At 32.5% G+C, this 144,179-nt stretch overlaps 1 protein-coding gene across 2 annotated transcripts; it reads left to right on the top strand.

Annotated features, from left to right (window-relative positions):
* Positions 1-63,802: 63,802 nt before the first annotated feature.
* On the top strand, positions 63,803-138,929 carry LOC124368506. 2 transcript variants are annotated; one of them, XM_046825753.1, is made up of 8 exons: positions 63,803-63,962; positions 95,416-95,478; positions 124,069-124,180; positions 125,245-125,376; positions 129,341-129,447; positions 137,416-137,570; positions 137,949-137,990; positions 138,814-138,929. In XM_046825753.1, exons 1-6 carry the CDS (start codon positions 63,818-63,820, stop codon positions 137,556-137,558), a joined length of 702 nt encoding a protein of 233 aa, XP_046681709.1. In that variant the 5' UTR covers positions 63,803-63,817; the 3' UTR covers positions 137,559-137,570; positions 137,949-137,990; positions 138,814-138,929. The 2 variants fall into 2 exon arrangements, with proteins under 2 accessions (XP_046681709.1, XP_046681708.1); XM_046825752.1 differs by having other exon boundaries at positions 124,066-124,180.
* The last annotated feature ends 5,250 nt before the right edge of the window (positions 138,930-144,179 follow it).

The raw sequence follows: 144,179 nt of genomic DNA, 5'->3' as shown, positions 1-144,179 counted from the left end.
AACCCAAAGTGGGACGTACGAAATCATACTTTATTTTTGTCCAAGACATTCATGAGAATATCGATAGTTTTTTAAATACATTTATAAACGGTAAATGGTTAATATGATACATTTACAGACATCTAGTTAAAGATATCTTATCTTTGGAAAGGTTTTCAACCCTTAAAATTAGTCCACTATTTCATCATTGTTATGAAAACAATCCATGCGTTTAAGTAAAACCCTCAACACTGCAATTGTGCGCCTCAAAACGATATCTTCCAAAGAAAACACTTCCAAAATAGTTTATGTAAAGTTTTTGTGATGGTGGAATAAGCCAAAAGTATAATAAGCTTCTAAAATGGCCCGTATTAAGTTTTCTTTAATCTGTAAAAAAACCTTTAGTTCTAACAATTCTTGATAAACTGTGTTAAAAATGTGGTTTGTTAAAATAATTAAATGCATTCTATTCTATACATATTATATATATATTAGAAAATGAATTTATCATATTTTAAAAATTTATGATTAAATTAATGTAACGATATAATTATAGTTAACAGGTTAAATACATGACAAAACATTGTTACAATAGTTTCCAAGATTGTTATTTGCTTTGAGAACTTTGGACAAAACTTGGAAATAGATTACTCTACAATACTTTACTTGGACAATACCTTAAAATTACTTTTATTTCACATAGAATCAAAGTTTATTTTAATATATTTCATAAGTAAATAAGTATAATAATTTTGTTTACCTATGAATCATGGTAGGACCATTATCGTTCGAAACTGACACGGGTGTTTTAAATAATATTTATTACTTATGTGGGTCTAAATTGTTATTAAATTTTGACTTTGGGGAATCAGTGACGTAATTTAATCCCATCAGCTAATGAGAATGTAAATCAAAACAGAGAGTAAAAGCATTATTATACGTAATTAAGTGAAATGTTATAGCAATATTTTTTAATTGTCCGTTCATGTATCTGTGTTATGAAATACTTTACTTAAATTTAACTGCCACTTAAAACTACCATACGAGTCACAAAGTATCTCATCTGTTACACGGTCAGTTTATTTGTCAAAACTACCCGAATCAAATAGGAATCTAAGAGTACTTCTGGGAACACCAGATGTCTCAGTAGCTCTTTTGACTGTTATGTTACCATAAAAATAGCTATTGTTTGTTTGACTTCACTCTGTAATTTCCTCAAGATTTTAAATCTTGTTTTTCTAAAACATAACTATAAAGTTTAAATACTTATACTGGCAAAAACTATACTTAAAAGTGTAAATAAAGCACATTAAAAACTTAAATTGTTCAGTTTATTCTCAAATAAACAACATAGACAATTATTATGAATAAAACATATGTTAACATATTAGATCAATCTAAACATTTGTTTAAATACACATCACACTTGAACAGTTTAAATATTTCGCTATAATCCATGAGGTGATTGGTTTAGTTTTCCTCCTTCTTCTTTTCACTATCATGGTCTGGTGCACCTGTATTTCTACACTTCCCTGTTATTACAGGATAAATTTTGAAACATTTTACTTTTTGAGATTAAAAATGTATAAACTGAAAAGAAACTAAGAGAACTGATATACTTTGTATTCACAGGTATGACTATAAACTTAAACATAACTAGCGTTAATTATTTTTTTAATTAGAAAGAATGTAATTTCTGTTAGTATAACGGAAGAAGCGCTTTGAAATTCTTATTATTTCAAAGATTATTATATATTATTCATCTACATTATTTGGCAATTCTACATATTGCAGTATTACATAAAAATTAACATTTCATATTTATTATCAAATGTTGTGTTGAATTTTAGTAACATTTCTTTTCTTTACAAAAATAACTTTATCTATTCATCGAGCTTTTTACGTTATAATGATAGTAGATAGTGCATCATTAAAGTATTCCTAGATAATCGTTTATTATTGTCAGACTAGGTACAGAGCACCAAATAAATAAATATAACTCGATTCCGGAAGAAAGAGGTCTTACGTGTTTTAAACTTATCCAATACTGAAATATAAAACTCCTTCTTTTATAATTATTACTTCTTGCTTATAATTCAGTTTTAATATATGTGTATGAACAAACTACAGCCAAACTATAAAATATTTATTTCTTACAGTATTTAAATCATTTTAACAGCACTAATATTAGTATGGAATTCAATTTTACAAATTAAATATCCACAAAAGTAATTTTGATAAATTCATGCAGTGAAAACATAATTGATGTAAGTAAGTGTAATGCTATTAACTGTATATAAAATAGGTTATGACAGTTGCAGTAGATTATTTTCATCTGGGAGCACTAAATATTTATTATCCATTCGGTCCACTAATCTAATCTAATCTACCAGAATATGACCTTAGTAGCATACAACAAAGTATCTACAGGCAATATAGTATTATAGGATGCACTATAACATGGAAATGAAATTGCAATATTTCCATGCAATTTCCTCCCCCCTCACAATTCAATTTGGTAATAAGACATGGATTCTCAGGATGCTTCCGGGCAATTATTACGTTCATGTAAGACTATTAGAGCGATGCGTAACGAGGATTGAAATCTATTCTCTTCGTCAGACCTCAAAAGCTTAACACGAAGTTAAATATTCACAAACATTGATCACTAAGAAATATGAGGGTGTGAATGAAAGTGCCCAATTCAACACTTATTCTGTTTTTGATTATGACTTGGGCAACTCTGGTTGGAGAAATAAAACGTGAAAACATTTAATTGCGTTGAAAACAGAAAGATATGAGCAATAATTATAAGGTAGTACAATTATTCTTTGGTTGTATTTGTCTTATTTTAAGGAAATTTTGGTCACAGTGCTTTAAGATACCATTTACAAACAGGAAAAACAAACAAAAATATCTTGACTATTCCGCAAGGAGTGGTAGAAATTCGAAGCTGAATTTCGGGATACTTTATTTAATTTTGAAACATGAATTTACCTCATTTAACACACTGACAAAAATTAATGCAATGTTTATACTAGACATCCATTAACACAGAACAATAAATTAATACATTTTTAACCACAATAAGTTTTAGATGAGACATTTTAAGAAAATGCATCTATTCTTTACGATAGCATTTATTAAGATATAATCTGCATTATCTGTTATACACTAACTGTATTACTTTTTTATTTCAAACGTATTTTTTGTGTTTGTAAATAACACTACGTTTTGTATAAAGCAAGTGTAAAAACAATATTTCTTTTAGTAATTACGTTATAAATACGGATTGTTGAAACGTTTACGTCTCGACGATTTAGAACGTGTTTTATTACAAATCACGTCACAATTAGCCCTGTGGGACTAAGCTGCATACGCTCGTCTAGAAGAACAATAGAGGGCACAGCAACAGGCTGTTTGGCAGAGCAATGTGCAGCTCTGAAACCCATTGTTCTGCAGAGATCCCAGGGGTGAGGCGCTCTAAATATGTGCAGTGTTGCTTTTTCATATTTGCTGCGAACAACGTATTAAAAATTTAACTTAGAAACCCTTACCCGCTAACTTTTCCTTCACCAAATTAGTGGTTTTAGTATTATAACTGTCATTTTTAACTATTACACTTTATTGAATAGTTGTTGAAAATATTGAAAGTTGTTTCGTTTAATTTAAAAAATGAATAAATACAGATGTGTACATTCCATCGTTTAGGAACAAAAAATTACCTTCTACAGTTTCAAACACACTAGGTAAAAGGAATATCGATATCCTATATATTCATATTATTTTTACATTACTAAATAACCGATGTGTTCCAGTAATTTAAACTACTAAATACTATAATTTTTTTTTTATGTGCACACATTTATGCACGATTTTTCCCTGGTAAATCAATTATATCTATTATGTGTTAGCGGTTGACGGACATCGAAATAAGATTTTAGTGCTTTAATAATTTTTCACGTTTATCAGCTTACACCTAACCCATAAACGGTCCAAGAAATTGTTTAAAACTGCTCTAACGACTGTAATCCGGTTTAAAGTATTTTTAGATTATATTCTTGACCTCCTAGGTCACCTGATCTAAATTGTGTGGACATCATCCCAACTGATTATTTCCTCTAGGGACCCTAAGTGCCTAACTACTTGTAAAGAGACAATGTATACTTCCCTCAGTACCCATAAATATAGATTATTTACCGCAGTTTTGTAATGGCTAGAGCTAGAAAAGAACGTTACACGTAAGAGTTCTCCAGTTGTATTTAGTGGAAGTCCTCCTATATTATTTAACATTTTTGGTATGGGTTCGTGTCACAGGGATAGCACTAAGTATCAAATATATATTTTTTCTACATTTTGGACCGCCATGTTTAAACGCATAGAGATACACATAACACAGCTATGGTAGAGAGGGTTGATTCAATGCCCATGTTGAGATCTGACACTGTCACAGACTGATTCCTGGAATGTGAGACCACGCCCGCCTGAAGGAATACTGCAAGACCGAAACAGTAGAGTACCTTGGCAATACTACTTAGTACTTGATTTCAGTATTGAAAACGTGTTCTCGGCAAAACGATGAGTTCTTATTTTCGTGTTGCATTGTTTCGATATCAGATCCACCTAGGCTACAAAAGAGTCCTATCTCATTTACCCAGCAGATATCTAGAGTAATCTAAACGAAGGGGTGTTCTTATTGTCTCATCAGTTGCACAAATAAGTGCACTACTAAGTGCTCCGCTATTTTAGTCACGATCCCAAAGCACGGTGAAGCAACCAAGTTTTATACAACTCAACAAAATCATATTAAAAAATATTTCCTGTGTTATTTAAAAGTGGTGCAATCAATCTTTGTTGGAAGTATGTTTTAAATCATAACCCTTTAAAGTTACTTCACTTAACACAGACAAAGAAGCCGGATTTTTTTATCGCTCTACTTGAAATTATAGTCGCTTAAGTGTCACTTCATTCACCTAGAAAATTAGGTAATTTTTTCAGGCACGAATAAAACCGTCCAAAGATAAGATAAGATTATTAAACAAAAAATTAAAGAAATTACATGTTTTTATAACATCTTTCTTAAGGAAATCAATTTTGTTTATAACAAAAACTACGTAAATTCATTCAACAATAATTCATATACATACTGTAAAAATATTATATAATTATCTTCAACTGATTATCATTGCGCCTGATCACAAGATGCTCTTTTATTCTGCTTTTTACCTTCAAGTTCTGTGACTAAAATTGTAAAAGTAATAACAAAAATTGAACTCTTTGAAAGCTGATATATTTCACTCTATTGAGTTCTAACATTTACCACTTTTTAATATTTACCACTAATTACAAATCCAATTCCTGAATAATTAATTTTTTCAACACACTGTATTTACGCTATATAATGCAATTGCAGCCGAATTGTTTTTAATACTGCTAACTTTGGTTTTAAACGAATAATAAAAATGTAAGAATTCTATATATATATATATGTATATATATATATATATGTATATATATATATATGTATATATATATATGTATATATATATATATATGTATATATATATATATATATATATATATATATATATATATATATATATATATATATATATATATATATTGTAATGCATTGTTTAAAAACAGGGCAGAAGAAGTAAAAAGTGTATTCATGACATATCGAATTTTACTTATCGTTAAATTCTAGTCGAGTACTTAGAGATTTGTAATCCAGATGTACTTCAGAAAAGTATTTTTGCTTGAAACACAAACAGGCGATCTTGGCAAAGCATCCTTAAGCAACTCTAAGGCGATTTGCAAATGTACGGGACATGAAATTCTCGAGTAAACATGGAGACCCAAGAGTCTCGAGTTTCTTGTGCTTTATATTTGTATCAGAAGTTATGAAAAAAAGTCGTATAAAACTTCTGATTGAAGTTGAATCAGTTTGGTCGTATAAGTTAAACGTACCTTTATGATTGATTTAAATAGGTTTAAATACGTTAGGAAATAAAACTATAATTATTAGTCAGAATAAGCACAAGTATTTAGTACATATAGTTTATACATAGTGTTTTTAATATTAGGAACTCTCCAAGGTAAATATCTAAGATTCACATTTTGCAACAATTTATCAGACGAAAAAGAACCAAGACCAACATCATCATCGGTTCTTTTGATGTCTGGGCGTTCTTTCTGTAACGTACCAGACAACTGAAGAATCGGAAACAAGAGAGCTGGGGTTAATGAGGGATACTGCTATTTGGCCACGTGTATATTTCATCAAACAACTTAGGTCCGGGTTTCGGCAGGCCCCGAGAAGAAACCACCCCGGCACCCGTGCCTCCAGGGACTTTGCGCTTGAAACACGTGATAAATATTATACATACAAATAAGACAGTAAAAATCAATTAAGTATCAAACCCAACTTATAATAATTGAGATAAAACGTTGACGTATGCTATGGGTCGTCATATATAATCCTAGGAAAATTTCTATTAACTGTAATATATAAAATAAAAATGTGTGGTAATTTGAATTAGTTCAGGTACTAACGGACAGTCTAATGATTTATTAAAAAAAAAAAAAATCATTTTCAATTTTGACATCACTATATGGTGCAATCCATTTATCAGTACATTTCTAAATATCCCTTGTAATAATACATTTGTTTTTAAATTATTCTCTTTAAAATTCCAAGGTTAGGAATACATGAAAATTACTATGTATTAATATTTCCATCAAAAATAATTTAAGTAGGAAAAAGAATTCTATAAAACACGGTTTTTGTTTGTTTTTTTTAAAAAAAGGAGAAACCGGTCCTCTTTTAAGCCTTACTCTGCCCGTCCTCATGGGCCAGTCGATACAGTACAAGGTCGATGGTACTGATAAAAAGTGCAACGGTCACAGACAGGATTCGAACCTGCGCTATCTCTAACGCAGACTCGAAGTCCAACGTCTTAGACCGCTCGGCTATTGGCACTCCCTTAAGTTTACAGTATTCAGTACCCTTAAGTTTACACTACATGAATAATTCAGAGTTCAATAATATATTGAAAGAAGGAACAACAAAACTCTTCATACTTGAAAATTTACCTAGAGTACAATATTGAAATATAAATTTAAGAAACGTCTTAAATCAAATTATACCTTTCTTCTTTTTGTCCTAAATTTATAAACAACATTGGAAATTTCTGCTATACGTTGAAATTTAAAAATCAACTTCGTTTAGTGTTTGTGGAGACGTTTCAAGAAAAAAATTGCCACAATAAAAAAAAAAGTATATTTATTAAGAACCAATTCAGCAAGAATTATTCAAAAATTATAAATACGTAAAGTATTGTAAATTTCATTAAAACAAGCGAATAAACTAGGAATAATAATAACTTCCTTGTAATTTGAAATCCTAGTCTTTATGGTAGAAGAATTCCATTTTCAGGATACTTAACAGTTAAAGGTGTCACGCAATTAAGTTAGAGCGCTAATCGGTAAAAGTTGAAATTTGTTTGTGACAAGGGTTACTTTACTATGTACCGTAAAGCTTAATTCATGAAACTAGCATTTCAGCATATTAAATTTATTCTATAAGTAGCAGTGTTTAGCTTGATTTTGGCCGTCCCCACGAGCAACAAAGATATGTGAAGATCGCATCAAACACAATACAAAGTTTTTTTATTACATTAAAACTAAGTAAAATTTTACTTTTGTGATGTGTCTGACGAAGATAGCCTTGCTATCGAAAGGCCTCAAAAAAATAAAAGTATTAAATATTGGTTTAATGTGTTTTAATGTAACAAGTTAACAGTAGCCAATATAAGCTCCATCTTCAACAATACAAAGTACACAGAATTGAAAAAAAAAACGTTTCTTTAGTTATAGCGATAACGAATTCAATGAACTAAAAACCAAAATCTAAAGTATCAAACCTTGTGGACAGTGGCTTTCCCACCAGTTAGCATTCTAAACAAATAATACATTTGGACAAGTAACATCTAAGGTTTCAGGATCAAACCGCGTCGAAAAGTTGCTCACACAAATAAGTTCTTGAAATATTTCGGCCTCGCCAAGGAGGGCAATATTCAGTCAACAGATTTTAAAACGAAACTGCTAATAATACGCAACTGTCTATACAGTCAAGTTGAAAGAGACGGAGCTTTATAGTGGTTGGCTGAAGCTTAACCAATCAGCTGCCAATATGTCAAACAGAAATCAATATTGTTTCTTTATCGCAGGTAACAAGCATTTTACAATGTGACGTTATCGTATTTGTTGTAGTTACTGTCTTCTTTGATTATTTCTAAGGATTAAATATAACAGTATACGAAATACGTGCAGAGAAACGGTTTTGTAGTGCACGTTTGGTTATGGAACCGTGTTCCTCTACGGCATTTTACTGTGTCATGGTTTTTCTGCTGTCTAATGTATTTACTAACTCGTGTACATATCAAACATTTTGCTTAAACAATTTGGACTATACCAAAACTGCGTGAGTTTCATAATTACCAGATGTACACAATGAAATCGTTTCCTTTACTGTTCTTAAATAATTCTTCAAGTTTCGATATTCTATCTCGTAATATCTTCCCTATTTATCAGTCATTCCTTGAATGTAAGGACGATTAGACAGTTTTAGACCTTCTTCACTTTCATTTTCATTTGAAATGTGGCACATTAAAACACCTGTTTCGTAATTTGTTATTTAAAGTCTCTATCAATCTGTATTATATTGTACCCTTGCTCCCGTAATCCCTTGTATAGTATTTTCTTCTCTGCATTCCAGCTTTCTTAATACTATCATAAATGGCACTATTAATAATGTATTTAATACTCAAAACTTGTGAGCTTGATAATGGTGAGATTTAACGTGTTACTGGTGTATGTAGGTTTTATGTGCAAAAATGGTTTCAGATGACACGCCGAGATATGATAGAAAATAAAAATATTAATTTTCTATTTATTTTTCGCTTTCGCTTGTTTGGGTGTGACGTGTTGTTTGTGCTCTCGAATTCTGTGCAGTGACAATTCCTGAATTCATTTTTTCTCTTTGAACTTAAAAACTGTTGTCAGGAATGATACAATTTTGAATTACAGTCCATTACCGCACGTTCTATATTCCAAACATGTATGTTATGTACATGTTTATGTATTAAGTTTTACACCTGAGGAAGAGGTGGATTTCAATCAAAACGTGGTGTTATAAATATTATAAAATTTACCGATCGCAAATGTTCAAAATAATATTATCCTTTCAATCGCTTGTTGTATTTTACTTCTATGGTAGTCTTGATATTAGGATGTATGGCATTTATATACTGTAGGAATTCATCTATGCGGTATTCGCCATGAAGCGCATACACCATTTAGACGCCTTATTGTAATTATACATACATCTTTACCATTTTGAAATTAGTACCTTTTACCTATAGAAACAAGTGACAGACTATAATTTTATAGTCCGTACTATAAAATTACATTACAGGAAATGGTGTGACGGTGAAAGCGATCTAATCACTCCTTCTTTTAGTGGCCCACGAAAGAAGCTCCATGTGATCAAAACCGTTTAATGGTAATTATCCATTAAGATATTATCATTCAGAAACTATTTAAACGTAGGTCAAGATTTATGTGACATTATTTGAACTATATGTAAGTTAAATTATATAGTGTATTGGCAGAAGTTTACAGATTAGCAATTTCCTTAACAGGGTTTAAGACATTCGGCGAATACAGACTGAGGTAGAGGATGGAAGGAAGAACAATTGGCGAGGTCATGATAATTCTCTATCAAATATTTAGTTATTAAGGATGCAGATAATGTATTTTTAATTCAGGATGGGCTCTTACTTTCATTTGTTATATTTAATGAAATGTGTTCTGACTGCTCAAGAACAATACTTATATAATTAAAATTAATGAAACCTTCAACTACACTAGAAAACTCCGCTCGTACTAAAAATTTGAGTAATTTAATTGCATTTCTTAAGAAAAAAAAGAAAAGACGCTACGCCAAGATTTGAAAATTAAGTGAAGAAAGATATATTTTTAACAAGTACAGATTCTCATACTTTTGATGGCCTTGAGATATCAAATTTTCACAATATACAGACGTATAAAACTTTATTCTTATTAATTCCCTTCACAGTTAAAGGTGCTATATTGAAATACAAATCATTCTATGGTTGTTTAAATAAATAATAGACGTTGAAAAGTTTACTGAAAGAATAGTCCTTAATTACATACATTTCATTGTTGGCAATTCTAATTAACTTGTATTTTTAACAATCGTTACTAGCAAATTGTATTAAACTTAATATTATATGACCTTGTACATGTAATAGGCATGAAGTATAATAACGAATTCTTAGGTGTACTTCGGAGAGGAGGCGATATACTTCGGAAGCGTTATTTTATTTAGTTTAAAATCACCTGTTACAACACTGTTGCATGTGTTATTACTTATAAGTTATTACTTAGACTAGGATAAGCGGTATAGTCACGATATCATTTATATCGACCTCATGATTAGAATCTGTTACATTACAGTTATATTTTAGTCCCGTTTTTCTTTCATCAAACGATGACAAAACAGAAATGCCCGACTCACTGATCAGAGGGTTCCTTCCCATTAATAATTAATAGTTTTACCTTATACTCCCATTAGAGACATGCATTTGTAATGACGAGGGGAAATATTAAACTTAGTATTCAACTCCGTCTCGCAACCACCAAGTCTTCGATAAGTACTCATAGTTCTTCGTATACTAATCTATGCATAGGCTCTGTGTATAACATCTGCTTCTAGACTGTATAGTTGACCCTATACAAAGAAAATTTATAAGGTGTATATCTTGTATAAGCTAGTTTTTTAATTTTATTTCAATACTGAACTTGTAATGTTCTATATCATATAGGTGATTAAACATTTAATATTACTTTTATATGTGAGTAAATTATATGATGGACGTGTGAAAGCTTTATGAACATATTTTATTGTAACTCAATTAATGGTCAGTATAGAGTTCGTCCAGGTAGTAAATATAGTTCGTATCAGGCAGACTTTGGAAGATATATTTTTAAAGATAATAATATTTATAATAATTATTAATGGATAAGTATTACTATAAGAAGTACACAGACAGATGATTTCCCCATTAAATTTTGGTTACAGGGGCTGCAAGAGATGTAATGTTTTTATCATCAATTGTTATACAGAGTGTCCCAGACCACCCATCCACCAACAAAAAGAACGTTATTAAAGAAGAACGAAATTAGCTTTAACCGCCAAATATATTGAAAATCCACTACATATACTGTCGGTTATCTGATAAAATTAGTTTTCACTGTTTCAATTTACTGGGTGTTTCTGAAAAAATATCATTGGTTCGAATCTAAAAAAGGTCATATATAAGCATAGGTCTATTTATAACATCATTTTAAAGGACATTTGAAATTCTACTTCTGTGCTTACTACAGTTACTAAGTTCCTGGTTCAGATCACATCGAAACATTGATTAGACAACGTATTATATTCTTTAAATATTTCGGCCATCTTCAGCCAGTTTCCATTTTTATCGCGGATAACGATAAACACGTAAAAGAAAGTTTAAAAAATATTTTCCTTAAAGCGAGCTTTAAATGTTGTATCATTGTACCTGTTATAAACACAGTAATGATTTGTTGACATTATGTGGTAACAATTTAAAAATATTTTCCTCAAAACAACATTTAAAACTATGTATTACTTGAACTATATTTATATACGAACTTTTCGAGTTTCGAACCAATCGTCCATTAGTTCAAGAAACACGCTGTACACTGAAACAGAGAAACAAATTTTATTAGCCTTTTCAGAGGGTTTGAAATTTATTTGGTGGTTATAGCTCGTATTAGCTCGTACTAAATAAGTAGTGTTCAGATCGTTAGGACCATCCTGTATATCGGTAACAATATAATAATAAAATAAACCTCCATAGACAACTATAGTAAAATATTTGCCATTTGAACTCATCTTTGAGTCAAGTTTTCGTATGGAAAGAAAGTGGCAAGACTAAAAGTAAAAACTCTATACAATAGGAAAATTTTGTTTAGTAAATAAATTTAGGTCAACGAGACCAGCTTAAGAGCACGCCCTCATTACTATACGACACAAGAGGTGTCATTAACCTCTCTCGTAGTGCGTAACCCCTGTGCGTACAATAGTTTATTGATGAACATAAAATTTACAACCGTTTGTGACGTCGTACAACTAAAACACTCGTCGTGTGGTAGGCCTACAGTGAGGGAGTGAGTGACACCGCCAACACAAGACTATGAGGACAGTGATTAAGGGCAGCTTCCAAGTGAGTAGTTCCTTTTCAGCTTTCCGGATACGTTTCTAGACTCCTTTTTAGCTGCATCTCCTTTGGAACAACCTTTGCGCTGCTGTTTTACAGTAACCTTAATTACTATGTAAATTACAACCTCATGTAATTAAGATACTAAGTACACATTTAAAGATTGTGAGCAATATTTTTTAAACGTTTCTACCAAAATTCGTTTATTGTTTTATTAACTTATAAATGTTGCTAACTTCTTATTCAAAGGTTTGTTAGAAAGTTACATTAACACTATTTATTATTTTAAAAGTGTTATACACTATTTTTATAGAACTGCGAAACGTTTTTACAAGCAAAGGTGTGAAAAAACAGAGAATGTTATGAGGTTTCATATCAAACAAGATTGGAAAACAAAGGTCCCAAAAATACCTGACCTGTACTGAGCCTCCAAGTGAACATTTATGTATAACAAATTTGGAATTACTTTTATGGTTGTCAGCCTAATTAATGCTAACAGCTGAATTTTGCTATATAAACCGTAGAATCTTTTAGCAAGTACAATGCTAACAGTTTCAACCCTTAAAACCTATATTTTTTTCAGAGTTGTAAATTACTTTTTCCAAAAATTACTAGATTATGTAGCCTTAAAATTAATTTGGCCAAGTAACGAATACCGCATTTCACGTTAAAAGAAAAGATGCAATAAAGTATAGAACAACACTGTTTGTTTAAGATTGTGATAAGAAAACAGAATGGAGGGTTGTTTTTAAAAATAGACAAAATTACGTAAGGACATACATATTACAACGTAATAGGGCCATTTTTCTATTAAAATTTACTTGTGTCTTATCTCTGACATATCTTTTAACAATATCTTTACTTTTTGTACGCTTAACCCTATGGTTTAGGACTTAAAATCTGTCGAAGAGAGTAAATATCGCTTCTCGAAACGTCGTTTTTCAGTTCTTGTAATACATTATGAACATAATTTCCATTGTGATCATAATTGCCCAAACATTTAAAACGTTCCATTATTGAAAGTAATGATACAAAATCAGTGATGAACTTTAAATAATGAATGATTCTATCCATGAAAGCCCAGAGATTTCCGCCTTTATTCTTTTGCAAGACCGTATACTTTTCATTACGAGTTGTGTAAGAGTAAATAACGAACAAGATTATACTCCATGAGTCAGCAGTTATTATATTATTGTTTTATTTTATTTCTCTCTCTAAATATGGTAGTATTTGAAAAAGTCTTATGAAATTATTTCCAAATCCAATACAGAGATTATTATTCGTTATCGATATTATTATTCTAAGTGCAGGGGTTGAGTTTTCAAAATAAAAAGGTGCATTTAATTTAATATTCACACTAACCGTTTTTATGCAAACAAACCTAAACACTTTCAGGGTTTTTAATTATATTGAATTCTCTATGAATCGTGTAGCTTTATAATGATACGAATGAGTACCGTAAGGACAAATATATTAATTCAAGTTTATTCAAACATTGATCCATATCTTCCATTGTCTTATTTACATTTAACAAATTGCATGATATACATAAGCATGAGTGTAACTTAAGTATAATGGGAACGGTTAATTCAATGTGAAATTTGAATGTAGCTTCATTTTCATTCACCGTTTTTCGATTTATAGTGAAGTTCATTACAATGTTTTATCACCTCTCAATGTTATAAAGGTTTTCATAAAAATGTCATAGTTTTTGCGGGTTAACATGAATAACTGGTATATTTTCAAAAAAAAGTTCTTAGAGGACACATAAGAAGTAAGAAGAACTTCTGTACAAAATTTCAAGTAAATTCTTTCTGTAGTTTTCTATTAATGAGTCTGTAACAGTCAGTAACAGTAACTGTTGAACCAAATTTATTATTAATTTCCTGTAAATTCAAAATGAAATATTTCTTATTTTTTTCTATCGGTTTAATTTTTTTTCTTTAATTATTAAAATTACATAGTGAAACTGTATGTGTTATTTTGCAATTCGCATAAGAAAGGCATTAATCACAAATAAATTATTCATCTCGTAAACTAATCATTAAAAATGTTAAACCCTTCACCAGCTGTAAGAGAAATTCAGTAACTTCTGACTAAAGTATCGAAGAAAAGATGCAATGAGCAATGTTCTGAACAAACTTTGATCCTACGAGATTCTAAATAACCTAAGTGTTAATCACTGCGTAACACACTGAAGAAATAAAGTATTTATTGATTTCCTGTAGATATGACGAATATTATAGTGAATCATCATACTCGTAGTAAGATTTATAATGTACTTATAATCTCTAGCTGTAATAAGAGATAAAATCACTGCATTGATCTCTAATATTAAGTACCTTTGAATATACGGTAAACGTTATCTTGTGTGCCCAAATAATTTACTCGTGCTTTATCGAAAAAGTAGTCGTTGCCCATTTTAGAAGTCGATACTGTTGCTGTTAGATACCTTCGACATTCTGTCTTTGTATGGAGTTTTGTTTTATTATTATGCATCGTTTTAAATAATAATAAAAGTTATATGAGTTAAAGATGGCAAATCTTTAAGTTCCAGCCGTATTAGTCGCTCTTAACGGTTGTCTGTAAAGTCGAATAATGACTTCCCCATACAGCTTTAGTAGCACAAAGATCCTCAAATGGAATGTACACGGGAATTTAGAAGATAAGAAAATACTAATTAGGTTATATTTAAATAGGTTTAAGGAATTGAATGATTCCGTTTCTGACTGCACCAACCAAGACGTCACAAAGTATTGCAAATCTAGTTAATATTAGTTATAATAAGACTTGAAGGAACTAAAAAATGGACTCTGATTCCAACTTTACAGTACCTCCTTAACTGCACAAGTGTTGAAAGTCCAGTTAATATTATTTATAATGAGGCTTTAAGGAACTGAAAAATGGACTCTGAGTCCCACTTGACAGTGCATCCTTAACTCCAACAGGTATTGCAAAGCCAGTTAATATTATATATAATAACACTTTAAGGAACTGAAACATGGACTCTTATTCCAACTTTAAAATACGTCCACAACTGCACAATTATTGCAAAGCCCTTTCCTGCGCGTGTATCTCAAAACCAGTGACTTAATATTAGTTGGTATAAGGAAAATACGTACACACATACAGAGGGTAAATGGTCCCGGACGGAGCTGTCGGAAACGTTGCTTGCTCGGCTTTGAAGGCGCTTTAGAGTGAGCTAAATGTTGAAAACGACACTGGTCTACAACACTGCATTATACGTGTCTTTAAACCGAGAAATGTAACAGGTGCCTTATATTTCTCAAAAGATGTATTATAATAAATTGACGATTAAGCATTAAAATAGAAATAGTGTGACGTTAGATGCTATAAATACGTATAATAATTGAAATTCTGTATTGGTTACAATATAATAACAATTAATTTTCAATTAATTTTATATATATATATATATATATATATATATATATATATATTAGTTTCAGTATGTGACATATAATTTTTATGCGCCCAAATATGTATGAGTAGCTTTTTAATATAAATAAATCACTTACGCTTTTTCCGTTGTTTTCACCAAAGCTTTATTGAATTACGTTTTATTAAATACCAATAAGCTAACAAGATAACGTGAAAACATTTAAAGTATTTTCCTACGATAATTACAGATTTTTACAATATTCTGTTATTTAAATGCCAATGAAATATAAATTCCTTAGATTGCAACTTTTTACTGACTTTTTAATTATTTATCAATAAATTAATTTATGTGAATTTCGTTAATATAAGAAAAAGCTAATTATACCGAACATAGTTCAATTTTTAAGGTATGACTTTATTCGTTCAAAAAAAGAAAAAAGTTCTTGCTTAATTTTGTTTGTTACTATAATATAACAATATAAATAAATCTACGTTTCAGATCGTAGAGGGAAGTTGTTCATGGAATGGCGTAAGGGGAGTAGAAATGCACTGTATTAATATAACATCTACTTACTTGCCTCAATAATTCTCTGATTGCTTGATTACATTTGTTAAAACTATTCCTCCTACTACCCACTGAGGCGCAAATCGTTATGCTTCTTGAACTTTATATTCAGAATAATATTATTAACTTCCATTTAAAATATACAATTTTATCATCGAATTAATTTAAGTAATAAAGAAAAATCATTCTATATTATGCAATCACCTCGTAGATAGAAATATGATTATTTATCTTAAATATCTAGTTAAAACTAAAACGTCACATTTACATTTAATTTTTTAAAGTGACCACAATAATTGTTGATTGTTTTATTAATAGTCTATTAAATATTGATTAGACATTATTGTCTACAATATGTTTTTAACATTTTAATCGGAAAATAAAGGTGGAGGACTGGATGTCAGGAGAGTAAAACAATTATTGACGGTATCAGTTGAAAGCCAATGTTATCAGACATGAGTTCACTGCTAGACCCAAACCACGTATTTACTACCTGATTTACGATCGCCCGTACAGAACACACAAACGTTTCTAAGAGTAATGAAACAGGGAGTAACAGCTGATTTGAGGTAGACTAAACGTTAAATAGACTACATTTACAACGCATTCAATAATAACGCAATCAAAATAATGAAGAAAATCTTATGTACAGGTCTATATCAGCTAATTTCTAAGCTTATTAAATTCTACTCTTTAAGGAGTTGAGCTTTATAATCAGCTGCAATTGTAAGCGATTTGTTTATACAGACAATTTCAAAGCATTCCTTTTGATAGTATTTGTTCAAAACCAGTTTTTATGGTGTGTGATAGCTAACAAATAACATCTGCCGTGATGACGAGTTCATGGTTAACATGTTGGAGTTGTACTGGGATAACTAATTGGTATTGGCTTATAATCAGCCAAATTTCTTTATCTAGAGTACCTAATTAAATGATTGTGCGTGTGTATGATAAGTAAGTATTAATGTATGTAGCCAATATGTTAGAGTTTTTAAACCTGTCATTAAAAATCAATATTATTGACAAAATGAAAAAAAAAACTATTATTACCATAAATCTCAACTGTCAATGTAAAAGGAACGCGTTGTTTTATTTACACGGCATTGTAAAGCGTTATTTGAACGATGAAAGGAGCCAAATATACTTGTTTGTAAACTGTTGTTGTTATTTAATAATTGTTTTACTATCTTTACAAATTCAATAACGATATATAAAAATTTTATTATTCAGGATTATGTAAAATGAAATTATGTTCGTTGTAATAACAGAATTGCTTTTCAATGTTTACTTAGGAAGAGAAGTAGTCTTTGGCTTATTTACTAAATTAATGCATTATGATCCTGAAAATCGAACTGCTAGAGTTTTTTAAAGCGGTATTATATTATAAACTCATATAAACAGTCGAAATAATTTTTGTGTAACCATTATATGACATCTATGCTACCTACGTAAGGTATGTTTTTACAGTTTCATACGGCTAAACATTTTTGTCATTAAAATTATATACAGATTTGTTGTTTGAAACTAGCTTGGTATAAAAATTACTAAAATATAACACAGAATGTTCTAACTCTCACACTCATTACCTGAGTGATACAGTAATGTTTACTAGGCTATAAATATAACATTTGGAACATACGTGTCTTGGAGTAAGGGCACTGAAACAATTTAAACATCACTCAAGTTTTTGATTTCAGATCATTTTTGGGAGCTAAAGGGTTTTAATGGAAACAACTGAAACAGTAATATTTCAATCTTACGCATGTAAAATTTATAAACGACTACTAAATTTTGGAACCCATAATGGTTATCAACTTAGAAATTTGTTATGGAAAGACGTATTTTTCTGGCGGATTTGGGTTTTACATACAACTCTCAGACTGTTTTCTATATTCATGATAATTTCAAATACTTAACCGTTTAGACGCTAGGAGCGCATAAAGTTTTTAGAAACTCCTTTTCAATTTCAAATCTCTCCTTCCTTCCTTCCTTTTCAAATCTTATATTTCCAATCAATTTTGTGAAAATCTCACGATTAGGTGTTACCCTATCTTAGTAACTTTTAGCAAATAGTTTTTCTGCCAAGTAACTTTAAAAATAGAAAATAAACTTCCGATACGACCTTTGGTTCAAAGTTAGTAAACTCCATGTTTGCCTCATAAAAAGTGAAACAAAGAAGAGGTTTCAATAAACCGGGTTTTCAAAGGAACGAATACACACACATATTTAAAAGTAGACAGCACTACTAGTACAATAAAACAAAACAATAATAAACGATACAAAAACTGTCATTCAACACTACAAAAGACACTAGTTAACAAGACCAAAGGCGGTAACAAAGCTATTACTGTATTAGACGATGTAAAATTAAAAGATAAAATTTGTAAGAATGGATCAGATCGTTATTGCTTTGCTACATAAATTGTGTGTAATGTTATACTGTAACGAGCTGTACTTGTTCTTACATTTTTTTTTACATTTAGCTGTACAATTAAGACTGCAAGAATGTGGTGTAGTATAGTGGATTGTTTTTATTTTGTTTCCATGGCCTCCTAAAGTTCCATGGCATCCTGTGCATCACGGCATCAAGTGTGTAAAATCTTCATCAGTATCTCTTAGGTATAAAATACAATCTAAAAGTCGACTATAAGCCAAGCTTAGCTGTGGACGTTAAGTCAGCTGTATATCTTGACACAACCAATTAAACAAGCACTCCACCGGAAGAGTTCGCACACTTCTGCCCATCTACACACTACAATAATAATGCAGCATGAGAGCCGATTCCTGTGAGAGTGTGAGAGTCTCGTTAGATATTTATAATTACTGACCTCCAACTGTCATCACAACTCAAATATGTAAAGTACGTTTTCATGCTTCAGAATTGTAATTAATAACAATCAAACAACGCAGCACTCTTTAGTACTACACAGGAGGGTTCACCTCTGATTGGTTTATAACTGCTTGTTGACCTACCCAGTGTATAGCAAAAACTGTGCATCTTACTTCTGGGCAACTAAAGGATTTCCAGGTGAGGCTCATCCCTAACTGCAAATAAAGGGTCAACAATGTTAATTAATAGGTCTAGTTCACTGTGGCGTATCACTGTTGGAATTGGTGAGGGTTCCTTTGTGTTATTTAGTCAGTATAAGACTTTAATTTTAAACGTACAAAAAGACCATATTCCACCCAGCTTTGATTGAAAAAGGGTGGAACAGAGCGTCCTCCTTTTCCGTATGTGACATGACTGAGATTGTAACCGTTATCTTTCTATGTATCATGTGAGGTGGTCCCTACCTCCAAGACTTTAATTTTTAAAAGTGCAAAAAGACCATATTCCACCCAGCTTTGATTGAAAAAGGGTGGAACAGAGCGTCCTCCTTTTCCGTATGTGACATGGCTGAGATTGTAACCGTTATCTTTCTATGTATCAAGTGAGGTGGTCCCTACCTCCAAGACTATAATTTAAAAAAGTGCAAAAATACCATATTCCCAGCCAGCTTTGATTGAAAAAGGGTGGAACATGACTGAGATTGTAACCGTTATCTTTCTGTGTATCATGTGAGGCGGCCCCTACCTCCAACCTTATCCATTCTTGAATATGCTGTCACTCCGGAAGCAGCACACTAAGTGCAATGAGAGGTTTCTAAGCTTTTCGTAAGTTAGCTTACGAAAAGCTAACTTAGATAAATCAAGCACTCACAAGCGTTCAATACTTTCCATCTTAGTTTCAATTCTAATTTAAGAATTTGTTCCGAAAACGAACGTTTTACATTATAAAATTTAGAACTGTTTAAATATTTCACTAATCATGCTGCTATCCAGCTGACTAAATGAAATATTTGATTGGCAGAAGGTAAAAATTTATTCTATAATATACAAAATAATTATTACAATTCATCCATGATACGAATAATACATCGCTAGCATTTAACAAACTTACAATATAATCCGACAAGTACTACACTATGCACACGAGTGATTCAAGTGTATATTCCAGGGAAATCGCTGTTGACTTTCTGTGTCTCCTGTTCTTCACTTCTGTAGTGGTTATACTTGTATATAATAAGTTTAGTTTTCATACAGTATTTTGAAATGATCGCTAGCCATTTAAAATTACATTTAAACTTGTCGATAATAAATGCGTAATAACATAGTAGGTTCAAATAAATAATTATAGATCCGATCACTGAAACAAAAGAATATGATTACATTGATAATCAGATTTCAAGTACATTAAAATACAACGAGTTCCCATATCTGAATCATAAAAAGAATATAATCCTTCCTGGATCCAGGAAAATAAAAATTAAAGTTCAAACGTTTTTTTATTCATGAATAACAAGTAGTTTACAATGCAGTTATTTTATATCCCCTCTAGCCAAGGTTATTTGAGAGGAAAATCTAAGGAAAAACCATATAAACAATTTTAATTTTAATTCCAAATGCATTGAATCATTATAAATTAATAAACAACCTGATAACAAACTTGATAAACAACCAAAACAAACATTATATACACCAAAAAATATTAAAATATTTCTTTTATATTTATTAAATGTTAAATAAATTGATTATATGTGCAACAACCACTTCAATGTGTTTGATCATATTTCCAAATTGGAAAAGTAATCGGTTAAAAACTTTTTATTTTACACTTCAAGCTTCATTTATGAGTTTTCGGGATTTTTAAGTGCCGCCATTTTACAGGATATTGACACTAGTTTTTAATTAAAATGGTATTTTATGAGAATTCTAAGTAATTTCACGCGGTTAGATAAGGTTGCATATTATTTTTAACGTTGAACGCGCGCCATCTTTACGCTTTCAAAATATAGAAAAATTGTGTGACCGTACCATTTATATATATATATATATATATATATATATATATATATATATATATATATATATAGTAAATTACTTTTAAAGTTCGCTTAGAACTGCTATCACAGTTATAACTTATTCGTCAATATAAATGGCTAGTGTAGATTATATTTTTGGTTATAATGGTCCATTATTTATATTGTGGTTCAATTTAAGGTAAACCTATTCCGAGGTACAATATCATCGTGACTTTTGTATCAGTTTTAGGTCTATTGTTTATGGAGGAAGTGATAATAAAGATTTCAAAATTATATAAACTCACATCCTGTCTCAGTTTAAGTAATACATCTTAAAATCACATTTTAATATATATATATATATATATATATATATATATATATATATATATATATATATATATATATATATATATATATATATATATATATATAAACAATATATATATATATATATATATATATATATATATATATATAATCTTACAAGTGATGCTTGTTCCGTAACTCAATGATATGCTAATAAAATTATGGTGCAAAAATAAGATTAATTTATTTTAAGAGGAAGAATCACAAAATCAAGAATAAACCATAAACAGTTTGGTAACTCATTTTAATGTACATTACAACTAATTATGTTAAAAATCCACAGCTATACAAGATATCCTGTGTTTTTTTATTGCACTGCTTGTGTTATGCCCTGCTTGAGACGTGGAAGTAATGTAAAAATACTTAAGCTCACACCCCTTGTTGCGTGTCGGGCGAAGCTATTATAATATTGATTGAATTTTCTTAGGAAAGCTGCTTTTCTAAGTTACCAGTGACAGGCCAGCTTAGAGGGGCATCTAAGCATAATGTAAACTCGTTGATAAATATTTCGTAATATAGTTTAGTTACTAATCGCAAATTGATGTAAGAGCAACTAGAATAAGTTATAATTAATATGTCTGCCTTCATTTCAGTTTGGAAAAACTACGTATTAATTTAGTTTGTAATTAGGTTATTATAATTTATTTAAACTATATAATATTTGCCATGTTAACACCTCCACACCTAAATTATCTTATTTTACAATACTTATCGACTGGGAGAACTTGCATCCACTGCTCTCCCAATACGACTGCCTCGTTGACATCGACCTTCAATTATCACGGCACACTTTTGAATTATCATTCCACCGACCGCTTATCATAACAACTGATTCATCATAAGCGAACCAGTATAGACTCCTCTCCTTAAAAGAAAAAGGGTCCAGGAACTGACTGTTATTTTATTGGACACGGAAGTGGTAAGGTGTTTATTTTTCCAAATCAGATAGCAAAACGGAACGCTTAACAAACAGGGTGACGGACCCGCAGGGTGCGCGCGCGCGGGGGCGCCTTAGCGTCTCCTGTCGACTGATCGCGATGGATGACAGGCGCGACGCAGACACTCGCGATAGTTGGACTAAAAGTGTTGTTGGATGTTGCACTGTTCGTATCAAAATTATCTCGCTGGATGGAAATAGTTAGGGGCTATGATGTTCTGCTTTAATATTGTGAAAATTAATTGGTGTTGCAATGATGTTTATTTAGGATAGATAAAAAATATATAGGTTACGTGAGTGAATTCTACTAACTAGGTGAAAGTTCATTGTTCCATTCCTTGGAATAACTAAAAGGTCCATATATTACTTGTATATGATAATATGCAGTTTGGTATGATATATTCTTTCTCTGGACCTAACACCAAGGGAGGTTTTCACCCATAGCATTGCTTAAGCTTAACCTTATATAAACAGTTGAGCTGAAGTTGCAATTTATTGGTTTTCTGGAATGAATCCGTTATTGATAGATATAGTTTAATTCTTATTTCCAATTGCTATTCTACATTTAATAAATTATTTGTTGAGTTTACTTGTAACTATACCGAGCGTGCTTTTTACTTTCACACTAGAATTAACTCGCAAGATTACGCAGTTAGTTCTAATTATCAAATTTGTCCTGCAATTATAAAGTTCAGTATAAAATAAAAGGCTCTTTAAATAGCCCGTTACACCCCTGTGGTATGCGGTCATGAACCTATTAGTTTCTCTTTAATTGTTCATGTAATTTATTGCCTATATTTGGTTTAATTACGAAGCTAAAGTTACTTTAAAGGATTGAGTGTGCGTGTGTGTTTTTTTTTTTTTTTTTTTTTTTTTTTTTGCAATGAATAGGAATAATTCCCACCAACAAGGGCATGCATTATAAGACTGTTGAAATATATTTTGTCTATATTCACATCATTTTACCTGTCAAATCGGCCTTCTGGTACTTCCTAGATCAATAGATTAAGTAGGAACCAAGACATCGAACAAACGTATACTTGGAATTTACATACGGCATAACAAAGCTAACATTAAAGAACTGTATTAAACAAGCAGATGGCCAGAATATATCGGTTGTATATAAAGATGCATGAATTAATGAATGTGGATTATTTTAAGTGTACACAGTAGGAAGCACTCTATAGACACATCAAACACCCACTGCGAAGCGTGTGGCTCTCTTCCAAGTTTGTTGGAGGCTATCATAGAGGAAGTCGAACGCACAAGTCAATCGATTCCCAAGACGGATAAATCTCGGTAGAGGGTCATTGAGGTCGAAGTTTGTAGTGTGGTGTTTGTAGGAATTTTAAAATCAATATTAGTTAAGAGTTCTGGGCTCTGCACATGAGAATGTAGAACTTCAATAGCATGCTTCCATAGCATGCTTCCATAGCATGCTTCCATAGCATGCTTCCATAGCATGCTTCCATAGCATGCTTCCATAGCATGCTTCCTTAGCATGAGTACATCTGCCACAATGCGATAGCTGGAAGATTTAGTTTTTCAGATAGTGCCTCCACAGGAACTTCCAGATAACCGTTTCCAATGCGTATCCCAACCAAACGAAAGAAACACAGCTGCAGGACCTTCAAACGAGCCTTGACACCAGATGAATAAAGGAGACCATAATTTCTGAAGCACAAACCACATTTTCTACATTTAGGTACGTTTAAGTATATAAGAATTAGTCAAGTAAACAACCAAGATAAGCATAACATTATCAGACCAAACTTATAAACATGACCTTTACATTATTTCAGCAATCAGCTGTTTTAATTCGTGCAAGTAATAGTACCAACACTGTTGGTATTTCAAGTACGCTGAATGTTTACACCATTCTTCAATAAAGCCTTCATATTTGCAGAGTAATTAACGTAACTCATATCGAACACTTTTAGTGCATATTAAAATCTCTGTATATATTTTAATATTTGTTAATATAAAACTGTTTTATGCAATTTTTACGAGTTACTATTCGTCTACTGATAAATTAACCTTACTTTTGCAGTATTTTTTTAATAACCCTGTATTTAGCGCAAAGTAGAATGAACAAAAATACGTACCTTTAAATTAAAGAAAATCTTCAAAAAACCTGTGAAGAAGTTAACATTCCAGATTTTAAAACCCAATTATTGGCATATCAGTAAGGTAAGTTAAATTAAAGAGTAGCTCGTATTTTCACAAATTCAAGTTTGACTTTTCTAAGCAACTGCAATTTGTGTCAGAAAGCACTGATACAATATTATAGTGCCTTTAAATTGAGTCTAATCTCTCCTTATGGAGTTTCTTACGCTTTTCTGTCGTCTATCATTATGGATGGAGATAACAGAAAGCACGAATGGTTTCTTGAAGGTGTAGATGGCGAGATCTAGTCCTCTGTGTTCAAATAGAACCAAGTCCATCAAGTTCCTCGCTCAAACACTTCTCATAAAAAATGTATGAAGAAACTTCGTACAGTGGCTTAAGTTACAACATATTAACTCCTGCTCCTCCCTCCCTCCCTCCCCCCCTACCCCGGACGAATGTAATTAGATCAAACACTTTTCTATTTCAAAAGTCAATAAGTATAACAAACATAATGCCCATTGAACATAAATAGCACAATGAATACCATGTTAAATAATACTTCTAATAAGTTGAAATTAAATTACAGGAACGCATTTTTGCCCAGAGGCACGACCTTATATCACTTCTCAGACCTGTTGATTTACCGATATATGATCTCACTATTCAGCCAAGTGGGGCACAGAAACAGTTTTAACTACTACCCGAACGGCTAAAAACGACTGAGTCGTTGCACCGTCATCGATAGTAACTGCTGAGAGAACCATCCCGTACCTAGTGAATATATCTTCAGAAATTTTACTGATGGATGGTATTAATTTTTTTCGTCGTTATTTATCATATAGGTGTTGTCAATAAGTTGTATGTTATACCAGCGTCGTTTGTAATATATCGAAATAGCATTATCGTTTATTCGGATCTCAGAGTAAATGTACTCCGGACTGCTTCGTAATTCGTGGTGGGCAACGACCGTATCAGTGTATTTACCGCGCCGGTGACTGATAGACCGATTACTTTACCGTCTCGCTCCAGAGGCGAGGTCAAATCTTGGTACTTAACAGGCCTGAGAAGGGATGCCTATTAAAATGCGATTTTTGTTATATAATTTTAGCTTATGCCAAATGATATGCATCGTTTTTTGTTGTTTATTTAGAGCAAAGAAGCTGAGAATCCTCTCATAGCACTTAAATTTAACCATCCTGACTATCCCCATTCATCCAAATTTTCGGATATGGCCCATATTCTATCAAGATCCAATAAGGAGCTATAGTCGTGTCTATTTGATAGAAGGGAAGGCCAGCTCTCTTGCACTCTCCAGTAGAAACGGACATGGAGTACTGCAGTTTATTTTAAGCCAGGCACAGTCAGTTGGTAAGAAGCCTTCTCTAAAATTTGAACTAAAAGACAAGACTTAAAGATACATTCTCAATCAGGATCAACGACCTAGTAGGCAGACTGCTTGCTAAGGATGGGATTGCTCCTCGCTCGGTCACCCATCCAAGGAGCAGACACGCTTGATTCGGTTATCTTGTTATACCACTAGAGAAACTAGAGAGAGTAGAGAAGGAAGAGCCGCAAATGTGAGTAATAACGCAGTATTTTGTACTAAATTATAAAATAAATATAATGTTAAATAACATAAATATCCTTAATTTTATCTGTTTCATTAAGTAAAGTAATGTTATAGGCATCACAGTATGGTAGATACGATAAAAGTTTGCATCTAGCAAATATAAATAGTTACCACAATCGTGATTGTCGTATAAATGAGGTATCTCTTATATAATACTGTAATAAATACTGATTATAAATCTCTTATTTAAGGAAATAATTTGTTAATGGAAATTATGAAAGAATGTTTACTTAATTCGTTTTCAAGCGAGGACATATAGACTTGAATGTAGAAATTACTCCACTTTGATTTTGAAAAACGTAGCAATGGTGGGAAGGTTTGATTCGTTGCAAATGTTGAGTTCAGCTCCATTTCACCTCCCGCTTGGTGCAGCAGCTTCTGATGTGGACGCTGCCATATATTTCACTCCAGCAATTTGTAGTCCACATCAACTCAACATTTGCAATTATTTGGAATGTTTCTAATATAATTTTTAGAACCCTATAAAATTAAAAAAAAACTATATACACTGCCACTGTTCAATATATTTTCCAAATATAATCAGATTTAATTGAGCTATACGACTGTCTGAATTCATGTTTCTTTAGGTCAATGACTCTTATCGTTTCTTCAGCTACTGAAACGATGGACAGTGAAAAAGTCAGACAAGTTTACCTATAAATTTATTTAATTGGTACTATATTCCAGTTTGCACGTCGTATTGTAGACAATCTTATTATAAAACGACTAATTAGAGGTAACCCATCAGAAACCAGAGAATAAATAAACAATTGGTTTGTCTTCATTAAAAATATAAAATAAAAACGAGTTACAATTATAAACACAAACTAGACAACTAGAATTAAAAGATAGTTGCTTCCTTAGATACTTTCATGCTACTTAATAATTTTCAATCTGATATGAAATTGTCGTTTATAGGCAACAATGAAAGAGTTATGCAATATGCTGCCGCCGCCTAAATGCCCCAGGATGATTTTATAGTTACGCAATTTCAATCTAAGGGAAAGTCCGTACCGTAAACTGACAATTAAAAGCCGACGGAACAGTGTTGGAACCAACCTATTGTTGGCAAAAATTGGTCCAGACGGGAAAGTGTGCGCGAAATTCTTAGAGCCCCAGTGAATGAACATAATGAAGGTATACTGGCTGCAGACCACGAGCACCCGGATAGCGACACCACTGTCTCTCCGGTAGCCACAAGGTTGAGCGTCTCTAAATGAACACAATGAAGATGTTCTAACTGCAGCTCCTGAGCTCTCGGATATTTACACACCTATCACTCCGACAGGCACTAGTTTGAGCGTCTCTGAATGAACACAATAAATATTCTAATTACGTACACAGATATTGACACACCTATCACTCCGACAGGCACTAGTTTGAGCGTCTCTGAATGAACACAATAAATATTCTAATTATGTACACAGATATTGACACACCTATCACTCCGACAGGCACTAGTTTCAGCGTCTCTGAATGAACACAACAAATATTCTAATAACATACACAGATATTGACACACCTATCACTTCGACAGGCACTAGTTTGAGCGTCCCTGAATGAACACAATAAATATTCTAATAACATACACAGATATTGACACACCTATCACTTCAACAGGCACTAGTTTGAGCGTCTCTGAATGAACACAATAAATATTCTAATAACATACACAGATATTGACACACCTATCACTCCGACAGGCACTAGTTTGAGCGTCCCTGAATGAACACAATAAATATTCTAATAACATACACAGATATTGACACACCTATCACTCCGACAGGCACTAGTTTGAGCGTCCCTGAATGAACACAATAAATATTCTAATAACATACACAGATATTGACACACCTGTCACTCCGACAGGTACTAGTTTGAGCGTCCCTGAATGAACATAATAAATATTCTAATTACGTACACAGATATTGACACACCTATCACTCCGACAGGCACTAGTTTGAGCGTCCCTGAATGAACACAATAAATATTCTAATTACATACACAGATATTGACACACCTATCACTCCAACAGGTACAAGTTTGAGCGTCTCTGAATGAACACAATAAATATTCTAATTACGTACACAGATATTGACACACCTATCACTTCGACAGGCACTAGTTTGAGCGTCCCTGAATGATCACAATAAATATTCTAATTACGTACACAGATATTGACACACCTATCACTCCGACAGGCACTAGTTTAAGCGTCCCTGAATGAACACAATAAATATTCTAATTACGTACACAGATATTGACACACCTATCACTCCGACAGGTACAAGTTTGAGCGTCTCTGAATGAACTTTCATTGCCGGTAAACAGCCATGATAAAGATTCACTTTCTTCGTAATCCACCAAACTCCCGGTTAAGCAACATCCATGACTCTACAACAGGCAGAACTGTGAACGTCCCAGAATGAAAATAATGCAGGCATACTGGTTGCAGAAGACACCAAGCTCCCGGGTAGCGACATCACCATCTCTCTGACAGGCAGTACTTTACAGTTTATCAGTAATCCATCAGTCAGTAATGAACATTTGAAGTACTAACTAACAGCCAGCTATAACCAATTACACATTAAACTAGAGTCCTAAAAGTAGATGTTTGCATATATTTTAGCAGTGACTCACTGTTAAGATGAATTTTAACTGTTGTAGTTTACAGAAGGGAGAACTTAGATCCGTGAGATTGTTTAGTTTAGTGTTGTTAATCTAAATAATAACCGCTGTGTAGAATTAGTCTCAATTATATTATATGAGGGACAATACATATTTCAAATATGCCATTTCAGATTATTTCTTGAAACATACCATAATAACAATAACGCAGACTCCCAGTGACAGTATAATGAGTACAGCGGTTATTTCAAGATAACCGAGTCAAGCAACGTCGGGCGTAAAATGTATAACACTGGGGGATAAAACCGTTAGCCCTAAATTATCATTTTAAATGTTGTGATCCTGCGTTACTCTAGGAAAAGAAGTCGACCTCAATACGATAGTCTGAAAGAGAAAGAAATCTGAAGTCCGTTCGCACTTATACACCAGCTAGCTCTAGACCATTCACAAAAGGGATATCCTCAATATTTACTCAATTACTATATGTGTGATCTTGGTTCCTATTGCAAAAAAAGTGGCCAAAAGAAATAGTACTAAATATTATAGCAGAAAAACGTGTTAAAAAGCATGTTGTCCTTAATTCTAAACCATTATATTGATAAACCATTAGCCATAGTACCATTACCATAGTACATGCTCGTTTCTTTAGTTGTCCCTACTTAAGCTAACAATTTATCTGGGAAATTTACCGATGTTTCCTAACTGTAGTGGACCATGCATGAAAGAGGTTCACGACGCGAGTCCTTAGTCAATATTTACACTTACGTATTCAGGGACACCTTTTGAAGATTTCAGCTTCGCTCTAAATGCCACCAACAGCAGAGTTAATGAAGTATCTTCAAGAGGAAGGGCCGCTTTCAAGCTATGTCGCTACGTACAGTTTTGACTGAATCTCAAACTTGATGAATCAGAAAGACTAATCTTCAGGTCTGCGTACCCTTAGCAAGTCTTTTTACATAGGACCGTGTTGTTATATTCCCTATGAAAGATTGGAGGATATTATTCATGCTCCCATCAACGTTTTCTGAAAACACGAGATAATTTGAGGGCTGGCATCTTTCGAAAGTGCTATGTTTTCAGCTAGATTAAAGATCGAGTTCTAGAAATGGAATAAAAATTAATCATTCCTAGACATTAGGTGCTTAGAACACTAACTGTAGACTATTCGATCTCTATGAATCTTCGGAATCGATCTCTATCAATCGCCAAAAGTAATGCACTTAAGAATCATTTTACAACATTTACTTCTATATCGCTATCACGCACAGTTAAACTCAGCGAATCAGCTAAAAGTTCGTTTAAACTCATACTGCAGAAAATAAAAAATGGGACAAATAAAAAATAGTAAATGAGGAGAAAAACTATCATCCACAGTCATATAAATTTACAGGATATCATCATTGTCCATAAGCAAGAAATGGGCATATATCTTTCTTAAAGTACGGTCTAAACACTCAAACAAGGAAGGCACAAAAATCACTCAGCTGTCTATCCTTTTTAAAACAACACTGCAAGGTCAAGCCGAATCACCAGGTTCATTAAAGTGTCTTAAAACTTTTGGAAGTCAGAACTCAAAAATCATGAGCTAAATAATCATCACCACATGAGCACGTCCTAATCGTTAAGATTAAAATTAAAGAATATATTTTAAAATCAACCCTTACTCATTCAACCAAGTTGTTAGTTAGATAACCTGTTAAAAGCATTGAAATATGTTTTGGAATTTGGAATAAACTATTGTTAACTGTTGATAAATCATAAAAATCAGAACACATATAATTATTATGTAAAGTGTTCTGATTTTTATGTATGAAATAAAAAACCCAACGTGAAGTTATTTTAATTCATCTACATGTTGTTTAGTTACTATATACATTAAACTAATGTGGGAAAAAATACATTAATAACTTATTGATAAACTTAGATCAGTAATGTGAAAAACCGAAACATCACATTCTGTTATTGGCTGGTAAAATACAAAACCATAACAAATTATCTACGCTAGTTGAGCACCAATTGTAACACTGGCTGGATTTATGTAATACGAGGCTTATCACATCTGTAAACTTCCGGTAAGTACTTCCACGTCCGGTCCAGCTCGGCAATAGGTCTGACATAATACAGCCAATATCCGATTGTAGATGAGGTGATTTGTGTACTTTCCTCCTTGATACGGTGTCAGTAACCGTCCAATCTGCAGCACTTCACCATAGCGTTCCCGTCATATCTATTGTGCACCTCTTATGTAAGCTATAGTAGCTTCTTCCTCAGTTTTTGGAGCCATATTTCTTTATCATTCAGAGGAGCATGTAGTAGAACCAGTTAACATTTAAAGACCATATCTTAGATATTTACAATTTGTATAAGACCTTTGAGTTAATGCATGGTTTCTCCTAACTTATTAGAATTTCGGAAGTCAATAAGTAACTTCAATTTATAAATGTATTTTCGTGGTGCTTTTGCCAAAAAAAGAAAATAAATACACAAATAATAAGCCACTAACACAGGATCCGATCCTAACCCTTTATTTTTTACCATAAAGTCAATAGAGCTTTTCCCTGGACCAACAATAAAATTTTAGGAAGACCTAAGTCGTAACCCTTAAATATAATAGCTCTTAACAAAAATAAACTATTTTTAAAGAGACCTGTTGTTTTATAAATTATTACAACAGTAAATCTAATTTAGATTTCCTTTATTTCTTAAAAAAATATAAAATTGTTCCTTTCATATGCCCGTTGCCATGGCCTAACGTGATTTCATAAATATAAGGATAAGGGGATGTCGGCAGTGTTTACAAGGTCAACAATATTGATAAACACTGCACAGATTGGATATGAATCTGCCCTGTATGTAAGTGAGAAGGATTAACTTAAAAGGGCTCTGGTATTAAACTACTAGATGTAACAATAAGAGGAAAACTGTTTTCTTAACTAAGAATGATAAGAATACAGTGCTCAACAAAGAAAATTGATAAACTGAATTGTGTGGTATATGGGAATATACAGCATATTCAAAAAAAAGGGAACTATAATCATTATTCTACCAGTTAGAAAGCACGCAGTTTTGTTTATTATTTTTAAAATGAAATGAAATGAAAAATACCTTTATAAAAGAGACGGAGTTAGGGCTAACAAGCCCTCTCTACCACCAATTAGTGGTATTATTTTTGCGGTTGCTGTCATACTATTCACAGCCCATCCCTGACAATGATAATCGTTATGTATTAAGTCCAATGAATCTACTATAAACAAACTGGTCCTGACTTTTACAAAAGCCCTGCTTGTATTGAAAATTAGCTGATAGAATTGAAAAATTTGAATGAAACGTTCCACCTTCAACCGCGAATCGCTACATAAAAGCTCTTCGAAGCGTAATTAATTGTATGCAAGACTTGGTTTGACTATAACCAAGAAGCCGAACTTCAGTGTGACTATCGACTTCATGCTCTGCTGAAAGAGTTACACTAGTTCTTCAAATTGAATTTTGCTTGCCAAATATGCACCATTGGTTAAAAAAAACTTGGTTTTACATATTTTACATATGAGTAGGCCTATAACACGCATCTAAAATCATACCAAACCAAATATAAAACAATAAAAATATATTTTATTTTAAATTTTATCCTTATTCTCACTAATCCTAACACCTGAAATAGAAAATGTCATTGTTTCACGTTTCACTTTTCTTAGAAGAGTTAGTTCATGCATCATGTTAACACTTCTCACACATTACCAACAAATTAATTTTATACTATCAGCTTGAATAAGTAATTTTATAGTATTGCCTTTGTTATAAAATGACCAAGTTATTCTTAAGTCTTATATCGAATTAGAACCATTTATGTTAACGTCTGAATATTCTTTCTATATGACCTAATCTACAAACAACGACATATCTACCTAGATACACCATCCGAATTTTGGTAACTCTATTTCGGTACACTTCTTTACATTTTAACTAACAACACAGTTGAGAACTGTACTTTACCTACAAAGGGGTGGGGTGTTTCCTGTGCACATTTACACTAAAGCTAAGTGAATGCGGATAAGATACCCTGGAAGATTAATCTAATACTATTTATTTCTAAACATTTAACTAACAACATATTTGAGAATTGAACTTTACCTACAGAGGGGTGGGGTGTTTCCTGTGCACATTTACACTAAAGCTAAGTGAATGCGGATAAGATACCCTGGAAGATTAATCTAATACTATTTATTTCTAAACATTTAACTGACAACACAGTTGAGAATTGAACTTTACCCACAGAAGGGGTGGGGTGTATCCTGTGCACATTTACACTTTTGAAACCACATGAATTGCTACAGCTATATTCATGGGAACTTGTAACCACAAGGAAGAGTTGTAATTTGAAAGCACGCTAATTATATTATCCTCCATCTTTATTTTCCGGCAATCTCAATTATTGATTACTAACAAGCATGTGAAGGAAGTGTTTTATTTCATAGTTCCAAAGATAAATCTCTGCACTTCTATTTAAATCACAATATTTTATAATATAGCATAATTAAACCTTCTTTACATAAAGATAGTATAATTTAAACATCTTGTTTTATTTATTGCAACAATTTATAGATAAATCCGTAAGGAATCACCAAATAATGGATTCATGTAAGGTTATATTAGTGTGTTGGGTATTTAAAGCATATAGTATAAATTGTTGCTAATATAAACTACCACTAAATCGTAAACCATTTGATTTGGAAAATCCAGCTTAGTAGTTCTTACACCCTCGAACAATAAATATCACACATAGCATAGAAAGCTAAACAAAAAATCAATATAAATAATATAAGTTATGGTTTAATATACATACAGTTATTCCGTCTAAACTAAGTGATACTTATATGACTATTTTAATGTTTAATTAAGGATGTTTTTAATACCCATATATATATATATATATATATATATATATATATATATATATATGTGTGTGTGTGTGTGTGTGTGTGTGTGTGTGTGTGTGTGTGTGTGTGTGTGTGTGTGTGTGTGTGTGTGTGTGTGTGTGTGTGTGTGTGTGTGTGTGTGTGTGTGTGTGTGTGTGCGCGCGCGCGCGCGATTTTGATTTATTGTTGTATTTTAACAATAAAAACTAATATATAAAGTTACACAATCCAATATCAAACTGACCACGATAGTTTTTGGTAGCCTTTTAGTAGTTTACGAATGTTCTCAAATAAAACACTATACTGTTATAATGCAATAACAGAAATATTGTAAAACATGTTAAGACTGCTATCTTATCTGCAGTGAGCTATATACGATGGAGTAACTAATATAGTTTTAACATTCCCTTTATGTTTCGTTTATTTGATTAGTAAACAATCAAATGTACAATAGTCAATTAAATTATTTACATTTATATAGTAAAAACTGTATTGATAAAAATATTATGTTTATTTGTTCAATATGAAATACATGGCCTTTTAGTAGTTTACGAATGTTCTCAAATTAAACACTATACTGTTATAATGCAATAATAGAATTATTGTAAAACATGTTAAGATTGCTATCTTATCTGCAGTGAGCAATATACGATGGATTAACTAATCTAATTTTAAAATTCCCTTTATATTTCGTTTATTTATTTAGTAAACAACAAATGTACAATAGTCAATTAAATTATTTACATTAATTTTTTTTGTAAAAACTCATTTAAAAATGTACTAATAAAAATATTATGTTTATTTGTTTAATATTTCTATTGAAACTTTAAGTAGTTTTATAATTAATTATTAAATTAGAAAATAAGACCATATTAGTTAAAGCAAAATCAGAACCAATAAGGTTTTTACATTTATAAAATATTTACATTTAATACTAAGTAATAACAAGTTCCACTATCTAAATTTAAAAACTCATTTGAAACAAAATATTTACCAGTGCATTCCATAGGGGAAAAGAATAGATCAAATAGTAATTAATAGTAACTATTACCTGATTTTCTATATTTTATAAACAACATATCAAACAAAGCATGTGTATATAAAGAGCGAGCAAGCACTAGCTATATTTTTATTTAGGGATTGCTTACCGAACTCAAACGTTTCGTGCAACGGAAGCCATATAGTTCCATAATATTTGAAATATAAAGTTAAGTATTAATTCATTATTTTACTGAGACGACAATACTAAAATTGTTTTTAGCTCTATAAATATCATTGTTTCTAGACACTGGACCCAATAACAAAAGATATATTATTAATATTTTTGACAAACTCTAATCTCTAAAGTTATAATACAAAACTTACAATTTAATACTTCGAAGCATAATTGAGAGTGATTTCAAATTAGAGGCATTCATTTACTGAAAAATTCACCAGTTGGGTGCAGCCTGGTCGAAAATAAAAATTATTTAATAGATTTATTAGCTTCATATTTTTGGCTCTCTGCATACTCAAATGGGGTAACAAAATACTTTTTTTGGAAATATACCCTACTTAGAATAAAATATGTCACATTTATAAAGAAACATACTCCTAATTAAATTTATAGAAAAACACTCGAGTGTGACAATAAAGAGTTCTGAAACCTTTTACGCTTTGAATTGGTAGACTAATAGTTTCAATATTTTTGTATTAGAATTCAGAAAAGAAACTCCAGGAATCAAAAAAGTTTACAGCACTTTTTTACTGTTCCAATATTACGTCTGGATTTTGTGGAAGCAAAAATATCCAACCTTCATCAATAACAAAAGATGTACTGAACAACTATTACTAATTTATACATTTTCACATACCCGAGTCATATCATACCAAAAATCTTCTTTTGTCAACTCAGGTTTATTATTTTACATTAAATTATGAAACCACCATTCAAGTAATGCCTTACTAATTAAATTTAAATTCCATGCAAAGCGATATTCCGTGCAAGCGGTACGGGCTATTCCTATTTTAAAGAATAATGTTCAAGGAAGCTAACCAACAGAGCATTATAACAGTTTGCGATTCCGCAAGCCAAATATATGAGACCGTACATGAACGTACTTGGAAAAAAATGAACTAAGTGCCAGTTCTTATGAAAAGTTATAATTTTAAAGAAATTTTGAATTCGGTATCAAGTTAAAGAGACTTATTTTCTAAATGTAAAAGTATATTTTTAAAGAAAATAAAAATGATTATTAACGACACCCTCATTTTCCACAGATAAAATGAGAAGATCAATCTTCTGCAACAACAAACCTTTATGCTTTGATAACACTCCTGGATGCAAAGGCAATCACTCAATTCTCGAGGCCGAGGTCAGAGAAAGTATGATCACAGAGAGCTGTGGTTAGCCCATGTTAAGTTCAGAATGTTTCTCACAAATTCCTTATGAACATATAAATAATAATATATCTATCGCATTTCCTCATAATTGATCGCAATTTTAAATAGTAATTAGTGAATGTAGTGATTCAATGAGTAATAATTGAGTAATAGTGAATTAGTGAACCCAAATCTGCACATACCGGCGCACAGTCTAACTTACATTATATGCAATCACTCCTACAATATCCACACTGACCTGATCCAGGATCATTCAAAAATCTCAGCGGCGCATTATAAAGTCATCAACCATAAAAAATGCTGTAAACACATAAAGACGTTGGTGAAAAATTTTGAACTAATTATGATTATTGGGATCGTTTACGCTTCCAGGAAACCTTTGACAAATCTTTCTTTTGCGGCAGATGTTATAGTAAAAGGTTGCGATGAGGTGTTCAAACTTTCCACTGCCCTTGGTTTTATAATGATGAACATTCCTTTCGTGAACCAAAGTACATCTTGATCGGCTGTACAGGGACACTCAAAAAACAGGACAGGGCAGATTTTACCAAAACCCCACTCCTTAATAGATCCCTTGCACAACTCTATATATTTTAACTTGCCAATGATTCTCACAGCCTTTTTCTGAAGCCTGAAAACGCTCTTCCATTTTGTTTTAGTAGAATTTTCCCATACTACTCCATGCGCAAAATGTGAGTGTATTAGCCACAATAAGCCGTTTTCAAGGATCCTGTGGAACAAACAAAACTTTGCTAAATGACATAGAAATTTTACGGCAGATGTAACTCAAGCATAGATGTTATCAATATGAACATTCCGGTCCAGTCCTCTATCAAGAGATATCCCAAGTACTTTGTGGAATTTTTCTTTTAAAAAGGACATAAGCCACAAAGGCAGTAGACCTCTGTACGTTATCATGCAGTCGAAAGCATTGATGACATTAGGTTTTGACTGATTTGATTTCAGATTCATTTAAGCGAAATATTAATGCATTTCAAGAATTTTACTTGCTTTTACAACAAAGAGTTTATCATCTGCATATTTAAATGTTCTTCCAGGGTGGGTAACTGAATTAACTCAGCATGCGTATTAATCATAAGAAAAGAAAGTTTCAGGATAGAACCCTTAGAGACACCATAGGCCATTTTCTTTGTTATTAACAATATATATATATATATTGTATATATATATATATATATATATATATATGTATATATATATATATATAATTGTTAACTATATAGAAAAGTTCATAATTGGGGGTATGATAATATTCAATTAGATTCAAAAGTATTATTTGTCTTACAAAAGCAATAATATTTTATATATCCTTATGTTTTATCAATCTTTAGCAGATTTAAAAGATTTTGCCAAAATTACTAGTTAGTAACCTGGCTACTGGCAGGTTGAGTCATACTCAGTGTAGGGTATTGTATTTTTGGATATTCTTTAGTAACAAATGTATTAAAATTGATTGTCCTACTCACAATTTTATGTGTTCTTGATTCTAAGTTGCAACGAAAATGTTTTCTTAAGTTAAATGTAATGTGAATAACTGTGTGAATAAAGAAAGTGTGTGAATTTTTTAACTATCACCACCGCGTTTGAGGTCGCATTCGCCAATTACACCCGTCAGGATTTACTTTTATGAAATTCCTCATGTTGTCACGAGTCTCTTGTGACACAATTTACTGTGGTTAACACGGGGAAATGGATAAGCGGCCAAATTTAATTTTTACTTTCTTCCAGAAGTCTGTAGGTCAGGAGAAAGTGTTCCGGCATTCCGCGCGCTCTCATGAGATCCTGCACTTCTATAATTTTAAATAAAAGGATATATCATGTCTTTTGATATTTCAAATATCCGTAATATATCAACAATTAAAAAAAAATTGTGTTGCGGAATTCAATGCGCGAGCATAAATTCTAGAAGTATTGTATACACAACTGGGGAGCTGTTTGTTTGTTTATGAATTAAAACTAAATTAAAATGGGTGGTTGTATTAACTGAAAAATCAGGTAATTGTATGTACATGTTTGTGCGACGGATAAGTGGGTGGTTATCACAACTATACTATCTACCGCTTGATAAATTATTCTACTGGAGAGAGGATATATGACTGTTTTTATTTCTTTTTCTTTTTTAACTAATACCTACATTAAGAATTTACATCCCCATTCATTCATATATGAAACAATAATCATAATAAAACGTGGTTTCTTTTTCTTATCTGTTTATTGATAATTTATTGTTTTTCACGTCTTCAATGTAACAAGTCATCGTTAAATGGAATTAACTTTCTGATAGTTGAACAAAATACATTCTGCTAATAGTTGATGTTACAAGTCAAAACAACTCATCTACAACCGTTGTAGCTCTCAAAGTGACAGTTGAAAGCAGGCATGCATGTTTAGTGTATCATACATGTTTTTTACAGGGACCTGTAAATAGGTATGGCGCTTGAAAATCTTTATGTTTTGAACAAACGTTTTTCTTCTTGATTGGTGGGAGTGCACACGGAAAAAAGTATAATACAATTAAAATACAATAAAGCTAAATGTTCTAAATTATATTTAGTTTCAGAACATATACTACATACAGTTATAAATAATACTACATACATTTGCTGAATAAATAAATGAATAATGTAATTATAATGTATAACACGTGCCTACGTACGTACGTGTGTGTATGTGGAACTTGCTTTGTATCAAACATTTGTTATTAGTTTGAAACCGTAAATTTACCTTAAATATCTTTACAAAATAGTTTAAAAATACACCCCTGTAGTACCTGCCTCTACTCTCATAGTGGTGAACACTCTGTAGCCTCTTCCTCTGGTCTTATAGTTATGGACACTCTGTAGATCTTACCTCTAGTTATCATAATGGTGAATACTCTGCAGTACCTATTTCTATTCTCATAGTGGTGAACACTCTGTAGTCCCTGCCTCTATTCTCATAGTGGTGAACACTCTGCAGTACCTATTTCTATTCTCAGAGTGGTGAACACTCTGTAGTCCCTGCCTCTGGTCTAATAGTTATGGACACTCTGTAGATCTTACCTCTAGTTATCATAATGGTGAATACTCTGCAGTACCTATTTCTATTCTCATAGTGGTGAACACTCTGTAGTCCCTGCCTCTATTCTCATAGTGGTGAACACTCTGCAGTACCTATTTCTATTCTCATAGTGGTGAACACTCTGCAGTACGTATTTCTATTCTCAGAGTGGTGAACACTCTGTAGTCCCTGCCTCTGGTCTAATAGTTATGGACACTCTGTAGATCTTACCTCTAGTTATCATAATGGTGAATACTCTGCAGTACCTATTTCTATTCTCATAGTGGTGAACACTCTGTAGTCCCTGCCTCTATTCTCATAGTGGTGAACACTCTGCAGTACCTATTTCTATTCTCATAGTGGTGAACACTCTGCAGTACCTATTTCTATTCTCATAGTGGTGAACACTCTGTAGTCCCTGCCTCTATTCTCATAGTGGTGAACACTCTGCAGTACCTATTTCTATTCTCATAGTGGTGAACACTCTGCAGTACCTATTTCTATTCTCATAGTGGTGAACACTCTGTAGTCCCTGCCTCTATTCTCATAGTGGTGAACACTCTGCAGTACCTATTTCTATTCTCTTAGTGGTGAACACTCTGCAGTACGTATTTCTATTCTCAGAGTGGTGAACACTCTGTAGTCCCTGCCTCTGGTCTAATAGTTATGGACACACTGTAGTACCTGCCTCTATTCTCATAGTGGTGAACACTCTGTAGTTCCTGCCTTTAGTTAAAAATTGGAATACTATGTATGTTCTTGCTCTTTTGGACTTTAACATTCAACATATAGTTCTCCCATAGATTTAGAGTTGACTAATATTACAAATTAGAGGTCTAAAATATATTTCAAATGTCTGTGAAATTAAACTTTGAAAAGTTTCCAGAAGCCTGAAACAGGTTTAATTTTGTGTTAGGCATACCACTATCACTCAAAACCGTAAGTATGAACGTATTGTGTTAGGGTAGACCACTTTCATGCTTTACGAAATGAGAATATTGATAGATGACAACACATCTCACAGTGGTAAGCCAGAACGGAGATGTGGTATGAACTGAAAGTACTTACACATTATATTCAGGAAATAAATACCACGAGTGTGTAGAATTGTAGTCATGAATATTATAAGGATTACCGTAAAACAAGCTGAAAAAGGAGAGAAACAGTCACCATTTCAATTAAGTAGTTTGTATTATATGTAAGTAGAATATGTATAAATAGATTCAATGTTGTCTAAATCACCCAGGTGTGCCGAAGGATGCGTTTTAACGGTTATAATTCACTCAGGTTTGAATTTATTTGATTGGTTCAATATTAAGCAGGTTCAGAGGAGCGTATATCATAAACATGTTAATATGAAGGATTAAAGGTTTATAAACGTGACAAACTTTTCTATGTTACGTAACAACCATGGCCACAATTTTATTATTACTCCGGTATTAAACTAGGAGAATGTAAATAAGTTTAAATACAAACGTATCAAGGGCGTAGCCATTGAGTGAGTCGAAGGGGTCCACCAAACCCTCCCCAAATTTTAAATATTTCAAATTAATTTTTTAGTAGATTATTATTATTATTTAAATAATTCAGTATTACTGTCATGTACTGCTGAAATATAATTCTCAACAAAGAAATGGATCCAGAACTGTTTAAGGAAAAAATGGGGCCTTACTCTCTGTCCACTACGGGAAAATATCAGTTGTCTGGACTCCTCCCCAAATACTTTTTCTGGCTACGTTCTTGAAACGTAGATCTATTATGTTTTCAAATATAAATAACAATAAACCTGACTCATGTGTAAAATAATAGAATAATAAATCCATACATTTGTAAATTAAGTTGTATAGTTTTACGTGGTCAGATATACGTCTAATTTGCAGCGCTATCTAATAAATGTAAGTCTAAAGATCAGGGAGCACATATTAGAAAGTTTCCTTTATAATTTAGGGAGAGATATTCAAACAACGCCTCACAGGACGGCAACACAATGAAAGAGAGTTCGATGGCCACGATTTTCACGCCATTTTCCAATCAGTTTTCACGGCTTTCCCGTGGTGCGCAGTTGCGAAGTCTCACACATTCACACTCTGTTTCTGCCACTGTTTCCGAAACTGTGTGAACCAATGGCGAGCATAATCAATCAGCCAGTTATTCGGCGTGTAATATCAGCTGACGAAAGTGACAGGACCAGATTGAGGCTTCCAGCCCTTGAATAGATCGGCAACATTATAAGTAAACATAATAAGTAAACAAATGAACGAAGGAAGAGTAAATTTGATAATATTTTACTTGACAAGCAGCTAGTCTTAAAAGGACCTTTGACCTTTGTGATTGCTTCCAGAGTGACAAGATATTCATGATGCGTAAGGTTGGTGGTAAGGGCCATCTCCTGTCGAGATATCTTGCGGAATAGTAGTGGACTCTTTATCTCAGTCATGTCACTTTGGAACATGTTCTATTCCAGCCTATTCCAGTGGAAGTTGGTAATAGGCAGTACTCCCTCATGTTTAGAATAGCAGCAGCCTTTTAACACTAATGGAGGTCCACCCGCTCCAACAGTCATTCTCCGCAGTAAACCAGACCTATCGATCCACCATTTTAGCCCAAAATGTCAATGTTTGCGGATAATAATATTCCAATACTGGACATTCACCAGGTAGCCCAGATGTAAATTAAATATCGGGTTTTTTATAAAAGACCCCAGTTGTAACTTCCAGTTGAACTTTCATAGAAACTAGAAATTATTAATTCTTGGCAAGCAAAACGTGCCTCTTGAGAATTACACAAGTTTTAGGATAAAATAAAACACTGCAACACTTGTGCTTGAACGATTTTTTTCTTTTCGATGTATTTATAGACAAAAGCAATTAAACTAATACAATTATGGATACTTTTTCCACTTGAATATATTTATGAATATCCGTCAGTACTTTGATTTACTTTAGAGACATGTTTAAATTGTTATTGTTATTGTTATTTGTTATTACTTCGAAAACGTCATAATAAATGTATTTTGACTTTTTAAAATTTTTAAAAACTATATTAAAAATATTATTATTATAATAATAATATTAATAATATTATTACAGCCTAAATTGTTTGGACACTTTTCCTTAATACCACGAGGATACTCAGAATACTCTCTTTAAGCGATGATGTATACCGGTTTTTAATTACGCATTATTGATCAAATCCTTTATAAAAACGTACATTTAATGAATAATTCTTCTATTCTACTCGTATTGTTTATATAGTATAAATACAGGGAATGTTTATTAAACAAACACAATCATTTGTAGGTATGACACCTTCAAACGTTTGCTCTAGGTAAGATTATAAAAGTTAATCATAAGGTTAGATTATGGAAAACAAAGAGCACCCAATAAAATTTGATTAGTTTTGTTCTAAAATATTTACGTATATTGTTAATTTAGTTTAAAAGAACGTATCAATAGTTCCATAACAGACCACGTTGCATAATTTTCTAAGAAAGTTTCATTCTGTCTCGTCGTTTGTCTTGATAGTTAATTATAACAGACTATTGTCCTGCTATTGTTCAAAACTAAGGATACTGAAAGGACAGGATAAAATGGTTATTGACGTTTATGTTTGCTAGCCTTGAAACAACCATCATTTATATGTATTTTTATCAAACAGTTTAAAGATAACCTTTTTTATTTTTAGACTGAATGGGAGATGCTTAAAAATATTTTATTTCCACTAGTGATTTTAGTTTTTAAAGAATAAAAATGAAAATATTTTATTTATTCTTATGCCAATTGTGTGGTTTTAATATCTAAAATGTGAATAGACCGACTTTGACCTAAACGTTTAAGGTAAGAATGTGTGAACTTTCTACAGTTTATTGCGAGGAGAAAACATGCAATCTACGACGTTCCCTCAGGTTTCGGAAGATCCGCGTCACGTGCACGGATGATGATGGGATGAAGGTCGGCCGGCCGTGGATCATTCAGACATCGACGATTGGGGGCCCTGTATTATGAGGATTGTGTTTGATGACTAAAGTAATACTTGCTTACTTATTTTGCTTACATATCCCTATATGAGTTTATGATGAGGTAGTGGTGAAGGAAAATATATGAAAAATTGTGAGTTATAGGTGAAAATATCAGACTATGTGTGCTGATCCAAAACCGTTCTGGCCGTATTTATAATTAATTATAAATATTAAAATATTCTTCAGTAAAGATATTTTATAAAAACCTATGAAAAAATGGATAATGGTTTCAGTACCAACTTGATTAAAAAAGTTCAGACTAGCAGGAGATGGAAAAGGAAATGGAACAATCTAATAAGGTTCGTTTAATAGGCTAATTCGTAATCTTATTTTGGAAATCACAAATAAGTGGTGGCTCAATTCTTCTTTAATTTTTTATAGGACTTTGTCGACAAAACAATTACGATAAGTATATTCTGGATCGTTTCAGAGTATTATTTCTTACCTGTTACGTCGACCGCTTTCTAGTATACTGATATAATATCTAAATTTTGCCTGCTATCTTAGTACGTTGGAATATTTTATGACTTGTCCATGAAATTAATTCATAAGTCTAGATACAAGTATCAGGAAGGTACATACGATCAGTCCAAACTACGTTCCAGGTTAAGCCCTCGCATGTGTATATTGTAATATGGAGGCTAGTCTCTACTTTATCCTTACATTTGGCCTTGTAGGCCAATGGCCTGTGCGGGGATCTTATAAAACAGGACTTGGAAGAGGCTGGGTACAGTAATAGGTTGACAGTACTCATAAAAAGTGCTATGTTCCACAAAAAGGCTTGTCTCTAAAGTCTCAAATATACTATCAAACTCGGTCCTAAGAACCAGACCGTACTAGGTTAGTTGGAAAGCATAAATATTCTTCAGCGATTCTCCAAACTGTATTGAACCTGTTCGGCCGCACAAGGCCCTAGGGTGCGTACGCGGTTTGCCAAGATGGTACTAGAGATGCGGTGTGGTTCTCTCGTCACCACATACAATTAAACCCCAGCCCAACCCACTCTGCCATCCGACCATGTTGGGTGAAGCAAAGAAACAAGTCGAATAGTATATGGGAAGTTAAACTCCTTAACCCGTGCAGCCACGGACTCTACACATAATTTAACACATTAACTACGATTCGAACTTAAAACAGAGGTTAGACACTCTGATTAGTAATATTTAGAGAGATTTAAATTTTATTAATAGAAGCACAAGATCTAGATATTAATTAAATTCCCAGCAGAACATAATGAAAGGCAAGGTCTCTAGCAGGATTATACTAATAGAATACGGTCAGAAAAGTTTCAAGAAGGACTTCTCGAGTCCTTAATAAGTGCATAATAAGATAAAAAGAAAATATGTAAAACTTTAAAACACCTACTGTAAAAATAGGAGCGCTTTTTTGTCACTTAATAGAAGAAATAATTCAAAATACAAGATTAATATCTACGTTGAACTTAAAACATTATAATACTTATAATATAGGATAAATATGTGTGTGTGTGTGTGTGTGTGTGTGTGTGTGTGTGTGTGTGTGTGTGTGTGTGTGTGTGTAAAATATAATAAATATATAAATAAAAATAGTAAAATCACTAACACAAAGACACAAAGGAGTATCAAAGGATCTGACAGAACGTAACGAAAGAGTTATCGAACACATTGATAAGTACTTCACTTTGACTTTGTGACCCGAAAATCAAATCAGTTATTTCTGGGCTAAGAGAAACCTATTCAACAATTTTAAAGTCTCTATGACCTTTCTATCAAAAGTTATAGCACATACAGCCATACATAAACACACAGACGGACAGCACCTGGACTTTTGATTCCAAAATCAATAGTGCTGTTCCTTGGACCAAGAGGAACCTAGGTACCAAGTTCCAAGTCCCTAGGATGTTTTGTTCAGAGTTATCGCATAGACGGACCGATGGACGGGCAGACGTAATTTCCTGAAGGGCCCTTACGTAATGAATAAATTCATCAGATAACTAACATAGCCGATCGTTTAACCAATTTCACTTAAAATAACTACTTCATTTCAATTATGGCAGTCTTGAATATTGCACCATGTTTTCCAATGAGTTAGAGTGGCATTATAGTTTCTTCCTATTAAATAGAAACGGATAGTATGTTTTATGTTGTTATTTTTCACTAAGAGATATCACATTGAGTTTATGTGATAGGGAAATAAAATAGATTGAATCAGAAAGACGATAGGTAATAAAATTACTTGGTTAGTAAAAAACGAAACCCTTTTGAGGAATACAATTTTCAAGTAAATCAGCATAACACGTATAATTGCGAAATTGTCGTCCGCCTTGTTTGATGGAGAATATTGGCCAGTCTGAATACACTTTCGGAGTTGTTAAAAGTATTGAAATGGCCGTTGTATTTTGTAAGCGAGTTTTTTCCTCCGCACTGAAGCTCTATTCAAGGGGGGGATAACCCACCCCGCACTAGTCTTCTGTATCGGGAATTTTCCCATACTACTCCATGCGCAAAAGGTGAGTGTATTAGCCACAATAAGCCGTTTTCAAGGATCATGTGGAACAAACAAAACTTTGCTAAATGACATAGAAATTTTACGGCAGATGTAACTCAAGCATATATGTTATCAATATGAACATTCCGGTCCAGTCCTCTATCAAGAAACATCCCAAGTACTTTGTGGAATTTTTCTTTTAAAAGGACATAAGCCACAAAGGCAGTAGACCTCTGTACGTTATCATGCAGTCGAAAGCATTGATGACATTAGGTTTTGACTGATTTGATTTCAGATTCATTCTAAGCGAAATATTAATGCATTTCAAGAATTTTACTTGCTTTTACAAACAAAGAGTTTATCATCTGCATATTTAAATGTTCTTCCAGGGTGGGTAACTGAATTAACTCAGCATGCGTATTAATCATAAGAAAAGAAAAGTTTCAGGATAGAACCCTTAGAGACACCATAGGCCATTTTATTTGTTATTAACAATATATATTTATATAATTGTTAATTATATAGAAAAGTTCATAATTGGGGGTATATGATAATATTCAATTAGATTCAAAAGTATTATTTGTCTTACAAAAGCAATAATATTTTATAGATCCTTATGTTTTATCCATCTTTACCAGATTTATAAAATATTAAAAGAGGCTAAGAGAAACCTATTCAACAATTTTAAAGTCTCTATGACCTTTCTATCAAAAGTTATAGCACATACAGCCATACATAAACACACAGACGGACAGCACCTGGACTTTTGATTCCAAAATCAATAGTGCTGTTCCTTGGACCAAGAGGAACCTAGGTACCAAGTTCCAAGTCCCTAGGATGTTTTGTTCAGAGTTATCGCATAGACGGACCGATGGACGGGCAGACGTAATTTCCTGAAGGGCCTTACGTAATGAATAATAAATTCATCAGATAACTAACATAGCCGATCGTTTAACCAATTTCACTTAAAATAACTACTTCATTTCAATATGGCAGTCTTGAATATTGCACCATGTTTTCCAATGAGTAGAGTGGCATTATAGTTTCTTCTATTAAATAGAAACGATAGTATGTTTTATGTTGTTATTTTTCACTAAGAGATATCACATTGAGTTTATGTGATAGGGAAATAAAATAGATTGAATCAGAAAGACGATAGGTAATAAAATTACTTGGTTAGTAAAAAAACGAAACCCTTTTGAGGAATACAATTTTCAAGTAAATCAGCATAACACGTATAATTGCGAAATTGTCGTCCGCCAACTTGTTTGATGGAGAATATTGGCCAGTCTGAATACCACTTTCGGAGTTAAAAGTATTGAATGGCCGTTGTATTTTGTAAGCGAGTTTTTCCTCCCGCACTGAAGCTCTATTCAAAGGGGGGGGGATAACCCACCCCGCACTAGTCTTCTGTATCGGGAATTTTCCCATACTACTCCATGCGCAAAAGGTGAGTGTATTAGCCACAATAAGCCGTTTTCAAGGATCCTGTGGAACAAACAAAACTTTGCTAAATGACATAGAAATTTTACGGCAGATGTAAACTCAAGCATATATGTTCTATCAATATAAACATTCCGGTCCAGTCCTCTATCAAGAAACATCCCAAGTACTTTGTGGAATTTTTCTTTTAAAAGGACATAAGCCACAAAGGCAGTAGACCTCTGTACGTTATCATGCAGTCGAAAAGCATTGATGACATTAGGTTTTGACTGATTTGATTTCAGATTCATCTAAGCAAATATTAATGCATTTCAAGAATTTTACTTGCTTTTACAACAAAGAGTTTATCAATCTGCATATTTAAATGTTCTTCCAGGGTGGGTAACTGAATTAACTCAGCATGCGTATTAATCATAAGAAAAGAAAGTTTCAGGATAGAAAACCCTTAGAGACACCATAGGCCATTTTATTTGTTATTAACAAATATATATATATATATATATATATATATTTATTATATATATATATAATTGTTAATTATATAGAAAAGTTCATAATGGGGGTATGATAATATTCAATTAGATTCAAAAGTATAATTTGTCTTACAAAAGCAATAAATATTTTATATATCTCCTTATGTTTTATCCATCTTTACCAGATTTAAAATATTAAAAGAGGCTAAGAGAAACCTATTCAACAATTTTAAAGTCTCTATGACCTTTCTATCAAAAGTTATAGCACATACAGCCATAACATAAAAACACAGACGGACAGCACCTGGACTTTTGATTTCCAAATCAATTAGTGCTGTTCCTTGGACCAAGAGGAACCTAGGTACCAAGTTCCAAGTCCCTAGGATGTTTTGTTCAGAGTTATCGCATAGACGGACCGATGGACGGGCAGACGTAATTTCCTGAAGGCCCTTACGTAATGAATAAATTCATCAGATAACTAACATAGCCGATCGTTTAACCAATTTCACTTAAAATAACTACTTCATTTCAATATGGCAGTCTTGAATATTGCACCATGTTTTCCAATGAGTAGAGTGGCATTATAGTTTCTTCCTATTAAATAGAAACGATAGTATGTTTTATGTTGTTATTTTTCACTAAGAGATATCACATTGAGTTTATGTGATAGGGAAATAAAATAGATTGAATCAGAAAGACGATAGGTAATAAAATTACTTGGTTAGTAAAAAACGAAACCCCCCACTTTTGAGGAATACAATTTTCAAGTAAATCAGCATAACACGTATAATTGCGAAAATTGTCGTCCGCCTTGTTTGATGGAGAATATTATTGGCCAGTCTGAATACACTTTCGGAGTTAAAAGTATTGAATGGCCGTTGTATTTTGTAAGCGAGTTTTTCCTCCCGCACTGAAGCTCTATTCAAGGGGGGGGATAACCCACCCCGCACTAGTCTTCTGTATCGGGAATTTTCCCATTACTACTCCATGCGCAAAAGGTGAGTGTGTATTAGCCACAATAAGCCGTTTTCAAGGATCCTGTGGAACAAACAAAACTTTGCTAAATGACATAGAAATTTTACGGCAGATGTAACTCAAGCATATATGTTATCAATATGAACATTCCGGTCCAGTCCTCTATCAAGAAACATTTCCCAAGTATTTGTATATTATATATATTCTTTGTGGAATTTTTCTTTTTAAAAGGACATAAGCCACAAAGGCAGTAGACCTCTGTACGTTATCATGCAGTCGAAAGCATGATGACATTAGGTTTTGACTGATTTGATTTCAGATTCATCTAAGGCAAATATTAATGCATTTCAAGAATTTTACTTGCTTTTACAACAAAGAGTTTATCATCTGCATATTTAAATGTTCTTCCAGGGTGGGTAACTGAATTAACTCAGCATGCGTATTAATCAATAAGAAAAGAAAAGTTTCAGGATAGAACCCTTAGAGACACCAATAGGGCCATTTTATTTGTTATTAACAATATATATAGATTATATATATATATATATATATATATATATATATATAATTGTTAATTATATAGAAAAGTTCATAATTGGGGGTATGATAATATTCAATTAGATTCAAAAGTATTAATTTGTCTTACAAAAGCAATAATATTTTATATATCCTTATGTTTTATCCATCTTTACCAGATTTTAAAATATTAAAAGAGGCTAATGAGAAACCTATTCAACAATTTTAAAGTCTCTATGACCTTTCTATCAAAAGTTTATAGCACATACAGCCATACATAAAAACACACAGACGGACAGCACCTGGACTTTTTGATTCCAAAAATTCAATAGTGCTGTTCCTTGGACCAAGAGGAACCTAGGTACCAAGTTTCCAAGTCCCTAGGATGTTTTGTTCAGGAGTTATCGCATAGACGGACCGATGGACGGGGCAGACGTAATTTTCCTGAAGGGCCCTTACGTAATGAATAAATTCATCAGATAACTAACATAGCCGATCGTTTAAAACCAATTTCACTTAAATAACTACTTCATTTCAATATGGCAGTCTTGAATATTGCACCATGTTTTCCAATGAGTAGAGTGGCATTATAGTTTCTTCCTATTAAATAGAAACGATAGTATGTTTTATGTTGTTATTTTTCACTAAGAGATATCACATTGAGTTTATGTGATAGGGAAATTAAAATAGATTGAATCAGAAAGACGATAGGTAATAAAATTACTTGGTTAGTAAAAAAAACGAAAACCCTTTTGAGGAATACAATTTTCAAAGTAAATCAGCATAACACGTATAATTGCGAAATTGTCGTCCGCCTTGTTTTGATGGAGAATATTGGCCAGTCTGAATACACTTTCGGAGTTAAAAGTATTGAATGGCGTTGTATTTTGTAAGCGAGTTTTTCCTCCCGCACTGAAGCTCTATTCAAGAGGGGGGGATAACCCACCCCGCACTAGTCTTCTGTATCGGGAATTTTCCCATACTACTCCATGCGCAAAAGGTGAGTGTATTAGCCACAATTAAGCCGTTTTCAAGGATCCTGTGAACAAACAAAACTTTGCTAAATGACATAGAAATTTTACGGCAGATGTAACTCAAGCATATTTGTTATCAATATGAACATTCCGGTCCAGTCCTCTATCAAGAAAACATCCCAAGTACTTTGTGGAATTTTTCTTTTAAAAGGACATAAGCCACAAAGGCAGTAGACCTCTGTACGTTATCATGCAGTCGAAAGCATTGATGACATTAGGTTTTGACTGATTTGATTTCAGATTCATCTAAGCGAAATATTAATGCATTTCAAGAATTTTACTTGCTTTTACAACAAAGAGTTTATCATCTGCATATTTAAATGTTCTTTCCAGGGTGGGTAACTGAATTAACTCAGCATGCGTATTTAATCATAAGAAAAGAAAGTTTCAGGATAGAACCCTTAGAGACACCATAGGCCATTTTATTTGTTATTAACAATATATATATATATTTATAATTGTTAATTATATAGAAAAGTTCATAATTGGGGGTATGATAATATTCAATTAGATTCAAAAAGTATTATTTGTCTTACAAAAAGCAATAATATTTTATATATCCTTATGGTTTATCCATCTTTACCAGATTTAAAATATTAAAAGAGGCTAAGAGAAACCTATTCAACAATTTTAAAGTCTCTATGACCTTTCTATCAAAAGTTTATAGCAATACAGCCATACATAAACTCACAGACGGACAGCACCTGGACTTTTGATTCCCAAAATCAATAGTGCTGTTCCTTGGACCAAGAGGAACCTAGGTACCAAAGTTCCAAGTCCCTAGGATGTTTTGTTCAGAGTTATCGCATAGACGGACCGATGGACGGGCAGACGTAATTTCCTGAAGGGCCCTTACGTAATGAATAAATTCATCAGATAACTAACATAGCCGATCGTTTAAACCAATTTCACTTAAAATAACTACTTCATTTCAATATGGCAGTCTTGAATATTGCACCATGTTTTCCAATGAGTAGAGTGGCATTATAGTTTCTTCCTATTAAATAGAAACGATAGTATGTTTTATGTTGTTATTTTTCACTAAGAGATATCACATTGAGTTTATGTGATAGGGAAATAAAATAGATTGAATCAGGAAAGACGATAGGTAATAAAATTACTTGGTTAGTAAAAAACGAAACCCTTTTGAGGAATACAATTTTCAAGTAAATCAGCATAACACGTATAATTGCGAAATTGTCGTCCGCCTTGTTTGATTGGAGAATATTGGCCAGTCTGAATACACTTTCGGAGTTAAAAGTATTGAATGGCCGTTGTATTTTGTAAGCGAGTTTTTCCTCCCGCACTGAAGCTCTATTCAAGGGGGGGGATAACCCACCCCGCACTAGTCTTCTGTATCGGGAATTTTCCCATACTACTCCATGCGCAAAAGGTGAGTGTATTAGCACAATAAGCCGTTTGCAAGGATCCTGTGGAACAAACAAAAACTTTGCTAAATGACATAGAAATTTTACGGCAGATGTAACTCACAGCATATATGTTATCAATATGAACATTCGGTCCAGTCCTCTATCAAGAAACATCCCAAGTACTTTGTGGAATTTTTCTTTTAAAAGGACATAAGCCACAAAGGCAGTAGACATCTGTACGTTATCATGCAGTCGAAAGCATTGATGACATTAGGTTTTGACTGATTTGATTTCAGATTCATCTAAGCGAAAATATTTAATGCATTTCAAGAATTTTACTTGCTTTTACAACAAAGAGTTTATCATCTGCATATTTAAATGTTCTTCCAGGGTGGGTAAACTGAATTAACTCAGCATGCGTATTAATCATAAGAAAAGAAAGTTTCAGGATAGAACCCTTAGAGACACCATAGGCCATTTTATTTGTTATTAACAATATATTATATATAATTGTTAATTATATAGAAAAGTTCATAATTGGGGTATGATAATATTCAATTAGATTCAAAAGTATTATTTGTCTTACAAAAGCAATAATATTTATAGATCCTTATGTTTTATCCATCTTTACCAGATTTAAAATATTTTTTAAGAGGCTAAGAGAAACCTATTCAAACAATTTTAAAGTCTCTATGACCTTTCTATCAAAAGTTATTAGCACATACAGCCATACATAAACACACAGACGGACAGCACCTGGACTTTTGATTCCAAAATCAATAGTGCTGTTCCTTGGACCAAGAGGAACCTAGGTACCAAGTTCCAAGTCCCTAGGATGTTTTGTTCAGAGTTATCGCATAGACGGACCGATGGACGGGCAGACGTAATTTCCTGAAGGGCCCTTACGTAATGAATAAATTCATCAGATAACTAAACATAGCCGATCGTTTAACCAATTTCACTTAAAAATAACTACTTCATTTCAATATGGCAGTCTTGAATATTGCACCATGTTTTCCAATGAGTAGAGTGGCATTATAGTTTCTTCCTATTAAATAGAAACGATAGTATGTTTTATGTTGTTATTTTTCACTAAGAGATATCACATTGAGTTTATGTGATAGGGAAATAAAATAGATTGAATCAGAAAGGCCAGTATTGGCCAGTCTGAATACACTTTCGGAGTTAAAAGTATTGAAGGGCCGTTGTATTTTGTAAGCGAGTTTTTCCTCCCGCACTGAAGCTCTATTCAAGGGGGGGATAACCCACCCCGCACTAGTCTTCTGTATCGGGATTCTATCCTGGGTCACTAAAGTACAATGTGAAATGTGCTTAAAATCAAACGCAGGGTTCTGTAATAAGTATCATTACCACCTGTGTGCAGTGTATAAACGTGAGCTTTATTTTCTTAATAATAATATTTACAACTTGTTATTCCATTGAGAACTCCCGCACTGACCTGGAATTGGATGTCCGAGCTGGGTATCGAACCACGATCTCGTCGGGTGCAGTTCTGGGACCGATTGGTAGACCCGGTATGCTACTTACCAGTTACCGTTAAAGTGCTCTAGATAAAGTAGCAGGCTTCGAAGATTGGCATAGCTAACATGAGTGTATGTTCCCCACTGTATATGTTCCCTTAGCTCGATGTACTCACGACTGGCTGGCAGACCATCATCTCCAGAATCATGACTCGTACGAGTACCTCTGATCAGGTAGCGATAATGCATCAGAATGAGTCTGAAACACATAAAATATATTTATATGTGTAAGACAACACATGTTACTGACAACACCGTTGGCTCGATTCGCCCGTCCGGTGTCCCGCGGGCTGAACACGCCATTGCGGAGGTGTCGGGGACTCAAACTCCCGTTCAACAAGGTATCGGTACTGGTCAAGCCGTTTGGGCCCGACTGCCTTGCCAGCTTCATGCCAGTTGCTTATCATATAAAAAGGGGAAGGGGAGGTCTGCATGTGTGTGGATTGCAAGCTGTAGGACAAATTTTGTCTAGTTAATCAATAATTATATAGCCCTATTTGGCTGTAGTATAGTGTATTTTAAAATAGTTAGTCGGTTTCCTAAACATTCGTTTCACCGTACCAGCATTCAAGGACCTCAATCACTTAATAACAATTTTTCTTAAATTGCCGATTCTTCAATTAGTCCCTCAAAACTACCACCAGGTATACGGTTTGTTCAAGCGATTTGAGCATTCACTATCCGCGCAAAATTGAATGAGTTCTTCACGTCTAACGTCACAGGCAGCACCAATGGACTTGCCGCATGACGACATGCCTGCTCTTCTAATCGCCTCTACCTTCTCCGTGATATCGCTCATGGCGGAGTAGCCCTCGCAGGAGCTATGTTGATGTTCCGAGAGGTTCCCGGAGGCACGGATGATGCTTTGAAGGCCTGGTTTTAGCAGATCCTTAACAGTCATGTCCAACATGCACAGCGGCCTGAAGGGCAAGGTATCATGTGAAGGGCTCCTGCCTTTATTTAGCTGTGCCAACCGTGCCCTATTGGAATAAATTTTTCAGGTAAATGTTATGCATGGCCAGAAAGAGCCTCGAACGGCATCATGTGAATACTTTCATGCCTCCCTAAGACACCGTCAGCTCGAGTCTTCTTGATTTTCAGAAATCGATGACTCTCTTCAATTATTCTGTGGTGAACAATAAGCTCTCTACATCCACCAGGATGGATGGTCCCCTCCTCAGGGATGAGTGGGAAAGGGACCGTTCACTATGTTAAACTGTCTGCGTCCATCAGTGGTGGGAAACGGCCGGGTGCGAGTTTTTTCAAGATCAGTTTTAACCCTTGCCCAAGAGTCTATGTCCTTAGATAGCAACCGCCAAAAACGAAATTTTGGGTATGTAACTTACTATGCCCTTTTTGGCAGCTTTGTGAAGGTCGGACCATATCACGGTGTCCGGTCTTGTTTGCAATCCTTGATTTTGAACCATTTACTCCTATTGGCTTTAAATGTGGTCGAATTGAGGCGACCAAGGAATACTCTGTTATTGATCTGACACATTTTCATACCGTCTGATACCAACTCTTTAAGTCCGATTACTAAAGCTGGAGCTTTGTCACTGATAAAAAAAACAAAACATGAACGTTCTTATTTATCTAGATATGAATCATTCCTCAACTTATTTCAACAAGTGTTGGAGAGTTACGCAATGCTGTTCAATATAAGTTTTCACTCCATTGTTAAGCTCATTTGTCACGAATGCAGGATATTTTCTCACTCATACATTCCAGGGAGAAGATTTCTCTGTAGCCTCCACAGAGACGTTTTCGCTGAGACGACCGCTCGCTATTATGTGATGGAAAGTGATGAGCAGCGCCTGCAGGCGAGCGGCGAGGTGGGCGCCGTGTCCCGAGCGGCGAATGACCCGGTATTATGCCGATTGCGTGGCACGGGCGACCACCTGTCTTGACCCTGGCCTTCACTTTCGTCCGCACTGCACAGTAGCTCACCGCCGATCTCAATCACTCGCGCTTCGATATGCTTTCGTTCTAGAATAGAACATCGGACTAGAAAACTTGTATTATGAAATCCATCCAATTTCCTCTTCTCCTTCCAACAACAACTCCAAACAAACTGGTTTCAAAAGACATTTGTTTACAGTAACATTTCTCTACGTAAATACAGATTATTGTATTAAATTGGCTCAGAATAATTATACTACAACAATGCAATCTCGTACGATTATTTATTTATTTATCCTACAACAAATTATTTGTTTCGCCTTGTTTCAAAGTTTGAACAAAATACATGAGACCTTGAACAATTCATCCTTACGTAAATATTATAATTAATGAATATATGAAATTCAATCTGAATTTTTCGCCGATTCTCCAGCTTTCAGTGTTAATATAGTCAATCGGTAATATATTTCGAGATCTGTAACCTCTCTGTGGATTCCTACACAAGTGAACAAACCTAAAACGTTACGAAAATCTAAATTAAACTAAACAAATCAAACCAAAGCGTTGTGACACGCATGATCATGTGGTGAGATTTTCTTTATTTTATATTAGATTGTAGTTGTGTGTTAAGTTAGTTATCAAACTGAGGAAGAGATCAGATTGAAAATCTCGAAACGTAGTGTTCTGGTTTATTGTATCACGGAACGGTGGCAAATTCCCAAAAGAAAATACTGTAACCTAAACAATCCTGGTATGGTTAAAAACGAACAGAGCAAATAAATCAAACGAAATTACATAATTAAGTATAAAGAATTACCTATTATTAAAGATTACTATTACGTACTCAATCAATTAAAAATAATGTATTGAACATTTGATATAAACTGCATTGAACCATTGTGCTTCAAGAATCAATTGAAATAATTTTCTGTCAGTGAATAAAAACAAAGCAGTAATTTGAAAACATTTCATTTCGCCCAAGCTCGTCTGTTTCAAGATAATTGGGGGTTTCTCAATCCAGTTAATATTTCCTTTATTGCCAACCGTTGGTTAACTCCCATTGCCTACGGGTTTCTCCGATGACACAACAAATAATGGGCAAGCTGCATCTTTACCTCTAATTTAGATCCTTTATACAGGCTATTTATAAAACGATTCTTTTAAAATAGCTATCAAAATTCCAAACAGTTAAAACAAATATCATAGTTTAATTTCTGTACCAACTAGTCAATTGGTTACATGTTGTTATGTCCATTATCTACTAACAAGATTTAAGATGGGGTAATATTGATAGGTATTGTGTTATTTTCGTTAGATCTGCTATTTGATTTTATGGAAAAGTATAGTGTATACGGAAAAAGTATAAGTACTTGACATATATGTGCATAGACATTTATGTAGAACAGGATGAGCTCAAAACGTCATATGTCTTACCTAGTCTAGGAACGCTTTAGTCTTTTACATTAAAGGTTTTACTTGGGTATTAGGTGAAATGGAAAAAGTGGAAGTAATATGTATAAATATAAAACAATTATATATATCAAATATTTATTGGGTGTATATACTTAATAAAAACTTTGATTTTAGAAAATAAAATATTTAATAAAAAATGTTGCTTCGCGTATTTTAGTATTTAGTACACCCTACATGTACAGAGCGTAGTGATGGGGAATCCAGAATTTTCAAATCTCGAATGTAATTCCGAATCTCGATAACCGATTCCCAATTCTCAAATATCGAATCCTAATAGCTTTTTTCACCCAAGCATGATTGAAAAAAGGTCACCAAAATACAATTCCTATCATTATTTAAACTTTGTAGACTGTCTGATAATGTGGAAAGTAATTTTAATACCACTCTATTGTTAAGGGGAAAGACAAAGGTTCAGAGAAATAGCTATATTTTTGAAACAAAGTCTTATCCTATGCCTTTTACTTTATTTTTGATTTATTATAGTGTGGTTATTTGATAGATTGTTATATGGGCTTCCAGAATATATTCTCTTATTCTGTAGAAGTAAAGCATAGATTTGTACCACTTAATACGTTTAGTATTTTAAACTTAAAATTGTTTGAAAAATCTCAAACTAACCCTAGTCATGATTAAATTAAAATATAAACATAATATATATTATTGGAAATATGCATTCAAATACAAAAATTATCTGCTGACACCCGCGTATATATGCAGCAGACGCTTGGTATTGCAAAGACATAAACATCGTAAATAGTAACTACAGTCGAAATATTATTTACAAAAGCACAAAAATCTGTTGATTTGGTTATCTAGCTACGGTTTTTTATCAAAAAAATACAACTAATACACATTTTAGCAATTGGTAATTTTTGTACTACGGATCAGCGTTTGTCCGTAAATAAACGCAGAAAATTGCGGCAATGCACAAAAATAAAAATAAAATTACCAACTGCAGGAAAACATTATTTACAACATGATAATTTGTTAATTATGTTATCTATTTACCGGTTTTAAAACACAAACTACGATAAAAACCCGTTTTCACGATCGTCAATTTGCGTAATGCCGATCAGCTGTCGTCCGTGTATAAAAGAAGCAACCTCGCGGACGCTGGTCGAGCATAAACATTGAAAATAATAATTACAAGCAAAATAGTATATGTATTATAAAACGCGTTTTAGTGGTCAGTAATTTGTGTACTGCCGATTAGTCGACAGCTAATGACGCGGCAGATCTCCGCAGATTCGAATGTCGAATGCCAAGTGAACCTCGAGTCCGAATCTTTGTTGAAGATTCGGTGGATTCGAGATTAAGGAATCGCCGTCAACCCATCACTATTACAAAGTTCCTGTTTTAAAGAACTCTTCTTGAAGTTAGTCTTTTACTTCTTTGTTCTGATTAAGTTTCATTTATTCGTTTATTTCTCAGACAAATGTTTAAGTCTAAATGTTAAGTGCCCGTCTTCATGGGACACTGGCCTGTGCGATGATCTTATCAAACAGAATATGGGGGAGAGTAAATACAGTAAAAGGTCGATGGTACTGATAAAAAATTCTAAGGTCACAGATAGAATTTGAATCTGTTTTATTTCTAACTCAAATCCGAAGTAAGATCCCCCAAATACTCAAATATATATTGTTAATACGCTTTAAAGCGGTTTATTTTTCTACTTTTTGCGACTGGATCTTCAGAATAAAACTCAAATCCTTATTTTGAGTTTTATCCTTCAAATGTTAATTAATAGCATACTTTTTTTAAGAAAACCTAAATTGATTTTGCATGCTTTAAAATGAGTCATCACCCGTAATGTACGTCAAAAAATAAGGGTATAAATAAATGTACTATTGCAATTATTGTGTAAAAATCAGGATCGCCTCAAAGGAGCCAGTTGATTAAATTTCTGCTATACATTTGTAACAGCTAGCTCTGAGATCGAAAGGCTGAGGCTCGTTGTGAAGACAACTTGTAGGCAAGAGGGAGAACGTGGATAGTATCCTTAAACTACCACTGTAGGTTTTTGGTACTTCGAAGCAGTTTCAGTTATACCTTCAGAACAACAAATGCATGTTTTCCAATCCAATAATCCTGCAAACACAAACTGCAGGTTTGAACTTATATATAATCTTTGGAACATAGATATGACGGAATAACACATCAATATGCGGTAATCTGGCAACACCCTCATGAGTCGTAGCGGCGGCTGTGACTTTGACACAGTAATCTTTGTAACGGAATCAGAACAGATCTATTTGCGAATACGTGGCCGAAATAAACATGAGGCGAAAAGGGATTGCAAAATGCTAAGAGATCATGCCTTCCCTCCTCTCCGCTGAGCCAGTTTACAATGATTGCTAATAAGGTATTCGGTAGAACTTGATGAAAGAAACATTATTTAAAGAAAGCAAAGCCAGTATTCCAATACTGGTTCGGGCTATTTAAAAACATTTAACAGTATGGAGCGTTTAGATTTAAAAAAAAATTACAGTGCATTAATATATTTATTAAATAACAAATATCTAAATGTAATTAATTACTAAGATATTCTCTTCAAAATTGGCTAACTGCAAATTTATATATACCAAATTACAAGCAGCAATCGTAATAAACATTTCAACCATTCTTACGTGTTATACAGTGAACAAATATTTCCAAATCCTTATTCAGAAGTAATAAAAAACTAACAGAATATTAGTTTATACGTACATTAATGTTAACCTATTTTAAACCATGGCGTAGGACATATATTTTTAAATAGAATACACCTGAGAAATCACATAAAACAAACAACCACATTGTCAGCGTCTACCTACTTACGTTCGATGTGAAACAAAATGTATAGACATGCGTTTAAATTTTGTTTTTATGTATATTCATTCATTTTAAATTATCTTTGAGTAATACTCTCGATTAGACAAAACTAAGAATTCAGACCCTGTGTGGTTGGTAATAAATGGATAAAAATGCGGAATCAGAATCAAAATATATTTTCAGTATTTAAAAACTTACCTTTCATTACTATTACAGCTTTTAAAGCCTTTATCACTCAACAATTTCTACATCTATCTCCAGCTCTACAAACTAGAGGCAGAATTAAGATCAAATTCTAGAAACTTATTAATGCCTTTATTATTACTAATAATTAATAACATACATGTATAATACAGTATACAGTAAAAAATACTGCCTTTATCTGATAGCTTCATATTTTATGTTAAGACATGGATTCTTAATTATAATTTTTTAAGCAGTTCATTAATATTAAATCATTTTAACTATGACATTACTACTTGTATTATTAATTACAAAATAAATGGGACCTACAAACTTATTATATCATTTTATAACTGACGTGAATCACCTTAATTTAGAATTTCGTTGAGGCTGAGGTGGTAGTTTTTTGCTTGTAATTTTCTTTAACAAGTTTATATTGATGTGGCATTGTATTTTCAAAGTTTTAACTACACCTAGATGGGGATATTCAAGGAAATTTTAACATTTTTAACATCTTTTGTTAACATATTGTTGTTAAAATACCGATAAATAAAATCGGTGCGTTTATAGATTATACTTTTAAATAGATCATGACATTGGACGACCGTAAACACATTGAGGGTGGCATATATCTCACTTTATAATTGATTTAACATACTATTGCTTTTTCCAAACTTGCAAAAGTATATTTTTCCTTTTTTATGTAAAAGAAGCGTTAAGGCGATGCAATTTATTTTATGTTTAAAAAATACTTTTGTATGTTGAGTTCATAGCTGTTTAAGATCCATACAGAAAAATCCTTATTTTTATTACCCTTATAAATTTAATTTCTCCACGTGAAATTACAGCCATTTAAAGCATGAAATGTAGGCGTTTTGTATTCAAGCCCACATAAAAACGGCTGAAAATACAGATCTGAAATTCGTATAGTATGTACAAGAGATGTTATTCATTACTGACATAAGGAAAAATATTTTTTTAATCAAATATAATTTAAGGAAGTTATCTGTTTTAAATATTTGTATATCGACTAAATTAATGTTCTTAATAAGGGAGTCACTCTTTGAAGCTTTTGTAATAGCTGTAAGGATTTCACATTTTTTATCTTCAACCATTTTTATTTAAGTCAGGATACAAAATTCCTGAATTTCCATATAAATGCTTTTAATTTCATTTAGATTCATAAAAGAATATTTCTCTTTATTTTGAATTCAGTGAAGTTATCTCAACGAGCAATTATTTTGACGTAAATGTGTTTCTAAGCCCAAAATCGATTGCTTCACCTTAAGGAGAGTCTTAAACTCACATTCTCATTTTGTAACTTTTAATTGTACACTTAATATAGCACGTTTTAGTGGTTTAATTTGTAATTCGGTTAAGTAGGCTGCACTTTAATGGCTGAAGACAGTGAATACTGATGTAATTTCTCTCCTCCATTAGCGAAACATTAAGTTGTTCCCGACCATGAAATCGCGCGATGATTTGATCTTTGTTACTCTTAATTAATAGAGTAAAATGAAATATTCAGTTAGAACGTATAAGTCTTTCTCTTATTTATTTTATTCCAACATTTAGTACTTTTTTACTGTAACAATACATAAACGGACCAAAGCTTTTAGTTTTTTACGACTGGCCTTCATCGCCATTGAATAGTAGCATTTGAACTACACGAAGTAATGAGACTAAACTACAGCGTTCACTGACTAACCACTCAAATTATGGACTTAAATAACTCAACTAATTAATTGATAATTAAAATCTAGACGAATTCCTAAAACTTCACTCTGGGCTTCTTCGTTCTATGATTTAAAAATACTGGAGAGTATGTGAACAAAACTTAGCAAAGTTAACACGAACTGAACTGATATAACCAAAGCTATTGTTTCAAAGCTTACTTTTGATATGCATAGGTCTACATATTGCCACAACAAATACGTTGATATATAGAAGTTATATTTTATATGTGTAATCTAGAAGATGAACAGGAACAATGACGGGTTGCAAGAGAGAGAGAGAGAGAACATAACATTGGATTATTTGTAAATCTCATTGCCAAAGCCTGCCTGTTTCGTCCTCGTGGAAACTCTGCCAAAACTTTATATTTTCTTATTAAATATTATTTTTAATAAGAAAATAACACACGGAGTCGTATCAATAGTTTATGTTACAGAACATGGGAAATAAGACTAATTTCCGAGTTTAAATTTATAGGTTTTAAGGAAAATTTATGTTTTTTTTTATTTAAATATAGTTTCCAGACAATAAAGAATTATTTGAATAAGGAAATAAAAAGATTGGAATATTTTTTTACTGATACGAACGAGCTTATCTCAGACAGGGGTAACCTAAAGAAGACACATATTTCGAGTATAAAATAAAATGTCAAACTTTATAAATGCATAAAATAATAATTACTATCGCAAAATTCTATAACATCAACCACAACACGTTTTACGGGTTTATTAGATTTGCATTATACATAGGAGGATAGGATTACATTATATGATAGGAGGAACTCCACCCAAAAACGTGTTACTTGATTTCTTCAGGAAAAATCTTTTATTGTTACTCCTCGAAAGGTCTTGAAAATTAAAACTATTGATACCACATCTGTTCAACTTCACATTGAGACGTGATGGGTTTATTGAAGAAAGCATAGGATGCGGGAAGTTGAAACTAAAGTTCTATTATCGATAGACCTATACTCTTTTTAAATTCTATAATTGTTTCTAAAAACTGTAGCATGGGCTTAAAAACCTTGTATATAAAAATATTTGGAACAAATTTAATTTGTACAATACTTTTTATTTAATATAATAATGTTTGAAATCATTCTAAGGGTATTATTTTAATCCCTGCTACAGTGTGAAAATAATTCTAAAAGGCTTCAAAAAAAAGGCTCTACAACAAAACTTGATTTATCACACTTTGCAATGGATTAAACATTAAAACCCACAATTATTGCTAAACGGTCTCCAAAGAACTACTTTATTAAACATATCATGCATAACTTATTTTATTTGTAAATAGATTACCATATAACATGTTATTTACTTTATGTATAATATATCAAAATGTCAGGGAGAGCTAAGGGACAAATTTAGACAAAAAATACAAGATTTTATAATATGTTGACGATGACCAATCAGGACTTTTTATATGTAGACGCAGCTTCATATATATATATATATATATATATATATATATATATATATATATGATTATTTTTGTTAATTTTGTATAAGAAGTAACTCTAGTATCATTTTTTTCTTTCATAGAGGTATCGGTCTCCTCGCATTTGGTACAAGCACGCTGGGATAGATTTTTATTTGCTTGATAACTGGGTGTTAAGACTGTTCTTACTCCAGTATATTGGTCTTCAAACTCAGAGCGAATAGTTTCCCGAGAAATGAAAGTTTTCTACAGAAAATATATGCTGACTACAGAAATACCAGGAAGCTCTTTTAACTCACTTTTCGTGTTTGATACCTTTTAAATCGTAAATATGCAAAAACCAAACATTAAATTTCCTTTCAGCTTATCCACCGAATCCCTCTTGTATTCTTTTCGTTGCTACTGTCTCTTCAATTTTACTATTGGAATTAGTGCAATAATTTACTTGTTTTATTTCTGTTTTCTATTGATATAATGTAAGTTGCCACCAAACTGTTTTATTTTAGTTATTTCGTAAGTAATCCGCATTGCTTTTCCAACACATCCACAGGTTTGCCACCCCCAATAGATTAACTACAAATCATAAAATTGAATATTGAAGCTACGAACATGAGGATTGTCTTTTCCCATCACTTTCAAGTCTGATTAATCATCGCTATGTTAAGAATAATTTTTCAGTTTACGAATCCAATGAGACTAATCTGGTTAAATACGTTTTAAGCCTACAAGACATACATATTCATTTTAAATTATTCATCTTTAACCCCGTTCATTATACTTCAAGTTAATCTGAAAGCCCTACATTGCGTATAAGGAAATCTTAACAATATAAAAATAGCAAATTTGGCAAATAAATCAATTAAATAAGATTACAGAAAATACTCTGTGAAACTTTCCGAATTAGCTATCTTTATGCTGACGCTTAGCTATGAAGAACAGTGAATGTGCAGAGAACTCGTGCAGCAGGCGAGGAACATCCCGCAGTTACCTTTCCTTATTTGGAGGTGTCCACGTGACCTGTCAACTCCATGAATTAATGTAACTTTATGACTATAATCTGTTACTACAGTTTTCCCATAACCTCGGTATACAAAAGTAGTGTAAGGCCTGTGTACATATAACCTTTGGGGGCCTAGTCGCAGTTAAAAATAAAGAAGTTATGATGATTTGCGGGTACGCGACCCTGACACCCCCAAGCTCTCTGACCGTGGGCGCTCTGTTATCACTTTCCCTGCGGCCAGAGACTCGCCACAGCGGCAGTGGGATGCCAGTTGTGTGACCGTAGTAGTCAGTCATGGGCCGCGAGGTGGTAGTGGTCGCTCTCTCTTGGATACTGCTTCTTGCATCTCCGACGTCTCCGGGGACTCCTGCAGCTGTGGATCGACGTCGCCATGGGGACTCCACCGTGGAGGACATCAACAATACCATCGATGTAATCGGTTAGTCGTTCCGTCTCAATCATTTACTGGGTTTTTACCTCTAGAGGATTAATTTTTCATTCTGCTGGGCTAAATGCAAAACCCCTCTGAGTTTCTGGAATCTTTAATGGTCAAATACAAATAATATTCAGAAGCATAAATAATAATAAAACATCGTATTGCTGAAAAGGTAATAATAACGTCGTATCAAAACATTTCCTATAATATGTTATTTAACAACACGAAGTTATATTGCGGGTACAAGTTCGCGTATTTGAACCGATCTGTTGAGTTAGTGTTTGACTTGAATTGAGGGCTGCAATGTGGACTGTGGACCATGTACATCGAGACCACAGACCACAACTTCTACTACGGCCGCTGGTAAACCAAAACTGTCTAACTAGGAAATTTCGCACATTACTGAGCCTTAAACCCCAAATAGAGACAATTTTGAGGCATTATATATTTACAGATTGATGTAACTTTCTCTTCATTCAGACTTTCAGAAATACAATTGTATTCTTAACTGTTAGCACTTTAAATGTGATATTAAATGTCCTACAACTATGACTTATTTATTTATTTGGGAATTAAACTATGGTTGCATTAAACTTGTTTCTTTTCTAAGTACATATAACAGATTAAATTCATGGAAACACATTTTGTCGTTGCTTCAATTTTGCATTCGGACAGTATAATTTTATAAATAAAAATCCCTATCTCTGTATATCAGTTTGACGAATATCAGAAAATGTAAATATATTTGCATCGTGAGATTTTCTTTTTCCCCATGATAATTGCTTCTTATTGCATTCTTAAATATTTCACAGAATGAGAATTTAATTACTGTAGACTTGTTACTAGGATATGACATATTGTGGGACTTAAAACTTCGTCGAGTTCAGAAACAATCTTGGTAATCTTTTATGAAAATTTTAACCATGAAATTAACCATTCTTGATTCTTGATCTCTTTGAAAATCATGGTTAGTGTTCATAACAATTTTAAAACAGTGAAATTAGTGTAGCTCTTTAACACAATTATTAAATCTCCAATTAATTTACACTAACTAAAATTTCAGTTTTAAAAAGTACAGAAAAATGCAAACAGTTGTATTTAGTCTCAGTTTAAATTGTGACGCTACCGTTTACATAATTATTTAAAATGAACGCCAAAACATGAAATGGCTGTTTGTAACAAAACAACACTTGTCATGAGAATGAAATATCTAATATTTTAACAAATGATTGGCTAATTATCTAATGAGTCAATTAAACAAATGAGTCAAAATGAATATTGATTTACGGCAAGTAATTGAAGTATAACCCCAATACCAGCTCTCATGATAAGAGCCGGCTGTACTTACGCCTATCTTGATTGTTGTCTTTGTTGTCTTGATTTTTGCTCTATACGAAAAATGTAGTACAAAGATATTTTGTCCTATTTTTGATCGTCATAACTTTGCAAGAAAAACTAAAACACGTTTGATAGATGTGTTTAAAATGAGACAACTCCCATAATTCTATTGTCAAAATTGTTTGAGGTTTAATACTGTGGTGTAAAAAAATTTCACTACATAACGTTTCATAACTTGTATCTTTGATTTTAAAAGAGAATAAAAGTTACCAATATGGGTATACTAAATCGTTTGATTCCATTTAGTTCTGTGGGGATCAAATAATTTTTATGAGTAAAACTGAATATTTAGGGTATTTTTTATTATCAGTACTCAGTATGACATGTTTAGAACTTTTCTTTAGTACATCTGTAAGTAGTGTTTTTTTCTTTTGTCTCTACACAGTGTGCAACCAAATCGTGTCAAATGCCAAGAGATTTTATCAAGTTTTATACTTAAGATTTTATACTTAGCTGAATAATGTGATCTATATTTGATAATGGTTTTCCGAAGTTTTCAAACATCTTCTAATCTTAGATTAGAGATACGACTGATTACTGATTATTATCATTAGATATATTACAAGTTAGTGATTGTAGTGGTTTATTTTTCCATCAGGTGTTTTATATTTAGCTTTTTTCTGTAAACCTGGATTAAGTTTGAGAAACATTTGCAATTAAATGACTATTTCTTATTTTTAACTGATTTATTATTTCAGCGATCAAAGTGATCCACTGTTTTTGCAATTCAACCAAATATAAATTACACAAAACGTATGAGTTTGGTCGATCTGAATGTTGGCCTCACACTACTGTTTCGGGATGATTATTGAGTAAAACAGTTAAAACTCTCATTTATGAGGAAGAGCGGTAATGTAATTGGGGTAGAGGGTGTGAGTAGACGAGAGGGTGCTATGACGTTTATTCAAGGTCAGTGGTTTTTAAATATTATTAAGAACGTGATGCATTCGCTACTCTCTTTATTGTATTTAATAAGACATTTGCATAGAAAATTTAACAAAACTTAACTTCTGATAAACTAAAGTAAATTTTAATCACAGCCGTAATCAATTAAATAGGGTTGTAGTTATTATTGCAGCAAGATTTTTATTAATAAAACCATTAGAATAAATGTAATAAAAGTAGTACCTTGTACTAAAATTCACGTTTGTATTCATTTTGAGATGAGATTTTGTACTGTTTTCTAAGCATTAAGGATTTCTTTTATTATTATGTGGCCCATAATAAGATCGAATTGTTAGTAAGGGTATATAACTGAAAAAGTTGCAAAGGTAATTAGTCTAACCATGTAATTACTAAGTCAATATTTTCATATCCTGAAATTTCGGGCAAGAAAATATTTAAGAATATTTCATCGATAATTTCAAAAATTATTTCTAACAATCAAAAACGTTATTGTGGCCTATTAACACCTTACATGATCATATAGGTTTCGTCCTTCACTGACATACGTCAAATTTTATTTGTTACCATATATTAAGTTTAAAGGCATTTGAATTCATTTTCATATATACGATATTATTTTATTGTTTTGGTATAATTAAAACTGTAACGGTGTGAATTGCCTCTCATTGTCTCTGGAGGCAGAAGATTTTGGGAACGGGCTTGGGTGCTGTAAAACATCAGGTGGTGTCATTTTATTTGATGAGTAAACTGATCGAAATAACCGAAGTCTAACAAACATGATAACCAAGCTCACATGTGATGTTCATATGATAGTCTTGCCTGTAATAGATTATATACTCAATTTTAAAATCAGCTTTGTGGTCTGTTGATTTGCTGTTTATTGTATTTGAACTTTCTTTTTATAATTTATAGAAACATATCTTGTTTATATGAGCAAATTTAAGGAATTTTGTATTTTATATTTAGCCTGTCTTACATTAGATCCCACGTTAGTACCATTTTTCTTAATTCAATTTTGATTCGTGGTATGGAATACAAAATGTTATTTACTCAATTTTGTCAAAGCAGTTGGCATATTTGAGTGGTATGAAGCTAAAAATTAAACTGCTTTATACCAAGTTAATTTCTTCCGAGAGGCCGGTATGCCCAATAAAACGAAACATGCTTTAACTTAATACTTTTATTATTCATATACAGTACACGTATAATCTCAAATGGATATCTTAAAATAAATCATTTGTAATGAAATTTAAAGGCCACTAATAATATATGAATAAGTATAATAAAAAGTCTTAGGTAAATCAGAAAATGAATAATTAAAGAATCAGTTAAATGATTGTTTAATAATTAAAGGTTGCTTCATATTTCTCTACCAACCTCATAACATGATTATTGGATTTATTGTGTACAAATTGTAGTAGGTGTAGTTTTTATCAAAGAAAATTCAAATAATTAGGAAAACCATTAAGAACGAAATGAATAAAAGGGTGGTTTTGTTAACATAAATCATTCATAAAATCAGCACTTGGTTTTCATAAATCAAAGGCACCTATTAACTAAGTGCCCGTTGGTTGCTGAATGTGCCGGAGCTCACTTTTAGTGGCTATAAGTCACTTTCTCGGACGTTATGATCACTTTCTTCGCTAGTAAAATGGCAATAAAAACTACAAATTTGTTAGTTAAGGGACTAAAACCCTACTTTGTGTACACATTGTTTTATAATCATACCATTATCTCTTCTTTATACTGTTTCTACTTCACGAGCAGGCTTGGCAAAGATAAAAATAGTTCAAGTCTTGCCTCTACCAATGGTAAATGCCAAAGCGACTGATGACATAAATGAAATGACAGATTATTTTGTAGTTGTATCAAGATTTGTTCATGTTTGCACTAACGCAAAATAAAGTTCTTTTTGCAAGACCTCACAATCCTGAATGCGTAGAAAAAGAATCAAAATATTATCTCAAAATGAGATGAGTACAAACGTGAATTTTAGCACCAGGTTTACTATTATTACATTTTTCTAATGGAGTTAGTCATATAAACCATGCTGCAATAATAACAACGGGTAAACAAATATTGACACACATACAACCCCACTGAGTGTATTACGGCTGCTATACGAATTTAAGTTCGTTACTCATAAGACAAACACTCAAGTAAGGATAATCGATGTTTGTAAAATCTACGATCAAAATGCATGGCTAAACGAGTATGTCACAGTTTGATGCAAAGTGTTAATTGGGACGCATAATTTATTATTCAATGTTTTAATTGCCTTGCAGCTTTACAACAGCACATCCCTATTATACATTGTTTTTATTTTGCTCTAAAATATCACTGAATATGAAAATTTTTTTATATTGATACATTATAATATACCATCCATATTCGAGGAGAAATCAACGCTGTTACTTTTATTTACTATTAAATTATAATACATACAGGATTACATACTTTCGTTAGTTAAACAGATTTTCCAAATATTGTTTAATTACTAAAGTCTTCATTTAATTCCCCAATTTATAATTTTTTAATTGTTATATGTATCATGAGATTAGTTTGAATTAATATTCGCTTTTAAACTGTTCATATATCCTCATCAATTGATGTGCTATCGAAATCTGTGTTACCGTGATATAAAACGATTAAGAACGTCTAGACGTGGCGCAAGCCAGAGATCCACACATGGGTTCAGTAATTGTTGCCAAAAACCAGCGCAAGGGACAGAAAATGGTAAACTCGTGACGTTGCGGCAGAGCCACGACTTGGCAAAGACACGGCCTGTGGCAGCAACAATTAATTATGGTGCGTAGCGTAACGAGGCGCACGCGGCAATAATGGAATGCCAACTCCTGCTGTGAGTGTGGAACAGACGGCTGGAGGCGAGTGTGACGTCACGTGACCTTGGACTAACAGAACATTCCGCAGGCAGCTCAGGCAAAAGCACTTCCGGAGTACTCAGGAGTCCGAACAGTCCCGGAGGTCGGGATCTCACTTTAGATTCGATTACCTGACTGTGAGGTCCCTGGAGTGATTCCAGCTTTGAACCAATATTACCTCGACTTTACATTACGGTAGTTTGAGGAGTTAAAGATTCTTGATGGATTCCAATTACCATAATCGAAGCCCTGAACACTGGACAAGCTGATGATGAGTCTTGCTAAAAGTGCAGTCTTTAAAAGGGTGTTCTATAGAGAACTTATAGAACTTCTCTACTAAATTCAACATGTCACAAGTTTTCCAGCTGAACTTCGAGGTAACCAAAATGCCTACTCGTAGGATTTTTTTCTCGTTCTCAAAGTCCAAAGATGTTTAAAAGCCATTAGCTTTAATTCAAATTCTTATAATTAAAGTTATTATGCTGGACGAATGTTGAGCAACATTCGCAACTGGTACATACAATTTTTCTCACTTCTCAATGAGAGATCATTTCTGTAAATTCCACTAAGTCAGTAGCTGTTTATTTGAACTTCTGGCTACATTAAATTATCTTACCTAACCTGTAGATTTTAACTGTAGCTAAATACTCCTTCTAACAAAACAAACTAGACGCAAAAATTTGCCAGCTATGTCAACAACATGCAATGCTTTGTAAACGCGGCTTGGCTAGAAATATTTCACAGAATGCGAATCTAATTACTGTAAACTTGTTACTTATGACAGCTTATGGGACTGAAAATGTCGACGTGTACAGAAAAATTTTATGAAACTTTGATGAAATTAATTTATTTATTTACTATATTCATGTCCAGTATGCTCCAGATTTAACCATATATGAAGCATCCGCAAATATTGTTTAAATAAAAATTACAAAATTATTGGTAATTTGGGACATTATAACTATGGTACATTTAAGTGGTTTCTAGTCCAGCGTTCGTTTAGTTCAATATTTCGACTGTTTTACACCTCATCCATAAAGAGATTTGCTGATCTGGAGTTGATGGCCAATGGCCAGATTGTTACAGAGTGAATAGTGCGCCTCTAACGATATTTGTACTGTGTATTCATCGTCTTGAAAAAAATAACGCTTTCAAATTGAAGATTTTACTTTTCAACGAATCTTAGGAGGTATTAAAGATAACGTCTTTAATCGGGTAAGTAATGAACGCTGGACAGTACTCGAAATATTAGTTTTCCTCCGAGACTTTACGTAATGGCGTATAGTAGATCTTTAAGAAGTCTTGAAGGAAAGTACCTCTGGACAGCAGGCGGAACAACAGTTCAGTCAGGTTTCCCACACGGGAAGATCCAGGTTCTGATGCTGAGTACAGCGCAGAGCCCTGGCTACGGCGAGAAAGGACAGTTACTAGCTGGCTGTCATTGTTGTCTAGTTTTTGTGTTGCTGTTATATCGCTTCCGGTGTTCCGCTCCCAAACTTCCGGTCACTAAATTAACCTGTTATCTAGCTTTTCTTCACCCAACTCGGATCCTACTACTGGCTGACTTTACTGCAGTACAAGTGTTATTAAAATTATGACTATTTAAATTCCCAACAATCTACTAAGATGATATAACAGTTATCGAGATGCAGGTGTAGCCCACAAAGTAGCATTACACCATTAAAACGTGTCATGCAGGAACTTGCTCTAGATTTGTAAGTTAAATTACCGTACAAAGTAATCAGCTTGTTTGGTAAAGATGTCATCTGATGAGTGAAGTAGAGTTTAAGTTAATCATAATCACAAGGATGACAGCTGGTGTATCTTCATAAATAGTGTTTTCACTCTACGGTGTTTTGGCACATGGAGATTGTGTTCAAAGAATTGTTTCTCCCTTGGAAATTACTAAAAATGAATAATAAAGCTGCCTTGCGAAAACGTCGTGCTTTTCGACCAGAAGAACGTTTTAGGGATTTTAAAGATCTAAATATCTGACAGTTATATATAAAAAACACTAATATTATACATTTACAAAAATAAAAATAACATGTCTCATTTACATTCAACAAGAGCTTTAGTCATAATTTGAATACACACTCCTAGACAAATTAAAACAATTACCGGTACATCAATTTCATCACACTACATCGCGAATATACTGTGTTCATAACTACCATGCATTATTATTATATTAACATCCTCACCCATGCACCAATAACACATACAAGAATATAATTTGATTTTGTTGTTTATCGTTCATAATCTTATCACCCTCTGTAGACTATATAGATTCGTTTTCCCTATCACAGGAATTTATTTACACATTTTGTGCTGGTGTATTGATATTATTAACCTCTTGATTGTGTTTTTATTGAAATTAATTTGAATTTTAACCTTTTCTTAATCCTGAACATCAGGATGAAAATAGAAGTAACCTCTAGACCTCTAGAAGTAATGCTCTCACGTTTTTTTACTGACTTCCTCAAGCTATTTCTATTATAGGGGCAAACAACATATTTACTGTTTTTTTAAAGTAGCCATCTAATGTGTAATGTATAATCCATGATATATTTGAAAATAATTAAATCACAACCACTAACGCATCAAAACAATACTGGTAGGATAAATATGGTATAAATTATAGTCAAAACATCATAAGAAAGTTCATAAACTGTGAAACAGTTGATTTTCCCAGCACGTACGGTAAGCATATTTGTCTCCTCTCAACTTGGCTTGGTCTCCATAACTACCATATTTACCGTCCGTCACTGATGCCTAACTTCTTTATACACTACACAGAACTTCATGAGTTTCTATAGTTTTTTTGTAAGAGCTCTACATCATTGATGAAGTTTATAAGTGTGATTATAAAGTTATGACTGCCAAACTTGAATAAAACTTCAGTTGCAAATAATTATGTAGCCTACTCCTCAAAATTGTCTCTACCTGTCGTAGTTAAAATTGTAAAAATTGAGTTTTTTCATTTGTGAAACAATAAAGTTTTCTCACTGACTAAAAATAAGGAAACACAGTGCCATCGCATATTCAGTAAGATTATGAAATATATAACCACCACTAATCGATGTTTTACTTAATAATAATAATAATAAATATATATATATATATATATATATATATATATATATATATATATATATATATATACATACAGTTTGACTTCGTGTTTCATGACAATGTATCTGCTAATGCTTCGTTGACTCGTTAAGATTAATTCTTGTATGTTTGCTGCTTTGTACAAACAGTATACGAGTTTCACCGTAAAACTCATGAATCTCCTTCAGAGATATAAAACGACGTAAATTCTCTTCAGGTTGGGTTCGGGCATTGAATCCAAAATCATCCTAGTGTAAAACGTTCTTAATTCAAACTCGATACATCCTTAAACATCGTGTTCGTGCTTAATGGATATTTCCTATTGCCAGATAGAATCACTGTGAACACTGTTGATGTTCACACTCATGCAGATCAAAATTTAGAAATATTAGGAAAGCATTTTATAATCTGGATTTCATACCCACAAGTCGCCAGCGACTCCAGAATGGTAGGCCTTGCAAACCACACAATATTTATATCTAACTTTGAAATAAAACCGGTAACAAAAACATCCCCTTTTAACTATTTCTCTGCCTATTGCTCACACACTATTTATCTGAGCGAACATTTAAAAACAGAGCAAGATGGAGGAAATTATGGGGTGATTTTATCAGGTGATGTGGTGTTGGTGATCATGTGTGCACAGATCACATACACGTTTCTAAGCAACACCGATTTAACAAACTATTTCTCAACCATTTCTCTTTCAAATGTGAGTCTAAGACTAAAACTGATGCCCGGTTGTTTGAAAAACGTATGATAACATAGGTTTTTTTTTAATTCCCCTAAGTGGTCCGTTTACGGGGACACATAAGTGTCATTGTGTTGGGGCATATCAAGGCTACTATATTATGTGTGGAAAACTCTCATACACTTCTCCATTTATTAAGTGAAATGGTCGAAACAACAGCGTACTGAGTTGTAGCCTCGACTCCTGCCAGACACGTACCAGTCTGTGGCCAGTGACCAGAATGAGGCGGCATCCACTGTCCAGCCCCAAGGTCCCCGACCCCTGACCTTGCCCCAGTCCTGGTACCCTCGTGCTAACACTTCCCATTAGCGGGAAGTCGCCACTCTTGTCACAGGAAGCTGCCAAATACTCCAACCTCGCGGAATCCTTCTCTGGTAATTGTTACACACCATTACGTGTGTATTGTTCTTCAGCCGGCCTTACCTCCGAGGCCGTGGTGAGTAATTATCGGAGGTGTCTAATAGTGTACGATAAGACTGCATCCTCCCTTTATTCAAACTAAGGATGACTGAACGCTTAATAGTGCCGTAAACAACCTAGTATATATTTTGAAGTATATTAAATACAACTTTGTATTTATTTTAACACTATTTATTAGAAATCGAAAACACATTGATTTTAGATAAAAGTAAAAATAAAATATATTATAAGGATACATTATAAAACTTTCGTTCCCATCCGCGTACTCATTCATCTAAGCTCCCTTCTACACTCAAGAGCTTTGACTTTCAGAAAAGTGGACTTCTGAGAATCCATGTTTTTTAGGCCCTGGAACATACAATTTCCAGGATCATCAAACATGCAGTGTTCATCCTATCGGTTTTCTAGTCACCGTATAAATCTTAAATTTGATAAATTAAGATTATTTTATGGGCATCTTCGTCCTCTCACGTCTTGTTTTCTTAGACCACGTGACCTTAAGCCTTGATGCTCATTTCGCTTTTTTAAGATAAAAGAGATAGGTCCTCGTTTTTGGCGTACTCTGTCCGTCCTCATGGCTACTTCCCTGTGCGAGGTTCTTATCAAACATAAAAGAGTACGGAGTAAAAAGTTACAGTAAAGGTTAACAGAACTTTATATCAACCTATGCTATATTTTTATACAGATCCAATATCTGATGCCTGAGACCGTGCTGCCACTGGCTCTCCCTATGTATGTACCTATCTGTCAAGGTTCGTAGTTATAGATTCTAACGATCAAGATTAATTAGTTTTCGGCGAAATATCCCAGCTTTTCGTTCAGTGTCTCCAAATCAAGAAGACTTTTGTAAAAATTAGGATTTTGCTCGTTGGGAAGGTTGATGCTTCATATTTGTTCCTGATTCCTGAGACACATAAACTCACTGATGTATAAATTACGCAGAGTTGTGTGCCTTTCATTTTCTTAGTAATTGCAACTCTGGCTCCTCAGCCAATGGGTTTCTCTAGGGAACAAAAATCCTTTTCCTTGTTTAGCGCGCCTGCTTCAATACTCTGCTGCCGGAGCCAAGTAATTTGCACTCTCTATTCGCAAAATTGACTCAATAAGCCAGAACCGAGGCCACTATTTCGTCGTTTCTTTTGTACCAGATTGGTTGGGCTGTTTCTGGTATCTATTATTAGTTACCAAGCATATTACTAATCGTGCATTCTGTGATTTCCCGAAACAATTAAATTAACATTCAATTGGTTTTGACAGTACGGAGGTAACTATTATATTTTTTGTCGTTAGAAGGTGAAACCCTATATTTCACTTGGGATATATACTGATATTTACACCTTTTATGTAAAAATTGTTTTCATGTTATGTATGTTTTCTATATTTGACATGTACAAGCAACGGTTTAACAATACATGATTTTACGTATATGAATACATTTCCAAAAAAGTTGCAGGGGTTGATTGTTTTTACAGTTTTATAATACATAATGACAACAAAGTAACCTTTCATAAATCAATAACCATTGATTTCATAAATATATTGCTATGTGGTATCCATAATCAACTCACCTAAAACTCTGTCTTTCTTAATCTCTTTGTATTACTCCTAGATAAAAAATATATTCCAGATAATACCTTATGAAACCTCTTTTACGAGAGAATATCTCATATAACTTAGGCTTTCAGTGTCCCTTTACTTCTAAAAATATTTCCATTTCTGCCCTTGGCTACATTAAGTGACTATTGTTCTTTTGCTCTAATATAAGGAGTGGAAGACCATGCTGTTGTGAAGTATAAGTATAAGAAATTGAAGATAAGAATTATAATACAAAAGTATTTTGTTTATTGATTAATTAATACAAGTATATTACAGATACAAAAAAATTTAAAGTAAGTAGGTTGAGAAGTATACTATAGATAGTTTAAACAAAGAAGGTCAAAATTCTTGGACAACAAACTTTTATGGGAGACTTTAGCGGGACGATGAATTGCGCCCAATGACGAAGGTCAGAGATACAGAGGTCTGATGACAGGCTCGCAGCTTCGGGGGAAAACTTGACGGGAAGTAAAGGTCAAAGAGGGCGAAAGTTCTACGTCCGCGCGGGAAGAAAGTGAACTTCTCTCCTCTCGGGCATGCTGCAGCTGCTCTTGTGGGCACATTCAATTTCCTATCGTTTCTACGATATTGCCTCAAGTGTCATTACAGAGTGTGTGTAATCACAAATGGTTTTGCGGTTAAAATTAATGAAATGAGATTTAATTAAAGTGGGTTTTTAATAATAGATTACCTTTCTGATATGTTATCTGTGTGTACAGAGCACTCACGAGCTGTGCGAACATGATTATACCGGTTCTGTGTTTATTGTTAGCACCAAATTTGGAGTGATCATTCAGAAAGTGTGTTCTTCCTTGCTGAACTGTAGTTACAGACGGTTTGGAGCGGAAGCTTGAGTGATGGCTAGTTTTACTAGTGATGCGTAATGAGGGCGCCCATATAAACAACAGTATTATACAACGCGCGTCCAATAGTGCCCTCATGTGGAGGGTTTTATCAGAGAAATTGTCTAAGGATAAGATTAATGATGACCGCAAAGCCGAAATATCAATAAATTGGTTCATCCCTTCCTCTACAATTTCAAAATATTTGTATCCATCCCCAAATAAATAAGATAAACTGTTAAGCGAACTGCAATTCCTTTCTTTAGCATTTAAACACATCTTTATATGAGTTAATAATTGCCTAAAATAAGTTTTACTATGAAATATAAATATGTTTCAGTAACTTATGATTAATAAATTTCAGTTGTATCAACTACAAATCATTATGTAAATGTTCAAAATTATTCTCTACATTGTCTTACACAACCTTCTCAATTAAGGTTTTGCTTGTTCCACTTATGTTACAAGACGCACCATATGCAATTAATTGTGTTCATACCAATCATGTTGGGAATATTGGTGTTTCATTGGCTTGAATAAAATGGCTAAGAAACTTCATTGATAATATTGATAATATTTCCCTTCTAAATGTTTTACTATCAGGCAGTGTATCAAGTTGTAAATTATAGTGTATCCAAATTATATCAAAACTCAAATAGTACATAATATGTAACATGAATACAATCTTCGTAGGTTGCAGTCTCTCTCTTAATTTTTGAAATTAAAAAATTGCCTACCTAAGTAGAACACACATTAAAACTACCCTAAATTGTACGCAAGGTTGTTGGAAACGAAGAAGGGGTAACGTATCAAATTCTCCCACAATATTAATGCGTGAAGGCCTGCACAACATGAAAAATTACAGTAAGGGTAGAACTATTATATTATGTAAAATGTTTATACCCGAAAATGTAAGTTTCATTTGACTACCTATAATAACCACAAAAGATGTTCTCTAACACTTAATTGGCTAAAATTGGGCCAAATTTATAATTTTTACGGATAAAATCTTTAATACTCAAATATTGGTGCCTATTCCCAAAAACGATTTTATTGGCCACCTTCTCATAAATAAAAAAAATGTCGAAAATCATTCATGGATATGTCAGACTGTTTAAAAATTATTTTACGGAAAGGCATTTGAGGCTATTTAAACAAATTTTATTTTTATCTGGCTTAGTATAATAGTGTAATTAATACTTTCCATAAAAATACAAAACTGTCTACAGGTCCGTATGGAATGAAAAATTATATTCTTGGACAGAGATGATGGTGATGGAAGGTCAAAAAGTAGCACATATTCCTCTTTTCTATTAAACACATAATTATATTTCAAATTAGCAATACACAATATCTCCTTAAATCAATACACTTGCATAGATCCTATGACGAAGAAACATTTAAAAATTAAAAAACACGGTAAATAATTTAAAGTCAACTAGGAGCACATATTCTCTCAAGTTTTATATTTATTACTATAATTATAGTCTTGTAAAATAGAATAAAAAAGTAACAAAACTAATCTATGCGGTCCAAAATAACGCAAAGTTTAATATAGACGTAAATATTGTGAGATACTCTTGCTGAAAAATTCAGTAACCTTTCAACTTGTAGGTTCCATGAAACCGTCCCGCTACATTTACTTATGTAATCAATGATTTGGACGAAAGTGAAAACTATACCAAGTTCGAACGTTACTGACACATGTCCAAAACCGCCCGTGTTAAGCATTTCTTTATATATTAAGCAACATCTTATTATAAAATCTTGAGACAAAATATAACTATGTCTCCAAATTGAAAAAGTCACAATACATAATAGTTATATATAAGGAATTTTATCTTGTAAAAATTGTATACACAATTTATTAAACGGTAAAATTTAAATTGAAGTATTAGAGTAAATCGGATAACTTAAATCGTTTGGTTGAGTGGGAACTACATATAGTATTCTTTTCATATAGGATATTTTTCGAATTTTCGTCATTTACTTTCTTCCTATCACTCGGATTCAACGCCAAACCACACTAATACGTGTAACTTCTCTTATGCCAAAGTCTCTTAGGTTTTATTATTTGTTTGTTTCTTTAATTTGTCATCAATAAACTATAAAGCTACACTATTATTTGTTGAGATTAACATACAATTCCTTTTATATTACAAGCCTATGTTTCGCATTGGTCTTTTTTTATAGTGTTAAGCAAAATGGAACTGAAATACGACAGCATTCATTTTCGGAGGCTAGCACAAAATTATAATCGCGTGTGAGTCTTGTTGAATCTTCTAATGCCCAAACCAATAAGAAGCTTATCAATTCACAGGATCAGAAAGAAAGTGAGTCCACATACTTTCAGAACTCTTTGTTCGTGTGCAGAGCGCGTGAAGAGACAAGAGGTGACACCGGTCCCAAGTCGCGTGGGAAGAATCCCGTGCAAGTTCTGCACAATCATTTTTATTGACAAGACAATTTTAATGTTGCATTATTTTTAATTCCAATAGACTTTCAAGCTTTTTTAGTTGTCTCAGGACGAGAACCTATACATTGCACTTAGTCTTAAAGGACCTTTCTACTGTTTCCGAAGAGACAGGATATTCTGGATAGAGTTTAGGCCGCCTCTTGTCGAGATCCATGAGGAAGGTTTTTTAGCATTAATCTCAGTCAAGCTTCCGCGCCTTTATGTCTAGGCTCGCGACTGTATTTAACACTTAAGAAGCGCAACCAACTCCAACGGTCATCCCTCGCAGTAGACTAAGCCTACCGATCCACCCCTTAACCCTAATTTCTCGACATTTGCGGTTGGTGACGGTCGACTCCTGGACATCCTTAGGGTTGCCCAGATTTAAGTAATACATCGGTTTTTGTTTAATGTAACATATTATGTGTAGCATAAAAACTTGGTATACGCACATTTTGAAATCCAAATTTGAAAATAACTGTTAATGTTTAAAGATGTTTGTCGTGTTTCTAATTCACTTCCAATACAGGTAAAATACCCTTATTTCACTAATGTTCACATTCAAATAAATACACTTTATATGCTAATATAATGAATTTTACACCAATCCGGTAGCAACATATTGTAACATCTTACTACTACATGAACACTTACTTCCTGGGTGCTACTACCGTCTAGACATAATTGTTTCTTCAGTTCTCAGTATTATTTGTTGTCGGTCTGGATGGCAGTGATATATCCCGGAGCGTTGGACGATTGACTCGTTAGTAACATAAATAGAACACCGCTTGACGCTAGTAAGCTGAAGTGTTGAACAATTTTGCTAATCCTATTTGCCTTTTACTAAGTATTATTGTATCTATACACTATTCCGTATTTATATTATATATTTTAAATACTATAATTTTACTTTTTATTTTGGATAAGTATTATTCTTCAACTGGGTAGAAAATTTACATCCGTTTAATGTGTTTTTGTAATTATAACTAAAATTATTGTTGCCCTTTTAATATGTATTTTTAACTGTAGCTTATTGTTTTTTCTTATGAGTAATCATTTTATGTTACATGTTTTATTAATTTGTGGTTAGCATTTTTTGTTATTAATTAATAGTCTTTCTGATTATTTTTGTTCTCCTGTTATTAAGAAATGTTTCTTTTAGATTATTTGCTGTTATTGATCCTCAAATAAATTATCAATGTTAATATTTGTTTTTTTAATAAATTATTATTATTATACTGTTTTTTAAACATTGTATTTCTAAATTTGATCAATGTTATTAGTACATATAATTATCCCAGAACATTTATACTTAGTAGTTTATTCTAGTCTTTCATACTCTATATGGCACATTTACACACACATGTATATAACTTGTAACTAATAAACTCATCAAAAAAATCCCCAGACATCATCATTCTACCAGCTAGCTAATAAAGGGAACAAAATTGTTGTTCTAAATTTATAAAATTATACTAGAGAAACAAAAAAGCAGTTGTCGGACCACGATACATATCAACCCTTAGAAGAAGATCCAACAGATAAATGTAATGAACAAATCAAAGGATATTCGGAGAAGTTTGGCCTAGAACCAGACATATCACCTAAAAATATAGCATTCCCTTCACCAAAAACACCTCGCACCCCTATATGTTATACACTACACAAAATTCATAATAGTATTCTAAATCCCCCTTGGTGGCCCATTGTATCCAGTTATGGGTCACCGACCGAAAGGATGCCGTCTTTTGTTGATGATCATTCACAACCATACCTAACATCTTTTCTATCGTTATGAAATATTCAACGCATTTCATCAATCAACTTTCCATTATCAACAAACCATTACTTGAAGACTATTTTTTAGTAACAGTGGATTTCAACTCTCTAACATACACATTCCATATGAAGACGGATATAAGCTGTTTAATATTTGGAAGTTCACGACTAAACAGTTCTAATCTCACTACACATTTCATTATTACTTTGATGAGAATGATATTTGCAATTCACAATTTTCAGTTCAGTAACGTAAAGTACATGCAACCTTTTGTGATACTGCATTTTGTGGAACTATAAGGGCCACATCCTACGCAAATATATTTATGGGTTTATTTGAAACAAAAAATGTTTAGGCAGACAACGTTTATTACCTTTGTAATGGTTGCGTTACATAGATAATATTTTTCGTCAAGAATCGTGGAATCAATTTTTGAACACAATTATTTAGTGATTTTCAAGGATTCTTTAAAATGTTCTTGGAAATATTCAAAATCTATCGTTGCGTTTTTAGATTTAGATATTTTTATCGAAATTGATTTCTTCAGACTAAATTACATCTAAAGGAGAATAACACTATGGATTACCTATATTTTTCAAGTTGCCACCCAACGTATGTCAAAAAATCAATTCCGAAAAGTTTTTCAGTAAGAGTAATGAAATTAGGAAGCAGTCAGTCTAATTTCTTAAACTAAATTGATGAATGAAGTAAAACATTTTTACCTAGTTAAAAGATTTGGGTTACCCTGAGCAAACTGTAAAACTCAAATTAACAATATGTCCAATTCATACGACTATTCAAAAGAGCATACATTTATTACTCAGTTCTTTTCTGGTCTAAACAAAATGTATTCTATTCCAAAAATGTTATTTCATTTACTTAAAAATTCCCTTGACACATCAATGTTTTATTTCAAAAGCACCAAGATTAATTTTTAAATTTTAGATTAAAATTAAGTTAGTCAGCACATGAATTCTAAAATCTATTGATTCTAGAAGAAGTGGACGTGATCCGTGTAAAAGGTCACAATTTATATCATGTAAAATTAGAGCAGTAATACTAGAATAACTTATCGTATAGTTGGCAATATCGACTGCAATTTTTCTGTAACTATCGACTGATATTTTCTATCAAGACAAGACAAATCATGGATAAGAAATTGTCTTGAACTCAATAACAAGAAAATTGGACAGTGTTTTACATTAAAAGGAGTCCACAATATACCACTGCGTCCTGATGAAAATTAAAACAGGTTAACATTAAAAAACATGGAGCAAGCTCATCAAATTGTTTTAAAGACAAAACATTAATTTGATCAAAATTTAAGAAAATGTAGCAAATAATTTGTATATATTCAAAATTTATCAAAAAATCATTAGTACCATTCAATCCTATACTAAAATCGACTATTCCACAAAGATTTAGTCATAACAGTTTTATGTCAGATGGACTTAATAAAACGTTTGTAATGTTCAGTGTTTACGTTTGTTTTTTTGGTTCTTGTTTATCTCTTAGTGAAAACAATTTTCTTTTCTTTCCCCTATATATGGTTTACCTTTGTATGTAATGACATTACTGTCAGGATTAAAATATAAATAAATAAAATAAACGTTCTTGTTTCATGCACACAAAGACCCACAGCACGTTATTGGTAATTAAAAATAGAGGACTCATTGGCTGGTTCTGTTCACTAGCTACTGAAATGTATAGTAGAGTTTTATGTAATACATTTTTATTTATTCATTTACCGTCAGCCTGTTACAGTTCCATCACTGCTAACGATTATGCCGTTCCGTGGCTGTAACTAGTTTGGCGGCTGTTGCGAAGATGGAACGCAGCTACCTTGGCAACTGACAGATGTAATAACTGGATCCGAGAGGACAGGTGTAGCCTTGCTCAACAATGGGTCTTGGTTTCGTCAACTCATTTCGTTTAGTAACTTCCTGATAAAAGTCAAGGTATTCTGGCTCTCGGCTGTTTCAATAGCCATCTTCCAATTCACTGCATTTTCATTATGACTCAGTTACTTAATTTGAAGATTCGGATACTCCAGGAACCTAGTATCTTATTCAGATCTTGTGATGTAAGAAACACATCATAGTAAACAACATTTCCAAACCAAGCTCTTTCAGTTAAATGTAATACTCTTAACTATAATATTTGTCTACGTACACAAAAGTTACTCAATTTGATTAACAAAAAATTGTATAATATGCAAGATATTTATGTTATATTATATCTAGTAAGTATATACAAGTAGTAATGAAAAACATTCCTCATTCATTTATATACAAAGGAAAACGTTATTGTTTTGAATAAATTTTAACCGGGAACCTAACGTTTTCCAGTATTTTAAGAATGTATATATAACAAAGCACCATCGTACTTGAGCTTAATATTCTCCTCCCATTGTCTTCTACCAGAGTGACGGATAGTGATCGCACCCTCACAGGGAAGGATCACGGGGCTCTGCGGGAAGAACAGAGAGAACAGTACATTTAACCAGCACTGTACCTTTTTTGAATAAATTTATATGAATTTCCAAAGTTGTAAAGTCCATTCTGAAACCCCCTCTATTAGTATAGTGGGCAAGGATAAAGAATGCAAGATAGGTTCAGTTTTTTTAATTATTTTTACTATTGAGGAATACGAATTGATCATCGAAATTCCATAGAGCTGAAATTTAGTTAATTTATTACTAAGTGAAAACTTGTGTACTATATTTCAAGGAGAAGGAAGAGGCAAGAAGGTTTGTTGGAGTAGGGAGATAGGATTAGAATACGAGTGCACTTTTAAAGACAGAAATTGCATGAGTATTAGAGACCCGAGATAAACATGGTTGTGCACGGCATTGATTTGACCAGGCAAAAAGCAATACACTTTAAAATATATCATGAGCCCAGTGTATATACAAAGGCCGATCGGTAAAAGGGATACATTTAACGAAATAGAAAGATAAGAAAAACGTAAGCACTGCGTGCAGAGCCTAATGTGTTTAAACGGCATCGCATCAGGCATGATGTAACATGCTTTTCAAGACAGAAATTTGAAGAAATGTGTGAATACATGGAACTAATTCCGGCGCACACGGGCTTGCGTGGCATGTATCTCAAGAGGGATAGTAACTTACTTTGAGATCCCTAGGTCAGAAAAGTTAAAGAGCACAACCATTCAAGGCTTACACCAATAAGAACGAATTATCATTGATCAGGACATCAAATGGATTTCAAAATGGCACACTTGGCTGCATACTTCGTAACTTTTGATATTTTTATAACTAGATTGAATGTATATATCTGACATCGAAAGTCTACAGCGCTACCGTGAAAATAACGTGGGCGGTATATAATATAATTGCTCAAAAATATATTACCACGAAATTATTTCTTCAAAACTGTAATCTTGAGGTCCACAGGTGTTTAGGTGTCAATATTGTATAAAACCGTGGGACATTTCTCTGACATATAAAAGCAACGTTTTTGATTACAAGAGTATACATTAAAAAAAATACAATATTATTTCCAGCTTTTTTAAATAATAATGTATTTATATCTTACTAAAACTGGAGCACTTCTCTACTAAAATATTATTATTTAAAGTTCCATGCAATGCAGCTTAACCTGTATTATAACTAGAAGGGCATAAAAGCAAGAGAGGGTGCGAAAAGTAAAAAGGCCCCCTTAATGTTCCTTCAAAATCAAACTCATGAAAGTAGAATACATAAGTCACAAGAACATATGGTAGATGGTGTAGATTACTGATGTGAGGGTAAAATAGCTCTATTTTTCTTTAAGCAATTGTGAACCTAAATTATTTTTGTACCGTCTCATCAATAGTATACAATTTCTATATAACGAAAATTGGAGTGATATCAAGATTTTCTGAGTTTCCAATATTTTATTGGCCAACATTAGCGCAATCTTGTATCATAAAGATGAATTCAGTCAGGTGATGATAATGCAGTATGGTACATTCCACCCTAAGGATATATGTAGGCCACACGGCTGGATAACACCTAGGCTCCGGTGGTAGGTAACTCGATAATGTGCAAAACGTTTTCTTTAAAACAAGTGTAAGGCGTAAGGAAATATTGGACTTTAAATCTAGGGTTAGAAGTGATGATCAACATGACGCTACGACTTAAAAAGCCGTCTATAGTGAAACTACCTTAAGTTTTTTTCCCATAAGAATAATGTAAAACTTCAAACACCTTTACACTCTTATTGTTGGTTATAGAATTGTGGCAGATATTTCATTTTAAAGATATAATTTATACACATCAAATCGATTTTTATTTTTTTGTAAAGTGTATAAGTTTTAAATATTTAAAAATGTAATACAAAATGTTAAATTTGATAAATAACAAATAAAATACCGAAGAAACTTAAAGGTGCTTCGATGAGTAATGTTATATCTTTAAAATGAACATTACTCATGATTCTACGATTAAAAATAAGGGCGTAAAAGTGATTGTGATTTTAAGATTGTCACCAGTACAGCCAGCTCTTAAGGTCTTTTCTGTTATTTCCGACTTCATAAACGTGCACCTTGCAACCCACAACTGTTTATACAATAAACTGAATTGAGATATTTGGTAATGTCTCAGAACATTGAATGTGGCTGATCAAATGTTTATGACTTGTTCTTGCTTTGAAATGTTCTCTTTTAAACCTTTGTTCTCGTTTATGGATCCGGTCTAGATGTGCAGGTTGCAAAGCTTCTTCTCAATAACATCATTGACTTGAAATTTTCTTGCCACTAGCGCAACTATGCAACGCGTGACGTTATAAGGCACCAATTCGGTTTAAGTGAATATTCTGGTTTCTATTGCACAGCCTTGATAAATTCCCGATTGCGTTTGATTATCCACGGCTATCAGAACCAACTTTCGGCTTGTTTGGGAAATTATTTGTTACAAGCTGATCTGACACAGTCATTCTTGATGCATTCTCGGACACTTATGATATTTATTTTTCAAGATCACAATTAATGTTTAAGTAAGCTAAAAAGGGCAGACACAAAAATGTTATAATATAATTTAAATACTCCGACCAACAGTGCAAACAAATCTGCAATTATCATATATTCCAAAGTTTCCGAGAGTTATTAACTTTGTTACCTGTTGCTGACATCGATTACTTTTTATAGGAATCAGTATGTTGACAACATATAATATTGCGTACTACCTAAATTAATCATTTATTTATTTTAAATTACTGTATGCAGCCTTTCGGATATTTGTTTTACTCAGGACAAGAAGATGAAAAACCACTATTGCACTTAGTCCTAAAAGGACCTTTGAGGTTGCTTTGAGGTTGGCTCAGGAAATATTGACCTAATCTGTACGTACTCGTACCATAAAATCTACGCATGGCTACCCAGTCTACAACTTGGATCTAGGTTTAATACTCACAATAATGTATACCTGATGTCTAGAATCAAATTATAAAAAAATATTATCAAATTTATTGTTGTCTCAGTATAGTCAAATAATTGTATTGGGTAGAATTTATTCTGGGATATGATGTAGTATTGATTTAAAAGGCCTGTGGGAACCCAAACCAAAATATGTACAGGAGGGGGTATCATATATATTCTAAATTTATTAACCACTAAAATTTTACAAAGCGATTTTAAAACGTGTCTAAACTTTAAGGTTTTAAAATATTTTTTATTGGCGTATCAAATTATTAACGGTTATCTTTTCGAATAATTCAATCAGTGATTGTCAATACACAACAAATAATACATTTCCTAATTGGGTAGAATTATTAAATTTACAGCATAAGGAAGCCTTGGGCTCTGAGTAGTAAATAAGAACAAATTCTATTCCATTGTTTTGTTTTATATAATTTTATGAGGGAGAAACGTGTCTAAATATCCTAATATATGTAAGAATTAAATGCCTCCTAGTTACCGAAAAAGACTATGGGAAAGACTATCTACTTTATTCAGGAAATTCGACTTAAAATTCATATCATAGGATTTAAAACAAAATAGTAAAGTAAAGTAAAGATGTCTTATTTTACCAGGCGAAGTTAAAGGCTAAGAAGCCCTCACTACCACTTAACCTGGAGAGTAACGGCTTAAAGGTGACTTCCGAACTGCAACTAACGGTCAGGCAGACGGGCTGCTTACAAGGACAGGATTGGTCTCCCATCCAAGCAGCAGCCACGCTGGAAGTTGCTTGATCAGATTATCTAGCTATAACCGCTGTACCCGCTACACTGCGCCATTGGTAAACAAATAAATAAATAATGTAATAAAATATTTTATATTTACCAAAAACTAAACTTTAATATAAAGATTATATTTTTCTAAATCTAAAGTTTTTAAATACCTTTGTGGTTATGTTTTTAAAAACCTAAAATATAGTCCTTACATAATTATATCACAGTTGATCCACATAACAACTGAAAATGTAACGTGTATACAGTACATGGGGAGTAATAATAAAAGATAAAAATCACAACAAACATTAATACAATTGTACCTTATTTCTAAGTGGATTTGGTTTCATAAAGGTTTGAATCCAAACTCGCTTATGTAAGCAAGGAATGGTAAAGTATAATGCTCATTATATATTTATTATATGCATTTATATAATATTATATAATAATTTATACTTATTACTTATGAATAAAGCATGCAAATGCTTTGTTACAGGTATGTCTACTAGAATGTGTTGGTTTGTGGATCGAATTTTCGAAAACGAATCCAATCACCAATTACATTATCGCAGTATAATTCTTATGTAACTAGTCAATTTTCCGTTATTGTGTATAATCAGAGTGTTTTTCTTGGTTCATCTCCAGCCGGTAAAGGAAAATTAGTTTTCACAATGTTCGCTTTGTTGCAATCTTTGTTTATCCATTTGCAATAGAGAAGAATAAAGGCTTCCTGTTTCTCAATAATACACATTTCCATTTAACTACAGCACTTCAGCTAAGAGAGCTCGTTATACGGATACCAAGAAGGAAACGTACTTGTCCGGATTCCTCTGTTAGAAGAATACTTTTTATTGCTATAGAAACATACAGACCCAATTACCTGTGTGTTACTGTGGAGGGAGAATCACAATGGAGCATAATCAGCAAAAGAATGGAGTTTGACCTTGATTCCTGAGTAGGCTTCGTTTTCCTTCTTCTAGGAGATTACAAATAATACAATTTTCAAGTTTACATCAAGTGAAATATTGCTAATACAACGCATTGTATGAATTAAGTCAGTTTTGCTGTGGAGAAGCCATCCTGAGTTAAAACAATGCTAAACTAAAACTACCAACGATCGCCTGTACATGTGAGTAGAATGAGCAGAGATTCTCCATGATTAGCTGAAGTATCTCACGCCTAATATCCATATTATGTTTTTAAGACTTCGTGAATTTGTGTTTTCCAGGAGTCCTCCCTTTATGTCTTGTATTAACTAATGAACCCAATCTCACAATTATCCTGCTCTTAAGTGTGAGGTATTGGGCACACCAAAGTAATCGTACGATGCAGATTTCAGATCAAGATAGCTGCAATCCAAAGTATGATACATTATAGAAACAATTAATGAAAATGGGTACCGTACAGTACAGATATTTAACTAAACAGATTACGAAAGTCCGATGCCAGAATGTGCCAAATTTATATGAAAGTAAATATGTAAAAAATCCAAAACTGGCCTATATTCTTTACGTCTACGGAATGATTGAAACGGGGAGAATACTAAAGTGACATTTATATAAACATTTTTGAGATTCTACGTTGAATTCAAAACTGCATTATACCTCAGTCTTTTTTAATACAAATCGTCCAATCTAACATTGTGGTATAACTCAATCGATTATTGTATTCGTTTCATGTACTGTCGTCTCTGATGGCTGTATACGTACAGTTTCTTATCAATGAAACTTTTTCAAATCTAGTTTCAGGCTTTCTATTTACATTATGACGTTATTTTTGTAGATAAAATTATTTACTAGACTCCTTAATATTTCTTATACCATTCATACTATTACTGATAAACGAAATATACTGAATAATATTTAGTGAATGCAATAAATATAGTGTTTATAATATAGTGTTTAGTAATAATTCAATAGCCCAATTTAATTGTTTGAGTCACCTCCGATATACAGGTGACAAAATAATACTGTCATAACCTACTGGTTTCGTAGAACAAAAGTAGAATGATTGTTCACTGCTGGTAGTAGTCACTGCCAAGTAATAAAATTGTACTATCCGTAAAATCTATCCGTCGAAATTAAATCCTTATGACTTATTCACGTTCTGTTTCATTTTAAACACCGCATAAACTTTACCAATACTTACTCCTAGTGTGCAATAAATTCGATCAATACTTAAATTCGATTGCAATATTATACCTAAGTATGTATCTTCTTACATTTGTCTAGGTTTTTTTTTCGGTTTTTTCACTCTATAACAGTGAACTATTATTTATTATTAATTATTTTCTTTTAATACAGTGTATATTTTGTTAGACTTTTTGGGCGATTGAAGGATTGTGAACAAAGGTGGGTAACTACAAACTACTTTAAAATAAACAAATTATGCCAGATAATTGTGACACGCATAAGTCAGGAATCACAACAGTAGAGTATTTTTTCGATTATTAAGTTCACCTCTCAAAGTCGTTTGTTGGCTCAGTACTATTAAGTGATTCACAGGAAAATCCGATATAAAAGAGTTAACTATGGACCGTAAATTTCATTATCTGCTGGATTTCACTTTATACCTAAATAAATAACAGGTTGGCTTACATTGTTTCCTAGATAGTAAAATTCAAAAATTTACTTCTTCAATTATATTTAGAGGCATAAACTGAGTTTTGATTAGAAAAACTGACATTTATAACGAACCATGGTATAACATTCTTCTGAAGGGTGACTTGCTGGCTAGCTGAGTGGTTCACTCATAAGGAACTCAGAAAATAGGAACATAGAATTTTTTTAGTGTCAGGAAAAACGTAAAAGATCTTTACCCGCATTTTTATTTCGATAGAATGTGAAGCACGGGAGAGATTCAATACATTTGATATGATAAAGGATAGTTTTAACATATCTCTAAAAATATAGGAATGTGAACACTACCAAACTTGACATGTAAGATATTATAAAAACTGGTACTTCATACTTGTTCTGGATTGATAATACACAATACTCAAAATTGTTGGAGACTATGGTCCAAAAATGCAAAGCGATTCCGAGTAGCTACAAAGAACTGAATGGTTATAAAACATGATTTACTGAGGTTTCAAATATAAGTATTGTATCTAATAATGCAGTCGTGTTTTGAATACAGCACAAAATTAGAAACTTTTACCATTTATATTTGAAAAATAATAAAACTAAAGATAGAGGTAATTTCTAATTATGTGTGAAAATTACTAACCATTCAGAAATGTTAATGTTATTTCATTAAAGCCAATAATTAAAAACGTTCTCAACACGTTTGTATCAATCATTTTATGTAAAACGTGCTTCAATAACTTGTATATTTAAAGGAAGTCTCTTATAAAACCTGAAAATGCTCTTGTATTTTTTTAAAAAAGGCTAAATTATGTGGCTACTAAATTTTAAAAAAATGCAAAACATATCCATTATAATGGAAAGAATTGGACTATTCTTAAAACCAAAATAATTATCAATCAAAAAGGAGCAATATTTTAAAATTTTTGGAAATGGTCATTGTTTTATAAAAAATATTATCATTAGTCTATATATCATTAGATTACCAGAACCCAAAATACCATCCCAATAGTCAAAACAATTTTAATTTTCAAATATATTATAATGAGGTATCATTATATTGGGGATTGGAAGCGACAAAAGCATATAAGATAACAAACATTTTAAATAATCAAAAATAAAAACCTAACAGATCTATGTACATTTTATGTAAACTTTATATAAATATATGGACATTTATGTAGAGTAATAATTGTTAAGAAACTATATGTGTAAGCAACTTTTGTAATAAAAAAAATTTTTTCAAGAAATGAACTCATTTTGCGATTTGAATCTAACTAATTTGTTTTCCAGTGGACAGATCATAAGGGTTGACTCTGTCCTAGGTGTTTGTTGTGAAAATGGTTTCGTGTAAACCAAATCGACTACTGTTAGCCTCGTTGCTCAATAGAGAAATCACCCCAAAGTTACGACACTCCCCTATTCACAGCACATCCTTGTGTACAGAAAACCAAGAGACGAGGTAGACTGTAACTGCAACAGAACCCAGGATGAGGATGACAGATCTGAGGACATGCTGAGAATCCTACCAGTGGCGATGGTCCTGACATAACGGAAGACACAATGCTGGGCCACTTGTACGCTGAAATAAGGAAATTCTAATGATACAACTGCCATGTTACCAAATTGTGTTGCAAAAATTATTGCTCAGTGGTAAAACTATATTTAAATTGATGTTATTTCCTGAACCTCTTCTACCTACTTATGCAGATTAAAGAGATTACTGAGGAAAAGATCGTATCACCATGTCGAAATTACGATATATATAACAACACCTTATTATAATAAAGAGAATCGTTAAATGCTGCCACACGTTGTTAATTGTAACTAACTTGAGCAGTGAATGTTCAAATACGTTGAACGAAAGACAAATTATTGCACGATTTTGGTTAATCATATTTGTAAATGATTTGTGTTTCCTTCCTGAACCACTTCTACCTACTTATGCAGATCAGATATATTACTGAGTAACAGAGATGTCTCATTTTAGACATAACATACAACACGTTTCTACTGGGTTCCATTAATAAAGAGGATATTACACAATGTGTAATGTATTACATAATTGTTAAATGCTATACATAAAATATAACTGGCGTAAGCAGTGAATGTCCAAATGCGTTTTGAATATTTCAAAGAATATTTAAGGACATGGTCCGAAAATAATGTCTTAAGAATCTATGGCTTGTCACACGAATAAAGAAACAGAGCTCGTAAAACGCTATAAATGCCTAGGAGTTGTTTTTGACTCTCGCTTAAAATGGTCTGAGCACGTTGATTATGTCCTTAACAAAATTAGAGAGTATATTTATGCATTTAGGAAACTAAGTGAAATTTTAGACGGAAACGAGATAAAATTAGCGTATTATGCTTACGCTAAGTCACTTCTTTCCTTTGGTAACATTGCGTGGGGCGGTGCGTGTAAAACGCTTCTCGAACCTCTTTTCATTACGCAAAAGAGTATACTAAAGGCAGGGTTGAGGAAAAATGTGCGTTATCCAACTGAGTCTCTCTTTCAGGAATCCTCCCTACTTTCACTACGACAGTTATATATAAAACATTTGCTAATTCTCATCTACAAAAATGCCAATACAATATTACCAGAAATTGTGCACTCTTACCAAACAAGATATTCAGAACATGTTGGTATTAATGTAATTAGATTAGATAAATCCTTTTCAAAAACCAATTCTTACTATATTTCACATATTCTATTTGGAAACATATGTAACAAATTTCAGCATTTAAATTTATTTGAATCAGGTAGTATTACAAAATTTAAATATAATGTCACAGAACTGTTGTTACAAATTGGAGTCCAAGGATCCGAAACTTTCATTCACTCAGACTGGGGACCAACCTGACCTTGACCCCTCCTCATCCCCCGGCGCTCGTCATATCGTATGTGGTCTTAATTCTACCGATGGTTTTGTCTAATACGACAATATTATCTCTTATCTCCTTCATGACACAACTATATTGCTACATTTTATGCCTTAAAACACACCGACACGTAACAGTAACACTTTTTTCGACATCTAGATAACATACACTTTTTAGTACGACTCTAGCCTACGCACAGGATGCTTGCCCATGTAGGCTAATTTCCATTTTAGAATATATGTTAATATGTAATAAATAGTAAATAAAAACTTAAATTATATAAATAATATTATCCAAGTACTATACTTAAAATTAAATTGTTTTATTTTATCGCCACTTAGTAAGTATAGTAAAAGGGTAATTTACTATTTATCAAATGTAAATACATCTAATATCTATGTGTATATGTTTTTGGAAATAAAAAATGTTTCCATTCTATTCTATTCTAGTGCTGGCAAACTGTTGAAAATGTTGTAACTTATTTAAAGGATTATTTTTTTATGAAAAATGTAGGTAATGAAATATTAACTATTGCATTCTTTGCTCACTATATATGTAAATGTATAATCTTATGCTGAGTCACTCCTACGCAACTCACTTGAGTTCTCTGCCAAGAAGGATCCATCTCCTATTAATCCCTGTATAGCTAAATAAGTGGTTTATAGATTCCGATCAGATAGATTGCACAAGGTCATTAAAATGTACTTTAACTGCTATTTTCAAGTTATATTACAACAGTCGAGGGGGTAAAAGTGTTTTTTACAGCATTTTATGTCGATATATAATGTCACTATATTAAACTTGGCATGCAATTTTAAAACTGTGGAATATTACATTATGAATAGTAATAATTTATGAATGAAAATTTATAAAGTGATGTTCTATAATTAATTGTATGAACACAGACAGATAGAGAAAGAAATAATCCCCAGAATATCACCAAAACTCCATTACTCCTACAGTTTTTAGAGTAATACGAATTTAATATTCTTTAGTACGGTTGACTGGCGCTGTAACATTACGTTTGGAGATTTGCTTTAATGCTTTTGGTGCAGAATTATTTATGTTTTTCCCGATGAAATTCCAACAAAAATTATTAATATCAAATTGTAAAATGTCCTTTTTTGTAATTATAAATAAGAATAATTGCAAAAAGGAAAAGGTATGAATCTGCATTACCTATTCATAAATATCTAAGAATATTACCACTAAAATATTTATTTTTATTCAAAGTATTAAAAGTGTTCTATGAGAAAAGTGGAAACAGGAACGACAGAGTGACAAGAGAACAAGAGGTGACATACTGGGGCTGTTCATGAGACCAAAGGTAAATAAGTCAATTTTCAAAAAAAGTTTTACTTTTTTGGGTCTACAATTTTTTAATTTTTCGCCTATTCAAATAAAAATTGAAAAATAGAAACAAATTTGAGAATAAATTGAAAGTTTAGCTTTTCAATTTTATTAATATTGATAACTTTTTTCAAATTTTAGTTTAGGAATTTTTACAGTTTTATGTTAAAAATTTTTAATTTGTAAATTTATAACTAAAAAATGTAATGTTTAAAATAACTGTTAATTGTGGGGTGTGCACACTGCGGATTAACCGCACGATTTACATGTTAAGATTCGACTGATCACTATACAATTAGGCACAACTTTCAGTTGAGCTAGCCACGTTTACTGGATACAGTGGCTAGTAATTCCTGCCAGTACTGATGTTAATTTTTGTTAATTATATTTTCTGGAATAAAGTATATGCTATATTCTATTGTTAACCTAAGAGTTTTGGCAAAAAAGCATTTGTCAGTTTGTTTATATTACAGTCCATAGGATATTCTATCGCTAAGAATATATCAGCTATTTCCCTTACCATAAATTAAATTCCTAATAATTAAAACATTTTGACCACAAATTTTATTGACGTTTGTATTCATATCACATAGCTCATAATCATTTTTAGCATTAGAAGTAGTTATCATCATACTCTCCCTCCGTCTACGTGTTTTTGAGGAGAGTGGTTCATTTTAATCCTTATTAGGTCCGTCCTCATAGCCTGTGCGAGGATCTTATCAAACAGAATAAGAGGAAGAGTACATACAGTACTGAGGGTCAGTAGTACTGATAAAAGTACTACGGTCTCAGACAAGATTTGAACCTGCGCTATCTCTAACTCAGATCTCCGAAGATGTTTGGAGAACATTGTGTATTTATATTGTTATGAAGCTACTCGTATTTGAAGTTATTATTATTAATTCGAAAATAAAGAAAAAACATATGTATATGTTTTATAATAAAGGGAGTCTTGTTATACATTATAAATGATTATAAAATAATTGAATGTAGGGCTAAGAAGCCCTATCTAACAACTAACCTGAGGACTTACCCACCTCTAGTAACCGGTAACCCATCCAAGAAGCAACCACGCTTGCCGATGCTTGATGCTTACTACCTTGCGATAATTACTGCACCCAAGTCATCAGCAAAACACGTTATCAAGGATTGTAATAATAAACTAATTGTTGGCGAACTCGTCAAATTCCCTCTTTACATGTTGGTTAACTCTAGGAATCCTTTTTCCCTTTTGTAAGTATGACCACAATCATAATATTCTAATCACTCAATACGTCACGAATTCAGAAACCATAGAAATTATTATAATGTTTAATTTTATTTGAAATTGCAATCCCTAAGGAATTAAGAGCCAATTTTCATTGTATAAGCAACTCAGATTTTCGAAAAATATACAGATGAATATTATCTGATATTATCGTCTGCCATGTTCTGACGGGTTTGAAAATAGGATGACATTAAAAGGATCAAAAGTGTAAAATAAAAACCTTCTTAGAATATATTTTTTAGTTTTATACACTCGAAAGTTAAAAAGTAAGACACGTAAATTAAAGTAAAATCAGCATGAGTAAAGACCGACTACTTGGCTGAAAATGGCATATATATAATTTAAATACATATTGAATCACAAAAAGTACTTGCTCCGCCGGGACTCGAACTCGGATCTCTTACTTGCTTGGCGAGCATTTACTACTACACAGCAGAGGTCTTAATTTTAATGATTCAATTATTTTGTATTGGGCCATTCTATGCGTTTAAATATGCGTTTAAATTACCAAACTAACATATAATCGGAAAACTAAATATCTGTCAAAGGGTTTTTGTTTGCATTCATTACCATTCATACAAACTTAATGTATATATATATATATATATATATATATATATATATATATATATATACGGTTTGTTTATACATGTGTAAAACTTAAATATATATTTCATTATTTTTGGCCCAATCATAACCCTCTCATTTGACCTCCACCGAAAAAAACGAAGATGGCTAACGAGCGATGTCTTTCTTAACGGAAATTACGTCATTAATTTCGTAAAAATTAGGTAGCGTGCTTGTATAATGCAAATTAACTCTCACCTCCTAGGCTGTAATCGTTTAATGGGAACGTTCGCTTTTAGTCTACGCAGCTTTTACCTTTATCATCTGACACTTAATTAATTACTTTTACAACTAGAAAATTAATGTTTCTTGTTGTATTCTTGTAATTCATTCATTACTTATTTATCCTGATAAATTAAATGACAAATCATGCTTACATTACAAATCGATTTTTACACTGATATTTTACGAAAGCTCTTCTTTATTTCAGGTACTCCCCGAGAAGCCGTAGCGACCAATGGCAGTCCAAGAGCGGCTACTTCGTGGCTGATAAGTGAGTACTATCTATCTACTTACAATTCAAAATAATGACAGTAATTTGTGTAGCTACATGTATCATGGAATAAGTTGTTATTGTAAAATTACCATGACTGATTTATGTGTAGTTTTTATGAAAATAATATTTATAGAAAATATAAAAGATAAAATTTCAAGAGCAATAGATAAATATTAGATGCAAACTTACATTTTACCTTTTCAAAGATTGGTTGCAGTTTCACATGTCAATGAATTTGTCAACTAGGCCCATAACTTCGTTTCTCAGGATTTTGTATGTATGCATGCATTGTGCTAAATCAATGTTTATATTATTAGATTAATAAAGAAAGAAATGGTAACACTTTAATTCGCGACCGATAGGTGTGAGATGCAGTTGCACACTGATTATGTTTAGGACATTTAGGAAGTTACTAAACAACTCAACTAAATTTAATACTACAGTTTGGTGTCAGAGAGAACTTCGTAGTCCTTCTTTCCCTGGTAAAATTATTCCTACTTAACATAAATGTATTGTAACTGTACAAGTAATCAAACCATTTAGGACCTTTTGCTTAGTTATATAAAACACAAGTTACAATTTCATTCCTATAACTTACATATATTTTGCTATTTATATATGTCTTATTTATAGATATAATTTGTATTCGCATATTAATTAGAGTTTAAAATAAACTAATTGTTACTAATAATTAAGAGACCATCCAAAATCTCAGTTAAATGTTGGCCTTTGCCAAAGCTTGCAAGCCAAGCAATCAAGGTTCGTAAGATTAATTGAAATAAAGAGACCATTGAAACCTCGACATCACAATAAACTGAGATTCATTAAGTTTTGCGCAATGATGACTACCAGTTCATTAACAGCGGTGTTATTGTTAACGGGCTCGCTGTTAATTGCAGATGCGAGTAACTGCCGACTAACACCTGACCCACTTCATTCTTGAAAACTTATTACATCAATTTTACACAAGTCAGTTTTTGGCTATTAATACAATTTACTTGAGCACTTTTCAGAAGAATTGTAAACCCATCATTATTCTGTTCAGTTATAACCTAACATGTTTTTTATTTAACGGAGTTGATTTTACAATAACTGAAGACAAACCACAGAATCACTTCTTAAGTAGTGAAAGAATCATCACAAGTAAGTTTCTCTCACACAAGTGCATCATTGCGAGGTATAAAAAGTACAAATTAATCCTTTATGGAATACTGTAAATACTCCTCATAAATATTTAAAGCTACTTATTTTTAATAAATATCTATACAATAGATCGTAGTGAATTTAGAGTTACCTCATGAATTCTAAAAACTATGGTTTAGTTTATAATTATTTTAAATAAACAATTCAATATATTAATTATTAATTACTATTATTAATATGATATACTATTGAATTATTAAGTTTAATAAACCATTGCTGTTACAAACAACAGTATATAGAAAAATGTTCCAGGTTTAACTAAACATACAAAAATAGATCACAATACACGCGGTTTGTATTTATTTTCCTAAATGTTACTAATTTAGAACACACATGACAAAGTCGCGCATTTCTGTCATCTTGAGTCACACAAGAGAATTTCTGCCCCCTTGTGTAGATCCCGCTTCCATTTTAATTAACTCATTAAGAATTTCAATTTAGGCCATAAAGATGAAGACGTGTTTCTTGTCTCACTAATATTTTTCGTTGTTATATAATCAACAGCGAAAAGCTAAACACACTATTTTCTTCTTCAAACTTTGCTAAGAACTAAATTTAGTTTTTTTTATGTTCCACTATGTAGGAACTCAGGACACGAACAAGGACTATATTAATTGGATTCCAGGTTGTACGCTTTGCCCATAACTAGTCGTAAATGTTGTTTAATTTCTTTATAATTGTATAATCAGCCGTTAGCAAAGGCGTGCAGCGATGGATTTTCCTTGTACCAATCCATCGTAACTCCAGTACCACTTCTCGGTGTGCAAACATGGCCAATTGACCAGACAAAATCATAAACTCGGTGATTTTTCCCAGCTCAACGGAACTCAAGCTCTAGTTTTCTAAAAAAATGTATACATTTTTTATGGATAATATTTTTTTTTAATTTTCCGCATAATTTTATTAACCTATTTTCTTTTATTATCTACATTTTTCTTGTATTACATATTTACATTTTCGATAGTAGTTATAAAATATGTATGAACCATTGATTATTGCATTTAGCAAATCTCTGGAGAGATGGAATCGGATAATCCATCAATAAATTATTTAAATCGATCCAATATACTGTGGTTCAAAATTAACTTGCCAAAAAATGTTAAACCCAATTGCTAATTCGAGTATTTTTTGTCAATGGAAGTATTATGAATGAAACAGGAGTTTCTTGGATATATTGCTAGTTCATTTTCCAGAATTGGCAACCAAAGAAGCCTGATTCAACTGATGTTTGGCTAATCGATTGGTTGTTGTGGTTGCTGACCTATGCGTGTCACAACGCTCTGGTATGTTTTGTTTACTTTAACCTAGATTGTAGTAGGCTAATACATTAGTTTAGTCATTCACCTGAATAAGGGATCAGATTGCAGATCTCGAAACGTAGTTTTACTGATTTTATTGTATCACTGAACGATGGAAAATGTCCAGAAAACCCCTGTTTCCTTCCCAATTAATAAATTGTACATAAAACTCTAATTACCATATCCAGTGAACTCTAAGGTGTATACCCATAAAAATAAATTCAAATATTCCAAACTCCAAGACTTCCTTTTTCTTCATGAGAAAAAGACAAGAGATTTTATTGCTTAATGACGGCAAATACTCACTTACTCTTTCTTATTAGCCTCCTTTTATGCTATTTGGTGTTATAATAGACAATATTAATATAATGTATTTCGCTTCAGTCCAAACCCCAGGTTCAATTTTGAGTCCTAGAATATTGATTAAAATATAGATAGGCCTACTTCAAACTGAGGAACTTATTTATTTGGTTAAAAAAATTCTTTTAAGACTTTATTCAATAAAAGTCCATCCTTACACACCGATGCAGTTGCTATTTTGTGCACTACAGTAAATACATTATTTTTCTTGAAATTTAGATTACCAAATATAAATTCAAATACTTTTCACATTAATTTTATCAGTTTATTCATTCATTTTGTTCTTCAGATATTTTAGCATCATAATCTACATCCACAAATGTTTACTACCATTACAAAATTTATTTATTTTACAATTTTTCACATCTAACACTGCATTTAATGAGTGAATTATTTTATTATATTGATATGTTCTAGAACATTTATAATTTGCCCTATAGTTTCAACTGAGATTTTTAAGAACAATCATCACTGTTCGTATTGCATAGTTTCAAGATAACCGCGAATAAATTGTGGGATTTGTGTGGCTGTCCATTACCGTACAACACTCCATTGCCCAAAAATAAATTCAATTGAACTCAATATAAAAAAGTATAATTGTATCTTTTTAATATTACTGCCAATCTGCTCTAAAGAACAGTGAGATGGTATTTTAGCGTACGGAACTTTCAAACTAGGCTTTGCCATTTATTTTTAGAAGTTATTGGCTGATAAGAATTACTCCGAATTGTATGTTGCTTCACATCCTGCACAAATCTTAATTCCTTTAAGGGAAAATTTTTATATACGAAACCACAACTTCATAGTTCTCGGTAGATAAGAACTATGAAAGTAACACGACTTTACGGAATTTTGGATATCGTTCAATGATGGGAAAAATTAGTAAAACTACGTTTCTGAATCTACAATCTGATCTGATCCTTGGAAGGAACTAACTTCTAACTTAGGAACTACGATCTGGATTGAAATATAAAAACATCATACTAAAGTATTCTGACACGCATAAGACAACAATCACAACAAACACAATGTGTGTCAAACGTACTACCTCTAAGACATGCACGTAATAAATTATCATATACTTTAGCTAAAGCATAAAGTTTACAATGTGAGTGTATGCAATAACCAGCAACCGATTTACCAGTGGCTAATAGTAAATGGTAATCATCACGACAAGATGACGGCAGATCTGGGGACTAGGTTGACCTTTTTCAAGTTTCATTCTATATAAACTTGTTAAAACCATATTGCATCACGTAACAACTCAATCTTAACATGTACGAGTAGTATTTGACCAATCCGAACTGATAAGTGCTACTCCGCTGTAAGCTTCTCTTACGCCCTAACATGCCTTAATTCTTACTTCTTAATTCTTTCCAGGCTTAAAAGATGATGTAGGTAAAAATAAGAACTACTTAGTCTTGTCTTTATTTCCTCGATAAAGAAATTCTAAACTAGTTATGGTTCGTATTTGTAGTAGCTAAAGCAAAATATTTGACGTTTCCATAACTATGTGATAGAAAATATTGAAAAATTGGCCAAAAGATTTGATAACCGTAGGCACAAAGCGATTACTATCACAGTACTGGTAATAAACGACTCTACTGACTCTACCACTTAACTATATAACTATTACTTACAGTTTATAGGAAGAATAAGACGGTTCCACTGCTTAACTGTGATTTAACCTCACTCGACAATTTATGGTTATAAAGGAAATGCCTCTCGGGTTGAGTGAAGGAAATGTCACTTTGGTTTTATTACTACTTTAGAAGCTCGTGGTGTTTTATACAGTATAATGAAGTGTGGCCAGCAAAAGTGCATGGCGTATTACATAAAATATATATCACTGTATTTTTAGCAGTTTTCTTTTTAATATTTTCATATCGCTCCACAATTATTACTTCTCCTTTCATCTATCTATATAAAACTATAATAGCTAACTTGCTCGCTGACACACTAACTTAATTTGTGAAATGGATTTACCACTGCACACTGTCATTATTTAATCAATAAAAGGTACATGTGCTGCTAGTCCAAAAATTCCGAAATTCTGGTTCTAAGGGGGAGCATTTGGTGGAGCGACAATGTTTCATTTACAGTGATTGGAAACGAAGGAATGTATTATAAAACTCGTTGAGATTTGCAGTATTCATAACTCCTTGTCTCGGAAAATTACATAATATTCGTGAAGCAGAAGCAAGATAAAAAGTTTGAGGTGGCAGAAAAACGTCTAATATAAAAATGTATCTGGAAAATGATGAATAGAGCAAAAATATAGGGCTTAAAACAGAAGTAGTGTGCTGAAATAGCAATAAGACAAATAGCTGCATGTGTAACACAAATGTTTGTCAACTGTAATCACAAATAGCGCCAACAAACGAAACGAAAATAACGCCTCCATTTAATTTAGTGTGTTTGGCCTGAGTATGTTATTATTTGAAATAGCTTCTTTCCCGAGAAAGTAATGAAAACTCTAGTTTTTTTCTATGAAAATTATAATTTTCCAAAAATCTCTTCAAAATGGATTAATGCAATTCCAAATTTGTTGGTGTTTAACTTGAATCACAGAAAATATTGAGACGTTTGAACTATCATCTACGTTTGAAATAATCGGCCACCATCCCTTTGAGGAGAGCTATAATATTCAGATTAACTATCAATAATTAAGCAGTGGTTTGTAAGGTGAATCAAAATTGTCTGACCATAACGTGATAGGCTGAAGATAATCAAGAATGTAAATAGCTTCAACAATTAAGACAGCGTCAAATAGTTGAAAATTATACGATAAAGAATCCATGTTGATCATAGTTGGTTGTTAATTGCTCAAGCTTTTATTCAATCACGATAAAGTCCCCCCCACCTCTTTGAATTCAAATACACAAAGGAATTAATGGTAGTTTCGGTGTTACATCTGTTAACAGAAGATGGCTCTTCATAACGAGGCTGGAATACGAGTATTTCAAGAATTTAATTTGGTAACCAATGGTTCGACGCGGTGTGAACTTGAAATATTAGACTATAGTTATGACGCAGGTTGTTTAAGCTTAAACACTGAGATTAAAACTTTCATTTGCGAAGTTACAGGAAATAAAATGGAAAAAATAGTTATAACTGGTACTTTGGCTACATTTTAAAAGTGCTCTGTTTAAATGTATAGCTTTTATATCCTCCTGTGAGTTTAAATTCCAATAATTATTATTGTGTTTTTGTTTGTTATTTCAAAGTTATATTGTTGTTTTTTAATGTTTTATTTTTGCAATTTTCTTATTTTTAGTTCCTTATTTGGCTATAGAGTTTTAGGTTGTTTCCAATTAGTTTATTGTAACGGTATTGAAAAGCCAAACTATAATTCTTTGTGAATTGTCATTTGGATTGACTTGAAATAAATGTGCTTGTATGTTTGGAATAGTTTTTGTTATACCTCACGAAAACACATAATCCTATTTAAAAAAGTAAATATTTTTTGACATAATGCATAATTTAATATGGAATACGACTAACATCGGTAAATTATACCCAAATTACCTACAATACTTGCGTTGCAAACTAATTTTCTACTTTGGGTTGTAATAAATGGTTTTGTGGTGTTTCGACGGATGTTATACTTTGATGCGTTTCACAGAGCACAAAAGTATATGAGAATTTTTTTTAATCTATTCAAAACTTTTATATTTTGCAATCTAGAGCTTCAGGGGTATTTCTGATAGCTGAATGTTTGACATCTCAGCTTATTACGCAAGAGACCCGGGTTCTAATTCCGGTTTAGGCACTGAATTCTCGCAAGCTAATAAATAATTTCATCTGAGCTTACCATCAAAGTATATATCTACGTATGACTGGACAACTGTAGTATTGTTATTTATCTTCTGTTCAACTGTCAACAGTTATGTGACCCATAGCTGTCGATATTTTTATCTATCAACCTGAATAAACTAAGACATTTTATTAAGAGTATTTTCTCTATTACTATACAGTCTGTTTAATTTTCCTTTAATGTTCCGAGATATTTTGCCGTTCATATCAAGGCCCTTGGTACACGCTACTCGAAAATAAGTATTAACTGTCCATGAGCATTGAACAACAAGCAAGGCAGTTACCCAGACTTGACCCACTTCAAGTTTGAGTTATAAGGCACAATGAAATTTTGGTTTTCGGTGATGATATTTTTTTGTGATCCTCAGTACAAATACTGCAGTGTGGAAAGGCTACGAGGAATCCCTGAGCCACCTGAAGCGGTGACTCAGGATGGAGTGCTTATATAAAGATTTTCTCCAATGATAAGGAGCACTCGAGAACATTTTGCTGATCGTGTCAGGGTTTTGTAGTATAGGCGTTGTAGAATAGGTTCTTGTAGTATAGGCGTTAGCCTATACTTAAGACTACGTGAAACATACCGTGGAATAACGCCACAGGATAAATAGCTCAGCCTCTGAGTATCGTCACAGTGAACATGATTGAGTTATGCGATACTTGCAGAACCTTTTTTGTTCATATGGGGAGTTCTAGTTACAAATAAATTAAATATCCTGTAGAAATTTTCCTGGAATAGTGGGCGGAGGCTAGGATCCCTTCCTGTGACCATCACTGACTTAAGTGATAATGGAAATCAGAGTGACATTATATCACTATCATTACTCTGTCCTATAATTGGGGTTACCACTGTCCTAGAGACATGTTAGAGTTACACATCACACCTCTGTGAATGTTGGGCTTAGCTCCAGGACACCTCCCTTTTAGAGCAGCGTGTGGAATCTGGAGCTGTCACAGGCTTGACTTCCGGAATTAATGAAAATGACACCAGATTCACTAAGAGGAGGGTGACCTGGAGCTAAACTCAACATTCATGTTGAATCAACTATTTACGTCAAAGCTACATCCGATTTTTGTTAGGGACACTGTAGAATTTGTCGTGGAGCAGCGAGCGTGATAAAGAGCACAGATTGGAATTTCTCCAAATGATCCAAACGATCATACAATACCAGTGGATTTGTCATAGTTTATTTCAATATTCGAAATAATTCCTGCTGTTAGAGGCCACATGCAATCTCATTTGGAAGGGTTATACAAAGAATTGATGGTGGGGATAGCGTTTTCTTCCAATGAACATAACTTACGTCAGTGATGGTACACATAACTTAATTGCATGATATTAAAAATATATACAGCTTATCCAAGATTTCAATACCGAAACAAGTATTTGGATGTATAAAGATTTACCTAAGATTTACCACTGTAATACTAGTGAAGATTTTGCATCTTATGTTAGGGTTTTTTTGGCAAGTATATGTTCACATAAGCGCTATTTTCTTTATTCACTGATGATATACTTAAAAATAAGTAAATACAGGTGTTGTATACTTAACGTAATCATAAGATTTAACAATACGGAAAGCATTGAAAGATATAAAAGTATCAATTTGAATGTTAGGTGAAATGAAATTATAACTCTATTGTATCAAAGAACTCCATAGTTGTCAGCGAAAACACAATTCCCAACTTTAGAGACTGGTGGAATAGTTTTCCTGTTTGCTACTTAGAGACTTATAATATGCTACCTTTGAAATTAGTGTATTATGTAATAATCACCGGGAGGCTGGCGAGACGGTGTTGCCGGCGAAGCCGGTGGATCCCCAGGTAAGAGCATTTAGACGAAGAGATATATTCTGTATGGAATCGATAATATGATGAGGGTTAGCGATAGGGTAAATTCGGGTATGTCAAATGTTTTCGAAACAATAAGTTATTGGCAAAATGGTCATATCCTGAAATGGCTGATTGAGAAAGAGAGAGAACTCGTAAAATAGTGCGTTACTACATTGCAGTAGTAATATCCAGAAATGTTACGTGTTCATCATTTGTGATGAATGTAAAGAGTATGTTCAGAATACATATATTGTGTTTTGCTATTTACACAATAGCAAATAACATAACTTATTTTTTTATGATATTTTATATAAAATAATTAGACTATTGGGTATTGTGGCATAATTAAAGTTGTCTGTGGCCTACAAATTACACAGATTATTTTAGATTTGATATATAATAATTGTTTTTAAAAATTATTATTATTATTAAAAATATTATTATTAATGATAACTATCATAATACCGCTGTGCAAAGCAGCTAGAAACAGACTCGTCACCACGCACAAGCCTCTATGGCCCATGTGGGGCTAATTTCAAGCATATTACGTGTACTATATACAGAATTGTGATAACAGTTTATTTTAATGATTATTAATGATACGTCGAATATATTTATACAGAACATTCTCAATTTAAATTACTTCTAAACGAAACAATTTACCACAATTTTAACAATCAGTAAATTTTTAAAATGACGAGCTTATATGAATAATTTAATAACAGAATAAACTGTGAAATATACTTTCCGGTTAATCAAAATCAAAGTGGTTTCATTTTACATTCAGTTCCTTCATTAAGGCATAATTACTTAGCTTCAACTAAATGAGATTAAATCAATGCGGGTTCAGTAGTAACTGTGTTACAGGGCGTTGCCATTGTAATGGCATATGTAAAAGAAGAACAGTAACTTGACGTCCGTGTATATACGGGCCTTCACGTACATCCGATAAATAAAAACAATACGGTAAAGTATATACTGATTTTAAGGATGAGGATAGTTTGTAAACTTGCCATATCATAAATAGGTCTAAAATCCGAAAACTCTATTGTTACAAACATTCAGTTGCTTTAATTTGCCTAAACCTTGTATGTGTATTATAACATACACACTTCAAACCCATACTCGCTACTTGCAATTCTGAACCATGGAATAGTTCTCACATTAAAAGATTAAATTGGTGATGGATAGTAATATAGTATTTCCATCTTACATTCTTTCGTTATGAAACTGAACTAATACTTGTAAGGGTATCGATGGGGGTTCTCAGAATACTGTTATTTTTAACTTAACTAATCAAAAACAAAAAATAATATCTTCAAAAACTAGGATTTGATCGAAACATTTGTGGAAATTCCCATTAACTTACTTTTTACATTAAATATCATTCTGTAATCTGGGTGCCCCCTTACTGAAAATTGTCCTGTTTCAAAATATATAAAATACAATTTATATAAACATAACAGTTTAAATCTCTAACATGGGACAAATACCTTTAAATATTTTTCAATGTTTGTTTAAAATAAATTCTGACTTTTAACAAGTTTACTGCGTTGTGTTTGACTATAGGATTCATATGTTTTATCCCATGCTCTCTTTTTGAACGAAAATTAAAAACAAAAATAAATCTTCAAAAAAGTATCAAGTTACCATGCCAATATTACCAAGATCGTTTTACTTTCTTGTAGTTACCTAAGTGTGAAGACAAATGAGGGAATATGTTTATTTAATGTTAACAATTTTGACCGTTTAATTTATTGTGCTTAATTTTTTATAGAAAGAACATACACCAATGTTTGAGGGTCGTTGGATTTTGTTTTGGTACTAATTTATTTTTAGGCGGCTTATTACAGTCTTAAAGAGGTAGCTTATTACAATTGTCCCGATTTATTATTTTGAAAAGTGATTTGTTTCACTCAAAAGCTCGAAGGGATAACACAAAAAGAACTAGGCCAAGAAAAGCTCAAGAAAATAGTATGATTAGTCAAAATCATCCGTGTGGCAAGGACAGAAACGTTAAATAAAACATAAAAATTGATTCACAGATAGTCGTCATAAGAACTAAGAAACTTAAAGTGACATATTAAAAATAGTATGAACCTGGAATAGAATTTACTGGTTAAATATCGCAATGACAAGTGTTTACTGCAAAAACATAAATAGGATTTAAAGACCAAAACAGAGATGTAAGGCATAATATACCCGAAACTTTGAGATAGCACTTTCTTAGGGATAGCATTAGTTCTGAGATGACACAAATGCACTGCTATATCAAACCATAGAGGGAAAAGAAGCGACATGTCAGCGAATGTGACTTTCACTTTCTCAGTAAGTGAGACGAGACGCCACTCACTTGCTCCGCCAAGTTCACGGTCACTATTGCGACCGACCATGAACATGGTTCATCCATAATAACAATACACCCTATGTTTACTCCACACTAATGCAATATCTAAATTTTAAAAATATTCTTTTTATACATAACAAAACCTGATGGACTGTTTATTATTGTTACCAATGTTTTACCAAATTTACAAAATAAAATATATTAAAATAAATATAAGAAACACTCAAATAGACTTATATGTTGTAATAATTCACTAGAAGAAGCATACAGCAGTCAATAATACAATATGGTATAACTCATCAACCGCCTCATTATCTAAGCAAATACTGATCTACCAACTAAGTAACAAGGTGCTAAACTGTAAATAGTAAACCACATAATAATATAAAATATTCTGATACATATAAAAAATACATTTAAAAACAAAAATATGACATTTAAACCATACAACAAACTTGTCAAGAATATCGATCTAACAAAATAACAATGTATGTGACAAGTCAAATTAATATTAATTTTTGGCTTTATGTTGTATGTTTTTCATTGTTTCCTAACTGTTTCTTACAGTTTTTGCCAATTAAATGTATTTCTGATCGATCTGTGGGCCCAGTTGGATAGATAATTGTCGATTTTTTTACAATCTAAAAACGGTTGTTATATAGTTGCAATAGTACTTACGGGAATATATAACGTACATCAAATATTAAATTTTGTTGCGTTGCATTCAAACAATATATTTCCATTTATATAACAAATTAAAATGATTATTGCATACTTCAATTCTAATTCTCGCAAATATATAAGACAAATAACTTACTTGGATATGAAACAATTGAAGTAGAAATAAGAGAGTACGAAACTAATCGTATTTATCGGTGATAACAGCTAAATAACATAAACATTGTTTGAGACTCCTAACTGTTAGAAAGACATAAATATTATGATTTTGCTGTCGTAAAAATAATAGTTTCGGTGGTAACGTTGCTTCCTATTTTCCCTTAGGAAAGTCGCACCCGACGAAACAAATAAAATTCATTTTTATTGTAGACAGGTTCTACAGTACTCGTACATGCGTGTCACTAAGTCTTAGGGTTTATAACCTAACCACCATCATTTGTTCCCTGTGCTCTTGTTTTCACAACAATATTTTGTCTGGATGAATGACTATTTACTATCACCTCAGCCCATAGAACTGAATGCCTATTGTTTGTTTATAATTAATTAATTATATTAGTTTGATATTGTGTAATTTAATAATGCTAAGTATTGCCATAAATTTGCCTCAGTAGGAAATTCCCTGTCGAACAAGTTATGTTTGCCTGTGTAGTTTGGTCGTCAAATTATCCCTTATTTTCCATCGTGGTCATAAATTATTGATAGCTCTGCAAAATAAAATCTATAAGTCCATTGTTATAGTCTTTCTGTTGACCCAGATAATATTTGCGACCTGGTTCACGATCACCCGTCAGTCCATTATTATTTAAACAATCATAAAACCTGCTCGTTAGATCCCTTAATTCTCACTGTTTAAGTCATTAAAAGCTTTAAAGCAGGGTTCAGTATTTAAGTATGGATTTCTTAATCTATTTAGACTGCCGTCAGCACTTCTGCACATATCGAAAATCTATTTCACACGATCAGCTAGTGTGTACACGTTATTGATTCTATAAATTCGTTAAATTACGTTTCTCATGAAGCTTTAATCCCAAATCGTATACATTTTACAGACATTTAAAAACATACGAACATTACACTTGTCCGCACACTATAAAAGACGTTTCAAAACGTAATGTAGAGGTCAGAAATTAGCTATTCATTGATAGTTCAGCAAAACAAATCATCATTTTCCAATTAACAAAGTTAACTACGTTAATACAATAAGTTTCCTAAAAATATAACATACATTAATAGGATACTGCTTGTTAACCTCAACCCCGCATAATCCTGCATTCTATGTTAACACTGCATATAATTAAATATACACTAATTACTTTTGCTCACATTTATGCGGAGCCTGAGACTGAATATACATGAAATGTATTTAGCTACATACCTATATTGTTATTGTTATATGTTTTACGTTTTACGTGGCAATTACGTTAACATTTCTTGTTTTGTGAGAAAGTTCAGAAACATTATCGTGAAATAACTACTGGAAATCTCAGTAGAGAGTTAAAATTTGGTTTTATATGTATCTTGCTCGAGATCTTTATGCCACCAACTAGAGCAAATAATAAAAATGATAATGTTTTTTTTTAAACAAATCTAAAGGATGTTACTTTTTAAGAAACGGAGACATTTTGCAAAACAAAATTATATAGAGTATAATTTATTTTGTTTCGTTAAGAATTTTGTTAAATTTTGAATTGAAAGAACGTTTCTTATAAGAAGGTAAATATTTGTATTTTCGATAAAACGTTCCTGTTTTCTATCCTTTTGCGGCAGCAGTAGCCGGTACCAAGAGTACACAGGTATGTTGGGCCCACCATCACACCCAAATAGACGGCGAGAACAAACTCTTTGAGGTGTAACATATTATACTAAAAATATTTTTCATATATTTATAATATGAAATTGTATTATAGGCATAATTTAGGACTCTATTCGGTATATCAAAATTTTACGTTATAATTTTTACTTCTACAAATATTAGATAATATGTGAAGTTTCTTTTATCTTCACTAATTTTGTTTAACTCTTTCGAAGCAAAATGTATACTAATGAGCGTAATTCACTATCCATGGAGACCTAATAAACTCTTAACTATTTTACATCAAACTACCAAGCACTATAGTAACTTCAAGTTTAGATCGCATTCAATGTATTCGTATTGTTCAAAAGTTTGATACACTTTACTTGTTATATAGAGGACATATGTTAAAACATCAAGAAACTTGTTCATTATTAATGGGGAATTTTTATATGCTGCAAATACAAGAAACTATGCTAACGGAAAATTGATTTTAGAAGCCTATACTGTAATAAATATCATAGGAGTATGTGATTTTTATGAATATCAATACATTTTTAACTTTAATCAAACATGAAGTACCTCTCATAATTGTAACAAACTTTAATTTGATCCTATTTAATACAAGAATGTATACATTTTTCCATATATTTGGTTCAATTTAGGGTAACATAATTCTTTAAAGTTTAAGACGATTACTAAAATTTCAATGATTTTTTTTTGTTCAAAGAAAAACTTATTATAAGAGAAAATATTATTATGTTTCACGTTCAATTTCTTGATTTCACATTAATACATTCATAGCTTAATTATTCTTAGCTTTAACCTATAATCAAAATTGGTTTATCAGTTAAATTTTATAGTGTACACATACAAAATTTAGATGTCTGACGTTTTGCTACGCAATCACAGGTAATCTTGAGTAGCTCTAAAATATTGAGCTTCATCAACTTAGTCTTTGCTAATATTTAGTTCTAAAGTCTTATGAGTAAATTCCAATAGAACTTGTTTATTAATAATATTCTTTTATATTGTTAGATTGTTTGAAGGATTACAACAGATAATATAGTCTTCTTTAACTAAACATTAACTTAGTGAACTAATACTTACTGTATTTGTGCACGCAAGGAGTAAATTAAAGTTGGTCGGTCTGGGAACAATCGTCTCCCAATTTAAAACTGATGTAAGTCAATGTCTTCAATGTGACAAAAAGCTTTAACCCAGTTGCACGTTTAATGTTTCTACACAGTTATTTAAAATAAATTTAAATTGTTGGCCTTTAAGGAAGTATTTTATGAATTTGATGTTTATTTCATCGCTGCTTAATGATATTGACTAATATACATTAATATTCATAGTTTCTGTAGACAGAGTATAAAGAAGATACAATCACTTTCTTTGTCCTTATATGTTCTAGAGAAAAGTTGGCACTATATTCTTGTTTAGATGGAGGACAACTCCACGTTCTCTATTGGGTGGGAAAAATATTAAATTCTGAAAATAGATTATGGCAATTCAACATAATACAAAATGTATTAAAAGATCAAATGTGTTATAATTATTATTTCTCTAAATTATTACATTCTAATTATTACTCAGAAATTTGATCGCATTTTCACTTGCAACAATCGGTATTGCTTTTTGCGTCTCGAATGTCTTCACTAACTAAAAAGGATTTGCTTTAAAAAGAAGATGTAAGATCAAATTGTCTGATAAACGTGTTGAACTCTAACAAAATTTGGCCCAAAAATGTAAATAATTCATTGTGTTATTGGTAAACAAAAGTATGAAGTTGCGTTTACACGTGTAGGTCCAATTGTGGCATCTGTATAATTTTTTGGAACATATAAATGTTTGGAGAAATATTTTAAATAAGAGGGAGTAGTTCATTAAATTAATTATGTTAATGTTTCCGGAAGTTTAGAAATCATGTGTAAAAACATATTGAGGATCGTCCACAAATTGGAAATGTGGTTAAACACAAGTCGGATTATCTGGATCTAGATATTTGGTGCGGTGGACGGGATAGCGGTATATTCAAAGTCCAAATTCATTTTGACAGTCCTCACTGTTTTATAAAACTTAGGAATTATAGAAATATTTCGAAAAAATATCCCTTGGAAATATTTTAAGGCATATTTTGTTAAGCAGTTTTAGTTTTCTGTCCAAGTTACATTTGTAAAGAGGAATTGTAGTTATATTCTTTGAGCGTTTAGTTCATTTTGGAAATTTCTTAAAGATTATATATATCCACGCGGATCTTAGATAGCCAGGAAGGAATTTTCTATATCAATGCCCTAAAACATTTCAATTTTATAACGACATGATCGCACAAAATTCATGTTTTAGTAACAAAAATATCTTTCTACATCCAAAGAAAGGAAACGAGCAGAGCTAGTGACTTGTTTCTAAGAATTACAAAACAATTGGACAGATTTAATCTTGATCCCAAAATCCGGATCGGTATAGTAACGGTTGTCCTTCTGTGGCTTGGAAGAGTTCAGAAATATAAAAGAGGCGATTATTTTATGCATCATCATTGCATAATGCACCAACAACATTTTTGTAGAACAACAGATTTGAATACGTAAGGAACATTGTGGTTAATACTGAAAACTTCATCAGATTCCAACAATTAAAGAAAATTTGGCTAAGACGTGGTTTATGGAGACGTTACGGTGGATTTCTTGAGAAAATATTGTATTAAAAAGACTTTTCAAACTGAATGATTTTAAAAAGTAAAGGATAACGTGACGGTATCTTTAGCGACTACGCTAGTCTAAAGATACTAAGAAAACGTTTAATTTTGCTCAATTTCGTCATATATGTCTATTCGGTATATTTATGACCATGATTTTTATTTCTTTCTTCTCCCTGAGTATGTGGCGTTCAACTCAAACGAAAATCATACTTGGGCCTTTGACTTTCAAATGTTAGGAGAAGTCTATACACCTAATAGGTTGAAAAACAATGGTTTCTGTATAGTGAGTGCCACGTTCTGTAAGAAGTATCTCAGAAAGGAACACTCAAAGATCAAAAATTGTGAATGCTCAATGAATGAATGAATCATACGTGACGTGTTTTATTATACAATCTAGCCACTAAAACAGTAATAAATACACATTTTTGCTGTGACCTTAGGCATAAGTGTTTGAAAACCTTGATCATATTCTGAGAAAGATTTCATAACAATATTTAACCAATAGAGTAAGGTATGAGGACTGTTGAGGTTGGCCTTCTGTGCAAAGTGAAAATCATGCAGACCCTTCAGATGGGGGTCAAGAGGATGTGCGTGAACGTTCAGTATTGCCAAGTCACAAGGGCTATTTTGTCAACATCTTACCTACTCTTATTCTGATTACGTGTTCACATTTCTTGTGCTGTAACAATCCAGCTCCAAAAGTATAACTAATTCGTATTTCATTATTGAACGCTAACTTTAGCAATGTTCTTTTTTTAAGACAATTTTTATTGTAATTAGGATTCCATAACCGATATAAACCAGAACATAAATAATTGGTAGAGGGATTTAGGTTGAAATTACCACAATCCCTTGTAATTTTTATCGTCACTATAGATTTGAGTACAAAAACATTTTCTTAATACTTAATAGATAAACTTGGTTTTACTTTATAACCTATTTGTTCTAATTATAAAACGACATTTTCTTAAAACTAAATAATAGGGATAGATTAACTCAAAACATTTAATAAAATGACCCTTCACGTGAAACTCGACTTGTATTATGAGCCTGGTGCGGTTCTGGAGGCTATTGCTGGGGTAAGCTGAGACTTTATTAATACCAGTACATTTTCTGTAGACAATAGCTTAAGCCTCAATGTCGGCAAGTGCATTGTTATCATATTTTTTCATACTATCTGGCACAGGCATTGACTTTATGGCATTCTGACTAGTCTTTTGGGTGAGCGACCAAGTCAGAATTCTCGGGGTATTGATTGATAAAGATTCAAGATTCTCCGATCTCGTCACTCAAACTATCCAGCGTACTCTTGACAGACTGCAAGCCTTGTACAGATATAAAAGTCTGCTGCCGGAATTCACTCAAATTCAGCACATGCAGTTGATGTTTTTCCGTCATTTACTGGTTGCTGGTGATTCATCAAGCAGTGATATTCTTCTTCAGGCCGTAGGACGACCGGACAAGCCTATATCCGTTTCCCACCACCATGTATAAAAACCCAGGAGCGAAAAACCGATTTGCATTGTATAAGCAAACAGCTTAATGTCTCTTTAAATAGATACAGGAATTGCCCCTAGGAAGATGTGGTTCGTCAACCGCGCTTGTTTCGGTGGTGGGATCAATAATTTACATTAATATATGCATTCATCTTCCTTGTAAATTAAAGTTAAATCAGCGTCAACTAATTATAACAAGAGTCTATTTGGGTGAAAATGGCGACTCCCAGTATCTTTTTCTTCGTGACGGAGATATAATTATTTTTTTACATGAAAGTTGGTTTAAAACACACAAACGGTTGGTTTTTTCGATCTGAAAAATATCTGAGAAAACATACCGTTTGTTTTTTGTAACTCGTTCAATATCATTCCACTCGAACCACGCCAAAACTAAGCTACTGGCAGTTGATTTTAAAGGGAAAATTGCTCTTGAGATTTCAAAAACAACTACTTTGTGTGCTTAACAATACAAATAAAATTTTGGTTTCTAGTCTATAAAGATTCTGCTTTTACCGAGACCAGTTCGGGAAACATTGTGTGTGTGTGTGTGTGTGTGTGTGTGTGTGTGTTTGTTTTCTTTTCCTTTTTTCAGTATGTTTAGGGGATAGGATACTAAATTCCACAGTGAAGATTACATGAGAGTCTTGGTCTAACAAGAACTGCCTAAACTATAATAAAATATTATTCCAATAGTTCAAATATGCAATTTAATTTTTTTAAATACTTTTTCAATATTGGGCTGATGATGGAGAAGAGAGCTGAAAACCTCTTGCTAATCATTCCAAAAGCAACAGGTAAACACCAGTAAACAAAACAGCTGATCTAGCAACGAGGGTAACAACCTAGTCAACGTAGAATATAAGACCAGCTGTGGCCGAGAACATAAAAAAAGTCGGCACAGCTACTGGCCAGACCACCGGCCAACAAAATAAAAGTGCCAGACACCACACTTTTAGACCGTTTTGCCAAAGCCGGAAAATATGATTATGACCGTATTTCTAAATTTAACATTGGATTATATTGTGTTGGATATGTTGACCAAACAGGGACCAGATGTTTGAAGAGTATGTTATTATGTCGGAGGAGTCTTACAGTAGCTACAACAGTAATTTGTAAAACTATTATGGGAAGACTAAGGCGTTAATTTTGTCCCGTGAGGGGCAAAGAGTAAAAGAAAATAATAATCCCTTGAGCATAGTATGTTCATTTATTTTAAGTTATCTTGCGTTTATCATATGCGTTTATGTTCTAGTAATTATAAAAGTAGTGGCTCAATATAATTGTATTTTTCAATGGAAACAAAAAACCTGTTTTACAAAATGGATTGTTTTATTTATTCGGATCACGGGGCCAACGAACCAGTGAACCAATAAAACCTCAATATTTTTATGTAACGGTTTGTTGTTCCAACGAAGGTTCGTTGTAATTGAATATACATATAGATGTTAAATATTTACGTGTTATGCAATTAGAGTCGTAGGCCAACTATAGCAAACCATACAAACTATTAATATTCCTCAATAAATATCGTTGAATCGTTGAGCCAGCGGACCTTCAATGTAAATTTACTTTAATAACTAGTCCAATTACACTACGGATCGTTGACCCAACAACCCTTTTATTTAAACAATAGTGATATTTGGGTTGTTGGGCTAATGCTCGGAGGACTGATCTAACCAGAACCTTCTTGTTACGTAGTTACACTGCTTAGACACGTTCCATAGACACCTTGCTTTAAATATAAAATCATGAGGAAGGTAAGCTTAATACTATTTTGGATACTATCACGATGTTTATAGCGAAGATGCTGTGAGCTGAATGTTGGTTACAAAAATGTCTTGAGGGCTTTGCAATCACCTGATTGATTTTATTTCGGCCACCTCCTCGCTATTTGAGAAGATTGGACAAGACAGATTGCAGAATGTGTGACAGTTCGGAGGAGAGCGGAAGGACGGATCAGTGCCATAACACAACCGGAACCAAAGCGAAACCATCGAAACGGTGCAATCATGCGCTTCAATAGACAACTGCCAGACTCACAGACGACCAATGTAATTAACAAATCAGTGACAAACGGGAAGCGGAAATCAGGCGTTTAAGGCTCTGCTGACTCGAGAGTACAAGGGCATAAACCACGTTCTGTTATTTTAACGGTGCTTCCTTTCCAGTTCGTTATAAAACTAAAAGACGTTTAAACTAATCAGTAGATTTTAATGTCACATTCGAAGGATCTTACTCGTGTTTGCACTTACATTTCTCGAGGGGTGACGTATACTTAACAAATAAAAAGTAAATAGGGAGTAAAAAAACAGCATATTAATTCGCGTTATTAAGTATTTTTACAAAGGTCACAAAACTATAATTTTGTAGGGAATATAATATTGTGGTTGATTTAATAGACATTAATCAAAGTCTGTTTTTGATTATTCTTTAAAATTGAAGATCAATTATATTTCTTCTTACAGCCAAAAGTGCTATTAGCAATATAATTTGGACACATTTTGTATATGTGTACTGTATTACTGATACTGTTTTGTTTCTATGTTAACTATGTCCAACTGATTTATCGGCAGATTCGTTTATGATGTGGTTTAAATTTTATATTACTCATAAATTCGTTTTAAAACCGATTAGTTTCGTAATAAACTTAAGTGCCCTCAAAATTAAATGTCAGCCCTAATTAAAGTATTGGAGGTTTTTAAGTTTCTAAAAACACTAACAAATGATAAGTTACATAATATGTGCACGAATTCGAAAGAGATTAAACTTTCTGTTTTAAAATTGTGTTCACAAGAAAAGTAATATCAGGCCAAGACCACCTTACCGTTTGGCAAAGGTGTCTTATTTTTGTTGTTCGCTTTTTTCTAACTACAACGACAATTCCACCGTTCAGACTACTTTTTCCATAAATTTGATTTTTACGACAGCTTATACTCAAGGATACTTATTCAGACTTTTTTGTGTGTACCTTGACTCAGGCGTCTTATACTTTCCTACTTATTTTAAAGATTTTTTAAACAAACGATTTAATAATTTAAAGCATGAGTAGGTAAAAAAAAGGTGATATAAAGTAGATATAAATTGGACTAAATTTAGTGTAAACGACATTATGAGCATTCATTATTTAATTAAGTAAAACATTTTAATTAATTAATTTTTATTGTAGGACTTGTATAAAACAAATTCAGGTACTTACACCCTATTTATTTATCACGTAATTATTTTCCTATCTGTACCTTGTCGAATGCTAATCATGTATAAAGAAGATCTCTCCAATCGTATACAAATGACTTATTTTTCAATTTTTTTATATAGCCTAAACAGCATATTACCTTTACATGCTGAAGGTATACTATCACGTTCCATATTATATTTAAAGTACGAAGTATAAGATTTATTCCAGATATAAGTAATAATTTGTCCATTTCGTTACATAATAGAAAATAAAATCTGTACGCTTTCTGAAAGAACGAGAGACGAAACTATCGATGGATTCGAGGCAAGCACTTAAAATTACGGTACGTCCTGTCTCGGACTCGAACGTCACTGACAGTTACCCTGCCACTTTTGAATGGAAATGATAGCGTTTCCCAACTCGTACTCTCATATCCGCCGTTGTAATTCAGTTGTGAAACAATGGACACAATCTGCGGCTTTGGGCTGGAGGAGAAAAGTAGCTGAAGAAATCTTTCTGCCAAGCTAGGGGCAACGTCATCCAACACGCATAGCAACGAATTTAAACCTAAAGGAGAGGTGGTATGGAGAATGCTTCATCCATTCATCTAAGTTGTAACTTAAGGCTTTATTAATACATCTAAAGTGCCTCGCTATGATCACCCTATTTTACCAACTAGATATAACTGATTCAATAACAAATATCTATTTTTCTTATTCCATTTTATATAAAAAGGCATGAAATGAATGTGCTTAGATTATTTAAAATTAGAACAGTAGTGGAAGTTCACTTCTTCTTGGCCAAAATTTATAAATCACTATTGGCAACATTAGGTTTTTAGTTCGTGGGATTTTTTTCATTAAAATTGGAAGTTTTATTACTTATAAATAAAATATTCTCTTTTCATTTTCCCCAATGGAAAAATTCAATTTTAAACTCCGATTTCCTAAATTAACACTTTAAATTGGTACACAACAGAATAGTAACTTTTGTAAATTTAATCTATTTAGAATTGTTTTAATAGTCATGATCGGTGTGAACTAAAATTCAGTAGAAAACTAAAAAATTTAAATTTATGTTTTCAATGGTACAATATTGATTTTGTGTGGTTCCTACAGACGTCTAAGAAAGTATTACATTTTTATTTGATTTTGTTACTGGTAAAATGGTCTCAAATTAAGGCTAAACTCATTAACAATTAACTATTTCATTAATTACTTATTAGAATCATTGTGAATAAGTTTAGTTTGCGTGAGTGACGGAGTTATTTGATTTTAAAGAATGAACTTTAAATTATACCACTATTGATAAATTTATAATAGTTCCTCAGGATAATTGGTTTATTCTAAAATCTCTAATAGAGGTTTATAGTAAAACTATCGTCATAAAGTTACCACCACAGGTAAGACAATGAATGCTTAAGAAAATTAGAGCAAACTATGTTAGGTCCTAGCAATCAGGAAGCACAGGAAGTGCTTTTAGAGTTCGATTGCGCTTTTCAGAACCGACGTCTATTCAAGTACTTACCATGGTCTCTAAAACACAGGGCATAATAGGTTTAGCCTTTTCTTTTCTATTGTATCAGTAACAATCCTTTGATATAGGGTTAACTGAAGAATATTTTGCATATCTATTCCCAGTCAGTCGACCCAAACACAACTGATTCGACTTCTTGTGTAGCCTTGAGGCAACAGCCAAACAACAGCCAATTGAATAGCCTCCTTGACGTCTGCAGCATACAAATGTGTACCCATGTAAATAAGCTGAGGAATCTGGAACCCATAATAGGGTTTTACAACTGATCGTTCCAATATAGGAACGTGTAGCGATGCAACCTAGTGAATCGAGGCAACTATTGCTCGCGATGACAGGTCATGAAAGCCACGATAACCAGAGGATCATGTTGACTGCAATTAGATAGACTAAAATCTGATAGACTTGCAGAATTACCACATTCTTCCCTGTCTGCAACGAAGATGATTGGACATCCATAACAATTTTCTAACTTAACCTCCACAAGATAAACTGCAAAGTCTAAGAACTTCCAGAATCCTTTAGGGGACTCAAAAATAGCGAAACCACGCCTTGTTCTTCAATTAAGCAGGGAAGATAGCAATAATTAGATTGCCGTTATTAACTCTTCCAGAACTCTGTCAGGATAATAATCCCTGATTGAGAGCCATGGTTCAAACTCTCTGGTCTCTGCTTTTGTAGAGAGGGAGGCAGAACAACACACAGAAAGTGGAAGAAATATAATGCAGCAACATCTGTGCCCATCCTGAAGGAACAAACGCTTTAGGTACTCCTTTGTAACTAAATGTGCTTCTTAAGTCATGTGGAAAATAGTCTCTATAGGGAGAGATGCCTGTACGCGACGCCGTTATTTTTTTCAATGAGAGAGAGTCGACTCTTCATTGTTCTACTCCCAGCGTTGACGGCGCATAGAACATTTTCTACACAGTAAAAGGTATAAAAAGTGAAAGCAAAAAATGTATGGCCAACAATAGTAAAAACGAAATATTGCTTTAATAACTTTAAGATTATCCATGAATATATATTGCCTTCAAAATCAATTACTTTGTGGATTGAGACATTGATTTGGTTCAAAATTTAATTCAAGTTCAATGATTTCGAATTCAATGAACATTTTCTTTGTTATGGTGAAAAACAAAGTAATATGTATATGAACCACCAAACGTAATAAAAGTATTTTGAGACGTTTTAAAGTCAGCCATTCGTTTAACAACAAATAATAATTTGAGTGATTTGAAAAAAAAAAACATTTGTATTGGTTCATTTTATTGATTCTGAACCACTATTGGCAATGGACTGCATAATGAACGTGAATTGTTTACCAATTACACACAAGGAATGATACACAATCTGAGTTAATTATATGTGTGAAGTAATTGAGGTAAAATGACCAGTGTATATTTTAGAGCCTACAACTAGATCTGGCGTAATTCCTCTTGGATATAACAAGATATTATTAAATAAAATTAATAAACATTCACATTTGTGTTTCAGTAAACATTCTTTTAAATTTCTCCTATTAATATATTATATCGAATTCAAAAATTGTAAGAGTATCTCATAATCATGCCTAAGTTTCGAGACAATTTTAACTAGGCTATACACTGTTACCTCATTTACTCTTAAAAGCATGTTATACATGTAATTTGAGTCCTGGATTCAACGCAACTTATAGCTTTAAACGAACTTTATTATTATAATATTGTGATTTTTGTGGCACTAATGAGTATAATTAGAACACCTCACCTGCATAAAATATAAGATCAAAACAACTTTTAACGTGGCATTTAAATATTGATAATGGTAGGAAGTACAATAAAAAATGTGAAATCTTTGCGTAGAGTCTTATGTGGAATTTTTCGAATAATCATATTGACCATTAGACGTGAAATGGTACATAAGATAAATAAATTGTGCAATTGTATTTTTTAAACATCATCACGATGATAAACATTACAACTGTAGGGACCGTAAGGTATGATCGTAATATAACTTTTGGTAATCTCAGTAATATCGAACAAACTCTTGACCCTTTCTAAACTGCATGAATAACTATGAATATAGTCCTTGAGGGCTGTCCAAACATAGTTCTTACCAGATAGGCTGCTCGCCCACAATGTGCTAATCACGTTCTTTGTTTGCTCTAGCCTTGTTCGTTGTGTTCCTTATTACAATGAAACAACAAAGGCTCTCAATACTGTTCTTTTCTCCAATTCTCTTTGTATCGTCCAAGCCTTATTAACTTTTGAATATCTCGAGATTGCATGTGCCCCAGGGAAGTACTTATATTAGTCAGTTCCACTTAATTTTTTGAAGTTTGTTATTCCGCGAGTAAAACGTCTCTCTGGGACTGCCAATGTTTTATTCAAATTAAGCATTCTATATCCTTGTAGAAAGTCTGTTCAGTTTGTCTTGGACCAAAAATGTAATACCATCGTTGGTTATAGTTGGGATAACAGCAAATAGCCATTATTACGTAATCCGTTAACAAACCTCCTCTGTTGAATATTCAGATCTTTTACATTCAAGGTCACATTGAGCTGTTATATAATCAGATATTTTTGTACATCGGATTTACAGGTCAGCTAATTCATTATTAGTTGAAGATTAAATATTCCCCTACGTCAGACTCATGACTACACAACGGATTGCTCGTAAGCTTTGTAAATCAATTACGAGTTAACTTCAAAAGTTTAATACAATTACAATCCTGTAATCGTCCTTTGGTAACGGATTCGTAAAACTGTTATGTCAACGTGTACTTTACGCCTTTCCATGAGCGAAATTTATTAATGACCTATTCTTTTTTATTTGTAATACTTAAAATTGTCTCTTATGGAACCGCGGTAGTTTTAATTGGAATTGCGGTTAGATTAAATAATAACGAAGTGTAACGTCTCCAAAAATATAATTTGTTGTAATTGAAACTAAAGAGTACTGGAAAGTCAAACTTGGTAAAATTGATGTTATCACGTGATTACATACAATGCAAAATGTAGCACCGATCAGTGTTTTACCTTATGGATTTTAACCTAAAAACGAAGAATTTGAATTTTAATACTTTTGCTTTAAAATGTCCAAGTATTAAAACAAAGTTTTATCAATAGATGTTTTTAAATGTAATGAAACACAATTTCTTGTTTTGGAAATAAAACTGTGACCAAATTTAGCATTTAACCTATTATATGTAAAGGGCACATAGCGGATTGCAATAATTTAATCGATCCCAAGTTTTCTTACAGTATATCAAAGAAAACTACGTTTAGAAAACAGAAAACAAAGAAACTAAATCATGCTTAAGCTTAATGATTAACTATTAATTTGATTTCTTTAAGTTAATTTCAAGGCTGCTTTATGGTGGTCCAAAGATATACATGTATGAACGATTGGAAAGGCCACATCAAACTCATTCATTATTAATGATTAATTAATTTTAAACCATTGTTCATAGATCATTTTCGGTATTTCCATTTTATAATGGTTAGATCCTGGTTTTTATGAACCTTGTTGTTGAGTAAGTACATGGTATGAACATTAGTATTGTTCAGTAGAGCTGCGAGGCAGTACTGTTTTTGTTTTGCTGTGTACAGTAATACAGTGCAAACAATACAATACGAACTCAGGAAAGTTATATGTAAGATGCAACCTTAGTGCAAACCAGACCCCTCTTGCGGTGCCACTTGTTTTAATCATATTCAAGATATGAGTGACGTTACATTGAGTCGATCGATCGTGTACGTCCCTTGCTTGGTAATTTCAATATTAGACTCCTTGACTTATGACGTTAGCAAGCCGAATCGTTATGCCCAAGACATCAAGGTTGTCACATAATTTAATAATTTACATAATGTAATCAATAAGTGTTTACCACAGCGACAATACGAGTTGTGCTAAATCATTTAGATTTAGAATTGTGGTAACAATTCTCTAGCACAGACATACAAATTTTTTCATTGCCATTCATTCATCGCCAATATTCCCACTACAATCCGGCATCATTGTAATAATGATATGGTCTCCCAGTGTATTGCCACAAATTATAAAATTAATATGATTAAACGAGAGAAATTTCATAACAAATTCGTACAGTCTTCACCAACACAATTGCAAAATTACTAACTCACACTTTGTCAACATATTTCAGAACTTTTAACGTAGTTTTAACGATATGACTCATATTGAAAAACTTGTTTTTTAAACCTTGAATTTTCCTAGTAGCGTTCTATGTCGATTCAAAATATTCTACTTAAATTTAATGACAATACGAAGTTACATCGATGGCTCCAGATGAAAGGCATCTCCAGTCGAAATGTCACAAAACTAAACGAATACCCAATAACAGTCGTTACACTATAAGAACAGCAATAATGAGCCTTTCTGATTGGTAAATTAGTGCAATCACGCGCGCAACAATCGCCGAATTATTGCGATTGTCGTTCAACAAAATGTTTGCAATCGATTCCGTTGACAATTTAAATGGTCCATCAAAGTCAAGTACCTCAGATCCTAAGCTTAACTTTCTTTCTGTTTGACAAATTAGCTCAAAAGAAATTAGTACTAATTGAAGAAAAATCAAGTAAAACTTAAATTGCTTTTATTATTATATATTATGATTATGTAGAGTATCTACTAAAAGAAATTTAATTGTTCCCATTCCTCGCAATACCTAAATTTTAAGTATCATATGGCGTAAAGTAAAAAATACCATAATTAATTGAAACTTTTTGAAACTGAAGGTTTTAAACACTCACTAAGACTTATTTACAGTTCACATTAGAACAATCCAGTATTTGTCAAAAATTCGGCATATTTGTAAGTTTTGGTCTGGAATAAGCTGTAACACGAATATCGTAAGATATATATATCGCAGTAAACTGTTTTAATATATTAACTCTATTTCATTTTAATAAGTAGGTCTACAAATATAAATATAACGTCATAACGAAAGATAAAAATAAAGATAAAAATGTTAATTAGAATTCCGCTTTGCATAAGACACTTACTCTTGTAGTAATACTTTACAGAATTTAAAAACGGTTTATAAATGTTGTGTGAATATTTCTTTCTTTACCGGCCCAATAAAAACACAAACGACAACCAAGAGCATAACACTAGTAAAACAAAGGATTTTTTGTTTGCTTTGAAATAAATATTTAAAACAAGGCCGTTTTCTTTTGATTGAAAAAAAACTGAACATTTGATTAAAGGAGTATTGTAATACTCGTATTGTATATTACTGAGCGTCAGACAGCACAAATGCCTAATGAATGACACATTATTTAAAGGAAAGGTATTAAATAAAAATAATTGAATGTTTGTTAGAATATACATAATGACAGTGACAGTTGCAACATTTTTTGAACTCACTTGCTTGATCTGAAAATCCCCTTTAGTGTAGTCTGTGTAACAAGGTAATTAAATAATAATTACGTATTATGTTTACACAATTTATTAATTTTTAATTTTGCATCTTAATGTGATCCATCAAAACAGAAATATTTATGGTTATATCTTTAAAAACTCCAGAATTATGCCCGTCTCGTTATATAACTAAAACTGTACTCGCTATAATGTTTGTTCGTATACTAAAATCATATTTTACTATAGATATATGTAAATCTAAGGTTATTGGAAATAAATTGGATGAATTTCGGGGTTTCACTCTTACCAGGTAAAGGCATTTCATATATGTTCTCTCAGGGTCAGTAAAAATATGAAACGTTTAAATTTTGAGCTCCTATACAATTCTTGTGGTTCTGAAAGACAACGGACAACCGACCGAATCTGTATCAAGTGCTTACTCTTTAGACGTGGAAATACTGCTATAATGAAAACATGATTGCTATACTGGCATGTCAATTCCTATCAGACCACTGAACTTAGTGACCTGTAGAGTTCAATTATATCCACACGCTAATATTGTAGGGGATAGCCATTTGCTGATATGTGTATTTAATTTTGTATCAGTAGATTAATATCTTGCATGATAGGTCGATTTTGCTTAAAAACCCACTTCTTATATAAGTTTAAACTATTAAAACGATTTTATAGAGTTTAAAACTGAAACGGATATATATTTTTTTCGTAAGTCAGATTAAATTAAATTTAACAAAGAATAAGCCTCACAAACATTAGACTGGCTCTAGCCGGCGCTTGGCGTGTTATCTCTGCCCATCTCCATTAGACGTTTATAAATCACGAGATCCATTTACTCAACATTTACCTCAGCTGTGATACTTTTATACCGACATTAAAGGGTTTGTTATATAATATATTTATACTAAGCTTTAAACAGCAGCAGCTTAATATATTTTGGAAATATACAAGACCATTATCTGTGTTCCTTGTGTTCCAGAAGACAGCGGCGATGATAACTCGACATTCCGGGTGTTCTTGGGCTACAGCAGCAACCCGTGGGGTCCTTCCTTCGAGCGGGTACCAGAGGTCGACAAACCGAGATCTAACCGGAAGTCAGTACACACCTTTACTATCACAGTTTTGTAAAGAAGCTCTTGTTTAAATTGCACCTATACTACAGATAAACCGTGAGAATGAATAAATGAAAACAAAGAGCAAAGTATTCAGGAAAGGATAGGTCACTCATGGCAGAGTTTCATTATAATCCGCCATTAAACCAGTACTTAATGCTTTGAATGTCTATGAATTTTGTAACTATGTTTGAAAAAGTACATTTTATTTTGTACTTATTTATTATACCGACCTCATTTTCTTAGTTGTCTGTATATACTAAATTTATGAGAAGTAATGTACATTTATTTAGTTATTAGATTAGTATTGTACATTTATGGCATTAATAAAAGTTATACTTATGTTTCTTTCAAAATAGTTTATTTCAAGCATAGGTGGGTGTCCCTCAAAGTTGTTTTACCCAGCATAAACTGATGGTTGGAAGCAATCAATATCAGACCCTCCAGTGTTTTGGCTACTGAATAAACCTCAAACAAACATCAACATAAGTTACATTAATTTTATAAATGGACGGAATTAACCTTCTACTAACTTTGTAACTCTATGCAACCAACACTTCTCCCCGACGTTGGCTTTTATCAACCGTTTAATTACCTTACAATGAGGAGAATGGTTAATTTTAATCTATGGATACAAAATAACAAGTTATTCACAATTTATTAAAATTAATGGGTCTTATTTTTCACTAATCATTGTTAATGCCTGAGCTTACGATAATTTCCGTCGCTACGTTCTACTCTGTCCGATTTTTCTTAATTGCATTTCCCTACAAAGACAATTTATTTGTCATTAGACAATTAATTGAGGAGGACTTGGTGTTGTCAGAACTGTAGAATTCCATCACCTACCCAATTACTTCAAATAGAAAACTACCCTTCATCACCTGTCCTAATTGTACTTCGATTCCGCTAACTAAAAGTGTACATATCATTTTTCTACGAAGTACCCTGCAACGACTACACACGTATACTCTATTTATAAAATTGGATTAATAAAGAACCTCGGTAGTACTTTAACTTTAATTATGTAAGAGGATGTCTTACAGGCCAAAACGCAGTGTGGTTAACCTGTACAACATGGTGGTGTGTGCGACAGGCTGCAACCCTCTAGACTACAAAGGCTACGGATGCTACTGCGGCTTCCTCGGATCAGGATATGCCGTGGACCCTATTGACAGGTACCACCCTCACCTTCTTATTAGAATGTGAAAATAACAATTTCTTGTAATTAGTTCATATTGTCATTTGCGCTACAAAAATATTCTCGACATAATTCCTCCACTACATTAGATTTCCCTAACATAGGAAGAAATTAATAAATAGGAATTAACGTTTATACTAATTATGACTGCTCCTCTTCTCTGGTTCCAACAAGACACCGTCTCAGACTTAACTCCTGGAATATGTAGTCATGTTCGTCTGAAGAGATCATAAGAAAGTCTACAACGAAGAAGCTCAAAACGAAACATTTACATGGTTTCGGTATCAGAGACACCTATAAATAGGTGATTCAATTCAATTTTGAGTTTAGCTCCAGTTCACCTTCCTTTTATTGCAGCGACTGGTATCTGACACTGTATTTCAACCCTTCCTACCATAGCTACGTTATGTGTAGAAAACTCGGTTGCTCCACCGTGCTTAGAGATCGTGTATATCACATCGTAGTGCACTCACTTGTATACTTGATGAGACAACCACTTCGCCTATTTATAGGTGTCTCTGATGTCGAAACGATGTAAGTGTTTCGTTTTGAGCTTCTTCGTCGTCGACTTTCGTTGGATCTATTCAGACGAACATGACTCCAGATTCCAGGAGTCAAGTCTGAGACAGTGTCAGATACCAGACGGTGCAATAAAAGGAAGATGAACTGGAGCTAATCTCAAAATTCAATTGACTCAACCCTTCCTACCACAGCTACCTTATGTGAAAACATAACAGTTTAGGGTAAAACGTGGACCTCGAAATTCAGTAAGGAGATCTAACAGAAGAACACTCATAGTATAACGTTGGTCTTCTTACTTTTCGGGCATGAAATTTACTTATTTCCGTTGATCTGCTGAAATTGGCAAGGCAAAACTAGTAATAGCCATGTGCTAATGCCATATCCACCTGCTTTGCTACAGTTACCATTATACACATTACATACAAGTCACACATTTTTTGCTGTACCAAGTGTAGATCTACTGGTAGGTAACAGTAATCCCAGCCAGAAGTTAACCCTCTTAGGGGTCGCTGACATTCCTCTCTTCTTATGTAACGTGACAAAACAACAAACACACACGAACATGTACACGAATGTTTTTACGACTCATACTACAATCCACTAATTACGTTTATGCCTTCCCCCCAAAAACACACACACACACACAATTATTAATACGCAAGTTTTGCAGCAACTTCTTGTTTCACCAGTCTTAAATCTCTTTTGGGATTATACCTGATTTAGCAACAAGCCGTATGGGAACATTATGAATACATCGCTCCACAGGTAACATGGTCTTCCCAGCCTCAAGCATTTTTAATGTATTAGTTTCACCAACGATTTGGAAGTAGATATTTTATACATTGCAGTCTATAAACTAAATAATTGTAACTATTACTATGACGATTATTATGAATAATTATAGTATCTTATAAATTAAGAAGATTTAATAAAAATTTGGAATTGAGTGATCATTCCTTGACCAATAAAACTATTTGAAATGTTGATGACTTTTGAGTACCTATTTTTTTAGTTACATTTCTGAGGAAATTCATTAATAATTTTATACTACAACTTAAAATTTACAAAGTAGTTTAAGAATCTCTTTTAAGTTATTTATGTAATTGGCTTACTTGCATGTTATGGTAAATCCATATTTAAACTAGCGTTCGTGTCACTGTATTTTGTATGGTACGTAGAACTATCTTGGACGTTACATGGCCTGTTAATGAAAACATTTAATCAAATTTGTTGTAAGATTTTTTGAAATTTTGCTTTTATAACGAATTATATTTTTTAAACAGACTTTTTACAAGATCCAACTTTTCCCTTCATTGTACGCAAAATGAACATTTTCATCTTCCCCAGAAGGTGGGATTTGATTTCATTCACTATGGTAATGCTTTCACTTATAACATAAAAAAGGGGTATCAGTAAATATCGGAAAACATTTAAGTTCAAAAAGAAACATAAAAAAATAACATAAACAAATTCATGATTTCACTAATCGAGAACTCATGAAGCTAGCAGAACTTATGTTCTCACAAAAACATAAGAGCGGATATTAAAGTTAAGAGATTTACTCGCAAGTACAGGCTACTGAGACATTTTATTGCTGTTCGACAAGACTAATGTTCCGACAAGAAGACGCTGTCAATACCTGTAACACGACTCGACTCATATTCTGCTACAAGAATACACACACTCCTTTTTATCTTGATCGAGATGTATGTTGTCACTTTTAAGTTATTTAACTCAGCTCAGTGCTAATCGTTGCGTCTTTATATAGGGTGACTGCCGGGAACCGGACGAATTTGCAACAGCTGTTACATTGTTGTTACACGTTCTAGGGAGATTGAGGTTATGTCATTGTTTTGAGTGAGCTTTACCATTTTAGTCACGATGGATCAGTGGTCAGTTCAGCATCGTGTTTTTATTATTTATGCACATTTATTAAACATGGCGAATCCGTTATCAAAACACAGCGTATCTTCCGACGCCACTTTAATATTGCGCGAAATGACACGGTTCCAAGCCGGAATACATTGCTAAGATGGGTGCACAAGTTTAGAACAACAGGAACAGTATCAAAGAAAAAGCCACCCGGTCCAGCAAGACCAGTGAGAACACCAGACAACATCGCTAGAGTGAGAACTGCTTTGATGAGGAGCCTGGGTCGCTCTGCACGAAGACACGCACAAGAGCTACGCATGAAGCGCGATTCTGTCAGAATAATTTTAAAATCAGATTTGAAATTTCATCCCTATAAAATACAGGTGGTACAGCAACTGAAAGAGAGGGACTATGGACAAAGAGAAGATTTCGCAGTACGTATGCAGGTGTTGTTTACTGATAATCCTGATGTAATGATGTTAATAGGCGACGAAGCTCACTTCCACTTAAACGGTTCAGTGAACAAACAAAACTTACGATATTGGGCTCCTGAAAATCCATGTAACTTTCATGAAAAACCACTCCACTCTCCAAAAGTAACGGTTTGGTGTGCTGTAGGCCACTTTGGGATAATTGGTCCGTATTTTTTTGAGGAAATGGAGTCACAGTGACAGTGAATTCTGCACGCTATGTTCACATGTTGGAAACATATATCAAGCTACAACTTCGGAGGCGAGGAATAAACGTGAAAAATGTTTACTTCCAACAAGATGGGGCTACAGCGCATACTGCCGCTGCATCGATGCGAGTTGTGAAGAAGATGTTCCCTGGCAAGTTGATTTCACGTTTTGGTGACGTGCCGTGGCCGCCGAGGTCACCAGATTTGTCGCCCTGTGACTATTTCTTATGGGGGTATTTGAAAGCTCGTGTCTATGTTCACAAACCACGAACATTATTGCAGCTAAAAGATGCAATCACCGAAGAGGTGAATTTGATTGGACAAGACATGTTGATGAGAGTGCGTAATGATTTTCTCCTGAGGTTGGAAACCTGTATCCAGGTTAACGGCCATCACATGCATGATATCATCTTTAAGAAATAAACCCAAACTAGGATAAAAGGTTCCATAAAACATATTTTTTTGAAATGGTATGTTTTCACCAATATATATTCCACAATTAAATAATTTTACTATATAAAATAAGGTTGTACTATTCATTTAAAATACGTCCGGTTCCCGGCAGTCACCCTGTAGTATTTATTTTAAAACATAAGTTCTCTCTATGAAAATGGGTTATTAAAGTTGAATAACATCATCAGGAGCTAATGCTTCCAAACATTTTACATGGAGTACCGTCATAGATAATCCACACTAATACATCAAAGCACATATGTATGTCACACACAATTCCTTTCCAGATTTTGAATTAAGTATGTTACTTAGTTTTTGTATGGATTTCTTTTATGGCCATGTAGGTCTCTATATGTGTAAGGTTTTTATTTGTTTATAAAAATGTTGACATCTAATTTATGTTTTCTGTGATCAGGTGCTGCAAGATGCATGACTGGTGCTACACCAAAGCTGACTGTCCCATGTTTTCCGAGTACTTCGTGCCTTATCACTGGACCTGCTACATGCACAGGCCCCTGTGTGGTTAGTGACTAGTACCAACATTCCGGATAAATATGTTTTCCCTGGTCAAATTTCGTTAGCTGCGCGAAATTTCAAAGTTTTGTCTACTATACTTTAAGTACTGAAATAGTAATGAAGACCAAGAAAAACAGTGTTTATGATGGTTTGAACAAGATAAGAAAACATGTTTAGTTTTCAAATGATCTGATACTAATAGCTCCAGCCATCACAGCGTATACCGATAATACATTCCGCGCTGCCCAGCTCTGATGGCGACGTGCGATATATATCCTCGAGATAGTGCCTATCACATAACAGAATAGAATTTGAGAGGTTCTAACCACTAATGTCTTCGGTCATCACAGCGCATGTCGACAATACATTGACGCTACCCCGCTCTGATGGCGACGTACGAAATCTATCGTCGAGAGTGCCTATCACGTAACAGAATAAAATTCGAGAGGTTCTGACCACTCATATCTCCGGCCATCACAGTGCATGCCGACAATACATTCCGCGCTGCCCCGCTCTGATGGCGACGTACGATATCTATCCTCGAGATAGTGCCTATCACATAACATAATAAAATTTGAGAGGTTCTAATCAGTAATGCCTGTGAAGCTATCATATATTATAAACTCATTTATAAAAATGTACAAAGTTTGCCCATTTCCTTTGTGTAATACTGAATGTTGTCAATGAAGACCTCGCAGAACTTGGACCTACCGGCATTGGCCGACAGAAGTAGTGGATGAAACAAAAAGGTTTCAAGTGTTCTAAATGTTGTAACTGAAAAGGGCAACGAAAACAAGAACCACTCTCTGGTTACCTTGTGCTAAACACACATCTCAAATATACAATGAATATAATTAGTTTAGGGAGTGCCGATGGCCGAGCGGTGTAAGTCGTTGGACTTTGGGTCTGAGTTAAAGATAGCGCAGGTTCAAATCCTGTCTGTGACCATTGCACTTTTTATCAGTACCATCAACCTCGTACTGTATCGACTCTCCCCCTTGTTATGTTTGATAAGATCCTCGCACAGGCCAGTGGCCCATGAGGACGGATAGAATAATGCTTCAAAGGGAATCGGCCCCTCCATTTTTTAAAATAAAAATAAATAAATTAGTTTAAACTATTCACTCTATATTACATTTCAGAGTAGATTTAAACATGTTGCGGTCTCTTGTCCGACGAAAATTCGGGTTATCAAGCACGTTTCTAATTGCCTACTGGACGTTCACCGATACAAATTCCTCGTCACAATTTCATTTTTTATAAATATGCCAGTTAGTTGAAATAGTATTTTTGTCATACAGTACAGCTTAATTTATTATTCAAATGTGTTACTTGCAACTGAAAATAGACGAGATAAGTATAATTTACAATATTACATACCACCATAAATATGAAACAGCTGCGGTGCAATATAAAATAGTTATGTTATCATACGACCTGTAAAACATCAGTATCTTAGTAGTTGTACGCGGTGAATTGAACATCACCTAAGTAACTGTAATAGCAGTTTTTTAACATAACACGTTAATTCATGTGTGAATAACGTATTGATATTTTGTAACGCCGAACTGTTTACAGCTCTGAAAACATTAAATTTGAATTGAGTTTAATGCAAAAAGTATATATTAATGTTTTTTTTCATACATTTGTCCGTACACGTCACTAGAGGCAAAACATATTCGTAACATTTAGTTTAAAGATGAATTAATCAATAAATAATCCTTAATGTACATGAGGCAAAACATATTCGTAACATTTAGTTTAAAGATGAATTAATAAATAAATAATCCTTAATGTACATGAGGCAAAACATATTCGTAACATTTAGTTTAAAGATGAATTAATAAATAAATAATCCTTAATGTACATGAGGCAAAACATATTCGTAACATTTAGTTTAAAGATGAATTAATCAATAAATAATCCTTAATGTACATGAGGCAAAACATATTCGTAACATTTAGTTTAAAGATGAATTAATCAATAAATAATCCTTAATGTACATGAGGCAAAACATATTCGTAACATTTAGTTTAAAGATGAATTAATCAATAAATAATCCTTAATGTACATGAGGCAAAACATATTCGTAACATTTAGTTTAAAGATGAATTAATCAATAAATAATCCTTAATGTACATGAGGCAAAACATATTCGTAACATTTAGTTTAAAGATGAATTAATAAATAAATAATCCTTAATGTACATGAGGCAAAACATATTCGTAACATTTAGTTTAAAGATGAATTAATCAATAAATAATCCTTAATGTACATGAGGCAAAAACATATTCGTAACATTTAGTTTAAAGATGAATTAATCAATAAATAATCCTTAATGTACATGAGGCAAAACATATTCGTAACATTTAGTTTAAAGATGAATTAATCAATAAATAATCCTTAATGTACATGAGGCAAAACATATTCGTAACATTTAGTTTAAAGATGAATTAATCAATAAATAATCCTTAATGTACATGAGGCAAAACATATTCGTAACATTTAGTTTAAAGATGAATTAATCAATAAATAATCCTTAATGTACATGAGGCAAAACATATTCGTAACATTTAGTTTAAAGTTGAATTAATCAATAAATAATCCTTAATGTACATGAGGCAAAACATATTCGTAACATTTAGTTTAAAGATGAATTAATAAATAAATAATCCTTAATGTACATGAGGCAAAACATATTCGTAACATTTAGTTTAAAGATGAATTAATAAATAAATAATCCTTAATGTACATGAGGCAAAACATATTCGTAACATTTAGTTTAAAGATGAATTAATCAATAAATAATCCTTAATGTACATGAGGCAAAACATATTCGTAACATTTAGTTTAAAGATGAATTAATCAATAAATAATCCTTAATGTACATGAGGCAAAACATATTCGTAACATTTAGTTTAAAGATGAATTAATAAATAAATAATCCTTAATGTACATGAGGCAAAACATATTCGTAACATTTAGTTTAAAGATGAATTAATAAATAAATAATCCTTAATGTACATGAGGCAAAACATATTCGTAACATTTAGTTTAAAGATGAATTAATCAATAAATAATCCTTAATGTACATGAGGCAAAACATATTCGTAACATTTAGTTTAAAGATGAATTAATCAATAAATAATCCTTAATGTACATGAGGCAAAACATATTCGTAACATTTAGTTTAAAGATGAATTAATAAATAAATAATCCTTAATGTACATGAGGCAAAACATATTCGTAACATTTAGTTTAAAGATGAATTAATAAATAAATAATCCTTAATGTACATGAGGCAAAACATATTCGTAACATTTAGTTTAAAGATGAATTAATCAATAAATAATCCTTAATGTACATGAGGCAAAACATATTCGTAACATTTAGTTTAAAGATGAATTAATCAATAAATAATCCTTAATGTACATGAGGCAAAACATATTCGTAACATTTAGTTTAAAGATGAATTAATCAATAAATAATCCTTAATGTACATGAGGCAAAACATATTCGTAACATTTAGTTTAAAGATGAATTAATCAATAAATAATCCTTAATGTACATGAGGCAAAACATATTCGTAACATTTAGTTTAAAGATGAATTAATAAATAAATAATCCTTAATGTACATGAGGCAAAACATATTCGTAACATTTAGTTTAAAGATGAATTAATCAATAAATAATCCTTAATGTACATGAGGCAAAACATATTCGTAACATTTAGTTTAAAGATGAATTAATAAATAAATAATCCTTAATGTACATGAGGCAAAACATATTCGTAACATTTAGTTTAAAGATGAATTAATCAATAAATAATCCTTAATGTACATGAGGCAAAACATATTCGTAACATTTAGTTTAAAGATGAATTAATAAATAAATAATCCTTAATGTACATGAGGCAAAACATATTCGTAACATTTAGTTTAAAGATGAATTAATCAATAAATAATCCTTAATGTACATGAGGCAAAACATATTCGTAACATTTAGTTTAAAGATGAATTAATAAATAAATAATCCTTAATGTACATGAGGCAAAACATATTCGTAACATTTAGTTTAAAGATGAATTAATCAATAAATAATCCTTAATGTACATGAGGCAAAACATATTCGTAACATTTAGTTTAAAGATGAATTAATAAATAAATAATCCTTAATGTACATGAGGCAAAACATATTCGTAACATTTAGTTTAAAGATGAATTAATCAATAAATAATCCTTAATGTACATGAGGCAAAACATATTCGTAACATTTAGTTTAAAGATGAATTAATAAATAAATAATCCTTAATGTACATGAGGCAAAACATATTCGTAACATTTAGTTTAAAGATGAATTAATCAATAAATAATCCTTAATGTACATGAGGCAAAACATATTCGTAACATTTAGTTTAAAGATGAATTAATCAATAAATAATCCTTAATGTACATGAGGCAAAACATATTCGTAACATTTAGTTTAAAGATGAATTAATCAATAAATAATCCTTAATGTACATGAGGCAAAACATATTCGTAACATTTAGTTTAAAGATGAATTAATAAATAAATAATCCTTAATGTACTTATTGACTATGCGTCTTTCAAAACAAATTGGCATGTGAAATTAAGGAATTTATTTACGTTTTCAAACAGCTGTGGGTCTTTTTGAACGAGATGCAGATCAAATTAACGTATTTCTCCAATGTACAATTATTGTTATTTGGTATTACTACTTAAGGAGCAGCTTTTAACTCTTTACTACATTAGCAATTGAAAAGTAATTTAGGTGTAGGACGGAATAAATCAAAACTTCCTTAACTGGCGTTCTTTTTCACTATTGAGCTGTTCTGTCCCTCAATAAACCTTTCACAAAACAGTTATTAATTCATTTGTATTTCTATTCACGAGAGTGCTTCCTAATCAGTTTTTTGTTGGGTTAAAGTTTCATTTCATAATTAAATCCTGTTAAAACAACTTCCATAAGAAAATATTTTACTCACTTTGAGGAATTATAGGCATTTCAAGCATTAATTTGGGTTATCTTGAAATCAGGTCCGAGAAAAAACGGCTAGAAATCAAGGTAGGAGTTTTTTCAGTGTGTGTATGAAAGGTTTATGAAGAAAGGGGATTATTTATTTATAAAAATACTTGCACTCCATGAAATATATATTATTTAATAGTATGTTTTTCCCCTACGCAATAATATCATACATAGGCCTGCTGTAAAAAATGCATATCTTTTCTTCAGCCTTTTTTCCATGAGTCAGATTATAAACCTGTCAAAAAGAATACTTTAAACGCTTACAATACCTCGTAGTGTTTTTCTTTCCTCTTATGAAATAAAGTTGTTATTTACAAGTATATATCTTAATTTGTATTAAATAAAAAAAATACGCTCAAAATCCGATAACTGCACTTTAACTCACTCACATAACACAATACTCTCACGTACAGATTGTGTTTACATCTTCAAATCCAAATTGGCAATCACCTCCTTTTGATCAAATGTCTTTTTATCAATTCCAGAAATTTTTTCTGTGCTACTTTAACTAGTGAAATAGAAATATAAAGAAACAACTTTACAAAGTATTTCTAGTTCCCATACGGCTATCTCATCGAATCATATGTCATATGGGGCTTGCACTGAACAAAAATACATCTCCAGACAGCACTTATCACCAGACCGAAATTCTAGAGAGGTAATTCCGAAAATCAGGAATAACAAACTCGTTTCTGTGAAGGATAAAGGAATCTAAACCTCTTTTTATAAAGAAACAAAAGCTTTTTTATAGTTAATGGTAAATAATAGGTACATGTATGTGACTAAGATATCCTTGTTATAATCAGGCCCGTACTCAGACCGGGTTTTCCGGGCAATTTTACCGGGGCCCGGTCCAGCCCCGCCATATTTGTACAGGGCGGGTGGTAGTACATGACGGGGCCCGGCCGAATATCTTTTCCGGGGGTGCCAAAGCTGAGTACGACCCTGAACACACTTTTATTGACATTGCTTTGAGTTTTCCAAGATAGCGTCAATAATAATGTTATCTCAGCCTGGGCTGAGCGAGATCTACAGGCTGGACTGAGGCTTTATCTTCAGTAGAGAATGAGGGGGGAAATGAGCCCTGCCTCCTCTCCGCACTCTCACCCACATTTACAAAATAATATTTCTACTGCAGTTATTTGCGTTTCCCCAAGTAACTCTCTTTGTAACAAAATAAATTATTGCAAACCACCTTATAGTCAATATGATGTAACCTGTCTCCTGGACCCTAGGCTACCTGGGACTATCCAGGACCATTCCCGACACTCTCAGCCGCTCGTAGCTGTTTCCTCAATGACTCACCTACTAGCTTCCCCACTAGATAAACTAACTATTTTACAAGAATCACGATTTCCGAAATTTGTTTATATATTTGTACATAAAAAATACGATAAACTATACTAAACAAAGGCAAAGTTTATGAAAAACCAAACAATAGATAGGCAGTCTGTTTAAAGTTTATAACAATAAAGTAAGTACCAGGGTAATTTTCATTATTACATTTGTTTATTGCATCGTGAGGCCGTCTTGTACCATGATTCTCTGCAAAAGTAAAGTAGGTTTATATAAAATGTCAACTAATTTTAAAATTTTATACTTTTTTGACAACAATTCTATTTCCACCGCAGTAAGTGTTATAGTCTGGATCATTGATCTAACATCGGGTGCAACGTACATTAATTAGAAAATATTTCTCTCTAAAGTGAAGATATCTGTATGAGTATATACCAGTATTAAAATATATATATATATATATATATATATATATATATATTTGTACACCTTGACATGTATCATGTAATTCATAACACTTTTTAAACAAATATATATTTAAAACGAAATTCAAGATTTTATCATAACTGATTACTCCAGAGGAGTACCGTCAAGATTAACATCAGTATCAAAATCACAGCTTTCAGAGTCACCAGGTGCCAAAGTAATAACTAATTCTTCGACACTAGTGTCATCAAATCCCTCTCTGGTCTGACACATTGGCTTCGATTTCTTTTAACCCATTTAAACCCTATAATGTTTCAAACTCTAGCCAATGTCTGTATGCAGCCATGGCACAAATCAGCTGTGGCTAAGCTTGTTATTAGTTTTCAGAGTGTAGTCACTTCTCAATGTTTATAATCACATGGTTTCTGATTGTATTTCTTTTGAAAACTATCTAGCTCTGCTACAAGCAATTTAAAATGTGTTTTTCTCATCGGAGTAGACAGCTTAAGAACGTTATATATCCCAGGATTGTTGTTTCTTAGACTGCTGTCATTTCTTGCAAAAACTGTTGTGTGTTTTGCTCCACTTCTTTAAAGTTATGGTCCATGTTTACTAAGGTGGTTTCACCTTCCAGTGATTGCTTTAACTGCAATCTCATGCAACTCAAAGTTCTTTTCTGTATTAGCTTTATCCCTGACCAAACATTGCTATTTATGTTTCATTATTAACTTCATTATTAACATTATTAAATTAATCCATAAAATCCACATTTCCAAGCTTTTTTTAATTTACAAGTTTTATCAAAGAAATAACATCTCAGGATAACCTCAAGTGAAGCCTAAATAAATGCTGTTTGTTTATACAGGCCCATTCCAAACACGATTATATGAAACATTATTATCTGTTCCTCAGATGAGTCATTGAAAAATGGTTTTTCAAATCAAGCACGCAGCCAGTAAGTTGTGTTTGTTACAGGTTCAAATTCGCTCCTAAAATCTACAACAATAATGTTGACGTTAAGCTGGGATTTCATTGCTAACTAATCCCCCCTAAATTTTAACTGGCTACGGCCTTGTTTAAAAATCATATGTTAAATAAATTTTATCAAAATTTTATAACAAATTATATTTACTTCTGGAGATTATTATTATATTCTAAGTAAAATTATCAATAGAAACGTAAACTTACAGTTTGTTATTATTCCAGCTTTAGGTGTATCCTGTGGGCAGAGACTGTGCGAGTGTGACAGACGCCTAGCTGAATGTCTCAGCCACTACCCTTGTCCTCGCAGCAAGGCTGTCTGCACCTCGTCGCCGTGGAGGCTGCTGCAGAATCTGCTCATGTTATAATATCTCTGTAAAGTAAGTAATAGTAGTGGATACAATTATTGTTTGCTAAAGCTTTATCGAGAGCATAACTCTGTTTGTCTGGGGTCCGAAGAACTCAATACTTGATCACTTAGTACGTTCACCCAACTTTCATTATCTGTAGTGAGACATAAGGAGCAGATGGTTACTGTGTTGTTCATTTTCTGCTTTCTATTTATTAAAAGGCTTCATTGTATGATTTTTGTTCATGTTGCTGTGATGGACTTGTATATCAAGAACCAAACAACAACAACAATACTTACTTTTAAAATCAACGAATCTCTCAGAATAAAGTATGCTATGAAATTTACATGCTTATACTTACGATGTAGTTAGATAACATAATTTTAAAACAAGTATGTCATGTTTCAGGTTTAGAAGAGAGAAATCTGTGATATTACGAATTTTTAGAAGGTAATTCCAATAAATCTTTTGTTAAACTGTATACTTCCATGGCACTCTAGGTTTAACGTTATTTTCATATTCAGTACATTTGTTAAGTTTTCACTATGCAGGTAGAATCTTTTCCAGCATTACCCCAGAATTCACATAGCCCCTTATACTGTATAACCATAGTTAAGTTTCATTAAACTATGATGGATGAAGAAGGTAAGGATATAGCATGATATAAAGGTGCTACTATATCAAGGCAGCAATGAAACTGGGGCCTCTCTTACTCCATAAAATGGTATATAAGCTTTGAAGTGGAGTGGGATATTAGATTATTACTTTATTATTTTATTTAACTTACTTCGTATTAAACCGTCTACATAAGTGTGATTATTTATTTGTAATTTATTTGAATTATTTATAAAGTAACTGAATTTGTTTAAATATTATTATTAAAGTGTTGAATAATAACTTCAAAATATGTATTCTTGGTTCTATATTGAGGAATAATTTCCTTATAGCTAATGACATTTCTTGGAGTTATACATATAATCAAAGAAATATGTACAGATCGAAAAACAAAACTATGGTCACAGTGAGGATTAATATTTTTGTTTAATTTAATCAATGTAGATCTGATATGAAAATAATTACTATGTTGTGTTTTATTCCTCTATAAAACTCATATACTTTACATTCTCTGTTAAGATTCCTGTTAGCATTAGTGTTAGTGTGTACATTGACTGATTTTACCTGTAAATTCTCACACCTATACATTACAATGTGTCATAGTTATCTTCATATAATTGAATCCAATTACTGTAAAACAATATTGTTTATATTTCAGAAATATGAAACCAGTGTAGCAAACGTATGGAGAGAGAACACAAAGACTGACTCCGCTGCTCATTATCCTATAGTTACCAATGCCAACTTAGCTTGCAAATAAATTATTATCCAATTTGTTTGTCTATCATTCTTCCTTCAAGTTTCCTTGTCACACAAATGTAAACCTAACAATGCGTCTGTAGTTCCAATATTGAAGCAGCTTACAATGTCAAGGGCAAGTAGTAGTTTTATTGACAAAAATGTGAAATATCACATTTAAAACTTATTGATATTAGTCCAACTTGGAAATAGTTTTTCACCAAGTTGGAAATTTACATTATTTTTCTCCTCTGTACAATGTAAGTATTCTTGACTTTAGCCGATTGCTTGTAATGGTACATACCAGTCCAGACTGAACCATTCAGCAAGAAGCATGGTGAGGGGAGGACAACACAGTCCCCCACTTCCCACAAATAACATACCCCTTTCATGGTTCGACCAAGTACAAACTGCTCCAAAATATAATGGTACATACCACTCCAGACTGAACCATTCAGCAAGAAGCATGGTGAGGGGAGGATGACACAGTCCCCCACTTCCCACAAATAACCTACCCCTTTCATGGTTCGACCAAGTACAAACTGCTCCAAAATATAATGGTACATACCAGTCCAGACTGAACCATTCAGCAAGAAGCATGGTGAGGGGAGGACGACACAGTCCCCCACTTCCCACAAATAACATACCCCTTTCATGGTTCGACCAAGTACAAACTGCTCCAAAATCCACGATGCACTAACAATACAAGTTGCCACACCTGTAACAGCACCACTGGCTTGGACTGCACCGAGTGATTTCTTATGGACTGGAGAGGGAAGTTTGGATTTGTGCATGCACTACTGCACTTCGAACTACATGATTCAGTCTGTAGCATATAACAGTGGTAGTGAGTCTGTTAGAAAGACTAAAATTGAGAACACCACGTTGGTTTGCATGCACTATATTCAGGTAAAAAAATTATGTTTATGAATATTGATTTCTGTTGCATATATATGGAGTTATTTTTTATATTTTGTGACCCTTTTCGGATTACTTTTACTGCAAGGTACTCTGCACAAACAAAATATTAACACATTAAAACTGTGTTGTAATGTATTTTGTAAACAAAATAAAACTGTTATCCTGAAGAGCCAAAGAACATTTTTTTAAAGTTTTTTTTTATTCCAGTGACAAAATGTATTCTTCTCCCAACATGAAGATCGTAGCCAGGAAAAAATGTTGGGGGGGATGTCCAGACAACTGATATTTTCTCGTAGTGGACAGAGAGGAAGGCTCCATTTAGATCCTTAAAAAGTTCTTGACCCATTTATTTGTTGAGATCTATCTTCCAGCAGTACATGTCAGTAATATTGAATCATTTAAATAATAATAATCGTTTACTAAAAAAGTAATTGAAAAAATGGAAAATTTGGAGGGGGTTCAGACCCCCCAAATAATATGCTTTCTTAATTTTTATGTACATCATATTTCCAGAGGTGTATGAATTTTTATATGGAGCAACTTTAGTATTTGAGTTCTGTGTAACACTTGGTTTGGCAATTTAGGCATCACAGTGACTACTTCTTTTGATATGATGTATTACTTTTACTATGTTGAATATACCTAGATGTTAATTGTTTAGGCTTTTTCCTTTCTATTTCATTCCCTTATTTCAATACAATTCAATCATTTAATTTCACCATTACTACTATCTCATTTTAAAATAGAATATTTTAATATTTTTGTTGTATTATGGATTGAGATAAACATATAGTTTTCTACATTTCATATATACAGATGAACTTCAGAGTTGAGCTTATTTCAGTGAAATACGTTATTTTAATTTCATTATACAATTTTACCATAGGAACAACAGGACAATTGCAAATACTTTTTTTCTGAGGATGTATTAGCTGCAGTATCTTAACTTAGCAAACAATTAGGACGTTTTAGATATAGCAGGAAATATGCCATTTTAAATCATTAATTTTTTTATGGTAAACTGTTTTATTACTATAACCTATTTAATTTATTCATTGATTCTATATTATTATTTATACAATTATTATTGACAATATTGCTTGGTACATTTTAACTAAATTTAACAAATCAATTCAAACCAATTTTTCCTCTGTGTTGGTGTTACATGTTGAGAAAGTATTTCTTGGCACACTGGAAATAAATCAAATATTTATTCTTCAAAAACACTATCCAGATATGTTATTAATAGTCAAAAATACTCTGAAGATGTATTGACAGTAAAAAGTACTCTAAGATATTTTGAATCAGTACATAACATTTTATTATGTAAAGTTTTTATTTTACCAGATGTTAATGCAGGAATATGGTAATTTTTCTAAATTTTATAAACACAGGAAGAATATTTATGAGCAAAGGAAAACAATTTCAGAAAAGAGTTAGGTTTTGAAAAACAGAGACACAAAATGGACATCTATAATATAATTTGACGGTAATAACAATTTAATCCAGTGCCTACCTTCTACCCAGTGCCTAAAATAATTAAGCGAAATAAATCCTTATAATCAAGAAGACAGGATTAAGAAGTTTTTAATACTGGGAAAATACTGAATAATGTTAAATAATGCTTCACAAAAAGAGAACAAAATAATGAATAAAAATGTGACCCCCACGCCAGCATAGGAGCTTTATTTAATGAGTTTTGTTGGTTAATAAAGAAAGACTGAACGCAAACCAACAGAATGAGGTTGTGGAGCCAGTTTGAATGGCGGGCCTTATTGGATTATACAGTAATTCAATTCGTAAAGGACTTATGTGAAACTTAAGTTGTTGCACAATCTTCTTCACATAGCTGATATCATTGGCTTAAGATATTTTTGGATCCCTTATTTTTAGAACTTTGAAATTTACTAAAGATTAGTCACATTGTGAGCTAGCTAATTCAAATTTTCATAACTAGGAATTAGAACCAGGCTGGAATATATGAGGCACAGTTATATGAATATTAATAAATCTATCTACAAGTAATTTTAATTGTGATAACATATAATACATAGTAAGGGTATTAAATCAGCGATTTAGGTACACGGTTAATTTCTTTGGCGACATATTTGGTTTGGACTGCAAAATCTTTTATTCACAGTTGTTTTCCAAAAGTAATTATTTACACCATTAAAGACTAAAAAGAAAAAAGTATAGATAAAAAAATTGCATATACAAGATTAGTATTATATGTATTTCATCAACGCTACTGTTAGTACATGTTAATGATAATAATTGCTGCAGAACATTAAGGAATCATCAGTTGTAGTGCAGGTTTACTCAGTATTAAAAAACTTGGGAAATACTGAGTGTGTGTATTTCTTTTAGTCTTGGGTAGGAATTTATCTCTTTTGGACTTTTTACAAATAATCATTCAAGCATTAAAAGCAAAACCACTGAATGGTTTGGTTGATGTGCGATGAAACTGGACAGAGAGTGTCTACTTACCTACCTTCAATAAGACACTTTTAATTGAAACAATTCCTTTTATTTTGTAAACCTCCCCACTGTCAGGCATTACTGTTTATAAAAAGATAATACTTTGAAGTAAATGAAGTTGTTTGGAAAAGTCTATATGTGCGTTCTTACATATATGATTTTTTACATAAAAATCTTTAATTCTGATTTTTTTATAACATACATTTCCTTTCTACTGATGTAGGTTTTTTATCAACTCTGTCTTAATAAAATGTTTAATAAATTTGGCTAAATCATGAACTGAAAATAAAATATGTATAATATACCGATACTGATATAACATAATAAATTATAAAACACTGCCTTAAATCATAAAATGAACTTTTGACAAGCCTTGTGGAAATCTGTTATAAGATAGTATTAGAAATACTCAAATTACACAATTCACCAAGAAACAGCCGAAGAGAAAGTTGAAGAAAGTTGTCAATGCACCTACAGTACCTGAGGGACAGGTCTATTCCCTAAGTCACATTACCTACCCGCGTGTCCCTTCAGTTTGTTGTATCTTTGGAATTACTTCTCGCTTGTTTTACTTGGCAATCCCTCAGATTACTTTTGCCAGGATTTTAGTAATTGACATTGCACAAAAAAATACAAGCGACAGGATGAAAAGGATCAAATAGAAATTGAGGTATTTACGGATCTGTTTCTAGACAGATTTACGGATAACAAGGAGTAGTGTGTTTCAGCATTCAGAAACTACTTCTATAGACTCAATTTTGAGTTTCAGTAAAACTTTCAGCACTATTACCTGCAATAACACATTCCCAGTCATATTTTCCATTTTTTAAATCATTTATTTCTACTTATATTTTATTTTTTTATTTATTTCATCAGATTTGTACCAAATGTAAATTTGGTGTTAATAATAACAAAGATTTTCGTAAGTCATTGGTTTTTAAGTCGAAAAACACTGTGAAAATATACGAAAGTAGAGATGGTGGGAGGCATTTCAACAGTTGTAATTTGCACAATATAAATGCAATATGTAAATTAAATACATTTTTTATTTAATTATACAAGCATTCTTATTTTGTATTTGTTACTCTTGGTAAACTGACTAATGGAACATCTGTTGCAAGTGCAAAAAATTCAACTATATTAATACATTATTTTATTTATTTTTAAACCTACTCACACACTACAGAATTTGAGCACCTGACATTATTTCAAGGTGATTCAGTTTAATATACTTTTTGTTTGTTTGTGTGTAATGTTGTTTTTACAAAAGATGGATTTAATTGGTGGGTAGATTATGTTACCTATGTGGTGGTATTTGGGGGAAAGTTTACAATACCTACCGCTACTTAGCAAGAGCAGATTCAATACTGATTTTTGGAGAGGGCCACCTTGGTTTTAGTTTAAAATTATCTTTACTATAACAGGTAATTTACATTGCAATACAACAAAATATAAAAATTGTTGAAAAAAATTATACTTAAAATTTAGTTTATTATGATAATTTTAAGGTCACAACACTAGATTGAAAGTTTTATTTTTCATGACAACTTTTTTCAAAATCTTGAATGGGGCTATCGCCCCTCTTCTGCATCCGCCAGTGCTACATAAATTGTTCCCAATAATTAGATGCTTTAAAAATTATATAATAAACCGAGTGTGTTGTGAGATATCAATAGACACTGATTGACCTACTATTTTTTCGACAATACGAGTATGTCTATTGACCACAACCAGCAGAAATTTTTTCAGAAGTAAACAGCAAATCATGTTATATTTTATGACTGGCCAGATTGCAGGAAAAGAAATGCTTATCACATAAATAATAAATATAGAGCTGTGCACAATAAACAACTGTCAGCACCAAAATTCATGAAAGTTTCATTTTCT

Source organism: Homalodisca vitripennis, chromosome X, assembly GCF_021130785.1.
Source record: "Homalodisca vitripennis isolate AUS2020 chromosome X, UT_GWSS_2.1, whole genome shotgun sequence".
Taxonomy (NCBI): domain Eukaryota; kingdom Metazoa; phylum Arthropoda; class Insecta; order Hemiptera; family Cicadellidae; genus Homalodisca; species Homalodisca vitripennis.
Note: the sequence above shows the minus strand (reverse complement) of the source record. Positions and strands in the feature narration are given on the sequence as shown.

Coding starts and splice junctions, on each gene's coding strand:
- LOC124368506 (XM_046825752.1), top strand. CDS start 63,818: ATGGGCCGCGAGGTGGTAGTGGTCGCTCTCTCTTGGATACTGCTTCTT. Junction 95,479..124,065: donor GGCTACTTCGTGGCTGATAA/GTGAGTACTATC, acceptor CTTGTGTTCCAG/AAGACAGCGGCGATGATAAC. Junction 129,448..137,415: donor CATGCACAGGCCCCTGTGTG/GTTAGTGACTAG, acceptor TTATTATTCCAG/CTTTAGGTGTATCCTGTGGG.